The sequence below is a fragment of the Nylanderia fulva genome, unplaced genomic scaffold (assembly GCF_048542155.1).
Source record: "Nylanderia fulva isolate GAGA-0341 unplaced genomic scaffold, ASM4854215v1 Scaffold128, whole genome shotgun sequence".
NCBI lineage: Eukaryota > Metazoa > Arthropoda > Insecta > Hymenoptera > Formicidae > Nylanderia > Nylanderia fulva.
Window position 1 is genome coordinate 71,026 of NW_028189496.1, and position 121,092 is coordinate 192,117.

Sequence of the window (121,092 nt, forward strand, 5' to 3'; positions counted from 1 at the left end):
CTTCTACTACTATCAAAAAATTTATCCAATCTCGTGATGAATATTATAAAAGAGTCAGCACTATAAATAAATCACAGAATAATATTATACCAGTTGTCTGGTGAGAAACTACATTATATATACAATTATTTTACCAAAGTTTGTCAATTATTTTACCAAAATTATACACTAATGAAAAAAATGTAATTGTAAGTTGTTTATACGAGAAAGGTTTCTATATGTATAACAGAAAATATTACTTTTCTTCTATATGTATATATTCTTTCTATATGTATGTATTCTTTTATATATATGAAAAAAAATTTGTTCTTTTATCAGATATTCTATATATAATTTTAAACATACACACATACACACACGCGCATCATACATACATATAAAAGACATTTATTAAAAATATTATTCATAGATATTATTAAATAAATACCTTATAAAAAATTATTGTTTTTAGAAAAAGCTACCTGTTCTTAATATAAAAAAATTACACACTTTAAACATATAATTTAATGTGTAAACGTGTAAAAAGCACACGTTTCACTGTGTAAACTAACACAGTAAATTGTGTAAAATAACACAGATCAAATGTGTAATAATATTACACACGTACAAATGCGTAAAAAGTGATTACACGTTTTACATGCATAAAATGTGTAAAAATTACACACTTGGATTTGCAGTGTTGTTAGATAAATACACTTCAACCAACATTTGTATATATAATACTATTGTATTTATAATACGACTCCCCAAATAGCAAACTGATGTCATTAACGTCAAAATGGCATTATTTCTTATGATGTCATTTTGCCGTTTAATGACATCAATTTGCTACTTGTGTGAGTCACATAATACGAATAACAGAAGATATATAAATTATAACATTAGATAAATATTTAAACGACCGATTTGCTATTGATGGTGATGTTAATTTATTTATACAGCTACGTTTCGACCCTATATAAATTGGGTCCTCTTCAGGCTAATCACCGATAAATAATACAGAATGTAGAGCGCAACATAAAATCAATGTGGTATGACTAAATTACATGAAAATCGTTAACAGAAATAAATTTAAAAATTAATAAATAAAAGTACCTGATGTTAAACGTCAATGTTAATTATTAAAAATAAAACTAAGAGATAATTGATATTTGCTTATTGACATAATATTGACAATATTCACTATATGAAGCGACCAAACAACGAATAAAACTTCGGTCGTCACTTCACATATGCATCTCATTGTCAACAAGATTCAACATTAACTGATAGTGAACCAAAAAAGGTGATAAATACAATTACAATACTTCTCATAAAAATGATACATACTTTAAAAGAATAATACAAAACAGTAAAAGGAAAAGAAAACAAGACAAGGTAAGGATATTAAAAAGCGTTAATAATAGTGTTATAAATCGAGCTATATATAAGATTATCCGTATCTTTTTGTAAATTGATAAAGTCGTTCTGTTTTTTAATAAAAATCATTTCACAGATTTCTCTTTTTTTGGTATTACATTTATTATGCAAAATGGATACAGACTCCCAATTAAAGTCGTAATTGTAAGTAACTCAATAATTGCTAATAACCGAATAATTACTTTCGTGCTTCTTAATATCGTTGCGATGTTCTTTAATACGCGTTTCTAAGCGGCATTTAGTTTGACCAATATGTAACACGCCGAGCAATTCTTACAAATGATTTTATAAACAACATTCGTTCTTTTGTTAGGTAAAAGTTTGTCTTTTCCTTTCTTTATTAGGCTATTAAGCCTGTTAGGAACAGTGTATAATTTGTTCGTAAAATTTATCGTTAAATTTAAAACTTGTGGAGTTTATGACAAACTCCAACGCGTGTAAAAATTGGTCAAGAGAAAAATTCGTGTTCCCCGAAATATCATTCCGCATCTACTCCTAATGTCCGAAATGATTAGTGATTTCGGAATATTAGTATAAAGCGGGGAAACGTCCAGTGATATTAAAAGTTCATCATCATTGATATTTATATTTTTTATGCCTCTTGCAAAAGACCATCCATCTTTAATATGCGACAATGGTTGTCCGAAATGATGAGTGATTTCGGAATATTAGTATAAAGCGGGGAAACGCCCAGTGATATTAAAAGTTCATCATCATTGATATTCATATTTTTTATGCCTCTTGCGAAAGACCATCCAACTTTAATAAGTTTTTTTGATTGAATTTTTGATGAAAAAATATTAATATTAATGATGATAAACTTTTAATATAATTGAACGTTTTTTTTCTCGCTTTATACTAATATTAGCCTGAAGAGGACCCAATTTAGAGTCGAAACGTAGCTGTACAAATAATTAAATTAACATCACCACCAATAGCCAGTCGATCGTTTAAATATTTATCCATTGTTTTAATCTTACTGGCATTCAACCTTCTTACTTTGATATAAATTATAATTATGTATAAAATTCACTTTTTCTTAATATTTATTTTTTTATATAGTCAAATCTTTATTTATATTAATAAATATAAATATACTAATATTAATTAATATTAATATTTAATTCGTTGTTTATTTTAATTTGTTAAATGTAATCATTAATTATAATTTTTTAAAAATGTTATAAATATGAAAAATAGATCTTTTACTATTGTAAAAATTTTTTCTGAGTTAGTCAAAATGAGGGACTATAAAAAGTTCATATTGCAACGCATAATTATTATTAAATTATAAAATTATATTTACATTATCTAAGTCTAATGATATATAACATAATTTTTTATTTATATTTACATTTTATAATAATAGTTTTGAAAGATGATTAAAAAAAAGAAATGAATCAAAATAGCATCGATATCGATATCTAAATAATGCAATATCGGATGTATCTAAAAAAATATATAAATTTGCTACATTTAAAAACCTGGCAATGAATTCGCGTCACAAATAACCTTTTCCTTTAAAAATGTTATAGAGCACAGATTTCGAAATAAGCATCAAATTTCAAGCATTATTTCAATACAATGTAATGTCAATGATTTCGACGTTAATTATAATAGACATGGATTTGATGGGTTATCTCTCGCTGGGGAGAAGCGCGATGATACGGGAGCTGGAGCTGCTTCGACGAGGGAGAGAGAGTGCTTGTTGTGCAATCGATATAGAGAGCTGGAAATATTGAGAGGCTTTCCCGCGGCAAGAAGCACGGCGACGAAAAGCACCATGATCTTGCGTCGGGCGGTGTTGGCGTGGGTTGATATCTGTTACATGAAAAAAATATGAAAAAAATTATTCATATATTTCAGACATTGCTAAACCTCTATCTGTTTTTTTTTTTTTCGTAAATTCGGCATTCTAAAATAATATAATAAGAACGTTTTTATAAGAGAAATATATATAAATAAATAGAAATAAACACCAATAACAATTATTGTTTTCGGGACAATTATGTTTTCTTAATTTCTCAATTGCATTGAAAATTTAGTTATTGTTTATTGTAAATGAGTCGCTATTCCTTTAAATAGTTTGATGCATATTTTGAGTTTAATTTATTTTATAACATTAAATATTTGATCAATTGTGGTAAAAATCTAACGATATACTTAACAATAAGGCTAAGCAGCGCACATATAAAATGGTCAAAGAATGGCGAAAAGTGCGTGGATGAGAAAAAAGTTTTAAATGTGGAGGTTTTCGCTCGACGATGATGATGAAGTATTACGTACACGTGTACGGGGCACCCTTCAATTTCGGTTGGATTATCAAGACGGAGGGAGGTTCAATAGCGGCCTATTTTAAGGAGGGTAAACATACCGCTCGTCAGTGGTATCTTACAGATGGTAAAAATCGAACGAAAGAAACGTAGATTCAAATATCACTCAACTAGAGTGACAGTTTTTTTTCGAGCTAATCAAGATCATTTTAATCATTCTCATTTGATCTTCGTATACAATCTTTCTGCAATTATTTTCGCGAGCGAATTACGTGTCGAGAAAAGAGCGAAAGGTGAGAGAAGGGAACAATGTTTTTCATAATTCAATATATCAGAATGGCGCGTTTGAAAATCTTTTCATTATGTACACGTGCGCGCGTGTATAATACAATACATAAACAGATGATGAGAGAAAAAGCAATATTCTCTTGCCGAGCGTATTATAGAGGTCGGAATTATTTTCACCCTGGCAACAAACGTATTTCATAAAAGCTAAAATCGTAACTTCGCAGTTTCTGCTCTACGAAAATTTGTGGCTGCCAATCAGGATACCTTGACCCCAAAGTTATTAGGCAATATTCTTGGCCTTGTCAGATATAGTAAAACGTGACAAATGTGTATGACAAGAATTACATTTATACTCTTTTGTTATTATTTAATATAGTAGATTTCAAATATTAAAAAATAGATTTTTAATTCTTAAAAACACATATATACACAAACACAATGTGCAATATCTCATTAGATTCAAACCAGATTATAATTACTTCCTATAAAGTCTCCTATAGAGCTTCCCGACTCTCATATGGGTAATCTAATTTCAATGTTATTTGTCAATATATAGAAGAGCCTTACATTATTATTCCAATGCAGCACCAATTATTGCAATTATATTGCAGTAACGTTGCGATGTTGCAAATTGCAATGCAACGTTACAAAGACATCGCAGCAACGTTGCGATGTTACAAATTGGAATGCAACATTACAAAGACTTTGCAGAAATATATAGATAAGATATTACTTTAAAAAGAAAGATATTGATTTTTCTCACGCGATTTACCTATATATACCCAGGACATAAAATTTATAATGACGTCATTATAAATTACCCAGGACATAAAATTTATAATGACGTCATTATAAGTTACCCAGACAAAACTAATTAAAAAATAATTTAAAGATGATAAAAAGAATCATAGATTTTAAGTCCAATAATTGCATTATTTAACTTTCAAAAAAGTTATTTATAATAATAATATGTATAATTGTTAATATGTATAATGCAAATAAATTTCGTGTATTAATCAATTTTATATATTATACGTAGCTATACGTATATGTGTTGCATGGTCAGTGCTGTTAATATGGTCAATAACTAGTTTCGGTAATAATAATAATTAGCTATTATTTGATCGCACTCGTTAAATAATTTTAATGCAAGCCAACGTTTTAATAAAAAAAAATATTAATTTCTCTTTCATTTTAACATAAAAATAAATCTATGAATACATTAGATATTCAAGTAACTATTATTGTGATACTTAAAATAGTCCCTATATATATGAAATAAAATTTATTGATATGATTTCTGCTTTGCCTGTAAAAGATAAAAGTAATTATAAACATTACTGATCAGGATTTTTTATTATCGCCAGTCAAAAATTGAAGGAATAAATATTTCTCGACCAATACTCGCAATTATTTATTTTAATAAATCTCACAACGTTTCGATCATAATTTAGGTCAATATTTTAACAGAATAATTTTCATTTTGTGATTTCCGTATTTTTAAAGCATATATTATATGTTAATACTATTATCATACGTTATTGCAGAATATTTGAAAATGATCAAAATTATGGTCGAAACGTTATGAGATTTATAAAATAAATATTTGCCAGTATTGGTCGAGAAAGATTTATTCCTTCAATTATAAATGTGTTGTTTTACGTCATACACAATAAAATACGTAAGTAAAATGTAAAAATATACCAATTCTGTTGTAGCGAGTTTTTGAGTGCCTTAACCAAACTGATAAATAATTTCAAAAATGTTTATAAGATAACAATGAAAAGTGTTTTCTAGTCGATCTTAAAAATGAACAAAAAAAAATTAATATAGTATACCGATACAATCATTATGCTATTAAAAACAATTAATTTTACAATGAAACTTAGTAGAAGTATATGTAGATATATTTATAATATTTGTTACGTCAATATACGTTTCATATACATATGTATGTATATAAATTGTACATAATTATTAGTATATTCACTTCGAAGTTACCTTTGCAATCCATCCAGGTACCCAATTTGTACCAATTTTGTACCTAATTTATTAAATATTTTTTAAATAAATATTATTTTAAGTGAATATTTTTTATTTTACCTTTCCTTTAACCCAGCTTTTATTTGGGATAACTGATAGGTATACATATATAATTGTTGCGTCCGCGGGATGATCGCGATAATTAGTTGGACCGCGCGACACAAGCTTACACGCACTAACTCGTGTTCGGGAATAAATACACGTATTTATGAAAAGAACAAGGAGCTTTAATAAAAATCTGGATACAAGGGAGAATAACGAAGAAGAATTATAATGGACAGCCGTCATCGTAAATGCCCGAACCGGGCTGTCGGACGACTCCAATGAAGATCGTGCCGAAGACAATATCTTGTTGTTGTTTAACAACAACCTCCATAGCAACCATCTCCGAGTAACGAGTAACGTAGAATGATAATCCAGGGACATTCGACCGGAAGTCACACTTGGGCTTAACGCGGACGCAACATAATACCTCATCAGTGATAAAACACAAACAAAAGTCTATTGTTTCTTTTACATTCAATAAATACCATTCGTCGCGCTTATTAGCGTTCAATTATGCTTGCTAATTGAAAATATAATTTATGAAGAATCTTAGACATTCTTCACATAAATGTCATGTTGTTTATAAGCTTTTATTATGCTACGCATAATTTTTAAACATTAATGATAACAAACATAATGATAACATATCGCGAGGCAAAACAACAGCCGATGGACGAAGCGAATAATGCAGTGGAGACCGAGGATGACAAAGAGAAGCATAGGGAGACCCCAATTGCGGTGGGTGGACGACATCCGCAAAGTGGCAGGGAGGAACTGGCTAATGGCAGCCAATGACAGACAACAGTGGAAGATTATGGAAGAGGCCTACGTTCAGGAGTGGACGAAAATGGGCTGAGGAAGAAGAATGATAACAATAAAACTGAGATACATATTCTATACCTCAAAAATGTTATAACATTTAAATGAAGAAGAGAGTTTCTGAAAATAAAATACGGGTGTAGTTCCAAAAAGCCGATACCTCTGATTGTTTTAAAATTTCGCACACTTATGTATTTTGACGCGCTGATTATAAATGACAATGAAAATTGACGACAAGGTTATCTTCAAATTCAAAATGAGAGAACTTTTTGTACATTTTCTTTTATTATCTTAATAAATATTGATTTTAGTAGAAAAAGTTCCAAATAAAAGTTGTACTTCTTCGCTTTCTCCCTCGCCTCCAATTTTTCCTTCTTTTTCAAAAACTTCATCAAGCGCTATCATATATACTTCGCGACAGAATAAAAATCGATCGACGATTGTTTCTCTAGATATTTCTTAATTTTTATTAATACTGCATTCCTGTGGGCTTTGATTAAATGTCATCATATTCACAGCAAAGCAGTAGGTAACCAGAACGCATGTGGCTGCAGATGTATGACATCTTTCGAAAAACATATTATGTACTATTATAACTGAATGTTTATAGCAGCCTTTTTTACATACAAATTTGCCACAATTAGATGCGATTCGTACAGTGTCATTTGTTTCTTATGTTTGGAGCCGTATCTTTCGTTTGGAATTAAATCAATATCTCGTAACCATTGTAATATATTTGAGCGATTTGATAAAATTGTACCTAATGTGAACAAATTATATTTGCAATCCATTATGATTAGATGCGATTCGTACAGTGTCATTTGTTTCTTATGTTTGAAGCCGTATCTTTCGTTTGGAATTAAATCAATATCTCGTAGCCATTGTAATATATTTGAGAGGTTTGATAAAATTGCACCTAATGTGAACAAATTATATTTGCAATCCATTATGATATATCCATTATAATATATACGATATTAAGATATAATGTTCATAAGTGTACGTGTACAGTTCCAGGTAGAACATAAAACTCATAATGACATCATAATAACGTCATCATGATTTTATTCATCACTTAAAAATTATTCAAACAAAAATGATTAAAAAGTAATTTAAAGGTGACAAAAAAATCATGGATTTTAAGTCCAATAATCGCATTATATAACTTTCAAGAAAGTTATTTATAATTGCTAATATGTATAATGCAAATAAATTTCGGGTATCAATTAATTTTACATAATATTCTTCTTTCTGAAGATCATATTAAAATCAATATATTTTGGTAATTATTACGCGTGTCGCGATGAATTTGGAGGAACGATACGAGACGGGAATTTAATAATGATGTGAGAGAGAGTATTTGCAGATATCACTAATATATTTCTCAAATGCACACGTTAAAATTCGATACAGAAATATATAAAGAAAGACCGTGCGGATATAGTGTGACTGTACTCGGCGACTGTCGGTAGCGAACTCTTCTTTCTCATGTAAAAATATTCTACTTCTCGTTCGCCTCAAAACGCCCTTCGATCGGCTTCGAGAGGCTTCGCGAACTTTCTCTATGTTTAATTTCTTTGTCTCTAACGTCACGATGTTTTTCGTCTTTCGTCTCGTCTGTTATATTTATTTCTATTTATGTTTATTTGTCTCTCTATCCTTTTCGTATGCGTGCGTGTCCGTATTCGTATACGTGTTTCTCTTGCTAATATTTTTGGGGAAGCATGTGACGATATAATCGCCACAGTACTCCCCCGCCAGTGCTATACCGATAGCACGATATCGTTTGAACACTGCGCGTTTCTGCAATAGTTTTCCCGATGGCAGACCGAGACGAATTACAATTTTCCGCCGTTACATGATACGTTTGAAGCATATAAAACCAAATACTATGACATAATGATATGCTGTACTTTACATACAAAAAAAAAATCTCAATTTATTTATCGTTGCGCTAACGCCCGTCGTTCTCGGTCTGAGATTCGTCAATTTACTTTTACAAAATAAAAAAAAAATAAAAACAGAATATCTATACACATTTCCGGTACGCGCCGCATTCGTTTTCTTTCGTTTCGCGACTTCTGTCAATGTTACTATGTATAAAATTTTATCGCAAACAACCGTCAAAATTTAACAAAACCGCGAACCGTATATTTACTCCTTTTTTTTTTTACATATATATACATATGCGCGGCGATTCCTCACGACTTCGCGATCTGCGTCCAGGTTCCTCGGTGCTACAGTCCCGCCTGGAACCGACTCGGGAATCGGACTCTCCTTCCCGTTCGTGTCGTCCTTTCGCTCACTCGGGGCAGCGGCCTCGCGTCCTCTCGCGCGCCTCGCCGCTCGACCTCGGTGTCCTGGTCTCGCGCTGTTCGTCCGTCGACCGCACCCTCTCGGCTCCGTGTCGCCGACCCTGCTGAGCTGCTGTTTTCTGCTTCGGGCTGTAAAATATAAGCAGGCTTAATGCGGTCTATAGAGACCGTTTTTTCCTTGCCGTGCATTCGCACGACAAAGATCTTTTCGCTGCGGCTGATCACTGCGAATGGTCCCTCGTACGGCGCCTGTAGCATCGTCCTCGGCCCGTCGTGTCGAACGAATACGTGCTCGGCCGTCGCCAGGTCTTTGTATATGAATGGTCGTCGTTCGCCGTGTCGGGTCCCATCCACAGGTCGCAGCTTCTCGAATTGCTCTCGCAGATTTCCGACAAAATAGGCGGCGTCGTCCTCGTCCTCCGTCGGTCGCCGATTCAGGAACTGCCCCGGAATCCTCAACGTTTGGCCGTATACCATATCGGCCGCGGTCGCTCGCAGGTCATCCTTCCAGGCTGCTCGGATCCCGAGCAACACCGTCGGCAGCACCTCGGTCCAGCGGTCGTTCTGCTGGCATTTGATCGCTGCTTTTAGTTGTCGGTGAAACCGTTCGACCATCCCGTTCGCCTGCGGATGGTACGCCGTCGTCCTTAGGTGGCGCGCTCCCGTAAGCTCGCTCAACCGCCGGAAAAGCCTGGACTCGAATTGACGGCCCTGGTCCGTCGTGATCCGTAGAGGTGCTCCAAATCTGCATATCCACCCTTCGTAGAAGGCTCTCGCAACCGTCTCTGCCTCCTGGTCTCGCAACGGGAACGCCTCCGGCCATCGTGTGAAGCGATCCACACACGTCAGGCAATATCGTTTGCCCTCCGAGACTGGCATTAGGATGATATCCAGGTGAATATGTTCGAATCTGCTGGATGGCGCAGCAATTGTTCCGAGCGGTGCTGACACGTGTCGTGATACCTTTGATTGTTGGCAGGGCACACATGTTCGAGCCCAGACCCGGCAGTCGGCGTTCATAGACGGCCAAACGTAGCGCTGTGCCACGAGCTTGCCCGTCGTCTTAATACCCGGGTGCGCCAAATTGTGTATCAGATCAAATGCGGCCCGGCGAAAAGGCCTTGTCAAAAACGGTCGTGGTATCGTTGTTGTCGTGTCGCAATAAATTTTTCTCCCGGTTCCGGGAATCTCTATCCTGTTGAGTTTCAGGCCGGACTCTCGCCGCAAGTATTTCTCAATCTCCTCGTCCTTCTCCTGCGATTCCGCCAACGCGGCGTAATCCAGGGGAGAGTTGAGCTCTTCTATCCTCGATAGCGCGTCGGCCACGACGTTTTCTACGCCCGCCACGTGTCGAATGTCGGCGGTGAACTGTCCGATATAATCTAAATAGCGGAATTGTCGCGGCGTGCTCTTCTCAGGCTTCTGGCGGAATGCGTATATTATCGGTTTATGGTCCGTGTATATTGCGAACGTGCGGGCTTCCACCATGTGCCGAAAGTTCTTCACCGCCAGGTAAATTGCTAGTAGTTCTCGGTCGAATGCGCTGTATTTCGTTTCGGCTGGGCTTAGCCTTTTCGAGAAAAACGCTAAGGGTTCCCAGCCGTCACTGCCTCGTTGTTGTAATGACGCGCCGATGCTTTGTTCGGACGCGTCGGTAAACAATGCGAGCTCCGCGTTTGCCCTGGGGTGTCTCAGAAGGGCGGCCTCGGCTAAATTGGTCTTCGATGCCTCGAATGCTTGTTGAGCCCGCGCCGTCCACGATATTGTCGCCTTTCCTTTGATATTTCCCTGCAGAAGGTCGCTCAGGGGCGTCAATATTTCGGCGGCCTTGGGCATGAACCTCCTATAGAAGTTTACCATGCCCAAGTATCTTCGGAGTTCTTTCGCCGTCCTCGGCGACTGCATCGTCAGCACCGCCTCCACTCGCGTCGGCAGCGGGCGAGTTCCTCCTTCGGAAACCTCGTATCCGAGGAATTCCACGCTGCTCTGGCCGAATTTGCACTTCGCGGGGTTGATGATAACCCCGTATTCTCGTAGACGCTCGAATAACATCCGCAGATGTTCGCGATGTTCTTCCTCCGAGGATGACGCGACGAGGATGTCATCAATGTACGCGTAGGAGAAATCAAAATCGCGCAGAACTTCATCTATGAAGCGCTGAAAGGTTTGCGCTGCGTTACGTAAGCCGAACGACATGTACGGGAATTCGTACATGCCGAACGGCGTGGTTATTGCTGTCTTCGGCACGTCCTTTTCTGCCACCGGTATCTGGTGATACGCGCGTACCAAGTCTAACGTTGTAAAAATTGTCTTTCCGGCGAGAGCCTGCGCGAAATCTTGTATATGTCGCACCGGGTAGCGATCCGGGATCGTTCGCGCATTTAATGCCCTGTAGTCGCCGCAGGGTCGCCATTCTTCTCCTTTCTTCGGCACCATGTGCAGAGGAGCCGACCAGCAACTATTCGACGGTCTCGCGACCCCGGCTTCCACCATTTTCCGAAATTCACGTTTTGCCGCCGCCAATCGGTCCGGAGCGAGTCTCCGCGGTCTGCACGCGACGGGCGGTCCCGGTGTCGTCTCTATGTAGTGCCGCGTGGCGTGGATCGCGCCTCCCGGACGCCCGTCTGGCCTCGCGATATCTGCGTACTGCTCCAGTAATCGGTGGTATGGAGTCTCTCCCGTAATTGTCCTTACGCTGGGTGCATCACACTGGATGCAACGTCCACGCGCGGTTAGACTAGTTACTTGGTCGATGAGACGCGACCCGCGTAGGTCCACCAGGAGTCCGTAGTGCGCCAGAAAATCGGCGCCGATTATCGGTCTCGAGACGTCCGCGACCACGAACCGCCACGAAAACGCCCGTCGTAATCCGAAATTCAATTGTAGGGTTTCCGTCCCGTAAGTAAAAATCGTTGTACCGTTGGCGGCCGAAAGTTCGTAGGTGGATCTCTGTCGTGGACCTCGAACCATCTTTCGAGGGTACACGCAGAGATCCGCACCCGTGTCGATTAAAAAAGTCACTTTAGAGCTCGCGTCAGTCACGAACAGGCGTCGCGTTCCGTGGCCTGAGTCGCTCGCCGCCACTAGCGACCGGCCCCCGCGTTTCCCTGCTGCATCGAGCAGGGTGCTCTGCATTGTCTAGCGTCCGCCCCGAATTGCCAGTGGTACCAGCACATACCACTGGCCGGCGGATCGCGACCTCCCGATCGCGCGCGCGGGCGCGAACGCGAACGCGAACGCGGACGACGTCGGTCGTCATCGCGACCTCCTCGATAGCGCTCGCTGCCGATCGCCTCGATGGATTTTCGGATTGCCGCCATCTGCTCCGCGATCTCCCGCTGCATTGTCAGCTGCATTTGCGCCAGGCGCACCTCGAATTTCGCCTCCAGAGACGCGGGATCACTTGCGTTCTGTCCCTGAGGCGTTACGGCTCTCGCTGCCTCCGCTACTTGGAACACCGGCGCCCGGGTCGCCTCGATTATCGCGTCCGCGATGTCCGCTAATTGTTCTGGCGTGTCCCCGGTTCGCGTCACTAAATGCGGCTGTATATACGCCGGCAGCCGACTCAGCCAGATCGTTCGTAAAATCTGGTCGCCCACGGCACTTCCGGCGAGACCGCGCAGGTGCCGCAAGAACTGCGACGGCTTTCGGTCTCCGATTTCCTCGTGCTCGAGGAGTCTACGTGTTTTGTGCTCCTGCGACAAGCTGAGCCGTTTGATCAATTCCGATTTCAAAGTATCATATGCACGTTCCGCGGGCGGATTCATGATAATATCGCGCACTTCGATTGTATGACGCGGTCCGATGGCCGTCAGCGCGTATCCGAATTTAGTCGCGTCGACCGTGATTCCGGCGGCTTGGAAACTCCGGTCGACGATACTGAACCAGAGTTCAGGGTCTGACGGCGTGAACTCTGGCATCCGCATGCCTACGCGGCTCACCTCAGGAGCGGGTAAAAAATACCCTGGCGGCTGCTCGTATCTCGCCGGTTGCATCCCGAGCAGGTTCATCGGCATTCCATGGAGTCGCGGCTGCTCCAGCGCTCGTGCTTCTGGCTCCGGCAGCGGAGCGCCCGTTTCTTCGTCTCGTGTCACCACCATGTCAAATTGTTTTTTTACTCGCCACTGGTCACTGTCTCACTCGTGTACGATCGGATAAATCGTCTCACTCGTCGTCACAATAATAAAAAAGTTAAAAAATGTACTGCTTTCACACGAACAAAGAATCGCGAATTCCCGCTCGTTCGCGATCACGTCGGGACGTCACCACTTTGGTATTTATTACGCGCATCGCGATGAATTTGGAGGAACGATACGAGGCGGGAATTTAATAATGATGTGAGAGAGAGTATTTGCAGATATCACTAATATGTTTCTCAAATGCACACGTTAAAATTCGATACAGGAATATATAAAGAAAGACCGTGCGGATATAGTGTGACTGTACGCGGCGACTGTCGGTAGCGAACTCATCTTTCGCATGTAAAAATATTCTACTTCTCGTTCGCCTCAAAACGCCCTTCGATCGGCTTCGAGAGGCTTCGCGAACTTTCTCTATGTTTAATTTCTTTGTCTCTAACGTCACGATGTTTTTCGTCTTTCGTCTCGTCTGTTATATTTATTTCTATTTATGTTTATTTGTCTCTCTATCCTTTTCGTATGCGTGCGTGTCCGTATTCGTATACGTGTTCTCTTGCTAATATTTTTGGGGAAGCATGTGACGATATAATCGCCACAATATCATAAATAAGTCACCAAAACATAGCCAAAAATGTATGAAATGAGACATGTAACAAATTTATCATTATTATATTTCCAAAATGACTTTTAAGTAACTTAAGTTTATAATGATGTCATTATGAGTTTTATGTTTTATCAGGATACCTACGTGGGTATATAAAATGTACTATATTTTCTAGAATATGAGGTTTTTTATTAATATGGACAACCAAAACTGGACAAGTATTATTCGTTTATTAGATGTAAACGGTTCAACCTCTGGTTTTATTAAAATTAGATTCATGCAATTTTATATTATTTTTATGTTCCTTTAAGCGTGTGCTTAAATGTCTCTTTGTTTGCCCTATATATGAGGAAGTGCAATTCTTACAATCAATTTTATATACGACCTCCGTTCTGTTGAGTTTCAAGATCAAATCTTTTCCACGTTTAATGATCTTATTTAATTTTTTGGGTACCGTATATAAAACCTTCAAACCGCATTTAGAGAGAGCATTCCTTATGTTTCTATTGAGATGTTTAATATAAGGTAATGTGATGCAAGATAACGCGTCAAAGTTTGAACCTCTGTCTTGTGTAGTTCCTCACTGTCCTTAACTCGGTGTAAATACATTAACCGTTTTTTAATAATACGGTTAACTAGATTTGACGGAAAACAATTATTTCCTAAGATTCTTTTAACTAATTCGATGTTATCTGTGTGAAATTTGTCATTTGACAGTAAAAAAATTGCGTGATCAACCAAATTAATGATAATATTGATTTTATATTAATTACCTTTGATCATTGTAATTAATACATTGCTAATTGTAAGTTTTTAAGATTTTAATGGTTCTGAAAGTTGTAATTATTTGTAAAACAATTATGTTTTAGGGTTGCATTTGATAAGGATCTAAACCAGAGGTCGAAACGTTATGACTTACATCTAATAAATGAATAATACTTGTCTAGTTTTAGTCGTGTATATTAATAAAAAAACCTCATAGTTATTATAAGTACTGGCGTTTGTAAGGTTTATTGTAATTATTTCTAGAATATGTTACGCACGGCAATTTGCCGATATCTGGCGTGCGTAAGGTACATTGGTAGAGTCGCCGTCAAAATACACTGTGACGCATAAGTATACAAAAACTTACATCGTAACAGTTGATGTATATTTTGCAAAGTGTAAAATATTTATAATTAATAAACAAAGTCTCGAACGCAATTTTGTCATTCTTGATTTTCGTCTTATTTTATCATGTAGAATCACTCCTTACATTTTGGCCCACCTGTTGCCGAACACCCTGTAAATAATTTTCCACCATTATTTCAATCGATAAATGCGTCATATCACTCATGCGCGTGAGCGGCCGGAGATATACACATATACAGATAGTACATTTGCACATCTCTGGGGTGCGTTCAGAGAGGTTGCCCGAGTAACCTCGAGTGCATTGACTCTTTTTACGTCACTGAGAGAGAAAAAAAGAGAGAGAATACACTCGGGGTGACACAGGTAACCTTCCTGAACGGAGCCATAGAATTTCGAACCAGCGACATTTATTTTCTCTTTGAATATACGCAATACTAAACATGGTAGTATAATTTAAATATTTAACAAGTTTATAATGTATAAAAATAGTATTTAAAATAAAACATATTTTCTAATATAATTAATAAGTATAAAATGATTTAAAAACGCATAATATATAATCATACAAATACCAAATATTTTTTATTATTAATGATTATCTTTATTTTATGAAAATTAATCTGTGTGTGTGAGAGAAAGCTAGAACTCCCTAGGAGGAGAGGAGGAGAGAGGGAGAGGGAGGGTGAGAGAGAGAGCGAGAGAGAGAGAGAGAGAGAGAGGAAGAGGGAGGGTGAGAGAGGGCGAGAGAGAGAGGAAGGGTGAGAGAGAGAGCGAGAGCGAGGGGGGGGAGAGAGAGTAGAGAGAGGGGGGGAGAGAGAGTAGAGAGAGTGAGTGAGTGAGTGCTGGATTAAGAGTCGCTTGGTGTATCGCACGATTTATGTGTCGGCTGTTTTGCGAGAGAGATGACTTTGATTCCAGGGGACCGAAGCGGGGCCCAGAAGTATATTGCCTAGCAAGGAAATTGGTGGCTAATACCGTTCGTCCCTGGTAAAACCTCCCCGGGTCCTCCTCTGGGAAGGGGGAGTTGTGACGTGACATTTTGTACTGTCCGTTACAAGGGCCGAAGGCCCGGGCCCGGCCGGGAAGGCGGGAACTTCGGGAACCTTTGCTCTCTCGCCAATCTTTGAGAGAGAGAGAGCACCCGAACAATCATTTTGCGTTTTCTACCGCGTCGGAGGATGCGCTTCGCGCCTCCGTTTCGCGAATTACTTTTTGTATGATTTTTGTTTGAGCGATTTTTGGCGTTTTCGGCGAGCAATTTTGCATAGGGTACGTGTCTCAACCGAGGAAACCAATAGAGAGAAAGAGTGAGAGGACGGAGAGGCCGAAGGGGACGATTGAGGACCGAGCAGGAGCCACCAAGTCCGGATCACGCCCGGTAAATATTATTTTCGCACCAAAATTCTGGCTTGCCCATCCCGTTAAGAACCTGGGTACCGCCGTAAAATGTTCCTTCTTCCGCAGAGATTCCGGCCCGAGACGGGGATGGCCACTCTCTCGCGAGAGGCGAGAGAGCCCCGGGAACGAAAGGCGCAGCAGGAGACATCCTGCCTCGAGCCCGCAGATCCGGATACACCAAATCCCACCATCGATCAAACAATCGATCTGGCGGATTTTTGGGAGGAATCGCAAAGAGGTGCCCTCGTAGGAGTCTTCCCGACGGCCCATAAAGAGGAATACCGGAACCCAAAGCGGAAACATAGAGGAACGGCGAGGGAAAATTTACATCAAGAAAATTCGCAGGGCCCCGCGGGGTACCCGGCGGCCCTGCCAGGATAAGGAGCGCCACGGGTGGAAAATGCCAAATTTAGTATCGGCGTGATCCCGGCAGGCCTCTTGCTCGTCACTGTTCGGCGAGACGTGCGAGAGAGGAGAGGTTCCTGCGCGGATGCCGAAGCACTCGAGGACCCGGCGATACCGGTGAGACGAACGGCCCTATCTCATATTGTAAAGCCGCTAACTTCTTTCTTTTTGTGAGTACCGTATTCGGGAGAGAAGAAGCGTGTCACGGCCGCGGCCGGTTATTAGAGTCACCGGTAATTTCGCGATTTTGAGAGTTTGATTTAGAGTTTCGTTCCGCGTGGAATTTATCCCGGCGCCCGGCCGACCGCGTGCTCTCTCCCGCGCGTATATTACGAGAGGCTCTCTCTCCCGCGGATACGCCGACAGTCGCCGCGATTTTTGTCACGTTAATGTAAAATTTAAGGTATCGTCTTGTAATTACTGTACCGTTCTCGTCTGTTGGAGTTCTAGATCGGAGAATAGAAAATTAGTTAGAGTCACGCATCCGACCTAGCGCATTCTTTCTCGCGCATATCCTTATCCGTGCCGTCTTCGGATCCTTTGTGAAATATTGCGAGAAACGACCGGCGTGAGCGATCTCAAAGGAAGTCGCGCGGGACCTACTCGAGTTTACGGAAATTTTGTATTGCCTGAGACCATCGGAATTAATACGCCGCACGGACCTTATTAAGTCTCGTGCGTTAATAATTATTCGACACGTAGGCGTGCGAATGTATTTCCGGGTCCCGCGTGTCGTCCGATATCACCGCGTCGGGTCGTCTCAAAGGCGCGGAACAATAACAACGCGCCGCGTCTCGGCCGTGCATGCGCCGTATTGTATTTTTTCGAATAAAATTTCGGCCTCGTTTATCTGTATTGCGGCGTTATTCAAGCGGAGATCTCTCCGTAATATATCGAACGAATCGTAAGTTTCTTTCGGAACCTATCATCGTACTTAAGTTTCTACTATTATTTTTTTGTCTATCTTTGTTCATCATTGTCTAAATATATTTAATGTTGGTTATATTTGAGCGATTTCAAATAGCCTCTCTCGAATTCCGTTCTCTCTCCCGTCCGAACTCCCCCCTCTACCCCCTGACGACCTGAGCGAGTCGATTGTCGCCGTCGCGGAAATTTTCGGGATGATCTACATCTACTAATTATAAAAGTCATTTGTCGAGTTGAAAAATTTCAGAGTGGCGCGGATCCCGCGCCTGGCGCCCAAACAAACATATTTTTGTGTTTACGCGAATTTCCCGCTTTCCGCGCCGAAGGTGTGCCGTCGGCCACTTACATCGGCCCTATTTCCCGGATCCTTTTCGATCCGACGGACAATAAAAAATATAACGGTTACAATACATAAATAAATATATATATATATAGAACTTTATAATCCTAACATATTATGAATTGTAAAATAAACCGCAAAACATTATTGATACTATAATTATTTGGTGAATAACATTATTGATAATAATAATAGAAATAATAGAAAATGGTATGTTGTGATTGTGATTGAAACAAACATTCTTTCTAAACAGAGTTCGATTATAGTATAAGTTTCTTGATTTAAAATGTGCTATATTTAAATCATTTAATTATTTTTTAGGTGAGGGGGTACCGTTGCACGAGATGCCATTTGAATTATTGAAAGTTGGTGTGATAGTCAATGGCCAATCTAATGGAAAAATATGTGTCCAAGTGCCTCGATAAAATGGAAAAAACTGATAGTGCAGTGTATAGAAAGAAAAGGGTTAAAAACTGGGAGAAAAAATAAATATTCCTATTACGATTGATTAAAAGACTGTGATAAATATTGTAACATGGTCTTTTTGGAAGCCAGTCACAAAAGCGGTCGCGCCCGGCCGGGAGGCGTCTGAGAGCATTTTTCGAGTTTTTGCGTTTCGAGCGGCGACCTTTTCGCTGACTCGCCCTTACTCGGTATCGGGATCGAAGTGGTGGACTAGGAGAGTTTGAATTGTTCTAGAGAGAAGAGGACCCAGGCTAACAGCGGAGAAACGACCTCGGAAAGGGAGAAACGGAGACCGAGCGACCGGCCCGGTGAGTAGAAAAGAGCAATAAAATGTACACAGTACCGAGTACGAAAGAGAAAGATACTGCAAGTGAACTCGTTACAGCCTCGAGTGAACGAACAACAGCGGTCCGTAACGGGGAAGGAAAGGCGCCCGCATCCCTCCACAAGGATGACCACCCCTGAGGGGCCCGTCACCACTCGTCGAAGGAAACTCGGAGATCGTCCGGGACCAATCACCCCGGGACGCTCTCCCCCAGCGGAAGGCTGTCACGAACACCCTCATGCAGCCGTACGAGGTGTGGACGGGACCGCCCAGAATGGACCTGCAACATCGTCACTCCCGAGAGCGGACGTTCGAATTTGGCGACGGAAGTCTGCGACCAGCCGAGACGGCGATTCCGACTCTCCTTAAAGAAAGAACCACGACACTCTACCCTCTGTTGATACCGAGCTTCCGAGGCTGAGCCGTCGTGCCCGCTGATTAATTGTCGCGATATTAATGAGTGGTGCGGCCTGACCGTACCTGGCGCCCAAAAATTACGATACGGAGTGACGATTGTAAGAAAGGAGAGCGGCACGACGAGGTTGCGCAGCGGTCTCTCTCGCACTCTCTCTCTTTTGGACGAGAGAGGACGGAGAGACGGTCGCAATGTATCGACATTTTGGAAGACCAATGTCCACCACCAGATAGATATAATGGTAATTTAAGACCTAGAAAATTATTGCTCTTTTATGAAAAATCACGGAAAGCTCGCATTGCCGAACTTGAAGAAAAGTGATACGCAGAATATGCCTAAGCGAAGATACCAGCGCTTACGAGCAAAACTCATGTAAACTCAATCGTGCAGGCAATACATGCGCGTTAAATAGGTTTCAAAAAACGTAACACGAAAGAGCTGTACAAAAGTCTCTTTGCGAATACTATATATGATTCTCCATGTAAAATGATTCATTGGCGAAAGCCATCGAAACAACATAACAGAACTCGATAATCCCAATGATTACCATTAATGTCAATTAGAAAAGTGAATGCAAAGAGTATATCAATGTTTATGAGATAAGTTTTATCACGCGTGTAAGAGAGAATTGTAGTAAATGTGTCGAGACATATTTTCATGAGGTGTAAACAGAACGATAATCGGCTGCTGCCGCGGCTGCTCTTTTATAACCGATCATTTTTTTTCTGAGATAAGTTCGATCGCACGTGAAGCACAAAGGGCTGAATAGGATATATAATGAGGATCTATGCGCTCTCAAATCATAGTCCAGGATTTAACAGCACACTGACCGGTCCGCGAAAAAAGTTTATTTGGCCATATTTTAACGAAAGTAGGGAAGTAAAAACATTAACTCATTTTGTGTGACTTGGATTGTGTGTAAAAAAATGTGCCCAATTTCTAAGAATAAAGACATCATTGTGTTCGACGTTTCTGAGGACGAGATGGAAGTCATCATGATCTCTGATGACGAGGCGGTCGACGAGGTGGTCGACGACAAGGAGTACGACATGTACGATCCTGTGTATGACAGGAAGGTGAATATCGTCCTGGATGATACTGAAGGAGAAATGGAGATAGAATTCGTGCCAAACATCGTTAAACAAGAAGAAGAGGAGGAAGAAGAAGAAGAAGCAGAGGAACACCAGCCATTAATCGATGATGGTTACAAAAGTGATCGCGTGATTGTCTCGCGAGATTACGCTAAACAATGCGGAAATTGTATCCCTCGATGAGAACACGAGGGTGTGCGTGTTCTTTTCGTACGTATCACCATACGGATCCATCAAAATCTGCATTCCCTGTTTCATAAGAAACAGGGATAGATTTGCAATCATTGACGTCATCGAGAGGCACGAGACGATGCGGTACAGAAATGTGCCGCATCACTATTGCATCGACTGCCAGGAAAAATTGTTTACAATCTTCCTGGGCAACATGTGCCCAATGTGCCAAGGATGTAAGTATATACATATATAAATATTAAAATACCAAAAAAAATATAATAAAAAAATATTAAATTATATTTCTGTGTGCAGGTACCTAGCTACAGTCCGCCGCGTGAGCCTCTCTCGCCTCTCTCACAACCACCGATGCGGCACGCCGGCTCTCTCTCGCCGCGCTGGCTTTCTCTTTTTCGTGCCTCTCTCGCCGGCTCTCTCGCCGCACCGCTGAATCCAAGCGTGGATCCCGAGCCGCCGTACCTCTCTCGCCTCCGACCTTTTTTTATATTAATTTTTATATATTTTTATATATCTTACATAATTTTATATATCGTTTATATGTTTATTTTATATAATTTTTATTTTATATATCTTTTTATATTTGTATCTTTTTATAATTTTATATAAATTTTTAATTTATGCAATTGTATAAATTTTATATTATAATAATTGCACATTCACGCACGCACGCACGCGCGCGCGCACACGCGCACACACACACACACACAAATTTTTGTAAATATACACAAAATTTATAATAAACTATATACTATATATAAAAAATTATACAATTAAACCTTTTTGTTTTCCCATCCCTTGCAACACCCTGCTAGCATATAAAAAAGTAATTAAAAGATAAATTAAAATAAAAAAATCATTCTCTGCATTAGCATCTCTTCTTTCTCTCGCAAATGCATGGGAGAGCGCGCGCCTCTCCATGTGTCTCTCGTAGCCGCCGGATCCAAGCATGGATGCGACCCGCCGGCCCTCTCGAACGTGAGATGTAAACATTCGGCACTTGGTTTGTTTTTCGAAATAGATAGCGTCTGGTGATATAGTCCTTTGTGAAGATTTTTTAAGTAGGGTACAGCCTGTGGAGAGCGGGTCTGTCTCTGCAAAGGTCATCACAAAAAATTCAAACGTTCATCAAAGAAGCAGTAACAGCAGAAGCATCAGCAAGACCAAAATAAAAAAATGATGGAAGGATATTTGCACGGTATCGACCCCGAAATAATAAGATCCATTGGATATTGTTTTGCCAGATGTTCATTTAGCAGGTAATGCGTTTTTACGAATTTTGAAAAGAATCGTTTTAATATGAATTCTGCGGCGAACGCGTCGAGACATGTTTTTGCGGGGGATTGCATTTTGCCCTCGCGGTACCCCCTTCCCCATAAGCGACGGTTCTTCATTGTTTATTTTAGAAAGAAATACCAGCGCCGATAACCAGCGGCTGCAGGAATTTATAAACAAAACAAGCGTCGAAAATCTGCGGCTGCTAATCAGATATCAATTACTACGTTATCTAAATTTTTCCTAGAAAAAATTCCTACGAATTATCCACGAGGAGAAATCAATCGGGGAAGTTAAACAAAAGCTGTGAAATCTTATATCGTTCCTTTGGCGAGCGCCGAAAATCAGCGGCCGCTTTATAATCAGATATCAATTACTACGTTATCTAAATTTTTTCTTAGAAAAAATTCCTACGAATTATCACCGGGAAGATACGCATACCGGGGAAGTTAAATAATCGTTCGTACGTTAACGAACAAAGGGTTGAACGGGATATATAATGAGGACCCTGATGCTGCCGGGTCAAATCAAAGTACGGTGACCACGAGAGCGCATGATTTCCTCATTCGGTGTGCAAGAAAAAAAGTTTAGTGTGTTCAAAGTAATCAAAGTAGTTATATCTGTGTAGTTCAAGTGAATTTTTTACAAAAAGTGGAGAACGCGGAGAATGTTGAGCGCGACCTGTTGGAGCGTTCCCGCCAAGTCTCCACCTTGGGCGAATATTTCGGATGGCTGCAAGAGTGCGAAGAGTTTATCGAAGAGCTGGAAGGACGCAGCCGTGTCAAGCGTCCGCGTCTCTCGATTGGACATAAACAATCTCTGGTGGCTAGAATAGCGCAACTCGAGGGTGCAAAGGTGCGCCTGCAGAGACGGTATGTCGGTGGATCCATGCCTGAATACAGTGGCGGCGGCAATAACGCGCAAAGACTTGTTTGGCGCGAAATCGATACGGCGTTCGATAGCCGTATACTGAACGGCGCGGTAATTAACGCAGACTATATCGAACCGCATCAATTTTTAGAAAATGCCGCAGACATTGTAGTCGAGAACGTGGAGAATGTGCTGCAGAGACACATCAGTGTAAAGGTGAACACTGTTTTCAACGGCGAGTTTGTATCTGGTGATAAACGCGCCAATAAAAGTATCAACACGAGAAACTTTGAACTCTTTTGAACGTCTGATGTACGCGAGTAATACGAGTGCCGCGTAATCGAGCCCACGCTAGCATCGCTAGAAGAGTTCCAAGAACGCGATAGCGGCTGGGCATTGTCGCGGATAATAGATTTAACTGTGAATATCAACAAGTGCAATTCAATGCGCGCAGGATGTCATGTCAAAATACCGCAAAAAATTGTGACAAAGAGAGCGGTTGTTAATGTGCGATCAGCAGACAATGCGTGTTTTGCATGGTCAGTGGTGGCCGCTCTTTACCCCGCTGAAAGAAATGTGGAACGAGAATCCTCCTATCCGCATTACACTACAGTGCTGAATCTCCAAAACATTGAGTTTCCAGTGACTGTGAATCAAATTAAAAAATTTGAACTTGCAAACGACATCTCCGTAAACGTGTACATCATCGAGAACAAGAACATCGTCCCGCTACGTCTTTCGAAAAAAAAGAAAAACAGACACGTCAATCTGCTGTACGTGGAGGACGAAAACAGCGTCAGACATTTCGTGTGCATAAAGAATCTGTCTCGCCTCGTGAGCTCGCAACTGAGCAAACACAATGGTCAAAAATATATATATGCGATCGATAAGTATATATTTATTACACGTAAATTATATTAACAATTTTAATTAAAATTTTTTAAAAATACACCTCTAATATTATTAACCATGACAACTCAAGGTGATATAACTGAGTACAAGCCTCAAAGAATAAACAACAAGAGAATCAAATTCCTCCGAGGGCTTCCGGCAGAACATCAAGACTTCTATCTTGAGGAGGACAGGTTCACTGTTTAAAATGCAGGATTTTCAGCAGGTAAAGGACATAAAATATATAACAAAATATCTTTTATACCCCAAGTGAAAAAAAGTTTGGCTGTATACTGCTATATAGGGTTAGACCCTTTTAAGTGATTATGAGAGGAGCTGCATACATGTATTTGCATTGGCTGGATTATACTCTAAGGAGTGGCAAGAGAATAATCCTAAATTTGTTGAGTTGTTAGGAGAGACTATAACTATTTTAGCATCATACACTTATTATAGCTCTATAAGAGACTCTGGACTAGAGACATTTCTATCACGATGCAATGCAGAAGTTAAACTGACAACTTGGAGAACAAGAGAAAGTATAGTTACAATGGAGATAAGAGAGGAATTAGCCAAAGCAATGGGTCTAGAATCATTCGACACGTCACCACAATCTTTCACCGTCGTTGCCTTATCTACATTAATATTGATAGGAAAAAATGTAACAGAAGTAAATCGAGACGGGTGGTTCAAAAATAGGTGGAAGGCATTGGCTAACGTACTATCTGTATCTATAAATCCTGATAGATTGGAGCCTCCACTATTAAGAAATTGTCAAGCACTTTATTCAATATGTTCCTCAAATCAGCCAATCAGAAGTTGTTTATTCAAGATAATGAGATCTCTAGCTAGCATTCCAGACAATGAGTGTCATGTAATATTTGACAGGATAATAAGACTTTTACAATGGGCTGAGATGAGTCATATTTGGATGGTGTATTTTCAGATGTTTACACTATTTCTTTTCGGAGGATAAATTGCAAGCGCATATGATAGACTGCGGAAAATTGAACGACTGCGCTATCCGGTTGCCGAGCGACAAGGACAAGTGGCTCGGCTTTGACAACTACACGAGAAAGGAGCGGCCGTTTGTGGTGTACGCTGACTTGGAGTGTGTTTTGACAAAAACCGAAGATGCCAAAAATTACCAACATCTTAACGCCTGACGCGTGGTTAAAATTTCGCACCGCGACACATTGTCATATATGCGAACGTCCGTTTGACGAAGACAATACACGTGTTCGCGATCATTGCCATCTCACTGGACGGTACAGAGGTCCTGCGCACTCAAATTGTAACTTAAATTACAAAGAATCATTTTGTATTCCTATAGTTTTTCATAATTTATCAGATTACGACGCGCATTTCATTATCAAGGACATAGCCACAGCGTTTGAAGGGGAAATCGAATTACTGCCGATAACGAAAGAAAAATATATATCATTCTCGAAAACTGTTAGATTGATGCAAGACAATATTTCGAAAAATTATATTAAATTACGGTTTATCGATTCGTATAATTTTCTCAGTGCTAGTCTTGACAAATTAGCGTCATTTTTGGATAAAGATAAACTAAAAATTTTACATTCAGAATATCAAAATTTATCGACAGATACGTTTAATTTATTGACACAAAAGGGCGTCTTTCCATATGAATACATAGACTGCGTGGACAGATTACAAGACACATGTTTACCGCCGCGCGACTCATTTTACAGCTCTCTAACCGGCGACACAGTATCCGAGAGTGATTACGCGCACGCCGAGACCGTCTGAAGCCGATTCTCCTTTCGAACTCTAGGCGAATATATTGATTTACATTTAAAAATTGATGTCTTGTTATTGGCCGATATATTTGAAAATTTTCGCGACAGTTGTATTAAAAGTTATGGACTCGATCCCGCGTATTATTATACTCTCCCCGGATATACATGGGACGCCATGTTAAAACATACAAATATAAAATTTGAATTATTAACAGACATTGACATGGTAATGTTTGTCGAACGAGGTATACGCGGCGGCCTTAGTCAATGTTCAAGTCGATACGCACAGGCTAATAACAAGTACATGCAATCGTACGACCCATCGAAACCCTCATCTTACCTCATGTATTTTGATGTAAATAATTTGTACGGATGGGCAATGTGTCAACCATTGCCGTATGCCGATTTTCGGTGGATCGATGATGTATCGAATTTTGATATATCATCTATTGCGTTCGACTCGCCTATAGGCTATGTTCTCGAAGTAGATTTAGAGTATCCGCAGCATCTTCATGACGCGCACATTGACCTACCGTTTTGCTCGACACGCGACAAGCCGCTCGGCAAGCGGGAGTATAAACTCCTCGCAACGCTTTACGATAAGAAGCGTTACGTAATACACTATCGTAATCTGCAGCAGTGCACACGCCACGGACTTCGCATAACAAAAATATGCCACATACTACAATTTACTCAGTCAGCGTGGCTTCAAAAATACATCGAACTCAACACACATTTTAGAACACAAGCGAAAAACGATTTTAAAAAAAATTTATATAAATTAATAAATAATACGGTATTTGACAAGACGATGGAAAATGTGCGCAATCATGTGGATGTAAAATTATTAACAAAATGGGACGGACGGTACGGTGCGGAGGCAATGATCGCGTAACCAAATTTTCATAGTACAAGCACACTCCCTGACCAAGTTATAATATATCACTTCTCTCTCAATGATGTAGAAAGAGAAGGAATCATTCGGAGTTAACTTGGGGAAAATATGATACAATTGGAATATTATATTATTTCTTTCATCATCGCATGTAAAACAGAGATCACACATAATAATAATTTAAAATATAGAAAATACACTTATACAATGTTTCTGCCATAACCATATCAGAAATAGCAGTACATATGTTAATTTTTGACGGATCTCTGCAATCACACATGATCGTAGATAAACTCCATTTATGATATGATTAATATTTCTCTAATGTGATATATTATTTTATATTACATTTTAATTTATTTTTGTTAATATATTGTGCTGACACGTCATGCTTTACTTATATCATTTCAATGCCGGCAAAATCAGTTTTAATTTTTACAGCATTCTACCATCATATTATGATACAGATCCTGCTTCATTTCTGCTGTTTTTCTGCAGCTATTATTTGAAACGGCAGACCATGCTAACCTATTGCCAAAATTATACCAGCATAGTATATGGTATGTAGTGCACAGTTTGCAAAGCATGCTATTGGCAGGCTTGGCTATCTGGGTATTTATTAGTATAAGTATTTTTAGACATCTTTTAGATATCTCCTGGATATCTTTTAGAAATATCTTGAAGATTTCTTTAATGAGATATCTTTTAGATTTCTACAAGATTTCGATGTTTACTGGGTTATATCAGTTGTGGACAGGTATAGAAATAATGCTTTCATTTTTCATGGATTTTTTGATACATAAAATCTCAACAGTCTCACTATTTTCATCAACTTCCTGCCTTTCCATAAAAATAAATCATAGATTATGTGTATCGCTATTTGCCGTGCGGCAAACCGCAGAAATATTTCTATTGTGTAAAATAAAACTTTTTAAAACTTTTTTAGTCTGTTGCTGAGTTTTGGAAGGACCTTCCATCGCATATTCTCATCCCAATTAAAAAGGATACTGTTGCAGAAGGATATATAAATCTAGGAAACTGCATATACGATATGTAATACAACTATAAGTAATTATGAAACCATTTATAGTCAAACATTCTATTTCACGTAAACGTTTACACAATGTATCTTTAAGACAAAAGAAAAATATCATTTCTGAAATTAGAAATAATTTACATAAAAATTGTTCACAAAATTGTATGAGATAGTCAAATACGGTTAGTAATATTCAAGATGATATACCAGGTCCATCGCATACAGAATGTAGTTCTTTTACAGCCAATCTTGAAAACAATATTTATAGTAATAATAATAATATAAATACTCAGGAAAACAGCTTTGATTATAATAGTCTTTTCTCTGATAGTGATGCTTCTTTGTCTTTTAGTACTTCTTCCATTGAATCATCATTCCAGGAAAAATTGGCATCTTGTTTTGTAGACAATCATTTGACTCATGTTCAAGGTAATAGTATTCTATCCCTTTTACAAAGCCATTCTTGCTTTCGTGATTTGCCCAAGAACGTTAGAACTCTTCTAAATACTCCACGAGTTAAAATTATTGTTTCGAAAATAGAACCAGGGGAATATATTCATTTTGATGTGGAAACAAGTATTATTGAAGTACTTTCGCGTTTTTCTTTTGATTCTCTTCCTAGTCAAATAGATATTCATTTCCATACTGATGGGTGCAATTTAGACAAATCAGGAAGTGTGCATTTTTGGCCAATTCAATGCAGACTTAGTAATATAAGGCATGTAAAGCCAATAATAGTAGGAATATATAAAGGCACTGCAAAACCATACAATCCAAATTTATTTTTTGAGAAATTTATTGTAGATATTAAAAGAATATTGGCAAATGAAGGGATAATTATTAAAGGAAACAAATTACCTATACATCTTAGGTGTTTTATAGCTGATGCACCAGCTCCCCACACAACACATGTACGTCCTTTGGACGTCCAATATATGTCCTCACATGTCCCCCATTCGTGGGACGTCCAAAGTACGTTATTCGGACGTCCGATATATGTCCTCACATGTCCCCATTTGTGGGACGTCCAAAGTACGTTAGTCGGACGTCCTGTTAAAATTTCAACTGCGATGGACAGTTGTAGGACTTTAAAAAGACATATTCCGGACATCTTACAATATATCGAGATACCCTGTAGTTAAAAACTTAATTTTTATCGATAACATTCGTTTAATACATATAAATTTTGGTTGTGTCTTTTTATATCCAAAATAAGACGTTTATTTTATGTCCTGTAGACATCCTCCGTTTAGTTCTGTGAGGACGTCTGAGCTGAAGATTCTAATTCTATTATTATTATTAATTATAATTTTCTTACAATAATTTTTATTTTTTACAATTTTTTTTAGAGTGACTTTTAATCCTGATAATTTTAGGCGCTAGTGCGCAATGCGCTGCGCATGTCCTGGTCGGCCGGGTTTTCACGTGTCACAACATGTTTCGTGCTCGTGCTCTCGTGTGCCGCTCGTATCTCTCATACCTCGTGTTATTGAACAAAGAGATATTTATTGCAGAGAATATATAGAAAAGTCTTAGTGAAAATATCAATAATACCGGATTCTGTGTAAGTCAGTGACGCACCGCCAAAATACTACTGAATGACAACAATCATAACCTCAGATTTTACCAGTTTGTGTTGATTAAAAACTTTCTATGATAAAATTTTCATAGATGTAAAAATTGAACTATATAACGTACTCTAGAATTCTGAAAACAGTAATGCATGGGTTATTTTCATATTTTACTACTCTAGAAATGATAAAGGAATTTAAATTGACAAAAAACACTGAAAGTTTATAAAAATTTACACATAATTGTATACGTTAACTTTGAACACTTTAATTGGAGTTTTTATTTTAATTTTTTTTATACTAAGTAAACTGCGTGAACATATAAAAAATAGCACGTCAGTAATATATTATTTTGTTTTTGTTACACTAACATAAATTTTATAAATAAACATATTGATAATTTTGATGAGCTACTGGTTATAATGCTAAAAGTAGTATACTTAAGATAATATTGCAAAAATTATATACATGTATTTTATTGATTTAAATAAATTCTAACTATCTAAATATATAATATATGGTCTTAATAGTTTTCAATGAGCATTATTGAAACATTTGTTGCGTTCAGCAGAAAAAGCAGCTCATGCGGCGACTGTTGATTCTTTAATGTGATTATTTCCTTTAGCTCTTCGTTGGATCTAAACATAGAAACTAATCACATTAAAGAATTAATAAGCACTCATTGGCCGGTATTCATAGTCAGATCTTATATTTAAGATCGTCTTAAGATCTCGTTTAACCAATCAAATAGCCGTATAACGTCATTTGATTGGTTGAACGAGATCTTAAGACGATCTTAAATATAAGATCTGACTATGAATACTGGCCATTGTGCTCTTTTTCTGTTGAATGCAGTCATTATATCAACATAATTACATACTTTGGATGTCCGTAGTAAGCACTAAGGATATCCGCTGGACGTCCCATTTATAGCCTATGGATGTTGTTAGGCGGAACATAGGACATCCTTAATACATCCACAGGATGTACACGGGACGTCCATCGGATGTCCTTGGTGCTCGCTTCGGACATCCAAATTATGTTGTAATTACGTCCATGTGTTATGTGGGTCGTGCTTTTATTCTTAATCATAAAAGTCACGTATCTTGTCAACCATGTTCTAAATGTAAAATTTCTGGAATACGATGTAAAGGGCGTTACATTTTCTGTGGTATTGATCATTCCTTGCGGACTAATGAGGACTATGTAAGAGGTTTAGATAAAGATCATCATAAAGATGGTACAAGTCCACTATCAATGTTACCTATAGGAATGGTTTCGCAAGTGCCTTTTGAATATATGCATTTGGTTTGTCTTGGAATTATGAAAAAATTGTTATCTGCTTGAGTATGCGGGAAGTACTCACAGTTTTCAAAGTTATCTACAAGATCTATCTCAATTATATCTTCACGGTTAGAAACATTTGCAGCATATTGTCCATCCGATTTTGCAAGGCGTCCCAAATCACTTAATATGTGCACAAAATTTAAAGCCACGGAATTTCGTCAATTTCTTCTGTATACAGGTCCAGTAGTAATCTATGGTATTTTTGATAAACATATGTACATGCATTTTTTATTCTTACATGCTGCCATTAGGATTTTAGTTTCTCCATCATTGTCAAAGACTTATTTAAATTTTGCAGATCTTGCATTAAAAAAATTTGTGGATAGATGCGTCAATTTTTATAGTCCAACCCAGCTAGCCAAGAGTGATAAAATCACGTTTCGTTAAAGCTTTTCGGCAAAGTTTGCTTTAATTTTAACAACAATTTTCTGGCAAACATTTGCCTTGCTTCGTCTTGTCTAAATATTTCGAACAAATTAACGGCAAAACTTTTCGTTATATGATGCTGCAATTAACAGAGAAAAGTTTGTTCGTAAATTTTACTTATAGAAGAGAGCAAATGATGGTATCATGGTGAAATACAAACTTTACGTCAATAATAGCAAATCTTGTGATACACGATATAAAGCAAATTTGTGACAAAAACAGAGCAAATCTTGCCATGCACGGTATAACAAACAATTTACGAAAAAATAGAGCAAAGTTAACTCTGATACGATAAGACGCAATATTCATGCAAATAACAGAGCAAACCTTGCTGTGCATGGCGTGATAGCAAATTTGTGGCAAAAATAGAGCAAAGATTTGTTCTGGCATGATGAGACGCAAAATTTACGCAAATAACAGAGCAAACCTTGCCGTGCATGGCGTAGTCATGTGTCACATACGTTTGCGCGCTTTTAATGCGCGCTACTACGTTTGCGCGAATTTTTGTCCTGTAACCTCCAGCACTGTTCCCGCGTTCTTCTAAATTCAACCACCGTGAGTGCTACCATACGTGCCGCAAGGTTATCACAGAGGTTATAATTCTAGAAGCTTCCCACATTTTTGAGACGAGCTTCCAAGTTCTAAGTGCCGCAAGGTATCGCAGAGGATTAGAAGATTTTTCAGGCAAGTATGAAATCAGTTAAATATTCTGTTTCGCGTAAATCTTTCTACCGGTTGTCTGCGAGACAACGAAGGCGAATTACTTTTGAAATTAAAAATACTTTACATTCAAATGTTTCACAAGATCCTGTTACGCACAAACAGTTGGATAATGCTGCTTCCTTTAACGTTGCTGATTCTTTTCGGACAGACAATAAAGTTTCTTTTACGGACAATATAGTATTAGATATATTCGTACTATTGTATATATTGTATATTTCAGGTGTTGCTGTTATTATTAGTTGAGAACTCCCAAGACGAAATTAATGGTGTTCAACTTGGCTCAGCGTCCAATAACATCGTCAAGAAATAAAAATCGTTTCCGTTATTCAATAATTAGATATATCACCGTTAAGGCCTGAAAAACTCAATCAATCAGATGTCGCAGATGAACTAACAGAACATCTTTTTTTTCGCTATTAGACAATAATGCGTTACTTCACGCGTATTTAGGCGGCGGGAAAATTGATACTATTTATTGCAGAATTATAATGGCTTTAATATAATTAACATATATAGTTAATTTAAAATCTTGATACTACAGTCATTTGTCATGTTTAAATTTTTAATCTCTTTTCAAATATAATAATTATAGACAAATATATATCTACAGACAGTATATTTATATTTATATAGATAATATATTTATATTTGTCTATAATTATTATATTTGAAAAGAGATTAAAAATCTAAACATGTTACGAATAATTCTAAGGCTCAAGATTTTAAATTAACTATGTTGATTATATTAAAGTGCGTACAGACTTGCAACAGAACATCGTAACGTAACGCCGTTGCGTGACATCGACGCAATGTATGGACAGTACCTCGCACCAAACATTTAAGCGTTACGGGGTATTGTCCATGCATTTCGTCGGTGTTACGCGACGGTGTTACGTTACGATGTTCTGTTGTAAGTCTGTACGCACCTTTAAGGTCATTATGTAATTCTGCAATAGATGGTGTCAATCTTCCCGCCGTCTAAATACGCGTGAAGCAAAGCACAATTGTCTAAGGCCGATATTACATTAATACTACAAAATGATGGTGGTCGGACGTAACGATTGAATATTAGATAGAAACTTTAGAAATTCTCTATTCGTTAACCAATTGCTACGTTCGACAAACTCGTCGTACGATATATGTAATATCATTATAATAGCGAAAGAAAAGGTAGCTTCGGTCAGTTCCTTTCGTGACGCCGATTGATCGAGTTTTTCAGGATTGAGCAGTGATATATATATTAATTAAATAGCGGTCTATATATACATATAAAACGCTTATGTCTTTATATATATGATTATAAATTATAGATATCCGATTTTTTAAAAATAAAAATTTGAAGATAAATATATGGAAATAAATATAAAACATTTTTGATAATAGAAACTTTAAAAAAATTGCTTAAGTATTATCCCTCTATTTAGAGAGATTAATATATAGTATTAATTAAATTTGATATAATCAAATATATAAGCAAATTTGTAGCAAGAACAGAGCAAAGGTTTTAACAGTGCGGATTGTAATTAATAATAAAATAATGAGCTCATTAGAAGGACTTTAATAGCATTAATTAAATTTTATATAAATAAATAAATATAAAAATAATTAAAATTCTATATATTTTTTATTAATATTAATAATAATAATAAAATATAAAGAAAATTTAATTATTTTTATCTATTTATATAAAATTTAATATACTATTAATTAAAATCTTTTTAATGAGCTCATTAATTCATTAAATTATTATATTAATTACAATCCGCACTGTTACGACAACCTTTGCTTTGTTCTTGCTATAATTTGCTATTAAAGTCATGCACAGCAAGGTTTGCTTTGTTATTTGCGTGAATTTTGCGTCTCATTGTGTCAGAGCAAACTTTGCCCTGTTCTTGCCACAAATTTGCTATCACATCGTGCACGGCAAGGTTTGCTTTGTTATTTGCGTGAATTTTGCGTCTTATAGTGCCAGATCAAACCTTGCCCTATTCTTGCCACAAATTTGCTATCATGACGCGCACGGCAAAGCTTGCTCTGTTATTTACGTGAATTTTGCGTCACGCTGTTGTGACAAACCTTGCCAGCAAAAGCTCAGCTTAATGCGGACACACCTTGTTGCAATTTTGCTACAAAGGCCTGCTCGAGTTTGCCGCAATCTTTGTGCAAAGTTTGTATCATTTTGCTAGCTGGGAACATTTTATTCGTATAATATTCATGGTCTTCTTCACCTTGCCAATGATGTGCAACAGTTAGGTCCTCTTGATACATTTTCTGCATTGCCATATGAAAATAATATGAGAATTTTTAGAAAATATTGTAGGAAACCTGGTCTGCCTCTCCAACAAATGTCTAATAGATTTGCAGAGATAAAAAATCATGGCACAACTGAACCGCATAAGACAGAGTCTTCTATTCATGCATCTATGAAGCATAATGCAGGTCCTCTTTCATGTAATCTTACTTCAAATTGTGTTCAGTATCGTAAGATCAGATTTAATGAAATCTTACTTACTTTAGACATGCGTGATAACTGTTGTATTTTGCATAATGGATCTGTTTCCATCGTTATTAATATATTTATGACAGAAAATTTATATTGCCTGGCAGTAAAAAAATTTTTAGATATAGACAAATTTTATGATGTCGGTATTACATCTTCAGCTTTGCAAATTTTTAAATGTTCCTCAATGAGTAATGATGTTTCTTTTATTCGTATTAATGAAGTTCGTATAAAATGTTACAAAATGCCTTTTTGGGATTGCACATCTATAGGGAACAGTAGTGATGAAGAAAATCACCCTCAAAGTGAAAAATATATAATTGCTGCTATTATACATAATTAGTAAAATTTACTGCATACTTATTTTAAATGCTTTTTTTTAATGTATTTAAATAAAATGCATATATTTATCATTATATAATATTTTCCAGTTGTGCATATTGGTTATTTTTTAATCCTAGCAAGTATTTAATTTTGTACAGAAATTCTTTTAATTACTTAAGATACATAAATGTTTTTTATTGTGTGAGTTACTCTTTATATAAAATAAAAGAATGCAATTACATATAATATATAAATCTATCATTTAATCGTAAAATAAATAAAGCTGTTAAAAAATAATTTTACAAAATTTTATATTAAATAACATTAATTTCTCTATATTATTCCAATTGTTTCTCTTTTTATATTTCATGTTTTTAATATTTTGCGAAGTTACTTTTATATATCTTTAAAAACAGTTTATTAGAGATCCTACCTTATTTTTTTCAGAGAAATTTCTGAGAGATTACATCGCATTGAACGAGAAATGAGGTGCTATTTGACTGCTATTACTACGATATATGATACAATTAACATGTATTTAACTAATTAATACTAAAACAGTTTTCCTCTGAAACTTTTTCTACAACCAATATTTTGTGATATTAACTTGTAACATTTTATTTGACTTACCCTATATTATAAATATATAAAATAATTTCAGAAAATTTAATAACATTTTGGACCACATTTTAAAATGTATGCAAAAAAAACAGCGCCGCGTAGTACGCAAACCTGATTGTTTACCAATTTCTACAGTAGCAGAATTGATTGTTTTTGAAACTGTCAATGAAGAAACATATGAAGATGTGGTAAGTTGTAGAATAAATAACAAAAATTCAACTTGTGTAAAAAATAAGTAGTATAATGGCAGGTATGGCCCGTCAAAACAAACCCCCACCACCGACCCGTCTGGCGCCGGGTCTTATCTTATCTTTCCCCCACCACCGGCGTCTGGCTTTTCCGAGTGTGGGTGTTAGGGGGAAAGGGTGTTGGGGGAAAAAAAAATGGCGACTGGCCCCGAAAGGTGGGGATGAGAATTTTTATTTTTTATTTTTTCTGATTTTCTCTGGATTTGAACCCGGGACCTCCGTGTTTCCGAGCAGGGTCCTAGTATGTTGAGCTAAACGAGATCTTACTAGTCTAAGGATTAGATGTGGTATTTAAGCTAAAGTTGCGTAGAGTACGGCATGGGGGTTCGGGTATACGTATGGCAAGGATAGCTCGTCGAATCAAATGGTCGATATTGGACGGGGGTGGGGTAAAAACAGTTCGGGTATACGTATGGCAAGGATAGCTCGTCGAATCAAATGGTCGATATTAGACGGGGTGGGGTAAAAACATTTTGGCCAAGAAAAGCGTCGTGCGGTCGACCGGTGGCAGGTAGTAGCTGACAATGGCGTAGGGTAATAAAAAAGAACACGCAAATATTTGTACAGGCGAGCATTCCGACTCGCGTCACGATAAAAAATAATAATACATCGTCGTAGATTAGAAAGATGTCAGATAAAATTTTATTTTAAAATAACTCGCTGCTTAATGAAGGTAAACAGGAACATGCATGTTGAGGAAATTTCTGGAAAGAGTAAGTGAAAGAAAATTGAACAATGGTTTTAAAAGTACAAATATGATTTATATTTAAAATATTTTACAGAACAAAATTATTCACAATCATTTCAAAAAAATATTCGTCGAATAATTATTAAAATTTACGTTTTGATATAATTGCATATACAATTTGTTCGAAATAAAGTGAAATTATTTCTAAAAATGTTATCTCGAAGTATACATCGAGAAATGTTAAATCTTTCAGTTGGGTGCGTACATTACGTTCTATTTCCTTACTGTTACCTCTGATCGTGAGTTTCACGATACTGCTATTAATGCTACCGTTGACAGGAAGATTTAACTGTATTTCGTTAATTAAATATCGAGCACATTCGTTGACATTAGTTGAAATAAAATTTAGACGATTTAAATTAGCGTTCACACAATTAACTATATTTTCTACACCTTGAAAAGTCGTTCTCTGCATGACTATCGCAATGTTGTAAGTTTTACGTTTCTTCGCCTTCGGTCCGTTTTCGTTCGTATCCTCCGCAGTTTCGGAAGAAAGATCTTCTTGTTCGTTTTCACGATATGTTATTAGTATGGCTCTAGCACCATATGCGGTAGTGAAATTTATAATTATCTTGTTAAAGATGATCGAGCTCAAATTAATTTTATCACCATTTAAGTAGCTCGACATCGTTTCCATGTTTTCTTGAAATTTTTGCCACGATTCCATGTCGAAGCAAATCCCTGCAGCTCCGTGAGATGTTAATTTAACAGCAGGTAGAAAATCCAGTTCGACGTTGTCTTCCGTCATAAGACCCACTTGAATTTTCTTCGTGTAGGATGAATTCAATCCGTATGTTGTTGACAGCAACATGCGCGGTTGTTGCTCGATTTTCTTAAGATTGTTCATGGTAGTTGCTACCGCGTAGAAAATCAAAGATTTAATAATCAAAGACGCGGAAAAATCGAAAAATCGAGAACTTTTTTACTAACTATCTTTTTACTAACGAACTTGAAAGTCCGGACGATGAAAGACGAGTGAGCGAAGATTTTCAAGAAAATTTATAAGAAGATAAAATAGAAGTGGTAGGGAGAAAAGGCATGCGCAGATAAATAAAAATTATGAGGAAGGGGAATTTTTAAACAATATAAATGATATAATTTTTAATGCGGAAGGGGAATTTTTAAACAATAAAGTAATAGGGAGAAAATGCATGTGTAGTATAATAAAAATTATGTGGGAGAGGAATTTTTTAAACAATATAAACGATATAATTTTTAATGTGGAAGGGGAATTTTTTAAACAATATAAATGATATAATTTTTAAATCTGACTACAGAGAAAATATAAAATTCCTACCGCTATCGAGAAAAGATACCCGAAAATTTCTCATCTTGATTTCCATAAACTTTTTGTAGCTAAGTAAATATCGCCCTAGATTAAATATTTTCTGTATCTAACAATAAGTAAATATTACCATATATATATATATATATTTATATATAAAACAAGGGTAAGAATACTCGGGCATGAGAAAAAAGATAAAATAAAATAGAGAAAAGATAACTAAAAATTCCTCATCTTGATTTCCATAAACTTTTTGTAATTAAGTAAATATTGCCCTAAATTAAATATTTTCTATATCTAAGTAAATATTAACATATATATAAAACAAGGGTAAGAATACTCGGGTATGAGAAAAAAAGATAAAATAAAATCGAGAAAAGTTACCTGAAAATTCCCCATCTTGATAAAAACGTATAAATACGGCTCTCGGAGTTAAGTTAGTTACATTTTTTCGAATTTCGTCTCTCGCGTACTCACGTATTCGACGCAAGTGTACTATTAAATTTCAAATAATGAGTTTGAAAAAAGTAATTGAAATTTGTCTATCACTAGCGCAGAGTTTATGCGGGAAAAATTTTTCCAGGCATATATATGAATTAGCATGCGCTAGTGAAGACAAATGCTTCAATATTTTTGGAAAATTCGCGGGGGAATGTCCCAGCGCTGTGCTAGCGGTATTATTCCGACTAGGGCATTTTAGTGTTTTTCGCGAATTAGTGATTATCGCGGGTGAGGTGATCGAGTCGCGATACTATTTTGGTGGTGAGAAGGAAAACGACGCAGCAGGCCACATAGAATATCTCCTCCTGCATTTTCATCGAGTTCTGCGGGGAGAAGATAATAATGGTAAGTTTTTATTTTTATTACAGTTAATTATAAATAAATTAATTAAAACTACCCCAATTATTTATTTATTTAATTCGCTAAAACTTTAGCTTTCGTACGCCCTGTCGCACGCGTTACAGGAAACCGGCTGCGCGTACTGGAGAATCGCCCTGTATCACTAAGGCTAAGGTTAAATAGAAGACGACGAGCGGATTCTTCGCCGGAGCCCGGGCCTTCGCGTAAGTTTTTAACATTATAAATTATATCACGCTGCTAGAAAAACATTATATTAAACAGGAAATTTTTTAATAAAAATGTTATACGTTCCAGGCCGTGCACGCATCGTGTTAACGCCGGAGTTGGAGCATCCGGTTATTGATTTAGCCGAAAGCGATAACGACGTGGAAGAAGTGCGGGTTCGCGAAGTAAGTCCGTTCGATGAGGCGACCATATTTACTCCGCTTGAAAGTAAGTAAGAAAAATACTACAGTGGTATATATCAACACAAAAGATTTTTTAATTATGTGAAATACTAATAATATATGTCTGATGAATATTAGATGACGCGGCAAATGAAAACGTGGTCGTAGAGGATCGAGAACGGGGGGAGGAAATCGATGAGGAAGTAAACACGATTCCGGAAGATGAAGAGGATCTGGAGGAGGAGGAGGAGGAAGAGTCGGAAGAAGAAGAGCAAACGGAAGATGAAGAAGAAGAGCCGGAAGAACGAGAAGAACAAACGGGAGATGAAGAAGAAGATGAAAATAACAACACCACGTTTTCTGTAGAAGAAGAAGAAGAAGAAGAAGAAGAAGAAGAAGAAGAAAATAGCGGGGAGATGGCTGAGGAAGGTAATAATTACATATTTTATACTTAATCTTCTCCTACGTTTAAATTTTTTGTTTATTCTAATTAAAATAAAATTTTATTAGGAATTTCTTTCTCTCCTAACATCGCGCCCGAAATTTCATATTCACCGGAGTATTAACCCTCGCAGGGTGACACAATTGCCCCGGTAAAAGAATATTAAAACGTAAGTGAACATAACATAATTATTAATAACAACAGTTTCACATTATTAATAAAAATTCAAACGTAAGAGAGTAATATTTTATTAAATATTTTATTTTGTTAATATAATTTTTTATTTCTCACAGTACAAAGTGGTGGGGGAAGGAACGTCAGAATACACCGAGAAGATTCTCAAACCCGCTCCGGTGAGGAAACTTCCGACGAAGAGCGAGATTTAGCGGCTGCTGGTGGACAAGAGGAAGTAACGAATCAAGAGCTCGAAGGTAATTTTAGATATTTAATAATGTTAGCGGAAAACGTGCGTCGGTTTAGAACTTTTGGTATAGAAGGACGGGAAATTAGTTTCCGTATTCGGCCGATACCCGAAGGAGCAAACGCGTATGAGTGGTTAGAAAATGCGTTTCGCGAACTTCACGAGTACGCGTTGCATTCGTGCGAACCGAGGGATTACGTCGGTATGTCTTTTGATTCCGCAAGTTTAACTCGTGGCCCCGCAGGTATATCGTTCCGACCTTCGCGAGATTTGACTTACGAAAATATTTGGGAACTCGTAAGCTCGTTAGCGCAAAGCTGCGGAGGACACGATATAGCGCGAGAATTTAACATTCGGATTTTTAAAGTCACTCCACCCATTGGTCGCGGACGTAACGGGCTTACGCCCGATGTTATTGCTAGACGTTCGATTTTAACAATTTCCAATACCGATAATTTGTCTTCCTCGCGCGCTTGTATCGGCTCTAATTTTTAACGAGCGTGGAAATTTACGCACGGGAGAGTTACACGCGAAATGGAATGCGGTGAGAAGACAAAACTCGGTGTTACAGCGCGAGTTAGCGTTGCAACTTACGAGGGAGGTCGGTGTCACGATTCCGGAGGAAGGGAGTGGAATTGTTGAAATCGAGCGTTTTCAGCAATATCTCGCGAGCGAAAATGTCGCGATAATAATATATAACGACGATACTTTTGGTCGAGGCGGTAAGCCGCTATTCGATGGAAACGTGTTTCTAACCACTCTGCAGCGGGAAATAAAAGCTTGTCTAAATTTATTATACCGTTCAAATAATAAACATTTCGATGTAATTTTAAATTTAAATGCAGCAGCAGGCGGGCGAGGATATTGCATACCGTGTAATTTAAGTTACCGCTCCGATGCGAGAGAGCATCGATGTTCTAATAAATGTCCGCGATGTAACGGAGAGCCACCGTGTGAGCAATCATTCGCGGATCGTATTAGGTGCAATAATTGTAGACGTGAATTTTTCAATCATGCCTGCTTGGAGCGTCATCGCGCGGCAAAATCATACGACGGTAAATCACGTCGGAGTGTTTGTGAAACTATGCGATTTTGCGAAAATTGCGGACGTTTGATTCAAAGAAATAAACAACACGAATGCGACACGACTTATTGCGCTACGTGTCGTTCTCTTCAGCCTTTGAATCATCTTTGTTACATGCTTCCCCTTCGTCGGCATAATAATAATAATCGTCCCGATCCGCGCACTTCCGAACACGCGGATCGAAATAGCGAGCAACAACAGCATCACCGGAGAAACGACGACGACGATGACGCCGAAGGTTCGATTAATCAGACTCGCGAACACGTAGAAAGCCGGGTCGCATTCGTGTTTTATGACTTTGAGACGAGGCAAGACGAAACGCTCCAAGGTAGCACAAATGTAAAAATTCACGTACCTACGCTCTGCGTCGCTCAACAAATTTGCGAGGAGTGTGCAGGAATAGATGAAATGTCGGTGCGATGTCGTTGGTGCGGTATTCGCGAATTTATATTTCGTCGCAACCCCGTGCAGGAATTTGTAGATTTCGTAACGCGACCGATAAAATATTTTAAACAAATAATCTGCATCGCGCATAACGCAAAGTCATTCGACGCGCAATTTATTTTGAAATATATCGTGGAAAACCATGTCTTAGAGCCTCAAGTAATTTTAAACGGAACGAAAATAGTTGTATTAACGCTAGGTCATACGAAATTTATCGATAGTATCAATTACATGCCGATGCGTTTATCCGAATTACCCAAAGCTTTCGGACTGGCAGAAGGTACGAATAAAGGCATTTTTCCACATTTATTTAATACTATCGATAATCAGTCTTATGTCGGAGCGTTACCCGGTGTTCAATATTATTCACCCGATTCTATGCAAATAAAAGAACGCGAAAAATTTCTCGCGTGGCACTCCGAGATGACACGCGCGAATTATGTGTTTGATTTTCAACGTGAAATATTGCTTTATTGTCGTAACGATGTAGATATCCTTAGACGAGCGTGTATGGCTTTTAGAAAAATATTCTTAGAGCGTGGAAACGTGTGTCCATTCGAGGAATGCACAACCATCGCCTCAACGTGTATGCGCGTATTTAGAAAAAACTTTTTACGCGAAAGAGAGATCGGAATTATTCCAACGGGGGGATACAGGCATGCGAATATTCACTCGCGTAAAGCCCTGCAATGGTTGATATGGAAAGAGCGGGAGCTCGGACATCATATTATCCATGGCGGTCGCGCTCGAGAATATCGATTACGCGATGGTACGCTAGTCGATGGATACTACGAGTCGGTAGAAAATAACGTAACGCAATATTACGCATTACAATTTCACGGTTGTTTTTGGCATGGTTGTCCAAGATGTTTTCGGGTAAATCGCGACAGACTGCTTTCGACGGATCGTACAGATACGTGTGATTCACGTTACGAGCACACAGTTGCAACGACATTTCGTCTTCGAAAGCGTGGATATAGGGTGATTGAGAAATGGGAATGCGACTTTGATCGCGAGATGAATGAAAATGTCGAGATGCGCGAATATTTACATCGACATCAAATGATAGACGCCAAACCGCTCGATCCCCGAGACTCATTTTACGACGGACGCACAGGAAATATCGTGACGCGATACGAGATCACGGGTACGGAAAAAATACGTTACGTGGATGTATGTTCTCTGTATCCGTTTGTGTTGAAGACCGGTGGTTTTCCGATTGGTCACCCGACAATATACGTAGGTGAGGAATGCGAGGAGTTAATCGGATTATCACCGGGATATAATTTCGATTCAGTCGAGGGGGTCGTGCGATGTAAAGTACTTCCTCCCCGCGATCTCTTTCATCCTGTATTACCCTATTGCGTGCAGGGCAAATTATTATTTGCGTTATGTCGTAGTTGCTGCGAAACATTTTCTCAGATTGCGTGTACTCACGAAGCTCACGAACGCGAATTCGAAGGTACATGGATATCGTGCGAATTACGAAAAGCAATCGAGAAAGGATATTTCGTGACAGGGGTTAGTGAGATTTGGCAATATAACATCACTCGTTACGAACCCGGTACGCGGCAAGGGGGTCTATTTACGGGATACATCAATACATTTTTACAATTAAAGCAAGAAGCTACCGGATGGCCGAGCGATTGTGTCGATAATGTTGCTAAAGAGCGTTACATCCGCGAGTATGAGGAAGTAGAAGGAATCGTTCTTGAAAAAGATAACATTGCACTCAATTCCGGTTTACGCTCGGTGGCTAAATTATGCTTGAATTCTTTTTGGGGTAAATTTGGTCAACGTGCAAACTTACCGAATACCGTAATTGTCAAAACACAAGAACGATTAATGAGTTTGCTCACTAGCCCTCAGCATGAAATAACCGATATATTGCCTGTAAACGACGAGGTGATATATGTTTCGTTTCGACTACGAGAAGAGGCTATCGTACCTTCGCCTCTTACTAATGTTATAATAGCGGCTTACACGACGGCTCAAGCGCGATTAAAATTGTACGATTATTTAGAAAAATTAGACAAGCGTGTTTTATATTACGACACGGATTCCTGTATTTATGTAAGTCGCGGAGATCCGCAGGAATACGAACCGCATACGGGTAATTTTTTAGGCGACATGACGGATGAACTCGCTAGCTACGGACAAGGTAGTTACATTGAGTCGTTCGTATCCGGTGTCCGAATTTTACGCATATGTGGTCCTTACACCCGAAGGGACTCACACGCGAAGTTTGCAAAGTAAGGGTATAACTTGAATTTTGAAAACTCGCGGTTTAGTTAATTTTATAGTATTAGAGAATTATTGCTACGTAAGAAAGAGAAGAAGAAGAGAGGAACGGGAAGAGAGAGCGCGCGGAGAAGCAAGTTGAAGAGGCGATTCCTGGGACATCGATAATCTTTCGTTTTAAAGCCATTCGGCGAACCGCATTTCACGATATAATAACGCGTGACGAAACAAAAAATATGCAAGACTGTGTTATTAAAACGAAGATTTTATCAAAAATCGTATTCTCTTCCATACGGTTATTTACCGGAACAAGTGACATAGCTCTCCTCTTCGCACTTCTATCTTTACGAAGATACGCGTACGTTTTCCGCCACTTGCATAGAAATGCAAATATTATATAAAAAGTGTAAATATTTGTAAAAGTAAAATGTATATATATATATATTTCATAAAATATTATAAAATATTATACTTTATATTATATTTTATAAATCGTAGTTGTAAATACCCGTAGTTTTAATTTATTTTATAATAGGAAGGACAAGGAGTAGTTTAACTAAAGTTAGAAGATGTAGATATTAGTAATAAGAAAAAAATACTTTGTAATATAAATACAAAAATTATATTTTTAATAAAAAAATATTGTTTATTAATAAAATTTATATATTTATAATAAAAATATTGTTTTCCCATTTTAGTTTTAATAATTATCCTTTTAAGCAAAATCATTTTTATTTAGTAAAATATTAAATTTTTAACAAAATTTTTAATATAATTTTTTTTTGTCTGAAAAACTTTAACATAAAATATTTAATTTTTAAAAAATTCTTGTTACGTACAATTTTTATATATTCAAATATATTCATGCCGAACTCACAGACGTCCGCTATCGCAAGACATACACACCACGAGAACATTGATTAAAAGCTGATTGTGGGCAGCGCAACGTAGCGCTCGTCAGCTGATCGGTAGCGGTGCGCTAACCAGGCGCTCATCAGCTGATCGTAGTTGCGAGCTAACCAGGCGCTCATCAGCTGATCGGCGCTCGTCAGCTGATCGGCGCTATTCGCTAGCACGAGCATGCGACCGGCCGCGGGTTGGCCCCGGTGCGCGAATAAGCTTTTTCCGTCGTAACTCATTTCATAACTATGTAGTAATATTAAAATTTAAATACAACGGACGCTCTTTACGCTAATTTTTGTTTTTAAGAACGCGCCGGATTAGACTTTCTTTCATTTACGAGATTGTACGTAAACGGTGAATATCGCGTTCATTTTGGGGAAATGGATGTACGCTGGAAACATCCTTGGACGTCGATCGTCTGCGGGCCTACGGGATGTGGAAAAAACGATTTTCGTGAAAACATTTCTTCGTTATTTGTCCAACGTGTCCGATACTCGATTCGAGAGAATTTATTTTATTACGGCCGAGTGGGCAAGATGCCTATCAACGCCTGCAATGCGATGAAAATGAAAGAGAAGAAAAGAGTAGCGTAAGAAAAAAGAACGTATATGCAAATAGCATTCCGATAAACTCGAAGAAAAATATAATCGAATTTCACGAGGGGTTTACCGCGCCCGGAAGATTATTCTTACGAATCCACACACCCGAAATTAGTGATAATCGACGATCTTATGAGAGAGTCGTCATCGTGCGATGTTATCGTAGATCTATTTACTAAAGGAAGCCATCATAAGAATCTCAGTGTTATTCTCATTTCGCAAAATCTTTTCCATCAGGGACGCGGACAACGCGACACTATCTCTCAATGCGAATTACATAGTAGTTTTCAAAAAATCCACGCGATCGCGCGCAAATTCGGCATTTAGCTCGTCAAGTATATCCGGACGATCCTAAGTTTATGGAAGAAGCGTACTACGGACGCTACCTCGAAGCCTCACGGGGTATTATTGCTCGATTTAAAAACAATCGACTCCAGATGAATATCGATTTCGGACGTGTATCTTTCCCAACGATAAGCTGCATTACGCGTACATTCCACGTAGATCGATCAAAAGAGGCGTATAAAAGACTCGTATTCACACAACGACTTGTCACTCGTGCAATTACACTGCGATGGTAAAAAAAAGAAAAAAATCGCAAACCGGCATCATCGTCGTCGAAGAATTCACCCGACGGCGCGGTAAAAATCGCTAGACGATCTATCGGCGAAAGAAACACGAATCTTTTGAAAACTTTATGTTATCTGAAAAAAAAATCAAAGAACAGCGTTTTTACGTACCGTCGATAAATAATCTCATAAAGTGTATTCAAGAGTGCGTTTTCAATACTCTTAAAGGTAACGTACCGCTTGCAAGTAGTGAAAAAAAAACGCCTTGCTAGACATAAATCGATCCTACGGCGTATTGCTGCGAAAAAAGGTAATTTGAAAGTTAAGAGAAAACTATTGGTGCAACGCGGCGGATTCTTACCCTATCTTATTGCTCCTATACTCGGAGCTATATTATCCCGGATCATTGGAGATTAAAAAAGGGGCGCTATTCTATGTATATTTGTTGCGTCAAATGTTGAAAAAGATAAAATATTTACAATTCAATAATGGAGAGAGGCAAAAAAATGGTTTTAAATTTCGTCGGAAAATCTCGAAAGACTGCAGCGACAACCGGAAATTTCCTCTAACCGCCGGCCGATAATTCATCGAATAAAATTACCGAGATATCAAATGTGGAAAATGATGCTAATAATACCGTACGGACCCCCGGGAACTCCTTTGTCACGGCTCGATGCAGAGATGTGGCGTATTCTGAATCTCACGCCCCTCAGGTCAGCGAGGACGAAAGATGGAAAATGTATAAAGAGGTACTTCAGCGTTATCTTCAATTTGTTCGTGCTGCGAGAAAACGATTACGCAAAGACGCGCACGCCGGTGATGGAGAACAGGACGAAGACACGAAAGAGCAAGAGGATGATAACCACGATGATGACGATGATTTTATGGAAACGCAAACTTTAATTACCAACGACGGTAACATTAGCGCCGTTAGTAGTAGTTTCGAGAAAAAACGCGCTCAATCAGCGGAAATGATACAAAAAATACTTAATAGTGTTCCGAAAAGTTATCGTAGTAAAGCACGCTTACTAATGAAGCATCTGCTCGATACTCCGTCATCTAAAATTAGCTGGAATAGACAAGGGCTCGTAACCATAGACGGTGACATTGTGGAGGGTTCGAATATCGCGGAACTTATAAACGATGCGGTACGCGAGAGAAAAACGGTAGAAGCATCCGGAAGAAATCAGTTTGCTCGATTACTACGTGACATAGGTACGTCACCGCGTCTCATAGGAAATCAAAAGTTATTAAAAGCAGGCGCGCGATCTCGCTATATTACTTCCGCGTTACCTCGCGGGTCCTCCACTCCGATCACACGTTCAAAATCGTACAGTCACAGGTTAGACGAAGCGAGTGAAACCGAAGAAGATACGCAATTCATATCCGCCGACGAGGACGGTGACGACGACGGTGACGACGATAGAACATTAGCACATAGCGTAGTTTCTCCGTCAAAGAGAAGAAGAGGTTTACTCGATTGGATAAATCTCAATTAATGGAATTCGAAAAATTGTATTACGACCCCTCGCATTATGCAGGCTACTCTGCGGTGGACAATTTATCGCGAGCCGTTAAACCGAATTTTACGCGTAACAAAGTCGTCGAGTGGCTTAAATCGCAGGATGCATACACGCTGCATCGTCCGGTACGACGAAAATTTCCTCGTTTACATTATAACGTAACAAATATCGATGATTTATGGGAAGCCGATTTGATCGATCTTCGTAATCTCAAGAGCTATAATGACGGTTATTCTTATCTACTAACGGTTATCGATGTGCTTAGTAAATTTGTTTGGGTAGAACCTTTACGTGACAAAACAGCCAACTGTGTAATAAAGGCCTTTCAACAAATATTTTCCAGAAACGAGGGTCGACTACCTGTATACTTACAGACCGACAAAGGCAAAGAATTTATCGCCCGCCCTGTACAAAATTTCTTAAAAGAAAAAGACATCCGTTTTCGTGTAACGCGCAATCCCGTTATTAAAGCGTCTATAGTGGAACGATTTAATAGAACACTCAAAGAGCGGATGTGGCGTTATTTTACGCATAAAAATACACGTCGTTACTTTGATGTTTTACAAGATATTGTTCACGCTTACAATCATACCCGTCATTCCACCATCAAAATGCAACCCGCTGTCGTTACGCGAGAAAATGCTCGTACCGCGTGTGAAAATATGAAACGACGATGGGATAACGATAAAGAAAAGAAAAAGAAGCGTGGGCGTAAACAAAAGGCTAAATATCGCGTGGACGATCTCGTACGCGTCAGTAGAGCAAAAGTAATCTTCGAGAAAGGATACGAAGCGAAGTGGAGCGAGGAGATATTTCGAATTCATCGAGTTCTCGAATGGAGAAAACCCCGCGTATATGAATTAAGCGATTTATCGGGTGAAGTTATAGACGGAATTTTTTACGAACAAGAATTAGCACCGGTTATTAAAGACTTACGCGACGAGGAATTTATCGTCGATCGTGTGATAAAAAGCAGGGGACGCGGTAGCAATAAACAATTATTAGTTAGCTGGCAAGGTTATCCTTCTAAATTTAACTCCTGGATACCCGCTTCGAATTTAACTATTCTTCGAAATGAGGGCGGATCAATTTCTTCTGGTTCTTCCAAGCAATAGCAGCATGCGCTATTTCCCCGACAATAAAACCTCGTCGTTCATTACGGAATTACCTCAATCGCTGCACTTACACGGTGACTGGGAAGTCGCGTTGAGCGAAATCCAATTCCCTAATACCTTTTTTCATGTAAGGCGCGGAGAAAATATACTCAGTTTCGTCGATATCGACTCTCAAGTTAAAGAGAAAAATAAAAAAGATGAGGTGTTAACTTCGAAGGAAGCCTCAATACCGTGCGGCATTTATAATAACATGGAAGAGCTCGTCTCCATGATTAATTCGTCATGCAAAGAAGTCGGTTCCCATTTTCGTTTGAAGCAAGAAAAATTTACAGGCGGTAGTATTTTGTTCTCCCTCGCGTGTCCTGCTGGTTGCAATCTGATTCATTATATGCATTTTTCCGATAGACTTTTGCAAATGATCGGTTTAGCTGATTTTCTTTATAACGCTCCTAAGGGGGAAAGTATCTATTGTTCTATGCTCACGACATCTAAGCTTAATTCCAAAGAAAAATCTACTTCAATTTTTCTTAAACTCGGTTTTCTTGACGAAAATGGAGTACGTGACGAGGGATTCTATGGTTACGAAGCGTGTAGTTTGGCGCGGGGTATTCCCGATAAACTGTTCGTTTATTGTGATATTTGCGAACCTTACATAACAGGAGATGTGCAAACTCCTCTTCTCCGAATAGTGCCTGTCACAGGGGGTGGGCGCGATTACGAATATGGAACGAATCAGGTAAAACATTTCTCACCTCTGCATTATATCCCGCTGCGCCTAACAAATTTCCGACGGATTGAAATCGATATAAAAGACGATACTGGAAACAAAATACCATTTGAATCCGGCACGTTAACGGTGACTTTACATTTCAAACGTATCGATTAGATTTTTAAAAATACTCTGTAAAGATTTTTTTGATAAGAAAGAAGGGATTTGTTCATTAATATGGATTATTATTCGAAGTATTATAACGAATTACAAAACGGTGGAACTCGCGGTGGCGGAATTCCACGAGTTTTTGTCGGTTCACCCTATCAACGAGGTCATGGAATAGGTAGTTTTCTCGGAGGAATGTTCAGACGTGTATTGCCTTATTTAACTAGAGGTCTAGGGGCAGTGGGTAAAGAAGCTTTGCGGGCCGGGGTTAATATAATCGAGGATGTTGAAAATAAAATGCCGTTAAAGGTAGCTGTCAAACATCGTTTTGAACAATCGCGTGACAATCTTAAGAGAAAAGCTAGGGAAAAAATAAGTAGTCTAATGAAGGGTACGGGATATAAATCAGATGAAAAAATTCATGTAGCGCAGTTTCCTTTCGGCAGGCTTAAGACTCACGTCGCTAAATCCTCGGTAACCGTGTCGCGTAAACGGCGTAAGACAAATAAGAAAAAAAGTTTATCGAAAATCAAGTCTCGTGGGAAAAAAAGAACAAATACAAAAAAAACTAAAAATAATACGAGGAAAAATCGCTCGACTGTAAAAAGGCTCAAATCGTCCGCGAAACGGCGTAAAGCTAGTAGCGGTAAAAAGCGCACAGTATACGATATATTTTCATAATCACCATTATTTCTAAATACGCTTGTCCGTGACAATAACGCTGGTAGAGCGGGCGACGATAGAAAAGAATGTCATTTCTTCACACACACTCGAGCGAGTGTTTAAAGAGCGAGCTCGATCTCTTCTCTTTACCGCCCACGCAAACTAGCATCGAAAGTTCGCAATGGATTCATTACAAACCCGTGACCTCGCTTTCGGACGACTCCCCGCTAGAATTCGTCATCCCGGGTCACGGAGAAGAATATTTAGATCTCACACACACGTTACTAAGTCTTCGGGTACGCGTAGAAACCGAGCCGCTACCCGGTCTCGCCGCCGGATCAGGCGTCAACGTGGGCCCCGTAAATCATTTTCTTCATTCCATCTTCAATCAAATCGACGTGTATTTCAATCAAAAGCTCGTGTCGCCTCCAAACAACGCTTATGCGTACCGCGCGTACATCGAAGCATTGTTAAATTATTCATCGCCCGCAAAAACTTCCCATCTAACCTCGTGCTTATGGGATGCGGATACACCCGGACACATGGACGATACGGCAGGAGCGGAAGGCAATACCGCTATAGCGAGACGAGCTCGTTACATACGCGGAGGGCGCGCGCTAGATCTTATAGGTCACCTCCATTGCGACGTTTTCAATCAGGATAAATTCTTAATTAATGGCGTCGAGGTGCGGTTGAGACTCGTGCGTTCGAAAGATACGTTTTGTTTTATAGAAACTAATTGCACGTCGAAAATTCGTATACTCGATGCAAGTCTAATGGTGAGAAGAGCGAAAATAAGCTCCGGAGTATTACTAGCGCATGCTAGAATGCTGAGCAAAGTTACCGCCAAGTATCCGCTTACGAGAGTTGAAATTAAAACATTCACGATTCACAGCGGGGTTGTGGGTGAATCGTTAGATAATGTAATACTGGGACAATTGCCGAAACGAATAATAGTAGGTTTCGTCGATAATAAAGCGTTTAACGGTGACAGAAAATTGAATCCGTTTAATTTCCAAAATTACGGAATAAATTTCTTCTCGCTATACGTCGACGGTACACAAATACCCAGTAGACCGTTACAACCGGTTTTCTCGTCTCGCGAACCGCTTTACATCGAAGCTTATCATACGCTCTTCTCAGGGACGGGTATCCATTTTTTGAACGAGGGAAATTCTATAAGTAGAGATGATTATTCTCGGGGATATACGTTATTCGCTTTTGATCTTACACCCGATCTATCCGCTAATTGCGCCGGTCATTGGAATCTCGTGAAACACGGAAGTCTACGGTTAGAAGCGAGATTCGAGAAGGCGCTCACCGAAACAATTAATTGTATCGTTTACGCCGAATTCGATAATGTCATAGAAATCGATGCATCGCGTCAAGTTATCGTCGATTTTTCCGGTTAGCTTTTAACACTCGTTCACCAACATGTATTCATACACCGTAATGTAATACGCGATTAGAAAATTTTCCCCCTCCTCTTCCTTTGGAAATTTCGATGACACTTTTCACGGAGTGGAAACTATGTAACGCGCTAGAATAAATTCAGTTTTGTACGAGACACAACCAAACGCGCACGTTTCGCTAAGAGCTTGTACCTCATCAACGAAAATCTCACAATATGGACATAGTCGTCGACATACAAGGTTTCCGCGATGAAGCCAATAAATTTATCGCGAAGGAAGTCGCCGTTGTCGCGATCGATACTCCGATTGTCGAGCACTGGATTATGATGCCACCATACGCGTTTGGAAAATTACCCGCAAAAGCAAGACGAGAAAACAATTGGCTCTCACGAAATTATCACGGCATCGAGTGGTTCGACGGCTCAGTTAATCCGAAATATTTTACCTCGTATCTCCGCGAAATTGCAAGACACGCGCGCTGCATTTACGTCAGAGGTAACGAAAAAGCAAACTACTTGAGGAATTTACTTTCCAGAGATATAAATAATTTGGAGGGTACCTCACCAGCATTTAAAAATCTACCGGATGAGGAGGATATCGTACAATATTGCGGTCATCACGGGATTCGAAAATTTGGAACCTTTCATTGCGCGTTATACAATGCTTATAAATTAAAATGCTGGCTAAGTGCGCAAAATAATTGCGAGAACGTTTCAACCTCTACTGAAGCTACTTGTAGTTCTGACGAAAGTTGGGAAATTACTTTCGACGATAGCGACGATAAATACGAAACCGCCGTTTCTTGCGATGTAAATGAGAATATAACTAAAATACAAATAGAGGAAAAAAATCAGCAAAGCAACGAACAGCAGATTGAAAAAGAAGAAGAAGAGAGATTTGTGATTTCTGAATCGTCATCGACGTTGACGGACAAGAACGAAACAATTTCCATCTCGACGCAAACTGACATTGAAAACCTCTCAAAACAACTCAAGATAGAAGAAGACGCATTATCGAAAGAGGTAAAAACCGGTATTGTTCAAATAATACCGTACACTCGTTCGTATTCGGGACAAAAAAAATGAACTCTCGCGAAATTCTACAAGCATTGCATCATCTCGATGCCAGACATGTTGGAGTCTATGCAGCCGACAGAGTTCCGAGGGTGTGGACGAGGTCGACGGCTATCGTCGCTAACACCGACAATCACGATCGACCTGGAGAACATTGGATCGCCTTCTACCTCGATGAACACGGTACAGCCACTTATTTCGACAGCTACGGATTGCCCCCCTTGTATCCAGGATTTCTCATCCGACTTCGACGAAACTCCATCATCCATCGTTGGAATATTCAACAATTACAAGGAATTTTTTCTAAGACTTGCGGACAATACTGCTGTGTATTTTTATATTATATGTGCAGCGGTTATAATCTTAATCAGTTTCTCGCTCTTTTTTCCGAAGATTGTGAATATAACGATCGTTTAATCATACACTTATTTCGTAAAATTTTTACTCACAAAAAATAAGCGAATTATAACAATATATAATATGAATTTTAGTATGAATAAATAAATTTTGTTCTGTAAAAATATTTTAAATATAATCCATATTTGTACTTTTAAAACTATTGTTCAATTTTCTTTCACTTCCTCTTTCCAGAAATTTCCTCCACATGCATGTTCCTGTTTACCTTCATTAAGCAGCGAGTTATTTTAAAATAAAATTTTATCTGACATCTTTCTAATCTACGACGATGTATTATTATTTTTTATCGTGACGCGAGTCGGAATGCTCGCCTGTACAAATATTTGCGTGTTCTTTTTTATTACCCTACGCCATTGTCAGCTACTACCTGCCACCGGTCGACCGCACGACGCTTTTCTTGGCCAAAATGTTTTTACCCCACCCCGTCTAATATCGACCATTTGATTCGACGAGCTATCCTTGCCATACGTATACCCGAACTGTTTTTACCCCACCCCCGTCCAATATCGACCATTTGATTCGACGAGCTATCCTTGCCATACGTATACCCGAACCCCCATGCCGTACTCTACGCAACTTTAGCTTAAATACCACATCTAATCCTTAGACTAGTAAGATCTCGTTTAGCTCAACATACTAGGACCCTGCTCGGAAACACGGAGGTCCCGGGTTCAAATCCAGAGAAAATCAGAAAAAATAAAAAATAAAAATTCTCATCCCCACCTTTCGGGGCCAGTCGCCATTTTTTTTCCCCCAACACCCTTTCCCCCTAACACCCACACTCGGAAAAGCCAGACGCCGGTGGTGGGGGAAAGATAAGATAAGACCCGGCGCCAGACGGGTCGGTGGTGGGGGTTTGTTTTGACGGGCCATACCTGCCATTATACTACTAAAATATATTCGCGTATAATTAATAAAATATGTAAAAACGACATTTAAAATAGAATGAAATTAATAAATGACTAATCATTCCAAATTTGTATCATAAATTACTATCTATTGAAAGCATTAATCAATTATTTTTTCATTGACTATATTAAAATTTTTTTAAGTTTTATTTGCAATGTAACTTACTATTTGTTAGTCATATTATCAAATTATATACTTTATAGCATTCAACATTTATATTTGCATATATATATATATATATATATATATGCAAATATAAATGTTGAATGTGTATATATGTATATATATACATTTTAAAAACTATGTACATATAATATTAAACACAAGATTTTTAGCTTTATTAAAGTAATATAAGTTTTTATCATCAATTTTAATATAAAAATATAATGTACTTCAGCATGGCCCTCCTATGCAAGACACGTGCACTTCTATATAGCAACAATTATGTAAGTGAGATAACTTAAATAATAACATTCTTTATGACTGTTATATGTTTGTGTGCACATAGATTTGTACTAATTTTTTTTACTTTATGTAAAGTATAACTTCATTGAAATGAAACATTTAAATTGATATAACATTTCTCTAAAAAAAATAATATTTATGCAATATAAATATTTCAATTACCAATTATTTTAACATTATTCTGGAAAAGCGTATTATTCCGTAATTTTTATAGCAAAATTCTCAATGTTACTTTATTGAAACTTCATAAAAAAATTAAAAAGTGACAACAATTCTTAAATTATAACCGATAAAAATATGAAGATTTTTAGTTTATAGAAATACATATATTAAATTAAATTTTTTTACTTTCAAATAAAATTTATTTTATTAGTAATCTACTTTAAAGTTCACTTAAAAAAATTATGAAGTTTACAAAAATATAAAATTCTAAAAATTAGAAATAATGGCTAATGATTTTTATACCTTTTTTATATAAAACTTTTTTATTTTAATTAATTTTCAAAATACGCTATTAAATTAAAGTTTATTTTCAAATTGTCTTAAATTCATATTTAAATATTGATTTTTTGTACCTACATTTATGAGATATGACTTTTTTTAATGAACTCTTCAACTGTATGAGAATTTAGATACACTGTCATGTGCATGTGTGTGTGTGCCGTGTGCGCGCGCACAGTCAGATAGATACTATTTAGTTTTTATTTTTTATAGGTGAGTTATTTTGTAAATGTGGGTGGATTTACCGTAAAAGAAGCAATTAATCTTTCTTTCAAAGAAGGTATAAAAGATTACGTAACGAAGGAATTAACATGGCTTGGTCGGGAAGAAAATATACTACCTCTATATAATTCGCGTATAATATTAGCGATATATGGTATGATGTTTTCATTTAAACATATATAAATTGTTCCATTGTAATATTATTGGTAGCACAACTTTATATATTATATTTTATTTATAGATGCTGTTTGTAACAATCAACAGTTTTCAAAACCTACTAGAGCAGAATTCCAAGCTAATGCGAGAGAAGCATTACGATCAGCGAAGCAGCGATATCGTACTAGTATCCGCAAACCAAAAGAACACGAGCAACGTAATAGAGAAGCACAAAATTACTGGAATAACGCAGAAAATAAAAACGAACAGCGCTCGCGATCCTCTAATTCAATGTCAGAGGAAGAAAATGATTAAAATGAAGGTAATGTACATATTGTTCAGTTTCTATCAATGATCTGTCGATGAATAAACGGTTAATAAACGGATGTTTATCATATCATTTGCAGGTAAATCGATAGTTATTGAAAAAGGAAAGAGGAACGAAGAGACATCTCAAGACATCTTATTTGATCGGACATTGCAAGACATCTTATTTTATCGGATATTTTTAATTTAAAATTTATGTATAAAATAAAAACATGGATTTTTATTTGGTAACCAAAGATTAATCTGATTTGTAATTCACAGAGTGAAGAAATAGTTGATTTATTGTGTGTTTTATTGTCAAAAAAATTCTTATATTATAAAATTCTTATTATATTTTAAATTCTTATTATATTATAAAGTAATATATGCAATATAATATATGTTAAAATAGATTAATTTGAAGTTTAATTACATTCATAATTATAAAATAATTTTTTACTGTACACTGCCCGTCATTAATTCGTTCCATTTCCGTAGCAAATTTATACATAGAATATGTTACGTATCCTATAGAAACTTGCTAGGGAAATAAGTAATAAATATTATTGAAATTAATTATGTGAATATATATATTTTTAGATATATTAGTACAGTATGTCCTAAAAAGTTGCGCAATAAGCATTATGTATATGTATAATGTATGTATGTATATAGTGTATAATGTCATCGTTACAATACAAGTGAAAAAGTTCTCTGAAATTTTTTCATTAAATCATTAATTATAGCGTATTTAATAAATGCATCATTAATTATAGCATGCATCAAATTAATTATAGCGCATTTAATATAAATGCATTTATTAAATGCGCTATAATTAATGATTGGATGAAAAAATGATAATTTTTTTACTCGGCTTATAACGACTAACAACTGGGAGTCGATTGTGTAATTTTTTCTAAAGTGAAAATGTGAAAAGTGAAAAATTTCTTCCAATCACATCGATTTCATTTTAAAATCAATATGCATATACATATTAATTATGTAATTTTTAGGACATCCTGTGTAATATTCCCTAATCTATTTTTGCTGCGATTCCGCCGTGACGTTATGACGACAAGTCGTACACGATTTTTGCCATGTTTCTGCCGTCAATAGTTGTTTTGACAAGTATGTTCTATTCTTGCTGTATTTATGTCATCGCATTGTGATAGCAAAACATATTCCATTTCTAATACATTTTACCATCAATAACTGATATAGCAGCTCTCGCTTGATATTTACTATATTTTTACCGACACGGTATAATGGACAGTCATGCTTAATTTTTGTTGCATTTATGCCTTTATACTATGTCAACAGCTTATGCTTGATAGAAGGTAAGCAATTGCGGAAACAGTGGATAGAAATCTGCTGTAAACTCATGATTGGATCTGCTATAATACTGTCGACATATTGCTGACATTTGGCTATCTGGGTATTTATTCTACCTATCAATTTGCATCTATTCAATTGAAATAAATGAAACCCCCACTCTTATTCCTTTCCAAACCAAAAGTCGCACAAGGTCCCATTCCGAGCAAAAGAGATTAAATTCTCTTAATAGAGTAATAGCGACCTCCTCGGTCGTTGACCTATTTGGGCCTTGAAACGTTCGTTCGGATCGGACAGGCGCACCGTTTGGCGTCATTCAACAAAATCAGTAGTTACGTCTTTCCTCTGACTCTTCCTTTCTTGAGTCTGAACGTTCCCTTTGAAGACTAGGAACATCCAGAAGAGATCACTTAATTTAGTTATTTTGTCTCGGAATCATTCTGCCATTAACATAAAATCATAAATGCGAGTCAAAGCAATATACAAATTATATGCACTTTATATATCATTTATGATGATGTATAAATTTATGTGTATATCGCGGACAGCACAGAAAGAGGAGAGGCAAAGATCACAATATTCGACATGTCGAAAAATCACTGCAGCTCATTTACGACTTAATCAAGAAAAATAATCATTACAAAAACTATAAAGTCTTGCCCGCCAAAGCAGCCGCTTTAGAGAGCACGATTTGAATGTCCATTGATGGAAAATTCTGTAGGAGTTTAACATTCGTAGCAAAATCGCCAACCAGCAACTGGTCCCTTAATAATAGAATCATGGCACAGCAGATATGTATAAGAAAACTGAATCTATTCTCATCAGCAAACAAGGAATCCCATATCCTTATAACATCCGGAAGAGGAAATTCTTGCGAAAGAAGAAGCGTCAACCATCTAAAGCTGTAATATTGCGGACACAATTCTTGTTGATGCAGACGCAGCCAAACGTCAGGATCATTAGCTCTAACTTGATTTGTCAATTTACTCATCATTGAATTAATTCCAAATTCAGCTTCATCCAACGTCTTTATAAAAAAATCACGTATTTCAGCCATTAGATTGGTAAAACAGAAGAAAGTGTCTGCTTCGGCGTGTTTTCTCCATGTTGGATCTGGATCACAAGCAAATGCGTGATATATAGGTCCGACTATTTCATTCATACCCTACACGTAACCTTGACCAGGATTCAACCTTGGCGTATAAAAAGAGTATTCTCTCTAAAACTTCCCAATGCGCTTCACCGCCTTCAGCCAATGGCGCGTAATTAGTACAATGTGTTGAACTCTATTATGTAAACGTTGCTGGTCATTAGCATTGACTATTTTCTGACATGGATAATCAGTGCCTTGTTGAAAAAATGATATGTCTGGACATAGTCGTCTAACATTTTTATCGATCTGGAGGAGAACTTCATTATCCTTAAAGTACATTTGCCATTTACTATCCGGATTTAAGTTGAGAGGATGATCATGTAACGTCACATCGACTCTTTCTTTGTCATCCGCATTAGATTCTCCCGGCATAACAATGAGATCTTCAATAAAAGTGTCATACAACTCTCTCTTGCGCTTGAGAGTCTCCAGCCAACTGGACCTCTTCGGTGGCAAATAATTCAGCAGTAGCTTCCAACACAGAGGCCTCAGACCACCAGGTTCGTCAGGTATACCATGGAAGCATATTTTACCAAGATTGACGGTGTTTATTTCGTCTGCGTTAAGAACATACATATATTAGGTGCGCAACTAAGTTCTCGCTGTTTTTTTTATGAAAATGCAACTTTATTGTGAAAAAATGGTTACAAATGAATCATTCAAAGTATTTATTGCCCATCGTTAGCCACAACTTTTTCCCATCTTTCTGGCAGAGCTCGAATACCGTTACGGTAAAAGTATTCGTCTTTTGAGGCTATCCACGAATCAAGCCATTTGTTGATGTCTTCATATGAGCGGAACTGCTGATCAGCCAGACCATGTGCCATCGAACGGAACAAGTAATAATCGGACGGCGCAATATCTGGGGAATATGGCGGGTGGGGTAGGACTTCTCATTTGAGCGTTTCCACGTAAGTTTTAACGGGTTTGGCAACATAAGGCCGAGCGTTGTCATGCAGTAGAATCACTTTTTCGTGCCTCTGCTCGTATTGCTCGCTTGGAAATGGCTTGGCGGGTAACTCCTAATGCTGAAGCAAGCTGTTCTTGCGTTTGGCATGGATCCTCATCGAGCAATGCCTCCAATTCAGCGTCTTCGAAGGTTTTTGGCCTTCCTTCACGCGGACGGTCGTCAACATCGAAATCACCGTCTTTGAAGCGACGGAACCAATCACGGCACGTTGTTTCACTTAAAGCAGCATCTCCGTAAACTTTTTGGAGCTCTCGATGCGCTTCAGCCGCCGTTTTCTTCGAATGAAATAAGAAAATCAACACTTCCCGCAAATGACGATTATTTGGTACAAAATCAGACATTTTCACACAACTAAAAGTATATGACGCCAAAACAAAATCATTAACATGTCAAAGCGGTTTGTTTACCATATGTCTAAGCTTGGCTCGTGACGTTTTGGATATGTCAAAATCGACCAGCACTTACTGCTGGAGCCATCTATAGACAAACAGCGGGTACTTAGTTGCGCACCTAATATATATATATATATTGCATTGATATAAAATATAATTATATTAATATGTTGGGCGAGTGATATTTAAAATAAATTACTCTTGATGCGTTGAAAACTGTTTATTACGCGGAGAAGAATCAATAATGAGCGCCTCTCTCGACCGGGCGGTCGTCTTATATACCGTCGTCAAAATAACCGACGCTTCAAATCGCGCCAATCACGCGAGGACACGAATTCGACAAAAATCTCAGACGACAAACGGATGAACACGTACGGAAAAGCCATACAATACAAAAGAATATAAATATCGAGACAATGCCTTATACTAATACATGCCCGCAATAACAAGACGGACGACGGATAACTAAATAAGTCGAGCCCAACAAATAAATGCCAACAAATATATTAATATTAAATTTATAATTGTAAAAACCATATATAATAAATTAACCAATAAATTAAATACAATTTCGAAAAACTAATTGATTAATTATATTCTAAATATACCTTTTTCTATTGATTTTGGAAACCACCTTTTCCACCTCTTCCTCGTCCTCTTCTTGGACCCCAATAGTAAGAGGAAGATGATAATTTAAACAGGAAATTCATAAATTTTTGTTCTTGTCGCCTGACTTCTGCTCTCTTTCCTCGTGCTCTAAAATCTGTAATTAATAAATAATTGTTTTATTCTATATATATATATAGAGAATAAGACAATTAATTATTTATTAATTACAGATTTTAGAGCAAGAGGAAAGAGAGCAGGAGTCAGGCGACAAGAACAAAAATTTATGAATTTCCTGTTTAAATTATCATCTTCCTCTTACTATTGGGATCCAAGAAGAGGACGAGGAAGAGGTGGAAAAGGTGGTTTCCAAAATCAATAGAAAAAGGTATATTTAGAATATAATTAATCAATTAGTTTTTCGAAATTGTATTTAATTTATTGGTTAATTTATTATATATGGTTTTTACAATTATAAATCTATATATTTAACGCGCGTAATATGTCGGGATCAAATATCGAGTCTTCCAAGAAGTCTATAATTTTATAATTATTTTATGGCAATTTCATTGAAATTTTGAGCTTTTACATTTAAATTTATATTTTTCACCTATTAATTACATTATATTATCAATTATATTGCATACATATTGCAATTATTTATTATTCCACTGTTAATGTATGTAGAAGAATTAAATATAAATATACATAAACAAATTATTAAAATATCATTAACTAATTTTAAATTCAATTCTATAAATAAAATAATCGAAAAAATTAAGGATACGATTTATTTAGATAATTTCAGCTTTTCATAGACTAAATGTTATCACTTGAATTTAAAACTGTCAAGCATATTCTTCTCTTTTTAGTTATATATTTTATACTTTATCACTGGTTTTTTTAATAGTTTAATACAGTTTTTATATATTATATTCAAGTTTCTTATAAATCTTTATAATTTAACATTTGCTATTAATGCTGAAAAAATAAACATTAACAATTATTTTAAATTGTTCGATTACATTTTAGTATTCGTTTTGCAGGCGATACCACAGGTGGAATTTTCTTACAGCAACAGAGTATGCAGAAAATTCTTTTGGTGGATAAACCACATATCAGTAAAGCCAACAATGTGGCTTTACATAACAGCGTTTATGTTCACATTCGGTGGTCAAACAAGACATTTTTAGGCATAAAACGTATCGGATCGATCACGGATATTTGGAAAAAATCTGCCTTAAGTTGCACGACAACAATTATGTGATAAAGTGCAGATAAAAATTACCATGCACATTTTTTTAAGGAAACGAAGCGGAAAAAGAAGAAAAATGCCGTTATTAAAGTATAATAGTTTAATAACAGCATCAGATCGAATTCGAATTTGATTATAAATTTCTAATTTTGCATACAAATATTCAACTTGACAATTACGTCGATAACTTGTACGAGAGATATTTATGTATACATATATGTATGTATGTATATGATCATCTTATCTAATCTGCGACATTATAATTAAGCATTATAGTTGCAGCAATGCAAATAAGAAATAAATAAATGCTTATTAATGGAAACTAAGCAGCAGATAAGAAATTGTTATCAAGTTAAATATTTGCGTGTTTCAGTAAATAAAATAAATATATTCTCTCGCGCCACGCATCATTCTTTCGCATTTACATTCTTTATTGCTTCACCAAAATGTATTTACATTAACATTAAAAGCAATAAATTAAATAAAGCACAAAAATATATAACAAAACGAATTCATATCTCAAATTTCTTACTGAACTGAATGAGCAAGCAATATTTTTCTTTACTTGTATTTTTTCAAAATTTCTCCTTTCACGTCGCAAACTAAAATTGTGATGACTCGTTCATAGTCAGAATAGCATTTTTATTAGCTTATAGATTATTTGTCATTCCTCAATTATGGTTCGAAAAAGAATATCTTGCAGATAATAGTCGGATTCTTATCGATGGAATAATATTGCTGGACGTGTGATGTTTCATTTTTTTTATTATCTTAGCGCGGACGTAAATTGCTGCTCGTTTTTGACATAATAGACAAATTTATTTATTTCTTCATGGTACTGATCAATTGGATGATGTAGACTTGGAAATTTGCTTCGTGTACACATTGGACGAATTTTTCGTGCAACATCCTGAAGATGATGATTTTGAATATCATTTATCTCAGCACAAAGCTATCCGATGAGTGAGATCCACAATTAGTTCTTGACAAAATTGTTCATTCGAAGAAAGTATGATTATGTCCACTTCCTTCAAAAAAATTTGCAAACGACGCAAATTTTTAAGATTTTCTGGATTTTTGCGTTATTTAATTTAGATAAGATGAGCTGCATATTTATTATGAAATTTTTTTGCTTTATCTTGATTGTAAATGGTGACAAAATATATTAAATTCTTTTATTTTTTATGCAATTTAATAATTGCATTTCACGAGTAACGTTTCTTCTTTTTGCAGGAGTCGCGCTTGGATTTTATATTTTCAGCCACTCGTTATATTTGATTATTTTTGTCGTAAACACCATGTTGCTTGAGCTAGCGATTTTATACTCGTATGATTTAAGTAGCAAACATCATCATGACAGCAATAGATGTTCTTCGGCATCAATTCTTCTTCTTTTTTTTTGTTGACAAGGAACAGATGAATAGTTAAGAACTGATCATACTGCCAGAGTATCTTCAAGTGATATTATATAAGAAGGCTTGATGTTGTAAATTGTTAGAGAAGAAATTGTAAGCTTCTTCTTGTATATCGAATTAAAAGATTATCATCAGTCTTCTTCTTCTTCTTTTGTTGACAAGGAACAGATTCAGGAATAGGAAAAATCCAATTCAGATGTAGACTTCATAGATCTTGGAATAGGGTGACAGACTTCAGTAACTTCCAATCGCAGAGATTCCAATTGACTTTCTTTGTGTTAAGTCAGTTTGGCGAATGATTTGTTGAATAAAGTCCTCGATCATCCATTTCACGAATCCTCATCGCAATTTATAGTTTATCTTGTATTCTAGGGGATACGCGCGAGTGAAAGGAGAAATTCTTTTTTTCCAAATCAATAACGATTACTCTCAATTAATTTATCTTAAAATCTTCACAATTATTAATCTTATTCTCATGGTGTAAGTTAAAATTATAAAATTACTTGCCTTTTTTAATATATATATATATATTGTGACGTGACATTTTGTACTGTCCGTCACAAGGGCCGAAGGCCCGGCCGGGAAGGCGGGAACTTCGGGAACCTTTGCTCTCTCGCCAATCTTTGAGAGAGAGAGAGCACCCGAACAATCATTTTGCGTTTTCTACCGCGTCGGAGGATGCGCTTCGCGCATCCGTTTCGCGAATTACTTTTTGTATGATTTTTGTTTGAGCGATTTTTGGCGTTTTCGGCGAGCAATTTTGCATAGGGTACGTGTCTCAACCGAGGAAACCAATAGAGAGAAAGAGTGAGAGGACGGAGAGGACGAAGAGGACGATTGAGGACCGAGCAGGAGCCACCAAGTCCGGATCACGCCCGGTAAATATTATTTTCGCACCAAATTTTTGGCTTGCCCATCCCGTTAAGAACCTGAATCCCGCCGTAAAATGTTCCTTCTTCCGCAGAGATTCCGGCCCGAGACGGGGAAGGCCACTCTCTCGCGAGAGGCGAGAGAGCCCCGGGAACGAAAGGCGCGGGAGACATCCTGCCTCGAGCCCCGCAGATCCGGATACACCGAAATCCCACCATCGATCAAACAATCGATCTGGCGGATTTTTGGGAGGAATCGCAAAGAGGTGCACTCGTAGGAGTCTTCCCGACGGCCCATAAAGAGGAATACCGGAACCCAAAGCGGAAACATAGAGGAACGGCGAGGGAAAATTTACATCAAGAAAATTCGCAGGGCCCCGCGGGGTACCCGGCGGCCCTGCCAGGATAAGGAGCGCCACGGGTGGAAAATGCCAAATTTAGTATCGGCGTGATCCCGGCAGGCCTCTTGCTCGTCACTGTTCGGCGAGACGTGCGAGAGAGGAGAGGTTCCTGCGCGGATGCCGAAGCACACGAGGACCCGGCGATACCGGTGAGACGAACGGCCCTATCTCATATTGTAAAGCCGCTAACTTCTTTCTTTTTGTGAGTACCGTATTCGGGAGAGAAGCGTGTCACGGCCGCGGCCGGTTATTAGAGTCACCGGTAATTTCGTGATTTTGAGAGTTTAATTTAGAGTCTCGTTCCGCGTAGAATTTATCCCGGCGCCCGGCCGACCGCGTGCTCTCTCCCGCGCGTATATTAAAAGAGGCTCTCTCTCGCCCGCGGATATGCCGACAGTCGCCGCGAATTTTGTCACGCTAGTGTAGAAATTAACGTATCGTCTTGTACGTACTGTATCGTTCTCGTCTGGTAGAGTTTCTAGATCGGAGAATAGAAAACTATTTAGAGTCACGCATCCGAAATAGCGTATTCTCTCTCGCGCATATTCTTATCCGTGCCGTCTTCGGATTATTTGTGAAATATTGCGAGGGACGACCGGCGGAACGATCTCGAAGAACGTCGCGCGGGACCTACTCGAGTTTACGGGAATTTTGTATTGCCTAAAACCATCGGAATTAATTACGCCGCACGGACCTTAGTAAGTCTCGTGCGTTAATAATTATTCGACACGTAGGCGTGCGAATGTATTTCCGGGTCCCGCGTGTCGTCAGATATCACCGCGTCGGGTCGTCTCAAAGGCGCGGAAAAATAACAACGCGCCGCGTCTCGGCCGTGCATGCGCCGTATTGTATTTTTTCGAATAAAATTTCGGCCTCGTTTATCTGTATTGCGGCGTTATTCAAGCGGAGATCTCTCCGTAATATATCGAACGAATCGTAAGTTTCTTTCGGAACCTATCATCGTACTCAAGTTTCTACTATTATTTTTTTGTCTATCTTTGTTCATCATTGTCTAAATATATTTAATGTTGGTTATATTTGGGCGATTTCAAATAGCCTCTCTCGAATTCCGTTCTCTCTCCCGTCCGAACTCCCCCCTCTACCCCCTGACGACCTGAGCGAGTCGATTGTCGCCGTCGCGGAAATTTTCGGGATGATCTACTAATTATAAAAGTCATTTGTCGAGTTGTAAAATTTCAGAGTGGCGCGGATCCCGCGCCTGGCGCCCAAACAAACATATTTTTGTGTTTACGCGAATTTCCCGCTTTCCGCGCCGAAGGTGTGCGCCGTCGGCCACTTACATCGGCCCTATTTCCCGGATCCTTTTCGATCCGACGGACAATATAAAATCAACGGTTACAATATATATATATATGTGTGTGTGTGTGTGTGTGTGTGTGTGTGTGTGTGTGTGTGTGTGTACATATATATATATATATATATATATATATATATATATATAATGTTGTATTTATATCTGTTTCTTTTTTAATAAATATTAATAGAAACACAAAAGGATAAAATGTAATGGATTTGGAAATTTTGTTCCAATGTTCATCAGGGTGAATATAATATATGTTGAGTAAATTGATAGGAATGAGGAAATATTTATCGTAGCAATTGAAGCAATATTTGCGGATTGACCGGAACTGTTTTACGTATATAAGTGATACAATTGTGTGTATCTTTTTCAATAAATAAAAAAATCTTTATGTCCAAAAACATATTATGTGACCACAGTATGCGAAAAGAGATATTTATATCGTATGCATGACAAATGATTAATTTATCATCGTTCTGCAGATGTTGCTGTTGCTGTTTAGAACCCGTAGTACCTCCTGTAATTATTGTCAGATTCATGACTTCCAAACTTACATTTATAGAAGAACGAAGTATATTCAAAAATATTTGTCACGTTTAATTTTACAGCAATAATTTTAAACTTATTTTTTAATTTGATAAATTAATATACAGATATAATTTCTATCTTTGATATAAATGTACAAAAAAAATATGCTTGACAATTTTTTCCTCGAAATTCGAATTGATCCATCATAATCGATTTAAAGACACACATTACCGTGCTTTTATCATATAAGTGAGTTTTAATTTTTCTAATATGATTGAAACATTTTTTGTAACATTATTTCTCAATTAAATTAAATTAATTTAATTAATAAATTAAATATATAACAATTAGATGTAACAGTAAGCTAATCTCAGGTTGCTCAGAGAATAGCAACTGAAGGTATATTAAAAACTGCCGTATATTTGTAACGCATTAAAGATCATAACTTGTCAGTACACACATTTCATTTTATCATCTGAAGAAATGCGTATAAAATGTATTTTACAAGATTACTGAGAAGATAAGTAGTTTTTTATTTTTCTCAAATATGCTTATTAACATATCCTTACACATTGTTATATTTCAAAGAAAATAATATTAAATTATAAACTTGTAATAAAGCTTAAACTTTTTTTTTGCAAATCTTGCAAGCATGTATTTAAAAATAGACAATTTAATTATATATTAATACGCTTGTATGCAATAAAATATTATAAACATTGTATTTTCGACTTAGAATTGACCAATCAGTCGACACAATCAACAATCTCGAATTCTACTAATCGTCAACCTCTGCGCACTTTTCTTTACAAGTGCGTGAATTTTTAAACGTACATTATCAAAAGAGATAGATCAGTCGAGGTGGCCCGATCATCTGGTCGACGCGATCGCCAGATCTTAATGTGTTCGATTATTTTGTATGAGGTCACATAAAATATTTAATCGAGCACAGGCGTGATGGTACAGAAGCTGAAGTATGAAAAGCAATTCTCGCTTCGATTTCGTCGAGCATCAATAATTTTTCGACGTCTAGTGCTCGCAACAGCTCCTGTAAACCCATTTTGGCCGTTTTACTTCCGAGAGCGCGGAAATCCCGCGAACCTCTTCCCCTTCTTCCCTCTGAGAACCGGGAACAACAAGAACAAATAGAAATAATATAATTTATAAAAGCTCTTTAGAAAATTTTAAATCTACAAATAAAAAGGCAATAAGAGCTACATAAGTATAGAAATATATATGTGAAACGATTTATAACATAAATTATTAAAAATTATACAGAAGTAAGTTGAATTTGTCGTACGTTTCGATTGTCTTTTCCAACCTTCTTTAGCGCAAATAATAATTAAAATATTAATATAATTTAACAATAAATTATTCATTAATGTCATTATAATAAAAATAAAAATATCCGGAGTCAAGCTATATGTTAACGCTCGAGATCAACGCATTTATAAAGTAAGAGTATGTTTTGGGATATATTCTATTCCTCACAACGTCATTATATGTAATAGTCGCGAAACAGATCTCTCGCTAATTGTTCTGTTAGGAGGTCGGTTGCGAATCTCGATAACAGCCATTGTTAATATGTCTATGAAATCATAAGTATACGAAAAATTAACATTGAAGATAAGTAAATTAATAAAAATGGACTTACAGTTAGATCGAGTAAGATGTTCTATTGTAGCGTGGAGGCTTACACATGTTAATAGCTCGAGGTAACAATAACGTATGATTTATTAAACTCTCGGATAGACAACCGCACGACTAAGAAAATAGTTAGTTGTTTATGTTTTTTAACTTTCAGATCTTTGGTAGAGTCTATGTATAATGTCGTCATAGATTACCGGCAAGCCATCGATATCTGTTTTTAAGTTGAGACTGTTATTTTGCCTTTTTATAAATATCATACTTTGGTATGTCCCCGGGTTTAAATATTCTTTGACCGTTCCTGCCCGCGTCTTATGAAGACGATATCCTCGATCTATCATAAAATTCAAAAAAATTCCATGACTCTCTTATCACACAAACACATTTACATATAATGTTAATTATTATTATTATTATTATGATAAAAATATTGTATTAATCAATCGAGACGCTTAACTATCTTTTAACAATAACTCTCTCCCCACCAGTCCCGATTGAAGACCTCCGTATCAATGTATCACCCGCGAAACACACACACACACACATGCTCACCCATATTATGTATGTTTGCATAGAATTTAAACATATATATATGTGTGTGTTTTTATCCCCAATTTTATTGATTTGAGGAGCGGAGTTCACTAAACTTTAATACGATAGGTGATTACTATGAACGTTGCCCCTAAAAAGGCATACTTAGGAAAACCACACAACCAACGTGACCCAAACGCACTTCTACCAAACATGCAGAACGCAGCAGACGAAACTAAGGTCGACAAACCACAACAGTCTCAGGCTGTTGGTCAGCCTAGTCTGTCAAAGGGAGGAAGACAGCGGAAGAGATTACCGCTTACAATAAATTAGCCAACAAAGGCCGCACAACCCAGCATAAAATCCAGCAAACTGGTCAAATGCCTTTACCAACAAATGTTGACCCCATGAAGAACTCGGTGTTCGTGGTCGCAATGTCGAACAGGGAAGTTTCCCTAAATACAAAAATTAGTCCGTCTGCCCCCACAATCATCGATGTTTCTCGCAGTACGTATGCTGAGATGCTGGCTGACGAGCCACATACTAATAAAAACGTTGCTACTCGAATTTCTTGACTACTACGCTACGGCGTTATTATGGTTCAGATTCTGCACCTTAAAAGTGAAGTTGAAGCAACCAATAACAGCAGAGAGGGATTTATTGCTAATGTTAGAACAACAAAACTTTGCAATCCCTGAACCACTCCTACTGCAGTTGAGAGTGTTCGGAACAACCCAAACTATGACGAGGGAACATCTATACCCTACTTTCCCTCAACTACCCACCGAGTTAATCGATAACTTTGGAGGATATTACGGTGATCTAAATGCACGGACTCACAACCTGTATGAAGAGATACCATGTCTCGGTGTGCTAAGTGAAGCCGTCAGATACACTATTAGTAACGAACCCCCGGGACCATACGAATCCAGTCTTAGCACTGAAGAGCTCTTAGTAAACCATAACCTACTAGGTTACAAAAATCTAGGAGCTAGGAGGACTGAAGCCAAAGGCCTAGCCTTCAACTGTGATATTACGTCGAACGTCTTCTCAAGCTAACTGTGCAATTTTTAGATATCTTGGATATTCTGGAATACTTATTGTTACACACCGAATGTGCTGTTAACTGGCATGACTAAGGTAATATAGACTTGCTTTGCTTGTTTTTAACATACAAATCTTTTATGGAATTTGATAGCAGTAAAAAACTTTTTCTTGTTGACAAATGTAAGTTTTCTTCTTTTGAACTACTATTTAAATTATTTTTGCTTGTTGAAGCCGTTTCAGTGTTAGCCACAATAGATGGTATTTTGGAAAAGTTTAAATTTCTTCGCACATTTCTCTTACCACGAGATACTTTCACATGTGTTTGTCTCATTCTTTCTTTTATTTGACGCACTTTTCAAATATGGAGTGAGCTTTCCAGCTAACACGAGATTAAACATGGACTTCGTGACGAGTATTTCAGCTGTCATTGCCCAGTCCAAGACCTTCAAGATCACGTCGGTGAACTTCACACAGCTTGCCGAATGTGGATCTGTAGTGCAGGAGGCTGTTGTAGAACGGCCCATACTACCATTTATTCCTAACCGTCCTGAAAAAGGATGTGACCTGGAAGTGACCGCCTTGATAAACATATATATATATATATTACTTTAAAACAAACATCTATCTTCTCTGTTTATTACCGAAGCCTGCCAGAGTCGCTATAACAATAGGGCCAAATTCAAGAAATACTTCATAACAAAAACTCGTTCTCTACATTGGTTTTATAATTATTCATACTTTTTCAGTGAACAACTCAAGCACGACGGCCAGTGCAAATCGTGCACAAAACATGCGAGACAAAAGAAACCAATCATGCCAGCTCGTTCTGCGAGAGCTCCCACAGCGTTAGGTGCACGGTATAAAATCCACAACAACGATTACGTCGTTGACCCTAATAATAATCATAATTTTCTAAATCCAAACATACAATACAACGATATCTGGCCTGAAATACCCCCTCGTCTTGTCCCTACATTTAGGGAACTGTAGTGGCGATGAGATACGCGAATCGTGCACGATTTATATACGTATACGAACCCGATCATAACAAACAAAGCGCTATAATGTACACATACGAATTCTCCGTCATGCGGACGGTCAACGGCATTATACGAGGGCGTCACGAAAGTATCGTTAGTCGGTCTTTTCCTTCGAAAAACAGATAAATCGACCACCCGCTTCATATTACTTGAGCGGTCGTAATTCCGCTACAAATCCCTAACCTAATCTAACCACCCGCCTCATATTACTTTCGACTGTATTATACAAATGCGTCACAAAAGTATTAATATGTATATCGGCTCGGCGCCACGCTCAAGTAAACGATGCGATCCACGGTACATTTAAGGATGCCGAAACGCAGCCAGACGGGGCCAACGTAATTGGCCGAAGACAAACCAATAGTTTTTAAACCACGGTCAAGCGGGCCGATGAGGCGTTATTAGAATAAGCAAGAGAAGGAATAGTGGACCCTAGAAGAAAGAGAACGACACACAGTTCTTGTCAGTTCTGTTCTGAATTTAGCGTAATATACACGAACTTATAGTTTGAGAATTAATTAATAATAAAGACAATACAAAACATATACAAAAGCACGGTGTAGTTGAATCGGATTACATCAACCCACATAACAGGAACAACCAATTAAGAAATATGCCGGCTTGTTCTGTGGGAATGTTAGATACAGTATCGGATTCGCAACCATGATTACGCCCATTGATTTGAACAATATCATCAGTTTCTAGATCCGAACGTACACTACAACGATAAATTTGTAAAAAGAAATATATAAGTATACAATTAAATAATCCAATAAACGTCGTGATTTATTTTTTTGTAACCATAGCCAGTTTAATCGTGTATTAACGAAAATAATTAAATAAATCACCATGAAAAGAAACTTTAATGCAATATAATTATTTTCACTCTAGGGAAGTAAAGGGAACCGAGAAATTCAGATCTCAAATTCAAGATTGTTTTTCAACAAGTCTTAGCAACGGTTAAGCAAATTTCGTGTCTCGTGCACATATAAAAGACGACGAATAATTAGAATTTTCGTCGTCTTCGCGCATTACAACCGCGATAGGCTCTCACTGGCATATTTATATATTTCCTTATTATTTATAAAAGAAACCGTATGTTGTTATCTTTATTATAATTATTTTCGTTTGTCTAACGATCGATTAAAATAGCATGTAAAATATCTTTGATGCGCGATATTAAAAAATTATTTATCATGATTATTTTGAAAATAAATTGAGAAAATTGAGAAAATGTAAATGAGTTGTCATGCAAATTTAGAATTAGTTAATTGTTAATTGAAATTTCGTGTCTCGTGCACATTTATAAGACAACGAAAAATTTAATTTTCGCGGTCTTCACGCACAAACATCCGCGTTGGGCTCTTACAGTCAATCTTATTTCAAGTTATTCAATATTGAATGCCGTACAGTATGTTATTAAAATTAGTATAGTAATTAGTAACAATTAGTAATAATTAAATAATGAGTAAAAATTAATAATAAAATTAATTTTAATTATAAATTTTAATTTATGCAAAATTATTATTAATTGTTATTGAAATTTCTATTTTTTTAAAAACACAGTTGAACGTAAAATTGTTGGTGAAAGAACAAGTTGCAAGAGTGATCGAGATTGCGTACTCAAGATTTTTGAATATATTCTGCGGAAAGGAGAACGAGATATAAAATTAATCAAGATTAATTTGTAGGTGCAACATTTTGGAATTTATCAAAGGGAAGAGTTAAAAAACACATGTCATTTTACTTGCTAACATCTTGTCCGCGTGTTTTATATCTATTATATGTATTGTATACTATTATAATTAAAATATAATTGCTATTAATATGTTTATAATTAATTGATAAACTGTATTGATTACATTATTTCATTTTATAGATTATATTGGAGGACTTATTTTCAAAGAACAAGCCTCTTTTCTATTGCTGTAATGATGATGTGGAGAAAAAACAATCGGAATATATTCGCTATTTAAAACAACGTAAGTACATTAAAAATATCCCAACAAACACAGAATTGGATTATCTTATTTCCATATTTCAATTATAATGTTTCAACAGATGTGGATATCAAAAATATAAGGAACCCAAAGGACGAAGATCGTGAAGTAAGGAGTAAAGATAAAGAACAATCAAAAAGGAAAAAAGAAGAAGATGAGGAAGAAGAAAATAGCGAAGAATGTTTAACGCAGCTTCAATCGTTATATAAAGATAATTTGCACTTTATATTGTTGCTATCAATACTTATAGCAGTCGCATTATTTGTGATATTATTCATGATTTGTAAAAGATATAAGAACAAAAATATAAGGGAAAAAGAAAAAATGCATACGGAAATCCACTTATTGTGTGGACCGAATAATGATAATGTGAACAGCTTGACAGAGGAGGAATCGTATGAGCTAAGTGAAATTATAATTCGTCCTAACTCTTCAAATCATAGTATGTCAAATGCTCCAAATATTGCAAACAATGGACATTTGAGTAACAATTTAAATACCATAAATACAGCTTCAAGTAACTATTCATGTAGCTGCTCAAGTACATGTTCACGTAGCTGTTCAAGTACATGTCCATGTGGTTGTAGATGCGACCAATTGAGAATATTCGATCCGGACACAAACCATAATGAGAATTTAGAAATTGTTAATCCAAACGTGCAAGATAATGTAAACATTAATAATGAGACTGCGAGCACACAAGAAGCAAACTTTGTGTCAGACAAACATACGGAGTAGGAAAAAATAAGATGTACGAATATATTTCTTATGTTGCAAAATATTGCAAATATTTTATCAATAATTATCATTTTTTCAGTTTTTCTCGATAATCATATATGAGAATCAAAAAAAGAGACGAAGAATGTTAACAGGTAGGCAAATGTACAAAAGTGAGAGCTTACGTAAATGTGTGTAGCGAAGAAAGAACGAACAATATTAGTCAAGAGAAAGAAAGTTCATTATTTGAAATATCATTATTTGAAATATCATTATTTGAAATATCATTATTTGAATTATCATTATTTGTCGTATCATTGTTTGAAGTATTTGAGATTAAAAAATATAAAGGTCTAAAAAAGACATGTTATTATATTTATTTATCAAAGTCTCAAAGTAATCCGCGATTAAAGGCAACAATACACTTCGAGGATTCGCCGATTGGGGGATTTCTATCGTTGCGTTTTTACTTCGTGAGCCGCTGTCATCGCATAATTTGAATTGTATGTATCGAGAAGTTAGTGTATTGAAAATTATGCATTATACCATTTATTTCGTATCTTCTGGTGACGGAAAAATAAATAAAATAATACCTGTACTGTTTGATTGTTCCGGTCTCATTGGTGATTATTAAAAACCCGGTGTCTGGTCTCATTACGACATCCTGATTCGCAGTGTAATAATCTTCGACGGAAATGATACACATTAAAGAGGAAAAAACAGTATCAACCTAAAAAAGGACACCGAGCGTCTTGACGGTTCTTATTTTGATATTTTAGAAAAATTGTCTATGTCATCATAGCATAGAGGTATATACAGGTATACAGCGCTCTGACATTGCGATTTACAGATATTGATTAGCTTCGCAAAAAGTACACATTGTGACAATGTTATTTAAAAAGAAATATTTTATTGTCTCGACACAGACGTAAGTAATCACTAATTTTTAAAATTCTAATATTTAATATTCGGGCTGACACATCAATTGTTTCACAGCATATTACATACTATAACATCATGAACTACAGAAATCTGATGTTCGAGAGTAGGCGATTTATCTCAAGTCAACAAGCAGGAAATTTGTTACTGCGTTTTTCACATTATAAGCCAATAGATTTTACATTTATAATATGTTCGGTCTTACCAAACGATTTAATTCTTTGACTTATTAACATAGCGATAATGATATTGAAAAAGACTGTCGTACAGCCGAAACGTTTATCATTTGTAATATTATTTTATGACATATAATAAAAAAATTTAATTAACATCTTATTAGCTCGTTAAGTTGGCCTTTTAATTTATTACATATTTTAATTTTATACGAGCCGAAGTTCATATTGGATTATATATAAGTAATAATCTTCCATTTTCCATGTTCCTAGATTTTTGTAGAATGTTAAGCTCACATCGTGCTTATTCATCCTGATAATATTGCTCTTCTCAGGAGCTGGTAACATGATCCATTTGTTATTTTGTTTTCCATATGTTATATGGAATATTTTGTTATCCATATGTAACCAAAGTCTTAAGAATTCACTGATTTTTCGATACAAGTAAAATTAAAATGCATATCTTTCCAAAAAAATTATACCATGTTACCAAATTTATAAAGAAGAATTATGACTTTCAAACTTCGAATTTTTTAAAACATTACATCTTTCTAAATTTACTTAGAGTACTTTTTTTTAAAAAAAGTGTTATGTTCGTGACAAAAAATGTCGTTACATAATATAACAGCATGACATACATAAATCTGACGCTCTAACTCAAGCCAACAAACATGAATTTTGTACTGCGTTCGTCATATGATAATCTCATAAATGTTGTATTTATAAGAAGGTCGATATGACTAAATTAATTTTTTTACATATTAGCATGATATTAAAAAAGACTGTCGTACAGTCGAAACGTTTATCTTATCTTTTGTATATTATGACGTAAATGAATAAAAAAATTTTTTAATTAATATCATATAAGCTCGTTAAGTTGGCCTTTTATTATATCACATATTACTTGGAGTAATTTTTTGATTTGATATTTTGATGTTAATATTTTAAATCTTTTTTCTTGTTATTTATACATTATTCTCCTAAATTTACTTAGCGTGATTGTTTTATTTCACTACTTTTTGATGCGAATATTTTAAGATTTCTTGTGTTATTAATAAAATATAATTTATAAATATAATTTTTAAATAACTGTAAAGAATTAAATTTTGGTTACAGATATAATTTTTGAAGATTAAATATTTTTGATGGTTATATAAACTTTAAGATCTGCAAAAATTCATTTCTGTAGCGGGAAACCATATAATATTGGGTGTCAAAATAAGTTATAAACACATATTTACAAATACAAAAAAAATTTAATCATACAGTATTTAAAGAATTTCTAACATCTATATATATATATATATATATATATATATATATATATATATATATATTACAAAAATTACATTTTTTTACACAAGTAGCAAGCCTGCAAAGTGAGAGGAAAATTTATAATTTTGTTTAGTTCGCAGTTTTCTACATGTAAAAATGACCAAACTTACAGAAACTTAAAAAATGTAGTGTGCTCTCGAAAGTAGGGATTTTAAACTTTAAAATCCTTTTTTTAAAAGCTATAGCCGGATAAGAGGGTAAAAAGTGCCTCCGCGCGAAATAACTTAAAAGTATTTGCGCAATGTTTCTATACCAAAAGAAAGTTTTTTAGCGCAATTTATAATTCCCTATCCTCTTCCTTTTCTACATAGCAAAAGAATTGTATTTTTAATTTAGAATTTTTGTGGTTCAATCTTTATCGCTGTCATCATTAATTGTTAGTACGATCTCTTCAGTATCAAAGATATGTTTTAATTTTCGTTCAATCGTACCGACAATTAATGATGACAGCGATAAAGACTAAACCATAAAAATTCTAAAATAAAAATATTCAGATATAATAAATAATCGGATTATTTATGTGTTTTTCTATATTTGTATATTTATGTGTTTTTCTATATTTGTATATTTATTTATTTTTATATTTTATATTATATTGATTCTTGATCATGTTTAATTCTGTAAAAATGTAACTTTATCTTACTTTATTTTTTCATATTAAATAATTTTAACAAAGTTACAGTTGACTGAATTATATCAATTTTTTAAGGAAATTTTAGCGTCTTCTAATTGTTGTGAGGAGTGCATTTATAAATTTTTGTTTTTTTGTACATAGAAACAATTTGACAACGCTCGCAGCATCAAATTTCACAATTGTCGAAACAAAAAAATTATCAGTCTTCTCTCTGATTTTATGTATAATCAGTTCAAATATTTGTGATATTAGAAGTTAATTAAAGAATGGATGATAATCAGATCCTAAAAAAATCATAAAAATGAAAAGGTCAGGCCATGTTCAAAAGAAGGTACTCAAAAATTTAAACGATCTAATAATAAATTATCACGAAAAGTAACTGATATGTTATTCAAGGTGCCAGTTCAAAGTGAACATACGTAAAGTGTATATTATCTAAATTTAGTAATAATATATTACCATGAAAAGTAACTGTGATATTTTATTCAAGGTGCAAGTTCACATTGAATATACATACATATAAGTAAAACTGATTACAATTTGATTCTAGAAAATAAGTGCGATATGTTATTCTTAGTGCACAAAATATAATAGTCGTTTATAGAGATTTGATTTGAAATTCATACTAGCCCGTACAATGAAAAATAATTGCTCGTAATTCCAGAGTACCAATTTGTTAATGACTCAGAAAAATAACATGGCGGCCTGCTCTCAAAAAACTATGATGTTTCTCGATGTCCATTTAGAAATAATGTCGAAGCTCTTACAGAATAATTACTACAACATTTGAAGTACGAAAAGTATTACATTAGAAGAAGATTAGATTAGAATAAGGATTCCACGTATTTTTAAAAGCTCTACACACAACGAAGTGAATATACAAAACTATATACAAATACCTTTTTCTTCTGTGTTTCTGAAGAAAATTGTAAGTCAAATGAAACCTTGCTATTCAAAACCTATTCTTCATGATCGCAAGACACTATTTTCTATTTAAAAGACATCTGCTAAAATTTTAATAAATAGATATTATTTATGATAGAAATGATTTTATTTATGATAAAAATGATTTATAAATTTTACTTAATACACACCCGTTTCGAGCAACAAGGCAAAGTTTTCTGATCAATAACTTACTCCCTGAAAATACGGTATAACACAAATCGGAAGTTGATACGAAAATTCGAAATTTTACTAAAGAAAGATTGGAGGTTTTTAATTTATACAATTTTCACAACTCTTATTTCAATTATTTATTCTACCCATCGAAAGTTTTTTGAGAGCAGGCCGCCATGTTATTTTTCTGAGTCATTAACAAATTGGTACTCTGGAATTACGAGCAATTATTTTTCATTGTACGGGCTAGTATGAATTTCAAATCAAATCTCTATAAACGACTATTATATTTTGTGCACTAAGAATAACATATCGCACTTATTTTCTAGAATCAAATTGTAATCAGTTTTACTTATATGTATGTATATTCAATGTGAACTTGCACCTTGAATAAAATATCACAGTTACTTTTCATGGTAATATATTATTACTAAATTTAGATAATATACACTTTACGTATGTTCACTTTGAACTGGCACCTTGAATAACATATCAGTTACTTTTCGTGATAATTTATTATTAGATCGTTTAAATTTTTGAGTACCTTCTTTTGAACATGGCCTGACCTTTTCATTTTTATGATTTTTTTAGGATATCACTTACTTTTTAAAGTACAGATATATAGAGCAGCTTTTTAGTAATTCAAGTATTATAAATATATGTATTTTCGATTCTTATCACATAACTTTGTATAAGTAACAATTTATGCAATACAGTTCAAAATAATTGAAATATATGGTATATTTGTACATATATAAAATATATAATTATATTATAGTATACATATATATTTTATTTAATCATATATGTAAATGTTTGTATAATTGTAATAACTTTTAACGATACATTGCACATTTATTTCAATTGCAACAGAATGAATTTATATTCTTGTATGAATATTGAAAATAAAGAATGGGCCCCTCCATCGCCCATTCTCGTGAGAACGCAACCATATATTTTTCTTCGTCTCTCCGATTTTAACACGACATATTTTCGATTCTTATCACATAACTTTGTATAAGTAACAATTTATGCAATACGGTTCAAAATAATTGAAATATATGGTATATATGTACATATATAAAATATATAATTATATTATAGTATACATATATATTTTATTTAATCATATATGTAAATGTTTGTATAATTGTAATAACTTTTAACGATACGTTGCACATTTATTTCAATTGCAACAGAATGAATTTATATTATTGTATGAATATTGAAAATAAAGAATGGGCCCCTCCATCGCCCATTCTCGTGAGAACGCAACCATATATTTTTCTTCGTCTCTCCGATTTTAACACGACATACATATTTCTGTCTGATAATTTTTTTCTTCATGATACTTTTTGAAATGTCATGAAGCCTAGGTCAAATTAGAACCTTATTGCACTCGTTTTAATGCAGCGCTTACAGCAGCTTTTATAAAGCGCCAGAGCAGCCGATATTTTATTTTGGCGCTTACGGCAACTTTTATACAGCGCTAGAACAGTTGATGTTTTGATGTAGCGTTTACGGCAGCCTTTATACAGCGCCATTATTTAATCTGTTCTAAGAACAATATGTATGCCCCTTGTGCTCCTTTGGGCCATTTTTTCTTGAACACTTCCATATCATTAGAGTAATACCATTCCGATTTTGTGTCGGCTCTCAACATACACGTGTAGTGACCACGATTCATTTCTTCACCTTCGTGAAATATAGCGCTTATTACCTTGTACTTTTTTTTATTAATCGTGATATTACTCGTCGGCACGGCGTTAATCCGATTGTTGATAATTTTTTTGGAAGCACCGTTTACAAAAGTATATAAATTGAGCTGTATTACTACGACGGATAAAGTTGATTCGATTACGGTTTTCCTTTTCAACACGGTACCCTTACATTCGTTACAATTGCCGTTTATCGTTTCCCATTTAGAAAATTCTACATTAATCAAACTTTGTAGAGTGACACCTTTTTTCCTTTTTAATGTCGAATGTATAGGTAATATTAACAAACTACTGCTTTCCAGCTTAGTTACATTGTAATTACATTTGACATTCGAGCAACATGTTACGTGCTTTAATTCGAGTTCTAATACATCATTGATGTCGGAATACGTCGACATTAGAGCCGTAAAAAATTCCGAAACATCTTGTTGTGTTCGTTCTTCGAAGCGTTTTCCGACAGATCTTCTAACCGCTTGAATGTTGCAATATTTACGTTCACCATACGCGCAGATAGCATCAGTCAATGCATTCGATGCTTTATTTTTCAGTATTTGTTGCCTAATACGTACGCAATGAAACGCGCATTGTAATATTACATTAGCGTAACACGAAACAGCATCGTTATTGCAAAGGCCATATATTTTCCACGTAACTATACTTTCTGGTTCCTCACAATCATAATTCTGCACATCATCAATGATATTAGGGATAGCCCATCGACGATCGTACATTTTCACAACCTTTTTCTCGGACGGATTGATTTGTGGCAGTTCAGATTTGAATATAGATCTCAGTCGATTATATTCTACAATGGCTCTCGAGTTTGCTTTAACTGATGCTGGATTGAAATTTATCAAATGTAGGCCTTCCAATTTACTTACTCGTGACAAACCTACATAGGCTTGACCATCACTGAATACAGTCGTTCCTAAATCCATCATTGCATTGTTACATGTAATTCCTTGACTTTTGTGTATAGTTATTCCATAACTGAGAGACAATGGAAATTGTTTCCGATGTACCACTAATTTGTGGAATACTTCAAATTTAATATCTACTTTCGTTATTGCGATTTCTTTGTTATCCGAAATAACTATTTTGATGGAATCAATACGATTGCCGTCAGCAGAACGATTAACTGCAACTACATTGCCTATCGTTCCATTGACAAGTCCCAAAGTTACGTCAATGTTTCGTCGAATCATCACTTTAGCGCCAATTTTAATCGCTATTACTCTTTCAATGCCAGCTGTTTCAGACACTTTATCATCTTTGTCTTCCAAAATTTTATGCACCTTTTTTTTCATTGCTGGAGCACAGTCGACATCATCTTCTGCTATCAGCAGAATTTCATCGCTGTCGATTTTATCGAGCATTGCTGTGTTCAAAACCTTGCACAAATAACACGTGGGCAATAAACAAATTGTATCAATCGGTAATTGATTCATATAATTGCAAAGTTCATTCAATCTTTTGTCGCAACTACTTTCTTTAAAATTGATTTTTCTAGACTGAAGAACATTGATGTCAGAATCCGTTACTAAACCTATTCGTATTCTAGAAAGTATATCACGATATGTATTGTCGCATCTTTGTCGCATATTAATCAAAAGTTCGTCGTACTCGAACAATCTCCACAAATCACATCCACCCATGGTACCTAAATACTTCTGAATCTCTGATCGAGACATTTTAACAAACGAAAATTGTCCTTTTACAGGAGGAAGCTGCAACAAGTCCCCAAACAGGAGAATGTGTTTTCTGCCAAAGAAACCATCATCTGTATCTGTCGTATCAAAGATTTCACATAATCGTAGATTGATAAACATAAGTGTCACATTTGAAATCATGGATACTTCATCGATTATAAATAATTCGACATTCTTTAATTTGTCTCTCAAAGTTTTCAAGACCATGTCTGACAATTGCGTATATTTTGGTGTAGATTCATGACTAACGGGTAGTTGAAACATTCTATGGATTGTCAAGCCATCGATATTGAATGCTGCGATACCCGTGGGAGCAGATATGGCAGTCGTTTTTTCCAAATTTATTCTGATCCAATGTTTAATCGTTTCAATTAGAAAACTTTTCCCTGTACCACCCTCGCCACTTACGTACAGTCGCAGAATCTGATTCTTATCTTGTAAAACTTCGCATACTCCATCAAAGACTCTTTTCTGGTCTTCGTTCAATTGCGACATCATTTGCGATAAATCAATCGGGTCGTCAATCTTACCAAAATCTTCCAGATCTTTCATCGCGTCGTCAGCTTCTATCGGATTACAATCCAGTTCATCGTCATCGGATTTGTCTCTGTCTGCTGTTTTCAGATCATTTTCGCGCTTCTCGATTAATTCAGCAACGTTCTCAAAAGCTTTCTGTATTTCTTCGAGCCTTTCGTGATATTTCATTGCCTTCGTTAAAACAGATATATATATATATATATATATATATATATGTATACAGGGTAATAATTCGAAAACAAATAAAAAATAGCAAAAGATGCAATTAAAAAAAAAGAAATTATAAGAATTATAGACGATATACACATATATAAGAATTATAGACGATATACACATATAGAAATAAGGGGAATAATAAAAAGAATAAAAATATCGCGTAAAAGTGAAATATAATTATTAAAACAATAAGTTGTAAGAATAAGATAATCACAAAGAGAATATTTAACAGGGTATTTTACATCTTTAACACATTATTTTGCATGAACGTAAGTATCTCATAAAATATTAATTTTTCGTCGATCTTGTTTCAAAAATTTTGTATATAAAATATTGAGAAAAATCAAAATTTTTGAAAAAAACTATATAGTTTATAAATTTATATATCAATATAGTTAGAAGCAAAATCGTCTCCCAATTATCTCAAGAATCTTCCATTAACAGGTTTACTACTAATTCTGTGATATCCTGCATATATATTCTGCATATGTACAATATAAATTTAAATATTAATTAAAGAATATAGATATACGTATCAACACACGGACATAAGCGCGCGTGAGTGTGTGTGTGTGTGTGTGTGTGTGTGTGTGTGTGTGTGTGTGTCTGTACTATTATAAAATTAATATTTAATTATAATCCAAATATATAAAGAATTAATTATCTTATAACTTTACACATTAACTTCATCAACATATTCACAAATTTATTTATAATAAATATTTTGATACGTACAATATAAAATCATTACCTGATTAAAGCAGCGATTATTTCGTCGCACCGAAAATTGTCGAAAACATCGATGATATGAACACGCGGCCAAGAACAACACGTGTGAAACGCGTGGCATCGAGCATATTATTCTAAATACAAGCCGTACGATTACGCACCCCTGTCGCGCAGCCTGTGGTCTAATCAGTTTGTGGTCGTGAGAAGACTGACATCTCAGCAACTAACTTCGGTAAGTCCTATACATATAAGATTCTGTAAACTATCGTTCTAACATCATCATCGTCTATAATGAAATGTAGAATCAGTTAATTAGTAGTCAGCAATTAAGTTCGTTTATTATTAATTAATAATTTATTTCGCGAGAACGACTAGCATTAAGCGACGGAACATTGTCATTTTTATGAACTTTTCGGGATCTTTTCGTGAATTTTTGAGATATTCGCATCTTATTTATTGATTCCATGATTATAATTATGATTTTACATATAGTTTTGCAATAGATATATTTCGGACGTACTTTAATATTACTCTTGTCGTTCGCGCATAAAAACTTGTTTACGCGCATCGACTCGTTATATCAGGTGTTCGAAATATCCAGATCTTATTTCATTTTATTATAATTCCAGATATACTCAAACACCGAAATGGCAGATGTAAGTATATTATTTTTCATTATCATTATAAAATACTATTATTTTTTATTATAAAAAACTAATACTCTTTATACATTTCAGATACAGATGAATGAAGCCGACCACATCGCCGCCGAGCCCGTGGCCGCCGGCCCCGTCGCCGCCGGCCCCGTTGCCGCCGACTATCATAGAGGTTAGTTAAATTTTAATTTAATTAAATTGATATAAGCTAGATTAATCGAAGATCGTTTAATTAACAATTAATATGATCGAAGTCAATTAAAGATTATTTAATTGACAATTGATATAAACGAAATTAATCGGAGAACGATCGACTAACAATTAATACAAGCTAATTTAATTAAAAGTTTTTTAATTAACGATTAATATGAGTTAATTTTAATTAGAAGTTCTTTAATTGACGATTGAAAAAAACAGATTCAATCGAAGACAATTCAATTGACAATTGATTTGAGCAGAAACAATTAAAAAATATTTAATTGACGATTAAATATAGCAAATTTAATGCGAATCTCTTCCATTAATGATTGACTTAAGAAAATCGATATAATTTCTCTATTTCCATTAATTAACAATGTGTAACGATTAATACAATTTAAATTTTAATCGAAGATGTTTGATTGATGATATTAATATGACTGAATTTAAATAATATATATCTTTTCCTTGATTCTAGCAAAGTTATTGTACGTAATAGTTACAATGTAAATAATAAATAATTTACGTTTTTTAAACCATATTTTTATTCAGAACATTTTCAATTCATTATACATTTTATTATATTTAATTTAATTATATTTAATGTTAATATATATTTCTCAAATTTTTTTTCATTTGTTCTAAAATAATAAATGTATAATATGTTATAATAAAATGTGTTGTACATATATACAATATATATTATAATTCAAAATTATTAATCAAATGTAAATATTGCAGGAAGTTTGGTAATACAACGAAGTGTAACCATACAGTTTCCTTCTGGAGAACATTTCTGCATTCAACTAGGTAACCATTTCACAATGTTTTTACATATTACATTCAAATTGTGTTTATTTATTATAAATAAATTATTAGAGAAAAATATTGAAAAATATTGAATAACATAATTAGAATACGTTGTATATAAATATGTATATAAATGGTCTTGTTTTAAAATTGTATTATTATTTAAATGCTTAGAATGTATTATATATATTTTGTTATTATCTATTTATTTATATATTTATTTTTTTTTTATATTGAAAAGATTCATTTTTCTTTTTCCTTTTTTTAAATTAATAAATTTTATTAAATATTTGTTTGCCAATTAAACAAAAATGTAATCGTACACCAGCAATTACTTTTCAAAATATTATTTTTCTTGTGTGTGAATAGTTTTATATATAATATCTGGAATGCAAATATATATTGTTAATAATAATAGTTTTGTTGCATATCTATTATTCATATAATTTGGAAATAATATAATTTAATAATTAAAAATTGCAAACAGAGTAATATATTTACATATTTATATTTATTATATTATATCTGCATATATTCATATTGATGAGATAATTGCTTATTATATAAAATCATGTGCGTGATAATTAAATATTTTCTATGCAATCAAATTAATAAGGAATATAATGATTTAATATAATTATATTCTAAATCTGTTGGCTCTATTCCCTGCTCCCCTATCCGTTCTTCCGTGCGCGAACCCCATTCCTCCCGTAAACTCCTTCGCCTTCCCTCCCTCGCCGCTCTTCCGTACCCTTCGTCGTCCCCTCCCTACCCTCCCAACGCCCGACTTCTCCCCATCGACTACTCTTCCTCTTACACCCCCGCTCCTATTCCTTTTACACTCCCCTCCATACCACTGTTTTATGTACTCTACCTTCCCCTCCGACCTGAATCTCTGACTCCCCTGCATCCTTGCACTCTTCACCCTCTGCGCTACATCCCACCCTTACCTCTCATTTCTCTCCACCTGACCGCTTTAGCCCTTCTTGACATAGCCCTCAAGTCCCCTCTTCTTCCCCTTCTGACCTCCCCCCACAATCTCGTCTCTAGAGTACCCCCAACCACCCCCCTCCCGATCCTTATACCCATGACCCTTGATTTTTCACCCACCTGCGTTTTTTCTCTGCTGTTAACTCCACCGTATCCCCCTTCCGTTCTCCTGCCCCCCTTTATCGCTACCCTACCCCTCTCACCTCTCTGTGCCAATCTTCTTTCCATCTCCCCCCGTTTCCGCCCCCAGAAGTGTCCTGTCTTTCCATCTCACGACATCTTCCCAACCATCTCTCTTTCCCGTAATTAACCATACCCCCTCTGCCTCCATCTACTATCCCCCGATCCGGACCCACCCCTCCACCCCTGTCCCTCCCTCTCTCCCCTCTATCACGATTCATCCCCCCTACCCCATGACTCCACCTCTCGCCGCACTTGAACCCCCTGCTAGATATGCTCGCAACGCCCCCCTTACCTTCTGTCCCGTCCCCCTCTCAGCGCCTCACCCCCCGCTCCTACACATTTCTCCCCCGTCTTTTTCTCCCATCTCTCTCGTCTCTGTCCCCTCCACCCCTGCTACCACACCCTGCCTTTGTTACCAACCCTTTTGTAACTTGACATACCATTTCCTACCACTTCCTACACCTCTTTGATTGACTCCCCTCCCATGTGCTTACCCCGCCATAGCCCCCCCTGCCAATTCTCTTTAACCCCTCCCACCCGCCTCCTTTTGTATCCTTCTAATCCTTCTACTCTACCCCGTCTGTACTTCAGATTACTTTTCCAACTCACTCCTTCTCATTCTGCCCATTTGTCCCATCCCTCCTATCCCCAATACCCCTTCTGTACCTCCCCCTCCTCTTCCCTTTCACTCCTCCCATCCACCCCCTCTCCCCCCTCAACTCAAACCTTGTAGCCAGGCCACCCGCTTGCCCCCAAATCCCCATACTTTTTTGATTTTTGACCTACCCCCTACACGCTTTTCCTAATCTCCTCGCGGCCAACCCATATCCCCACCCTCCACTCCCTAATTTCCTCATTTGTGCCTTATTATCACCCCCGGTACTAGCCCCCACTGCTTTCCTACGCATAACCTCTAAGGGTCCCCCCCACAATCTCGAATCAGTCCCTCCCCCCGATCTCACGTGAAAACGTTACGTGTAACAAATATATACAATAAAGTTATTATATTAAAATTTTATTATTTTTGTAAAATATCATTTACTTTGTAGAATACTTGAAAATATTACAATTCTATTTCTTAATAATAAATTAATTAAATTTAATAAAGGAAATAAAACATTTTATCGTGTTCTGATATTGGACTTATTAACCATAGCGTGTAATTAAATATTATAGGTCTACGCTTATTGTGATAAAGCTCTTTGATTGTTAATTGACGGAAATATAACCTAAGAGCTTTGGACATTCACATTCCACAGTAATCAAAGAGTTAGGATTATCAATTTTCTTTAAGGTAACGTATTGATAGTTTGTTCATTACTTGTCATAATGCAAATACAATTTGACTTTATCACTTTATAATTATTAAAAATCGTTTTAGAGTGAATCTTGTGTAACAACCTTTTTTTGGTTTTCTTCGGAATTTTTTATAAAGAACTCATAAATGTATATGTACAAAAAATTTCATTTTAAAAAAGGTAAAAAAAGATGTTAAGTCCGCGTCAAAAACTATATCTTCAAAATCTTACAGAATCTTAAAACATATCTGAAAAATAATGTATTTAAATTATATAATGACATTAAAAACTTGCGATAACAAAATATAAACATTAAAGACTTGCGACAAAAAAAATTAATTTAAAAACTTAGCATTGCTAATGTCATTATTGCATATTACTTCAATTAAAATTTCAATTGTATAGTATAATACAACAATTACAATTGTTAAATTATTGTTTAGCTTAGCAGTGCTAAGTTTTTAAATTAAATTGTTCTACTTTCTTTCGCAAATTTTTAATGTTTTTTTTTATTTCTTCTTGTCGCAAGTTTGTAATGTTTATATCTTTTTTGTCCCAAGTTTTAATGTCAGTATGTATTTTAAATTCATTATTTTTATAAGAAATTAAAACAACTATTTTGTGCAACTTTTTTAAATTAAAATATTTTAATAAGGTTTTATTTTGCTTAGCGCAATTTTTAGATATGTTTTAAGATTCTGTAAGATTTTGGAGATATAGTTTTTGACGCGGACTTAACAACTTTTTTTACCTTTTTTAAAATAAAATTTTTTCTACATATACAAAACATTTATGAGTTCTTTATAAAAAATTCCGAAGAAAACCAAAAAAAGCTTGTTACACAAGATTCACTCTAAAACGATTTTTAATAATTATAAAGTGATAAAGTCAAATTGTATTTGCATTATGACAAGTAATGAACAAACTATCAATACGTTACCTTAAAGAAAATTGATAATCCTAACTCTTTGATTACTGTGGAATGTGAATGCCCAAAGCTCTTAGGTTATATTTCCCTCAATTAACAATCAAATAGCTTTATCACAATAAGCGTAGACCTATAATATTTAATTACACGCTATGGTTAATAAGTCCAATATCAGAACACGCGATAAAATGTTTTATTTCCTTTATTAAATTTAATTAATTTATTATTAAGAAATAGAATTGTAATATTTTCAAGTATTCTACAAAGTAAATGATATTTTACAAAAATAATAAAATTTTAATAACTTTAATTGTATATATTTGTTACACGTAACGTTTTCACCAACAGATTTAGAATATAATCATGTTAAATCATTATATTCCTTATTAATTTGATTGCATAGAAAATATTTAATTATCACGCACATGATTTATATAATAAACAATTATCTCATCAATATGAATATGTGCAGATATAATATAATAAATATAAATATGTGAATATATTAGTCTGTTTGCAATTTTAATTATTAAATTATATTATTTCCAAATTATATGCATAATAGATATGCAACAAAACTATTATTATTAACAATATATATTTGCAATCCAGATATTATATGAAACTATTCACACACAAGAAAAATAATATTTGAAAAGTAATTGCTGGTGTACGATTACATTTTTGTTTAATTGGCAAACAAATATTTAATAAAATTTATTAATTTAAAAAAAGGAAAACGAAAAATGAATCTTTTCAATATAAAAAAAATATAAATATATAAATAAATACATAATAACAAAATATATACATTCTAAGCATTTAAATAATAATACAATTTTAAAACAAGACCATTTAAATAAATATTTATATACAGCGTATTCTAATTATGTTATTCAATATTTTTCAATCTTTCTCTCTAATAATTTATTTATAATAAATAAAAAAATTTGAATGTAATATGTAAAAACATTGTGAAATGGTTACCTAGTTGAATGCAGAAATGTTCTCCAGAAGGAAACTGTATGGTTACACTTCGTTGTATTACCAAACTTCCTGCAATATTTACATTTGATTAATAATTTTGAATTATAATATATATTGTATATATATATATGTACAACACATTTTATTATAACATATTATACATTTATTATTTTAGAACAAATGAAAAAAAATTCGAGAAATATATATTAACATTAAATATAATTAAATTAAATATAATAAAATGTATAATGAGAGAGAGAGAGAGAGAATTGAAAATGTTCTGAATAAAAATATGGTTTAAAAAACGTAAATTATTTATTATTTATATTGTAACTATTACGTACAATAACTTTGCTAGAACCAAGGAAAAGATATATATTATTGAAATTCAGTCATATTAATATCATCAATCAAACATCTTCGATTAAAATTTAAATTGTATTAATCGTTACACATGTTAATTAATGGAAATAAAGAAATTATATCGATTTTCTTAAGTCAATCATTAATGGAAGAGATTTGCATTAAATTTGCTATATTTAATCGTCAATTAAATATTTTTTAATTGTTTCTACTCAAATCAATTGTCAATTGAATTGTCTTCGATTGAATCTGTTTTTTTCAATCGTCAATTAAAGTACATCTAATTAAAATTAACTCATATCAATCGTTAATTAAAAAACTTTTAATTAAATTAGCTTGTATTAATTGTTAATCGATCGTTCTCCGATTAATTTCGTTTATATCAATTGTCAATTAAATAATCTTTAATTGACTTCGATCATATTAATTGTTAATTAAACGATCTTCGATTAATCTAGTTTATATCAATCGTCATTGTAACGAAATCTATTTAATCTTTCTAAAATTAATCGTCAATTAAAAATATTTTAATTGAATCTGTTCATATCATTTGTTCAATTATAAAAAATTTAATTGATATTTTGTCATCTCTGATACCCAGTAAACACGAAGGGATCATTTACGAAACAATTACATAATAATCTATATATGTATATGTTATAGATCGGCGAAACAAAAACAATGACGTATCATTTATGTCAATAACGTAATGAATTTGTTATGCAATTTTGGTGTTATTTGTTATGTAACATTTATGTATTTTGGTTAATATAAATGTGTATACTCTAAAAGTTTCGTAAATACTACGTAATTTTAATGACATAATTGTAACGTTCTGTTAAATATGTAACATTAATATTATTTTGTTGATATCAATGTATATATTCTGTAAGAACCTTATTATAACTATTATATAATTATAATAACGAAATTGCGATGTCACATTAAATAAAAAAAATATCGCAATTTTGTTATTATACTGTATGTAATGATGTATGTAAAGTTTTTACAGAATGTATACATTGATGTCAACAAAATATTGTTACGTATTTAATATAACGTTGCAATTAGTTATTAGAATTATGTAGCATTTACGAAACTTTTAGGATATACACATTTACATTAACCAAAATACATAAATGTTACGTATTTAACATAACGTTACAATTATGTCATTAAAATTACGTAGTATTTACGAAACTTTTAGAGTATACACATTTACATTAACCAAAATACATAAATACATAAAGTAACGCCAAAATTACATAACAATTTTATGTAACAATTATAGATTCATTACGTTATTGACATAAACGATACGTCACAGTTATGCAATAATTGCTAGTTTCTTCTTTAACCGTTTACGCGGTGTACGATTCTCTATCTATCTCGGATTCAAATTTCAGTCAGGAAAGGTGAAAAGTTGAGGAAAGGGAGGTGAAAAGCGGGGAGAAGAGAAGTAAAGTGAGGGCATGGGGAGAGCAGGGACCAAAGAAGAGAGAGGAGATAAGGAGAAGGAGCAAGGATAGGAGGAACCGGGAAGAAGGAAGGACATGAGAGAGGGAGGAAAAATAGAAAGAGGACATGTACGAGCGTATGAGCGGAAGGGGGCAGAGGGAGCAAAACGCAGGAAGGGGGAAAGCAAGAGTCTAAGGGAATGACGGAGGAAAGGAAGAAACAGTGAAATGAAGAGTGAGGAAAAAAAAGAGGAGAGAGGGAGAGAAGAAATGAAGGAAGAAGGAAGAAAGAGGGGCGGAAAGATTAGAAGTAAGAGGAAGATATGAATAGAGGGAAAGAGAGTGAAAAGTAGACGCTAGGCGTATATATAAAGAGGGGAGGAGGGGAAGATAATAAGGAAGGAAAAGGAAATAAAGGATTGAGAAGAACATTTATGAAAGTTATTAAATATAGTCGGAAGAAGAAAAGAGTTATATAGTTGATTATAAATATTAACCTTATATTATTATAACATTTTATTATAAAATATTATACATTTATTATTTTATACCATACCTAGATATACCTAATTATACCATATTATCTAATTACTAAAATAATTTCTTTTTTAATTACAGTTTACAGAGGAAGACGCGCCGGGGTTCGCGTCCAGGAGGAGCGCTTTATGCGCTTCCTCCTAAAATTATCCTCGCCCTATTATTATTGGGGCAACAGGCCGAGGAGAGGCGGAAGAGAAGGCGGACGAGGACGGGGACGGCGAAACGCCGAATAATATGTAATAATATACATAATAATATACATATATACATATATTACATTGTTACATATATACATAAATAAATAAATATACATATATATACATTCTTCATTTTATTTAAATAAAAACCCTACAGATAGAACTTTATAACCCTAACATATTATGAATTGTTAAATAAATCGCAAAACATTATTGATACTATAATTATTTAATGAATAACATTATTGATAATAATAAGAGAAACAATAGAAAATGGTATTGTGATTGTGATTGAAACAAACATTCTTTCTAAACAGAGTTCGATTATAGTATAAGTTTCTTGATTTAAAATGTACTATATTTAAATCATTTAATTATTTTTTTCGTTCAAGTACATTTAACAGGAAAAACTGCATATACGTAGGTATGTATTTAACTCTACTGCCATTACTTGAAACAAATACATTATTCGACATTAACAAATTGGAACTCTGGAATTACGAGTAATTATTTTTTATTGTACAGACTAGGTTTAAATTTTTGAGGACCTTCTTTTGAACATGGCTTGACCTTTTCATTTTTATGATTTTTTGGAGATAGGGTGAGAGAGGACGAATGAGGGTAAGAGAAGACGAGATAGGCGAAAGAGGGTGAAAGAGGACGAAATTGGGTGAAAGAGGGCGAAAGAAGACGAAAGAGGACGAAAGAGAGTGAAAGAGGACGAAAGAGGGTGAGAGAGAATGAAAGAGAGTGAGAGAGGACAAAGGAGAGTGAAAGAGGACGAAAGAGGGTGAGAGAGATCGAAAGAGGGTGAGAGAGAATGAAAGAGAGTGAGAGAGGACAAAGGAGAGTGAAAGAGGACGAAAGAGGGTGAAAGAAGGTGAAAGAGGCGAAAGAGGGTGAAAGAGGACGAAAGAGGGTGAAAGAGAACGAAAGAGGGTGAGAGAGGACAAAAGAGGGTGAAAGAGGACGAAAGGGGGTGAGAGGAAATGAAAGAGGGTGAAAGAGGGTGAGAGAGAATGAAAGAGGGTGAGAGAGGACGAAAGATGGTGAAAGAGGCGAAAGATGGTGAAAGAGGCGAAAGATGGTGAAAGAGGACGAAAGAAGGTGAAAGAGGGTGAAAGAGGACGAAAGAAGGTGAAAGAGGGCGAAAGAGGGTGAAAGAGGACGAAAGAGGGTGAAAGAGAACGAAAGAGGGTGAGAGAGGACAAAAGAGGGCGAGAGGAAATGAAAGAGGGTGAAAGAGGACGAAAGAGGGTGAAAGAGGACGAAAGGGGGTGAAAGAGGACGAAAGAGGGTGAAAGAGGACGAAAGGGGGTGAAAGAGGGTGAGAGAAAATGAAAGAGGGTGGAGAGAGGGCGAAAAGAGGGTGAAAGAGGGCGAAAGAGGGTGAAACATGGTGTGAAAGAGGACGAAAGAGGACGAAAGAGAGTGAAAGAGGCGAAAGAGGGTGAAAGAGGACGAAAGAGGGTGAAAAGAGGGTGAAAGAGGACGGAAGAGGGTGAGAGAGGACAAAAGAGGGTGAAAGAGGCGAAAGATGGTGAAAGAGGACGAAAGAGGACGAAAGGGGGTGATGAAAGAGGACGAAAGAGGGTGAAATGAGGGTGAAAGAGGGTGAAAGAGGGTGAAAGAGGGTGAAAGAGGGTGAGAGAGGACAAAAGAGGGTGAAAGAGGCGAAAGATGGTGAAAGAGGACGAAAGAGGACGAAAGGGGGTGAAAGAGGACGAAAGAGGGTGAAAGAGGGTGAAAGAGGGTGAAAGAGGGTGAAAGAGGGTGAGAGAGGGTGAAAGAGGGTGAGAGAGGACGAAAGAGGGTGAATTAGGGCGAAAGAGGGGTGGGAGTGGGGGTGGGGGTGGGGGCGTGGGGACGGGATGTGGGAGGGAAAGAGGTGGGTGGAAGTTGAGGGAGGTGTGAGTGAAAGGTGAGAAGAGATTTATATATATATATAATCCTGATGACGTCAGCGGACAGAGAAGAAGAAGAAGACGACGTTTCTTAATTTTTCATGAAAAACGTCACTTTTTGACCGCTTGTATCTCCGGAACGGCTTGACCGATTTTATTTTTTCTTGGCTCAAATTACTCGTGGCGATGCCGCCTTTCAGGTTATATTACGTGCATTTCAAAATTTTTTATATTTTAGTAGTTCTACACCCCCAAAAAATGGACTTTGATGGTGCAGGATAAGGAGACTTGTAGTGTCTTTTAAGGTCTTTTAGAGTTTGAATTAAGGTCTTTTAGGGTTTGAACATGGCCGGAGACACTACCGCGTCTCCTAATATATATATATATACACATACATACATACATACATACATACATACATATATATATATATATGCGTGCGTCCGTGCGTGTGTGTATTGTGTGTGTGTTATTGTATACAATATAATATTTTAATATTGTATATTTAAACATATATATAGAACAATATATGTACCTTTCTTCATCTGCTTCATCATCTGCTTCATCATCTGCTTCAACATCTGCTGCTTCATCACTATCTTTTATAATATTCTGTAACTCTTGCTTCCATTTTTTTATTTTTTCTTCTTTTTCTATTAATTCTTCTAACTTTCTCTTTGCTTCTTTTTTATCCATTCTGTAATAAAAAAAAAACATTATTACGTTTGTGCAAATATTTTATGTTTCATATATATATATATATATATGTATATCCCAGCAAACACAAAATAAAAGTAATATATATATATATATATATATATATATATATATATATATAACATTAATACAATGTTCTACGTATATATAAGGCATGTTGCATTTGCACGTACATTGCAATTAAATTGTTGATTGAGTTATAATATATATTGATTATATATAATATACATATAATAGATATTGATGAAATATAATATATATTGATGTTATTCTTTGTATAATATTTCCTGAAATATATATTATATATTTATATATTTCAGGAAATATTATACAAAAAATAACATCAATATATATTATATTTCATCAATATCTATTATATGTATATTATATATAATCAATATATATTATAACTCAATCAACAATTTAATTGCAATGTACGTGCAAATGCAACATGCCTTATATATACGTAGAACATTGTATTAATGTTATATTATATATATATATATATATATATATATATATTACTTTTATTTTGTGTTGATGGGACATATGAGATTTGTAATCTGGCTACAACATTTATATATATATATATATATATATAAATGTTGTAGCCAGATTACAAAATTCGTCGTTTTATAAAACGTTTAGCCATTTTATTAAGTGCAGCCACATACATTCTTAAATTATGATTAAAAATGAAATATTTTATAATCTGGCTAAGAATTTTAGTCTTTATATATGAAAAAGAAACTCATCGCAACATTGTCAAATTCAATGATTTGTACGTCATTTTAAATTCTGGCTGGTTCACTTCAGTCATTTAATATGAACGACGCGTTTTATCCTATTAATTTTTTATAAACAAAAGACTCATATTACTTATCATAAAATCTCAATTGTAATAAATCTGTTAATAAAAAGCACTATAATTTATAAAATTATAAAAATACTAAATTTTTTATAAAAATACTAAAAATAACATCAATTATGGCCGTTCATTAAATGACTAAAGTGAATTAGCCATCAGAATCTAAAATAATGGTACAAACAATCGTTGCGTTTGACAATGCAGGCGAGTCCTTTTATATAAAAGACTAAATTCTTAGCCAGATTAAAAAACATTTCATTTTCAATATATCATAATTTGAGAATGTGGCCGTATTTAATAAAATATCTAGACATTTTATAAAACGACGAATTTTGTAATCTGGTTACGAGATATATATATATATATATTCTTCACCCAACCCACACACCCACACACACACACACACACACACAACACCCCACACACACACACACACACACACACACACACACACACACACACACCCACACACACACACACACACGCAAGCGCGCGCGCGTAAATACGAATATGTATATAATATTAATGAATTACTACTTCCTCAACTTTTTAATCTGCTACTTCTGCTAGCTCGATCTTTCCTGTTTCACAGCCCTCGGATAAACTGCCAAGCGGAGTGCTATACAGTTTTAAATAAATAGGGGCCCCGGGGTTTTGTTTTTTTCAGATTCTGAGGTTAAAATGGGAAAAAAAGAGTATAAAAATATTTTGGTTTTGGGAAAAAGAAAACAAGACTAGGGGAAACGAGATGATGGCAAAATTTAAAATGTTATAAAAAAATTTAAAAAAAAAAAAAAAACCACCTATTTTTGGGTTTGAATCTTTTTTAAAAAACCCCCTTTCATTTTATTACTAAGGGCAAAGGGCGAAAAATTTCTTTTTGGGGTTTTTAAAAATTTTAATTTTAAATTTTTTTTCTTCATTTTTAAAAGGGGAAAAAAAAAAATTTTCCCCATATTTTTTTAATAAAATTAAAATTTTTTCGAGGGAATTTAAAAATTTTTTAATAAAAAGTGGGTTTAAAAAAATTTTTTTGGGGCCCTTTTTTTTTTTAAAATTTTTTTGGGAAAAAATTTTGAAATCCTTCCCCACAAAAGGGTTTTTTTTTCCCCAAATTTTTTTCCCAAATTTTAAGGGGGAAAATTTTTAATTTTTTAATTTTAAAAAAAAAAAAAATTTTAAAAAAAATTTAAAAGGGCAAATTTTAATTTTTTTAAAATAAAAAAAATTTTAAATTTTTTAAAAAAATTTTCCCCTTTTATTTTAAATTTTTTCCCCTACAAAAAAACCGAAAAAATTAAATTTCTCATAAAAAAAATAAAAAAAATTTAAAAAATTTAATTTTTTTATGAAATAAAAAAAAAATTTTAAAAAAAAAAAAAAAACCCTAAAAAATAAAAATTAAAAAATTTTAAAAAAAAAAATTTAAAAATTTAAAGGGGAAAAAACCCTTTTTTTTATAAAAATTTTTATTTAAAAATTTTAAAAAAAAAAATTTTAATTTTTTTTTTCTTTTTTTTTTGAGAAAATTTAAAAATTTAAAATTTTTTTTTTTTTTTGGGAAAGGGGGAAAAAATTAAAAAAAAAACGGGGGGTTTACGGTTTTAAAAAAAAGAAAATTAAAAAAATTTTTTTTAAAAAAATTTAAATTTTTTCCCCTTTTAAATTTTTAATTTTTTTTAAAATTAATAATTTAAAAATATACTTTCCCCAATTAGGGTAAAAAAAAACCCCTTTTTTGTGGGGTAAGGGGAAATTTTTTGGGGGAAACCCTTTTTTTTAAAAAAATTTGGGAAAAAAAAAAAAGGAAAAAATTTTTTTTAAAAAACTTTTTTATTAAAGGGAAAATAAAATTTGGGGTTCGAAAATTTTAATTTTTTAAAAAAACTTTAACGGGATTTTTTTTTTATATAAAAAGATTAGAAAAAATTTAAAAAATTTTAAAATTAAAAAAAAAAAAAATTTAAATTAAAAAATTTGGAAAAATAAAAAGAAAAAAATAAAAAAACATTTTTTAAAAAAAAAAATTAAAATTTAAAAAGGTTTAGTTTTAATTTTTGGGGAAATTTTTTTTTAAAATTTCAAAATTTTTAAAAATTTTAATTTTTTTAAAAAACATAAAAAAAATTTGGGGGCCCCTTTTCCAAAAAACGCAAAAAGCTCGAAAAAATAAAAATTTTTTATTCCCCCTGGGCCCAGTTTTAGGGGGATAAGCCCCTCTTTTTGGGGAAAAAGTTTTAAATTTGTTCCCGCATTAAAACCCCAAAAATACGATTTTGGGGGCCCGAAATCAGTGAAAAAAAGGGGGTTTTTCCCCTTCCCTTTCCGGGGCCTTTTTGGGGTTTGGGCTATTAATCTGGCCCCCCCAAAAACTTATTTTATTCAAAAAGGGGCCCTCCCCTTTGGGTTTTAAAAATTTTAAAGTTTTGAAAATGGGTTAAAAAGAAAAAAGGGGTTTTTTTAAAAAGGGGGTTTTGGGGGTTAAAAAACGGGGAAAAAAAAAAGAAGGAATTGGAAAACCCCCCCCTTTAAAATTAAAAAAAAAGAAAAAAAATTTTAAAAAAGGTTTTGCAAAAAAATTTTTTTTGGGGAAAAATAAGGGGTTTTTCCCAAATTTTTGGGGGGGGGGGAAAAAAAAAGGCCCCCCAAAAAAAAATTTTTAAAAAAAAATTTGGGGGTTTTAACAAAGGGGGCCCAAAAAAATTTAATGGAATTTTAGGGGGGGGATATAGGGATAGAAATTTCCCCAAAAAAAATTTTGGGGAAAAATGCGGGGGCGGGGCCCTTTTTTTCCTCACCCCGCGGAATTCTAAAGCGGGGAAAAAAAACCCCGGTAGCGGCAAACCCCCAAAAAGAGTCCCGACTTTTCGGGGGGGTTTTCCGGGGGTTTTTTTCGCGGGCAGTTTTTGGGGGGGGGGGTTTTTTGGGGAAAAATGGTTTAAAAGGCCCTTTTTTTCTTTCCAAAAAAAATTTTTTGGGGTTACGGAAAAATTTGGGGGAACCCCCCCCGGGGGGAAATTTTTTGGTTTTTTTTTTTTTTAATTTCCCAAAATTTTTAAAATTTTAAAAAAAACTATAAATCTTTTTTTTTGGGGGAAGGTTTGGGTTTTTTTCCTAAAAGGGCCCCCCAAAAAAAAAATAGGGGTTGGGAAAAAATTTAAAACCCCAAAACCCCCGATTTTTTTTGGGGGGGTTTAAGGGCCCCCAATTTTAAAAATTTTTTAAAACCCGGGTATGCTTTTTTTTTTTGTGCTCCCAAATTTTTAAAGGGGCAAAATATAAATTTTCCCAAAAAATTTTTTTTTTAAAAAATTTTTTTTTAATTTTGAAAAAGAAAAAACGGTTAAAAAATTTTAATAAAAAAAATAGGGTTTTAAATAATTTTTGGGGAAAAATTTTAAAAAATTTAAAAATTTTGAAAAATTTTTATTTTTATTTTTTTTTTATTTGTTTTTTTAAAAACCCCTTACTATATTTTAAAAAAAAATTTTAAAATTTTCATTTTTTATTTGAATTATATGTATTTTTTTAAATTTTTTTTTGCTTTTATATTTAATTTTAAAAAACTCACTTAATTTTAAATTTTAAAAAAAAATTAAAAAAAAAAGTTAATTTTTTTTATTTTTTTCGGGCCTTTTTGGAAAAAAAATGGGGCCCAAAAATTTTGAAAAAAGGGAAAAATTTCTTCCCCAAAAAATGCGCGGGTTTTCCCAAACTTTTTTTATTTCCCCGTTTTTTTCCTTTTTGGGGGTAAAATTTTTTTCTTTTGAAATAGATTTGAATTCCCCCGGGAAAAGTGCTTATATAAGTACAATTGGGTGGGAAGAAATTCTGCTCGAAAATTTAAGGAAAATCCTTTCTTTCTTTGGAAACCCAAAGGGAAAAATGATTTGGCTTTATTTTCTTTTTTAAATTACTAAAACCCCTTTTCCCCAATGGTTTTAATTTTTTTAAAAAGAATTTAAAATTGGGGGTTTTAAATTAAAAAAAATTGTGTTTGAAAAAACCATAATCAATTAAAAATTTCCCAAAAAAATTGGGTGTACCCCTTTATTTCCAAATTCAAAACCATTTTAAAATTGGGGTTTTAAAAAGATATTTTTGGGGGGAAAAAATAATTAAATCATAAAAAGGGGAAAATATAAAATAAAAAAAACAAAAAGGGAAAAAAAAAGATAAATTTTGTAAAAGTTTAAAATTTTTATATTTTAATTTTTTAAATTTTAATAATTTAATAAAAATTTAAAGTTTAATGGGATAAAATTAGTATATTTTTGCTATATTCAATTTTTATAGTATTATTTATTTTATAAGATAATATAAGGGGGGGGCCCCAAAAAACAAGGGGGGTTTCTCGCAGGTCACGTTTTTTAAAAAAAGAAGTCGATAAATTCCCTTTGTCCAAAATCAAATCTCAAAAACCCTAACCTTTAAAAAAAAGGTAAAAAAGGGGGGCCATTTAAGGGCAGCCTTTAACAAAAAAATCCCATTGAAAAACCCAGTACAATAAAATTTGGTATAAAAAATTTATCGATTAAAAAACCCAACAATCGAAACCCAAAAGTAAGAAATAAAAAAAAAATTTGGGAAAAATTTAAAAGTAGAAATTTTTACCAGGGAAAAAAAAAGTTGCAAAACCCATAATAGAGTCGAAATAAGGGAAAATAAAAAAATTTTAAATTCCCAAAGGGAGAATTTTACCATAAAAAAATTATTTTTTTTAAAAAAAAGATAAACAAGTTGCCAAGGGTAAAGGGCCCCAATGATGAAAAAATTTTTAAACAAAAAAGGGGTTTTTTTTTTTTAAAGTAAAAAATCTATCAATTGAAAAAAAAGGGGTTCTAAAAAAAAAATTCTCCCCAAAAAAAAAGCCCAAATTTATTTGCGCAAAAATAAATAAACTTTTTTAAAAAATTAAAATTTAAAAATTATGAAATTTAAAAAAATTATATAAAATAAAAAGAAAAAAAAAAAATTTTGGTTAAAAAAAAGGGGCTGCTCAAATAATTTTAAATGATTTTAAAAATTTAACTTTTTTATTTTTAAAAATATGCAGCGCGCCCGGGTTTTTTAAAACTAAAATTTTTTTTTTCTTTTTTTTTTAAAATTAATTTTAAATTGACTTTAAAGTTTTTAAATTTTTAAATTTTTTTAAAAAAATTTTTTTATTTCGGGGCCTAATTGGACAACTTTTTGTAGGGGATTTTAATTTTTAAAAAACAAAAAATTTTTGAATTTGATGGGATTTTTTTTTTTTAAAAATACTTTTTTTTTTAACATTTTTCACATGGCGAGGGAAAGGGGGCCCATCTTGTTTTTTTCTTTTTTTAAAAGATAAGTTTTTTATGGTAAAATTCTCATTTTTGAAAATTTAAATTTTTTTTGTTTCATTTTACAAATTTATATGTCGGCAAACTTTTTTTTCCACTGGATAATTTTTAAATTTATTTGGGCGCAATTTTTTTTTTTTATTTCATACTTTTTTACGATTGTAGGGGGGTTTAAAATCGAAAATTTTTTATACAATTTATTTTTACAGGGTTTTGGCAATGGATAATTTTTTTTAAATGGCGTCCCCTTAACGGGTTTCCGCCTTTTTTTTTTTTTTTAAAAAGGGAGTTTTTAGAGATTATATAAATTCTTTTTGTTTTGAAGCATTTTAAAAAAATAAGAAATTTTCAATTTTTCTGGCTTTTTTTTTTTAAAGGTTACAAAAACGGGGTGCCGGAACTAAGGACCAAAAGATTACAAATGGTTTCTTTGGTAAATTTTGGGGAAAACGTTTTTTCCTCAGCAAAATGTAAAAAAAGGTATCTTTTTTAAAAATTTCCAATATTTTTTCTTTGGTACCCCTTTATAAAAGCCTCAAATTAAAAATTTTATTATGGGAAAAACTCTATCTAAAAGAACTAAAGAATGAATTAGGTTAGAGTTTAACCCCAAAAAAGTTTTTTAAAAAAACCCTTTTTTTTTTCAATCGCTTAAAAACTCAAAAAATTAGATTTCTCAACATTTTTGGGGGGAAAAAAAATTCGTCCCCAAAAAATTGGCCGGAGAATCCGCCCTTAAACCCTTGGTCCGTTATTTACGGACACCTGTATATCCAAAATTTAATTACAAAATTAAAATTTTTTTCATCCCAAAATTTTGTATAGAAATAATATATTTTTAAAAATTTTTTTTAAAATTTTATTTAATCATTTTATCATTGTGATTGTAGTGGCAAGGATTTTAGTGCTCGGGTGTCTTTGCGAGAGGGGGCCCTGTATATACCATAATTATTTTTTGGTAAAAAATTTGGGCCCTAAGATGACAATATGGTTTTTGTAGTTTTTCCCATAAAAATATTGGGGAATTTTTGGTCGGATTTGGTCACCCCACAAGGCACCCTACTTTAAAGAAGCATTTTTTCCCAAATTTTTTTGTTTGTTTTGGATGGGGGACTTTTTTAAAATATCTCCAAGGGTGTAGATACCCAAAACATTTGAAAACATCACTTTCTATTTTTATCGGCTTTTTTGAAAATAGGGCGCAAATTTTTGGCAATATGTTTGGGCCCTTTCCTGCACTTAAAGAGGTTTATTTACTTTAAAAATCTTTATTTATTTGATATTCTTTTTTTGGGGAAATTTTAAGAAAATGTTTTTTGGAAATATTGTCTTGCACCCTTAAAAAAGACAAGGGGATTAAAAACCCCACCAGTTCAAGCAAGAAACCTTTGAAAATTTTTTAAACTTTAAAAAAGAAAAAAAAACCCCAAACCCAATACCCAATTAACCTTATCTTTGACTTTTAGAAATCTTATAAAAAACCAAACCTTTCTCTTAATCTTTTTATGAAAAGAATTCGGTTTTATAGGAAAAATTCATGTAAAATTTATTTTAACTTTCAAATTTTGCAAAATAAAATAACTCATACATTGTTTTTTCCCCCCATTATATAAAAAAAAAATAGGTAAAATAAAAAAAATTAAAAAATTTTTTTTGGATATACAAAAAATAAATAATTTTTATATTTAATTATATATATATTTTAATATATATTTTAAAATTTTGGGTTTTTTTATTTAATTAAAATTTTAAAAATTTTTTTTTTAGGGTATTAAATTTTTAAATAATAAATTTTGATTTGGGGAAAAATTTTTGTTTCTTTTAAAAATCAACAACGGGGGGTTTTTTAAAAAAACATTAATATGAATTCTTTTTGGGCCATCAAAATTTTTGGGGTTTTTCACGTAGGGCAAAAAATTTTTAAAACATTTGTTGGTTTTAAGTCACGTAGACGGGAAAGAGCTTTATCTGAAAAATTTACTTAAAAAACCCCTTTTAAAATTAAAAATGTTTGTCGAAAATTTTCTAAGGTTGCTTATGGGAAAATTCCCAAAAAAAAAAATATTTTTAAAAATTTTTGTTTAAAACTACAAGAAAAAAAGGGCAAGGGATCTCAGTAAAAATTTTTTTTCTTTCCCCCAAAATTTTTCCAAAATTTTCCCTTTTTTTGAGATAAAATTTTTTCCCCTAGTTTTTAAACCCCCTTTTTAAATTATTTATCGAAATTTTTTAAAAAAAATTTTTATTTTAAAAAATTTTTCCAATAAGGGGAAAAAAAATCAATGGAATAAATGCGTTCTTAAATTTGGGGGGTTTTCTTTTTGGGGGGGATGACGAAAAGGGCCCAAAAAATTTTTCCAAAATTCCGGGGAAATTTTTACAAAATCTAATTGAACTTAGCCCAAGGGATTAAAAATATTTTATGGTATTTTCCCCGGGCCGGGGTGCTTGCAATGCCCCTGAGCAATAAGTTTCCTTTTCCAAAAATACAATCACAAGGTTTTTAAAAAGAGGTTTTTAAATTTTAAAATTTAAAAAAAAAATTTTAAAAAAATTTTTGGTAAAAAGGGGGGGTGATGAATAATTTTAATTTTTTTAATTAATTTTTGGGGGTATTTTTTGGCCTGCAATAAAAAAAAGCCAAAAAAAAATTTTAAAATATTTTTCCCAAAAATGATGATTAGATTTTTTTGGGAAAGGGGTTTAAACGATGTGGGGGTGATAATACCCAAAATTCCCCCAAACCCCGGGTCACAATTAGTGAAAATGCTCCGGGGTTTATTTTTAAAAAAGAAAAAAATATAGAAGTTAATTAAGAAAATATTAAAAATATATGCATACTAAGCATAGGATTTAATAATTGAAAATTATGGAAAAAAAAACCCCAAAAATTTGATTTTTATACGGGGAAAAAACCCTTTCAATAAATTTTAAGGGGAAAAAAAATTTGCAAAAAAAAAAATTAAAAATTAAAAGGGGAAAAATTGAAAGGGAAAAAAAAAAAAATCAACCCCCGAAAACCCCGGGGCCCTATAGCGGAGGGGCAATTTTTCCCCGTTGTTTTTTAAAAATTTTGAGATGGCCCTTTTTCCCAAAACAGTCATTCGGGGGTTGGGTCCCCGGGGATATAGGGGTGCCGGGGGGGTTTTTTACGGGGGAAAAAGTGTAGCACGATAAAACTAGTTTGGGGGGGTTTTGATGATGAAAAATTTAGGGGGCATGGACCCCACACCCAAAAATGGGGGTTCTGTGAAAAAAGTGCGAAAGGACACCCCCAAAACATGCATTCCCCTTTTTTTGGGTTTTAAATTTTGGGGGATGGTTGTATACGTGGGGGAAAACGTGGGGGCCCCCAAAACTTTCAATTTTTGGGGGGGGTCGGTGATGAGGGGGACGTTTCTTAAAAAAATTTTTTCCCAAAATTTTTTGCCCCTTTTCTTTTTTTAATTTTTAACGGTGTCTGGGCACCCCCTTTAAAACCCGGCGCGGGGGCCCCCTTTGGGGCTTGGATTAAACCCCCCAAACAATCGGTGCGTTAAAAAAGGAGCAAAAAATAAAAATTTGGGGTTTTTTTAAAAAAAAAACAAAACTATCAAGATAAAAACCCCAAACAAAATTTTTGTTTTTTTAAAATTGTTTTTTCCCCCAAAATTTTAAAAAAAGGCAAGAATAATAATAAGGTCCCCAAAAAAATTATATTTTAAATATTAAAAAAACTTGGGCCCAGATAGGGGATCTTCGTTTTTCTAAAAAGGGGTTTTTTTTTAAAAAGGAAGAAAAAAGTTTTTAAAAAACAATTTTTTAAAACAATTTTTCTTTATTTTAATTTTTAAAAAATTTATTCTTTTTAAAAACCCCCTTTGAAAATATGATTTTTCCCTTTCTAAAAAGTGCATGTTATGTATTCTCGCAATATCTCGAATGTATTGTTGCCTTTTTATCGTGATGCCGATTGGTTGTTGGTTTTCGAGCATTTCGTGCGCTATGACTTGATTCACTCGTATCCTCGTATGTTGGTTATACGATATGACTGTCAAACTGTCATACTGATAAACTGTCATACTGATAATTAATATGAAAGAAATTAAATAACACAAGCGCGCGTTGAACAATTCTATTACAATTTCCTATTGTAACAAAGGTAAGGTAATTGTAGCAATGCAAGTATAATTAAATATAATATAATATAATATAAATATAATATAGTAACCTATTTAAATTATAATAATTTTTTAAATTAATATTCATATAAAAATATATATTAATATATATATATATATATATAAATATATATTAATATTAATTTAATTTCTTACCATTGTAACGATCATGTGTTATCATGTGTTATAAATTATATTGTATATAATAGAAAGAAAGAAAGTGACGGAGATTAATCGAGAGAAATAGAGAAAGGAAAAAGGAGGACCATAGAAAAGAAAAAGAAAGAGAAAGAAGAGAAAAGAGGATTCGTAAAAAATAAAGAAAGATAAAAACAGAAGGAAGGAAGAAGGAAATATACAATATTAGGTAAATAAATTTATTTTTTATAAATTTAATAAGTGTATAAATATAAATATAAATATATACATATATATATTATATATATATATACATATATTTATATAGGGCATATCACACATAAATCAATCACTTTTTTATTTGCTTTATTTTTTTTATGTTTTTGCATTTATTGAAAGTAGTAGTTTCCATGATTTGAAAATATTCTGTGTGCAAACTCTTGAATATAAATAATATAATATAGTAACCTATTAAAGAAAGAAAGTGACGGAGATTAATCGAGAGAAATAGAGAAAGGAAAAAGGAGGATCATAGAAAAGGAAAAGAAAGAGATAGAAGAGAAAAGAGGATTCGGAAAAAATAAAGAAAGAGAAAAATAGAAGGAAGGAAGAGGGAAATATACAATATTAGGTAAATAAATTTATTTTTTATAAATTTAATAAGTGTATATATATATAAATATAAATATATACACATATATATATATATATATATACATACATATATACATATATTTATATAGGGCATATCACACACAAATCGATCACTTTTTTATTTGCTTTATTTTTTTTATGTTTTTGCATTTATTGAAAGTTGTTTCCATGATTTGAAAATATTTAGACATTCTTGAATAGTAGTATTTTGCAATTTCATACCGTAACGATCATATCAATTTTAATCTAATTTATTTTTTTCCCTCAATGAGACCCCTTCGATTATTTTCTAAAAAATTGATAACATTTGTGACTTAAATACAAAATTTTTGAGCCATAAACAAAGAGGGGATTCAAATAATTTCAACTTTTTAACACCATTTTTTGAAATTTTTTTTTTCGACAATTACATTCCTTAATTTTTTATATTACTCCAATAAAACAGAAAAAGTTTACAAAGATAATAATTATTTAGTTTAAAATGTTAGTAGTCGAAAAATAATTTTAATATTATTTATAACTATTTTTTTGCTATTTTGCTCGAAATAATGTTTGTTAATTTATTAGACGACTCGTATCGAAAGAAAAACTTTTTAAATAAAAGACTTTAATTAAATATAATACATTTTATTAAAAATTATAACAAAGAAAAAGAAAATAATTAAAAAATAAATTATTTTAATAAATTATTTAAATTATTAAAAAATAAATGTTATGTTATAATTTTTAATAAAATAAGAGCCAAATCGCGGATGATAGTGCGTTTATTTTCTTAGGGGGAAACAGAGGATGTATTGAATTAAATCTCTTGTAGAGATTATTCCAATTTTAAATCTTGGCCGTGACCAAGTAAAATTTGGTGCTTTGTGTACAAGTATTTAATTCTAACGAAAAAATTTAGTTTCGTTGGGATAACGTACTGTCATCCGCGATCTGACTCTTATTGCCTGTCTTACACTTTAAATTTATGTTTTATTTAATTAATGTCTTTTATTTGCAAAGTTTTTTTTTCGATACCAGTCGTCTAAGAAATTAACAAACATTATTTTTTAGCAAAATAGCAAAAAAATAGTTTTAAATAATATTAGAATTTTTTCTCGATTATTAATACTTTAAAATAAGTAATTATTATCTTTGTAAACTCTTTCTTTTTTATTTTAGTAATGTAAAAAATTAAAGAATGTGATTTTAGGAAAAAATTGCAAAAAATGGTGTTAAAAAATCAAAGTTATTTAAATCCCCTTTTTACTTATGACTTAAAAATTTTGTATTTAAGTCTTAAATGTTATTGTTAGATATGCGTGAGATTATTATATTTGCACGCTTAAAGTAATACGCGCACGCGTGTAGGCTCAGCGAATAAGTTCACGACACGTGCGTGACGATAGCGATGCCGAGAAGACAAGGAAGAGCCCTCAGGAGGGAGCTCGAAGGTAGGAGATATATCGGAGCAGTCGAGCGACACACACGCGAAAAATACTGTACCCGTTTAACGGACTTTCTGTTTAAAGTAAATCTATTTTCAATTTACTGAATATTGTTATTTGGTGATCCTCACATACACAACAATCTTGGCGACGAGGATGGGATTATTCTAATCTCGCGTACGTAGAAAGATTTATTTGTGCAAGACGTATATTCGTCGCTGCGGCGGATTCAACTGACCGGTGCGTGATCGCCACGTGCTCCGGGCTACAACGGCTCGTGCTACGAGTCGTGATACGAGGATAACGGCGACGCTGCCATACGAGGACGTAAGTCAAAAATCCAAATTGTGGAGCGAAGATTTTAAAACCGCTTAGGGGCAGATCATGGCACAGGCTACCATACCCGGGTCTCTTGCAATCGAAGCATTTGACTCGGCGAATACGACGTGGAAAAGATGGCTGCAACGCCTTCAAGGAGCCTTTATGATTTTCGGAATCAAGGACCAGGCTAGGGTCCCGTATTTGCTGCATTACGTGGGGCCCACGGCATTTGACATGGCTAAAGCGGCGTTTACAAGTAAACAAATGCTGGTTCATTTTAACCCGAAATTACCGTTGGTTTTAGCAACCGACGCGAGCTCGTACGGAGTCGGAGCCGTGTTGTCACACCGATATCCGGATGGATCTGAGAAGGTTATTCAATTCGCGTCACAAACATTTTCAAAAGTACAATCAAAATACTCCCAAATCGACAAGGAGGCATTTGTAATTATTTTTATATCATTAACTCACAATTTTTTCATCATTAACTCACAATTAACTCACAATTAATGAGAGTCACCTTTAAACGATGAGAGTCACTGTGTGTAACGACTTGTTAAGCGCGTGATTGCGGCGCGCGCGCGGGTTACTTGCAACAATGTTCACTGTCACCCGCGGTGTTAGAGAATTCCATCACTGGCACGTGATCGCGGCACCGGAGATGAGAGTCACTGGGCACGGGTAGCGGAGTACACGTGCAGTTGCTATTCTCGAACGGCATTTAACTGCCGTCCGAAGGGCAAAATTGCAAAGCGCGTGATAGCGGCGCTTGTACTGCAAAAATGTTGGTCTTTGGGAGAGAGCCGCAGCAAGAGAGAGATAGAGAGAGAGAGAGCGCGTCGGAACGCGCGGCGTTGCGCTGTCTCTCTCGCTCCACGCGTCGTCGTGAGAGAGCGAGAGAGAGAGAGAGAGAGACTGTCTCTGAGCGCGCGACAACTGGTCGTGTAGCGCGGTCTCACTCTCGCACACAGAGCTCCGCAACGAACGAGAACGCGTTAAACGTCCGATCACAAAGGCTTCCGGAACACTGGGAAATTGTCCGAAACTCTCGGGTTGATTCACGCGTGATTGAGAACAAGGTCGCAGTTTCATCCGATTAATTTCACGAATCCGGCTCGAAGGACCAATTTTGTATGTTAATGTTATCGCCGGGTTCGGGTTTTCTGAATGAAACTTTGCACTTGGTGTCGAATCGTAACTTTATTTCTTTTTCGATTAGCACAAGAACGCTATGTACAAGAGTGTTCTCTTTTCGCTCTCTCGATTAAGACTGCTGTGAGTACAGCGCGAGTTTTGGAGCGCGCGTAGGGCACGTTATCGTGATTGGATCCCTTAAAGTAAGGCGAGATACTTCGGCCAATTAGGCGCGAGTGATCACGAGGCTATCACGCTGTTTTTCAAATTCCATCGCGATACAATCATCCTTGAAAAGGATATTCAAACATTCTCAACGGTTTGCTCCGAAAAATAAAAAAAAATATATATTACCGTATTTCTCAACAATAATATATATACTTTTCACGGAAAACATACGTGTATATATATATATATATATATATATATATATATATATACAGGTATAGTTTACTGTTATCTTAAAAATTATATTAAGACTATTGTACAAGAAAAATAAAATCTAAAACAGAATTTAATTTGTTCAAAGGTGGATAACAATGCAAACTTATAAGCTTTATCAAATACGTATACATATATTCTTCGTGCATAATTTGATGGCACGTACGTCACAGTTTGTGTTCTCTAGAAAGTGTGACGGAAAGCAATAGATTAGGCAAACAGGCTTTCGTTACGTACGCGTAAATTAAAAAAAAGGAATCGATAATATGTAAAGTTACGAAAAACTTTGTGTTTAATAATTATACACGTAGAGAATTTTCTCTTAGGAATTACCCTAAAAATTATGGTAATCGTGGCACAATATTAGAAAAATTTTATAAGTTTCTCGGAATTTCTTGTGTGTGTGATTATTAATATTTACCTCAATAAAAAATATATTAATATGTACACAGTAAATTTTATTATATCTTATTGTAGTAGATATCCATAAAAAAATACCTTTTTTAAAAAAAAGGTAAAAAAAGAGCGCCAAGTTTACGCGTCATGTGTTAAAGTGTTTTATAAAAAATATAAAACTTTTATGTTGTAAAATTAATTCTAAAAAATATAAAACTTTTATGTTGTAAAATTAATACTAATATGAACTATATATATTCAATTAACAAAATAGTATTTAAACAAATCAAATATAGTAGGGCAACTGAACGAGCAAATAAATAAGATGTAAAAATTTATTAATAGTTAAATAATTAAATTAACATTCCGTTACAGAAACGATATAAATTGTAAACGTTTCGACTGCACTACAGTCTTTATCAATACATAAAAGTTAAATATTAAAATACAAAGTTAAATGTTAAAAATACAATTAGATAGTGAACAAAACAAATAGAATCATAATTTCATCGGTTGATACAGCTCTATACTCGCTGGCTTCGTTTTTACAAAATACCTTACGAACTAGCCTACCCAAAGCGAAAAGTCATATTAATAATAGTTTTGATTTGTACAGCATATTGTCTGGTAAAAAGATTGATGAGAATGATAGGATGTTTTCCTTGGATGTGGTGTCTTTGTTTACGAACGTTCCTCTGGATCTTGCGATTGACGGTATTAATGATAGATGGGATCACATTGGAATAAATACTAGAATACCGAAAAACGAATTTTTGGGAGGTATAAAATTCATATTGACTTCTACATATTTTACATTTAATGACATAATTTATAAACAGACGTTTGGGACCCCTATGGAGTCACCGTTATCACCAATTATTGCAGACCTGGTTATGTAAGATCTTGAGGATACAGTTCTCAAAGCGTTGAATTTGGAATGTTTGTTTTATTTTCGTTATGTGGATGACATAATAGTGGCCACCTCTATGACTAATATGACTCAGATTGTGAATAATTTTAACAACTATCATGAAAGACTTAAATTCACGGTCGAACAAGAGGTTAATCATAGCTTGAATTTCTTAGATTTATCACTTAAAATTATTAATAACACAATATACATAGACTGGTATCAAAAAGAAACCTTCTCAGGAAGGACGTTATCATTTTATTCAAACCACCCATTATGCCACAAAATTGGAATAATATATAACCTTGTAGACAGATGTCTATTGCTATCACATCCACTATTTTTTAATAAAAATTTGGAGTTAATCATTAATATACTCATAAGCAATGGTTACCCTCTTGATCTGATTTTTAACAAAATTAATCATCGGATAGAACACATCATATCTAAGGGGAGCATTATAGAGAGACAGGCCAACATAGAAAGAACAAAAAGTATAGGAAATGACTCGGTTAATAAAAAATTCTTTATCATTCCGTATATAGATAGGATCTCAGAAATGATTGTTTCCTCGGTTAAAAATAAAAATTGTATTGTAGGGTATAGATGTCTCAACAAACTGGATAATATTATTAAAGCACAGAAAGATAAAACTAAACATCCATGCAATTCGAATGTGGTTTATAAGATCAGTTGCAATAATTGTAATGCATCTTATGTAGGCCAAACAAAGAGGCAATTGCAGACGCGAATAAAAGAACATAAAAATAATATTAGGTTAGACTCAACGAAACATTCAGTAATTTCTGAACACATAAGAAATGAACATCATACTTTTAATTGGGACAATGTTAAGATCATGGACAACGAAAATAATTATTATAAAAGACTCATTTCTGAGATGCTACATATCAAGGAACAAAAAAAATGGACTAAATTTAAACAAAGATACTGAGTTACTTAGCGAGTCGTATTTTGATATTTTGGATATATTAGCGAACAATAAATAATAATAGGACAAATAGGACATTAACGAGTCAAACATAGATATTAGATCATATATAAACACGCACGCTCTCCGATCAAGTAGAGTTTAAAATGAGCTGTCTTTCTGTATTGTTGGTTTGTTATGTGTCATCCTTAATAACTGTTAATAAGTAGCAAAATTGTCAAGAAGGACGATGATAGGTAAGCATATTACCAATTGTAGGGGATATATATTATAATTTCGACATACGTTAATCGTTAATTTTTTATTAATCGCAGCGCCTACGGAACGGGTTAATTTCTCGCATATTAACGATGAAACTATCCGAGATCTGAGCAAAATCAGAGATCATATCGAGACGAACATTGTTGGACATGACGGACTAGAACACGCGTTAATTGCTCAAAAACTCTCGATTCTGAATAACTATAATTAAAATTCGATATTATGTGAAGTTGTATGAATTTATATTTCAATAATTATACTGAAGAAAACCGCGTGCGGTCGAAACGTTTGTAGAATGATTGTAATTTGCGTTAGTTTTAATATCTAATGACTGTAGTTTTATAATTTATACATGTAATAAATGGTAATTGACTGAACATCTCGAATATTCAGCTCGATAAGTTGGCCTTATATTTATCACTTTGTTTTCAATATACGAGCGACAATTTGTATTAATTTATTAAAAATACAAAGTTAGTTAAATATTAAAATATAAAATTAAAACGATTCTTCGCTGTTGACCAATAGATGTGCAAGGCGATTGGTCTGAGATGCCAAGTTATGCGACATTTAAACATGCTGCGGATATAATACGCGAATTAAATCAATGTCAGAGAAAATTAAAAAATCTTTCAACTTACATTATCGTTTTAACAAGTCCTTTTTCCCGATATTTCAAGTGTGTGTTGCGAAGTCTGAATAACAAATGTCGAAATAGAGAGCGTGATGTATTTATTTATTACCAATGTTTTTTCTAAACTATGATTCAGCAAATTTTTTAAGTATGTCAAAATAACTACTGTCTAACAATTCGGTGTCTTTATTTAAATTAATTCCATTTTTCTGTTCTTTAATGTGGATCATTTCAGATATTAGCCTTTTATGGTAATTCTTTTCATGATCTATAATTTTAATATTGTCCCAGTCAAATGTATGTTGATTTAATTCGCGTATTATATCCGCAGCATGTTTAAATGTCGCATAACTTGGCATCTCAGACCAATCGCCTTGCACATCTATTGGTCAACAGCGAAGAATCGTTTTAATTTTATATTTTAATATTTAACTAACTTTGTATTTTTAACATTTAACTTTGTATTTTAATATTTAACTTTTATGTATTGATAAAGACTGTAGTGCAGTCGAAACGTTTACAATTTATATCGTTTTTGTAACGGAATGTTAATTTAATTATTTAACTATTAATAAATTTTTACATCTTATTTATTTGCTCGTTCAGTTGACCTACTATATTTGATTTGTTTAATTTTGTTAATTTATACGAGCCTTTCATTAATTAATTTTAATAAACGCTGGCCTTATAATGCGTGGGACTAATTACCCGTTCAAATACCATCGGTTTAATTCTAGTTTTATTTATAACTGTTTTGGTCTAGAAACGTTAAAACATTTTAAATCTTGGCTAAATTTTAATTATGCGATAATTAGAGCAATGTCGAAGTTGAAATTTTTAAGGGAATGTAAGAGATATTGTCTGTTTCCCAACCATTTGCGTAATTTCTGTAACAATAAATTTGTTTTCTACCACTATAAATCAAAAAATAGGATGCGTGGTTTGTTGCATAATGTCAGAACTGAAATTCTTAACATAGAGATATTTGATTTACATAGAACATTAAACTCACTGAGTAAAAAACGGTCAAGGCAATTCCAAATTCTCCAAAATCTTTTACCATCTTATATCTGGCAGGAGATTTTAAATCACCATTGCAACTCCTTTTCTTTGTTCAACCAAAAATTATATCTCATACATAAGAAAAAATTCCTATGGCTACGTAAATCGCATGAAACAGAGTACATTAAAAATATTGATCCTATCGAATTGAAAACAACGGTATCATCGACAAATATTGTTGATAACACTGTTTCTGCCAACAGTTTTCGTTGTGCTACACATAATCCTTTACAACAAACTAACCAGAAATGGTTTATTAATTTAACTGATAAAAATATTCCCCCCAATGTAACCAATCTATTACAATTGGGAGGTGAATTTAGTCTCCCAGTTAACTTAAATAAAAAAGTAGCTATACACGAATTCATCAAAGATATAGAAAGCAATTCTAACGGGATCAGAAATCGTACTTCGATTCGTAATGCTGCCATTCCACAATTTTCATTATTTTTAAACAAGAATGACAAAAAAACGGACATACAAGAAAAATTACTTCACATGCATAAAGACACAATTAAATTCTGCAATCAAAATTCTAATATTTTATTTACTAGAGCAGATAAAGGCAGCATTACAGTCGCATTAGAAAAAGAATTTTATATAAAAAAAGTTGAGAGTCTCCTAGAAGACGATTCTACGTATACCATAGTTAAAAACAATCCATCAACAAAAATAGAAAAAGACCTCAATAATTGTCTAAAAAAATGGTTGAAAAAAGATTTCATCAACAAAAAAGAATATTATTATTTATTTTCAAGCGACTCCCTTCTTCCTAAAGCCTATGGGCTCCCCAAGATCCACAAGGAAAATATTTCTTTTAGATGAATAGTTTCCTCAATAAATACTTCTCTATATAATATTGCTTCCTTCTTTCATAAAATTTTAAAAGATAGCCTTCCTAGAGCTGACAGTTTTGTGAATAACAGTTTCGATATATGCAACATTCTATCAGGGAAAACACTACAAGATTCCGACATAATAGTTTCATTGGACGTTGTTTCATTATTTACTAATGTTTCCGTAGATCTTGCATTAAACGGTATCAATAATAGATGGCATTTTATAGAGTCACACACAAAGATTCCCAAAAATGAATTCATAGGTATGATAAAATTTATATTAACTTCTACATTTTTCACGTTCAATAACATAACTTACAAACAAATTTACGGGACTCCTATGGGTTCCCCACTTTCTCCGATCATTGCCGATATAGTCATGCAGGACTTGGAAACATTGGTAATTAGTAATTTAAATTGCGAAATGACTTTTTATTTCCGTTATGTAGACGACATTATTTTATGCACTTCCGCTGACAATATTACATATGTTTTGAACGAATTCAACAATTATAACGATAGACTACAATTTACATTAGAAAAAGAGGATAATCGGTGTATAAGCTTTTTGGACATAATGATCAAAGTAATAGATAATAAAATTTATTTAGATTGGTATCACAAAAAGACATTCTCAGGTAGATTACTTTCATTTTTTTCAAATCATCCGACTTGTCATAAAATAGGAACAATTTATAACTTGGTAGATAGAGCTTTATTACTATCACATCCGCAATTTCACAAAAAAAATATAGAGAAAGCTATTAACATTTTGCTATCCAACGGTTATCCTCTTGATCTAATTTTCACAGAAATAAAACGCAGATTAAAAAATCTCTCAACTAAGAAATTTAACAAGCCTAATAATAACAATATAACAGATACTAATAATACTAATACTAGCATTAAATATTTTGTCATACCATATATAGAATCAATATCTGAGAAAGTTGCTTCAGCAATAAGAAGACCTGACGTAGTGGTAAGATATCGTTGCATTAAAAAATTGAATGACTTCATAAAAGTTCAAAAGGACAGAAATAATTGCTCCACGAATTCTAATGTTATTTATAAATTGAATTGCAACGATTGTGACGCCACATATGTCGGACAGACAAAAAGACAGTTAGGAACGAGACTTAAAGAACATAAAAATAATATTAAATTAGACTCTGCTAAACACTCGGTTGTCACGGAACACATTCTAAACGAACAACATACATTTGACTGGGACAATATTAAAATTATGGATCATGAAAAGAATTACCATAAAAGGCTAATATCTGAAATGATCCACATTAAAGAACAGAAAAATATAATTTAAATAAAGACACCGAATTGTTAGACAGTAGTTATTTTGACATACTTAAAAAATTTGCTGAATCATAGTTTAGAAAAAACATTGGTAATAAATAAATACATCACGCTCTCTATTTCGACATTTGTTATTCAGACTTCGCAACACACACTTGAAATATCGGGAAAAAGGACTTGTTAAAACGATAATGTAAGTTGAAAGATTTTTTAATTTTCTCTGACATTGATTTAATTCGCGTATTATATCCGCAGCATGTTTAAATGTCGCATAACTTGGCATCTCAGACCAATCGCCTTGCACATCTATTGGTCAACAGCGAAGAATCGTTTTAATTTTATATTTTAATATTTAACTAACTTTGTATTTTTAACATTTAACTTTGTATTTTAATATTTAACTTTTATGTATTGATAAAGACTGTAGTGCAGTCGAAACGTTTACAATTTATATTGTTTTTGTAACGGAATGTTAATTTAATTATTTAACTATTAATAAATTTAAATTTTTACATCTTATTTATTTGCTCGTTCAGTTGGCTTACTATATTTGATTTGTTTAATTTTGTTAATTTATACGAGCCTTTCATTAATTAATTTTAAAATAGTATTTAATTGAACGATTTAATCAAGTTAAAAACTATTTTTTTTCAATGTACTAAATAAGTCGGATATTTCATATCTATTGTTGTTTTTCTCTCTCTCTCTCTGTTTTCTTCTATGCAAACGAGTAACACATCGTTGTAATATAAGATCATATGATCAGAACATAAAAATGTAAATTAAAATCATAAGGTTATATAACTACATTATGCATTAATGTAACTTAATTGATAAAAAATTATGACAATAATAATCCTTGTTTTTTTTCTTATTATTTACTCAGATTTTTTTGTCTATCTTATAAGATAAACACTTTAGAGATTGAATATTTCAAGTAAACTAATGTAAGTAAATTTCACATTAATGCATATAGATGTTTAATCACGAATGTACTAAATAAGTACACAAGACGAACAGTGAGTGAGTGAGTGAGAATGAGAGTGTGAGTGAGAGAGAGAGAGAGAGAGAGAAAGTTGCTGTTAATTAACGCGTCTAATAATTAATCTTATATCTAATAAAAAATGACTAAAGAAAGAAGAAAAAAAAGAAGAAAAAGATTTTTCTGGAGAAATTGATGAAACTGCGATGCTGCAAGCAGAAATTTATAATTTGCAGAAGCAACTGTCAGCTGTAATTGCAAATTCCTCCATTGCACCACAGACTTCCTCTACAGTCACATCATCTGCTCCGCAGACTACTTCTACGTCCATATTAGTTGCACCACAGACTACCTCTACAGCCACATTATCTGCTCCGCAAACTACTTCTACGTCCACATTAACTGCACCGCAGACTACCTCTACAGCCACATTATCTGCTCCGCAGACTACTTCTATGTCCACATTTGTTGCACCACAGACTTCTACGTCCACATCTGCCGCACCACAAACTGCCTCTGCATCTACATTGAAAGGACCATCTTCCACAGTAAATGATTTCAAAAAACGTCCACCAAGATTCTCGAAGGTTCTTTTCCACTATAAGAATAATAAAGAAATATAAAATATATTTATATATAATATATATATATATATATATATATACGCTCTCTCTCTCCAATTCTCCCCCCGCCGTCCTGCCTCTGCTTCCTCTGCACCGTTTTTTCTTTCTTCCCGTCTTCCGCTCTTCCTTTCCGCTTGCTCTCCCTCTCTGCCTTTCCCCCTCCTTCTACTTTTCTTCTTTGTTCCCCCTCTCTTATCTTTCTTCCCGCCCTGTGCTGCTCTTTGCAGTTTCCTCCCCCCCCATCACTCCCAACTCGTGTCCATGTCTACATATCGTACCATGACATCCTGAATTTCTCCTCTGGTTTTTTTTTCTTTTGGTATCTCCCTTCCCCCCTGCTCCGTGAACCGCTACGATTTTCGTTCACATCTCGCCTAACTAGTGATCAAACAGAGATACAGTTCCGAAGAATTATTTTTGCGCTCTGTGGGCGATTTTACAAAATATATAATATTAAGTATAAATTGATAAATATAATAAATATAAGAAAATCTAAATATAATTATAATAAATTACTAAATCCATTTACAGTCGATTCGTAATGGCCCCCTGCGGTAAGGTTCGGTCAGCAGGTACGACATATCGTCTTGTCATCTAGAGCTTAGGAGCAATTTTCGTCTCGCCTGATGGTATACACTTTATGCATTGTCGATCTTATAAACACACTGCGTCGCGTCATTTCAATCCGTCATAGCAGCGAAAAGCGCTCTACATCTCGGATGTATGCGTTTCGACAACAATTACTTTACGCACCAGGTTCCTCTTCGTGTCCCTTTTTTTACCAACCCCCTCACCGGCGCTGGGTGTGTGATCTTTTGTTGTATATTGGCCCCAACGGAAATTTCGGGGGGGTGTCGTGTCATTATCGCGCCGTTATTCTCATCCTTTATCAGATCCGGCACCTTTTTATTCGACGAGCTATATACCGTAAGCATTGTTCGCCCAGCGTTTATCGCTGTGTATCGAATCTTGACAATATCGCGTTTCAATTTTCAGTAAACCTCCTGGCATTTAATTTGAATAATTTAAAACTCAATCCGTGTCGGTTGTTACATTACTCTACCAATTGTCACGATAGAGCGGTGACATGTTCGGGTGAATTCGTGTTGAAATTCATAAAGACATACTTTTGATACGTCGAGTATGCACATGCCAACGTAGATTGGTTTGTAGAATTTAACTTCGAGTTTGCGTAATTCTATGGCAACTAATTTTTCCGAAAATAAGCTTGTACTATGAAAATTTGGTTTCGCAATCATTGCCTCTGCACCGTACCGTCCGTCCCATTTTGTTAATAATTTTACATCTACATAATTGCGCACATTTTCCATCGTCTTGCTGAATACCGCATGCATTATTCATCAATTTATATAAATTTTTTTCAAAATTGTTTTTTGCTTGTGTTCTAAACTGTGTATTGAGTTCGATGTATTTTTGAAGCCACGCTGACTGCGTGAATTGTAGTATGCGGTATATTTTTGTTATGTGCGTAGTTCGTGGCGCGTGCACTGCTGTAGATTACGATAATGTATTACGTAGCGCTTCTTATCGTAAAGCGTTGCGAGGAGTTTATACTCCCGCTTGCCGGGCGGCTTATCGCGCGTCGGACAAAACGGTATGTCAATGTGCGCGTCATGAAGATGTTGCGGATACTCTAAATCGACTTCGAGCACATAGCCTATAGGTGAATCGAACGCGATAGATGATATGTCAAAATTCGATACATCGTCGACCCACCAAAAATCGGCATACGGCAATGGTTGACACATTGTTCATCCATACAAATTATTTACATCAAAATACATGAGGTACGATGAGGGTTTCGATGGGTCGTATGATGATGATTGCATGTACTTGTTATTTGCCTGTGCGTATCGGCCTGAACATTGACTAAGGCCGCCGCGTATACCTCGTTCGACAAACATTACCATGTCAATGTCTGTTAATAATTCAAATTTTATATTTGTATGTTTTAACATGGCGTCCCATGTATATCCGGGGAGAGTAATAATACGCGGGATCGAGTCCCGTAACTTTTTATACAACTGTCGCGAAAATTTTCAAATATGTCTGCTAATAACAAGACATCAATTTTTAATATAAATCGCTATATTCGCCTAGCGTTCGAAGGGAGAATCGGCTCCAGACGGTCTCGGCGTGCGCGTAATCACTCTCGGATACTGTGTCGCCGGTCAGGGAACTGTAAAATGAGTCGCGCGGCGGTAAACGTGTGTCTTGTAATCTGTCCACGCAGTCTATGTATTCGTATGAAAAGACGCCCTTCCGTGTCAATAAATTAAACGTATCTGTCGATAAATTTAATTTTGATATTCCGAATGTAAAATTTTTAGTTTATCTTTATCCAAAAATGACGCTAATTTGTCAAGACTAGCACTGAGAAACTTATACGAATCGATAAAGCGTAATTTGATATAATTTTTTGCATTGTTGTCTTGCGTCAATCTAACAGTTTTCAAAAATGATATATATTTTTCCTTTGTTATCGGCAGTAATTCGATTTCCCCTTCGAACGCTGTGGCTATGTCCTCGATAATGAAATGCGCGTCGTAGCCGGACAGATTATGAAAGACTATAGGAATACAAAATGATTCTTTGTAATTTAAGTTACAATTTGAGTGCGCGGGGCCTCTGTACCGCCCGGTGAGGTGACAATGATCGCGAACGCGTGTATCGTTTTTGTCAAACGGTTTTTCGCATATATAACAATGTATTGCGCTGCGAAATTTTGCCCACTCGTCAGGCGTTTCAAATTTATCATGGGAACATTGGTTGTTAAAATATTTTTTACGCGCGCGGATTGCTAAATTTTTAAGCTGTTCGGCGAACCATGCAACGCAATCGACACTACGGCGGGAATTGTATGTGGACAACGAACTGTCATACGAACACTGTACGTAATACGCGATGCTGAATACTTGATGGTGTTGATAATTTTTTACATCTTCGGTCTTTGTCAAAACACACTCGAGGTCGGCGTACACCACAAACGGCAGCCGTTCCTTTCCTCGTGTAGTTGTCGAAGCTGAGCCACTTGTCCTTGTCGCTCGGCAACTAAATAGCGCAGTCGTTTAGTTTTCCGCAATCTTCCATATGCGCCTGCAACTAGGTCCTCAGAATAGAAATAATGTAGGCATCTGTAAAAATAAAAAATTTATTTAAAATTATTTTTAATATAATTTACGTGTAATAAATATATATATACTTACCGATTGCAGATAAATTTTCTACATTTGTGTTTGCTCAGTTGTGAGCTCACGAGGCGAGACAGATTTTTTATTTATACACGCGAAATGCCCGACGCTGTTTTCGTCTTCCACGTACAGCAGATTGACGTGTCTGTCTTTCTTTTTTTCCGAAAGACGTAGCGGGACGATGTTCTCGTTGTCGATGATGTACACGTTTACTGAGATGTTGTTTGCCAGTTCAAATTTTTTAATTTGATTCACAGTCACTGGAAACTTAATGTTTTGGAGATTCAGCACTGTGGCGTAATGCGGATAGGAGGATTCCCGATCCACATTTCTTTCAGCAGGGTACAGAGCGGCCACCACTGACCATGCGAAACACGCATTGTCCGCTGATCGCACATTAACAACCGCTTTCTTTGTCACAATTTTTTGCGGTAATTTGACATGACATCCCGCGCGCATTGGATTGTACTTATTTACATTCACTGTCAAATCTATTATCCGCGACAATGCCCAGCCGCTATCGCGTTCCTGGAACTCTTCTAGCGATGCTAGCGTGGGCTCGATTACGCGGCGATCGTACCGTACCACTCGCGTACATCAGACGTGCGAAAGAGTTCAAAGTTTCTCGTATTGATACTTTTATTGGCGCGCTTGTCACCGGACACAAATTCGCCGTTGAAAACAGTGTTCACTTTCACACTGACGTGTCTCTGTAGCACATTCTTTACGTTCTCGACTACAATGTCTTTGGCATTTTCCAAAAATTGACGTGGTTCGATATAGTCTGAGTTAATTACCGCACCGGTCAGTATACGGCTATCGAACGCCGTATTGATTTCGCGCCAAACGAGTCTTTGCACGTTATTGCCGCCACCACTAAATCCGCCGCCGCCGCTGAATCCAGGCATGGATTCACCGACATACCGTCTCTGCAAGCGCACTTTTGCACTCTCGAGTCGCGCTATTCTCGCCACCAGAGATTGTCTATGTCCAATCGAGAGACGCGGACGCTTGACACGGCTGCGTTCTTCCAGCTCTTCGATAAAAAACTCTTCACACTCTTGCAGCCATCCGAAATATTCGCCCAAGGTGGTGACTTGGCGGGAACGCTCCAACAGGTCGCGCTCAACATTCTCCGCGTTCTCCATTTTTGTAAAAAATTCATTTGTACTGCACAGAAATAACTACTTTAATTGCACACTAAACTTTTTTCTCACAGCTATTTTTCCTTGAGGAAAGCATGCGCTCGCCAGTGGTCACCGTACTATGACTCGGCAGCGGCATCGGTCCTTATTATATATTCCGATCAACTCTTTGTTCGTCAACGTACGAGCGAGAAAAATTTAGATGACGTAGATTTTTGGCGCTTGTTTTGTTTATAAATTCCTGCAGCCGCTGGTTATCGGCGCTGGTATTTCTTCCTAAGATAAACAATAAAGAACCGCCGCTTATTGGGGAGGTACCGCGAGGGTGAAATGCAATCCCATGCAAAAACATGTTGCAGGCAGCGAGGCCGCAAGCGGCGAGGTTGCAACTTGTTCGCCCCGAAACTTTACCCGCTGATATTTCTTAGAAATATACAGATAACGTGTAGATCATGCATCAACCCCCTTGATTGTCGACGCTCAAGCCTGGATTAAGCGGCAGCCCTTCTTAGAATTTAATTATCTTAGATTTTTAGAGAACTGATTGTCGGCGCTCGGATCCAAGCGGCAGCCCTTCTTAGAATTTAATTATATTTCTTAGAATTATACAGATAACGTATGGGGGAAGAAACGCAACCCCCTTGATTGTCGGCGCATGCCAAGCAGTGGCCCTTCTTAGAATTTGATTATATTTTTTAGAAATATACAGATAACGTATGAGGAGAAGAAACGCAACCCCCCCCCCTGATTGTCGGCAGCGGCAGCCCTTTTGTAATAGATATCGCTGTAATAAATATTTAATTGTCGGCGCTCGATCCAAGCCTGGATTCAGCGGCAGCCATTAATAATTCTTAGAATTTGATTACCCAGAATTTTTTATCTTATCTTATCTTGTTTATGAAAACTTAGATATCGCTGGAATGTTTATCTTATCTTGTAATAGATATTGCTGGAATATTTATCTTATCTTGTAATAAATATCGCTGGAATGTTTATCTTTTGTTTATAAACATATAAGGTAACATGAGCCCCTTATCAGGTGATATGAGCCCCTTATCAGGTAACTTGAGCTGATAAGATAAGCTTATCTGCTGATAAGACCCCCCGCCCGCGTGACGTCATACCCCCTCGCCCCCGAAAACCCCCCGCCCCGCACCCCTTTCAGAGGACCTGAGTTAGAACCCCCATAGTATAACTACTATGTATGTAATAGCATTCCTCTTATAAAAGATTTATTTAAAATTGCAGGCACCGCAAATCAAATTAGAAGAATGTTGTTAATGTTAGCTATTTTTGACTCAGTTAAAAATATTGAAAATTATGTTTGGATTTTAGTATTTCTCTTCAAGAAATATGTTCTTTAATATGTGCTTCTGCTCTATCCATTGGTCAAATCGCGTTATTACGAAAAAAGATAAATTAATATTTATTATTGAGACTAAAATGTTTTCCAAGTATCAAATTAAAATCGAAACATCATTATATATCTCATTATCCTTCTTTAACTTTATATCTTTTGGTCCGTTGAAACATTTATGAACGTTGCGATTTGAAAGTAAACATAGGTATTTTAAGAACATTGTTAAATATTCTCGAAATTTTAAAGAATATAACAAAATTATTATCACACAAACATCAATTTTTACGAAGTCAATATTTCAAGAATAGGTACTATACTTTGGCAATAGCAGATAATGCACAAGAATATATTTCCGAAAACTTCAATAATGATCAGATTTCTTTTATAATAACGGATTATTTTCATAACAAACAAAATAAAAATGTAAAATACATATCCTCACAAGTTACTTTTAAAGGAATTACGTATAAAAAAATATGTGTATCTGTATATAAAAAAATATGTGTATCTGTATAGGTAAAGATTGTTATGATCACTTCATTATTTCCAAAATTAAATACATTTTAATAAATAAGTGCTATACAAATATTTATTGTTTGGATAGTACAACAACAATTATATACAA

At 34.9% G+C, this 121,092-nt stretch overlaps 9 protein-coding genes, 1 long non-coding RNA gene and 3 pseudogenes across 12 annotated transcripts; 9 read left to right on the forward strand and 4 right to left on the reverse strand.

Moving 5' to 3' along the window:
• Positions 1-12,285: 12,285 nt before the first annotated feature.
• On the reverse strand, positions 12,286-13,302 carry LOC114934165 (uncharacterized). Its single transcript, XM_029306806.2, has one exon. The coding sequence runs from the start codon at positions 13,300-13,302 to the stop codon at positions 12,286-12,288; it is 1,017 nt and encodes a 338-aa protein (XP_029162639.2).
• A 14,100-nt stretch (positions 13,303-27,402) lies between these two features.
• On the forward strand, positions 27,403-28,506 carry LOC146724502 (uncharacterized; annotated as a pseudogene).
• A 1,413-nt stretch (positions 28,507-29,919) lies between these two features.
• On the forward strand, positions 29,920-31,727 carry LOC146724503 (uncharacterized; annotated as a pseudogene). Its single transcript, XR_014924041.1, has 2 exons — positions 29,920-31,392; positions 31,652-31,727. The product of XR_014924041.1 is annotated as an uncharacterized LOC146724503 (transcript).
• Positions 31,728-33,248: 1,521 nt separating this feature from the next.
• Positions 33,249-34,274, forward strand: LOC146724504 (uncharacterized). The gene is made up of 2 exons (XM_085479689.1): positions 33,249-33,260; positions 33,618-34,274. The coding sequence occupies exons 1-2, from the start codon at positions 33,249-33,251 to the stop codon at positions 34,272-34,274; spliced, it is 669 nt and encodes a 222-aa protein (XP_085335815.1).
• Positions 34,275-35,116: 842 nt separating this feature from the next.
• On the forward strand, positions 35,117-39,762 carry LOC146724505 (uncharacterized). The gene is made up of 5 exons (XM_085479690.1): positions 35,117-38,003; positions 38,093-38,221; positions 38,313-38,450; positions 38,543-38,833; positions 39,140-39,762. The coding sequence occupies exons 1-5, from the start codon at positions 37,670-37,672 to the stop codon at positions 39,760-39,762; spliced, it is 1,515 nt and encodes a 504-aa protein (XP_085335816.1). The 5' UTR covers positions 35,117-37,669.
• On the reverse strand, positions 35,918-38,833 carry LOC146724506 (uncharacterized). Its single transcript, XM_085479686.1, has one exon. The coding sequence runs from the start codon at positions 36,717-36,719 to the stop codon at positions 35,955-35,957; it is 765 nt and encodes a 254-aa protein (XP_085335812.1). The 5' UTR covers positions 36,720-38,833; the 3' UTR covers positions 35,918-35,954.
• Positions 39,763-47,704: 7,942 nt separating the features above from the next.
• Positions 47,705-48,700, forward strand: LOC146724507 (uncharacterized). Its single transcript, XM_085479684.1, has one exon. The coding sequence runs from the start codon at positions 47,705-47,707 to the stop codon at positions 48,629-48,631; it is 927 nt and encodes a 308-aa protein (XP_085335810.1). The 3' UTR covers positions 48,632-48,700.
• Positions 48,701-49,371: 671 nt separating this feature from the next.
• LOC146724508 (uncharacterized protein F54H12.2-like) lies at positions 49,372-50,697 on the forward strand. The gene has a single exon (XM_085479692.1). It carries the CDS (start codon positions 49,372-49,374, stop codon positions 50,695-50,697), a length of 1,326 nt encoding a protein of 441 aa, XP_085335818.1.
• On the forward strand, positions 49,760-52,261 carry LOC146724509 (uncharacterized). Its single transcript, XM_085479685.1, has one exon. The coding sequence runs from the start codon at positions 50,913-50,915 to the stop codon at positions 51,780-51,782; it is 870 nt and encodes a 289-aa protein (XP_085335811.1). The 5' UTR covers positions 49,760-50,912; the 3' UTR covers positions 51,783-52,261.
• A 1,233-nt stretch (positions 52,262-53,494) lies between these two features.
• LOC146724510 (uncharacterized) lies at positions 53,495-54,759 on the forward strand. Its single transcript, XM_085479693.1, has 3 exons — positions 53,495-53,542; positions 54,276-54,438; positions 54,526-54,759. The coding sequence occupies exons 1-3, from the start codon at positions 53,495-53,497 to the stop codon at positions 54,753-54,755; spliced, it is 441 nt and encodes a 146-aa protein (XP_085335819.1). The 3' UTR covers positions 54,756-54,759.
• Positions 54,760-55,632: 873 nt separating this feature from the next.
• Positions 55,633-58,689, reverse strand: LOC146724511 (TBC1 domain family member 13 pseudogene; annotated as a pseudogene). Its single transcript, XR_014924036.1, has 2 exons — positions 58,609-58,689; positions 55,633-58,476 (listed from the first exon to the last, which is right to left on the reverse strand). The product of XR_014924036.1 is annotated as a TBC1 domain family member 13 pseudogene (transcript).
• A 22,048-nt stretch (positions 58,690-80,737) lies between these two features.
• On the forward strand, positions 80,738-89,806 carry LOC114931250 (uncharacterized). The gene is made up of 4 exons (XR_014924040.1): positions 80,738-81,308; positions 81,706-81,732; positions 81,814-81,904; positions 89,565-89,806. It is a non-coding gene; the product is annotated as an uncharacterized LOC114931250 (long non-coding RNA).
• A 27,918-nt stretch (positions 89,807-117,724) lies between these two features.
• On the reverse strand, positions 117,725-119,110 carry LOC146724512 (uncharacterized). The gene is given in 3 exon segments (XM_085479694.1): positions 117,725-117,905; positions 118,093-118,541; positions 118,544-119,110. Coding segments are annotated over 3 exon segments (1,197 nt in total).
• Positions 119,111-121,092: the final 1,982 nt, after the last annotated feature.

What these genes read in the sequence shown, in the direction of transcription:
- LOC114934165 (XM_029306806.2), bottom strand. Translation starts at nt 13,302, where the DNA reads ATGGTGGTGACACGAGACGAAGAAACGGGCGCTCCGCTGCCGGAGCCA.
- LOC146724506 (XM_085479686.1), bottom strand. Translation starts at nt 36,719, where the DNA reads ATGAACAATCTTAAGAAAATCGAGCAACAACCGCGCATGTTGCTGTCA.
- LOC146724505 (XM_085479690.1), top strand. Translation starts at nt 37,670, where the DNA reads ATGAGTTTGAAAAAAGTAATTGAAATTTGTCTATCACTAGCGCAGAGT. An exon ending in GCGGGGAGAAGATAATAATG is followed by an intron (nt 38,004 to 38,092) that starts GTAAGTTTTTAT and finishes CTAAAACTTTAG; the next exon opens with CTTTCGTACGCCCTGTCGCA. An exon ending in CATATTTACTCCGCTTGAAA is followed by an intron (nt 38,451 to 38,542) that starts GTAAGTAAGAAA and finishes GATGAATATTAG; the next exon opens with ATGACGCGGCAAATGAAAAC.
- LOC146724507 (XM_085479684.1), top strand. Translation starts at nt 47,705, where the DNA reads ATGAGGGCGGATCAATTTCTTCTGGTTCTTCCAAGCAATAGCAGCATG.
- LOC146724508 (XM_085479692.1), top strand. Translation starts at nt 49,372, where the DNA reads ATGTCATTTCTTCACACACACTCGAGCGAGTGTTTAAAGAGCGAGCTC.
- LOC146724509 (XM_085479685.1), top strand. Translation starts at nt 50,913, where the DNA reads ATGGACATAGTCGTCGACATACAAGGTTTCCGCGATGAAGCCAATAAA.
- LOC146724510 (XM_085479693.1), top strand. Translation starts at nt 53,495, where the DNA reads ATGGCCCTCCTATGCAAGACACGTGCACTTCTATATAGCAACAATTAT. An exon ending in TTCTATATAGCAACAATTAT is followed by an intron (nt 53,543 to 54,275) that starts GTAAGTGAGATA and finishes TATTTTTTATAG; the next exon opens with GTGAGTTATTTTGTAAATGT. An exon ending in TATAATATTAGCGATATATG is followed by an intron (nt 54,439 to 54,525) that starts GTATGATGTTTT and finishes TTTTATTTATAG; the next exon opens with ATGCTGTTTGTAACAATCAA.